This window comes from Nipponia nippon, unplaced genomic scaffold, assembly GCF_047370975.1.
Source record: "Nipponia nippon isolate SJK-2023a ecotype South Korea unplaced genomic scaffold, ASM4737097v1 scaffold_2, whole genome shotgun sequence".
Classification (NCBI taxonomy): Eukaryota; Metazoa; Chordata; class Aves; order Pelecaniformes; family Threskiornithidae; genus Nipponia; species Nipponia nippon.
Genome location: NW_028262336.1, coordinates 16,292,554 through 16,436,334, shown reverse-complemented (window position 1 = coordinate 16,436,334; position 143,781 = coordinate 16,292,554). Strand labels below are relative to the sequence as shown.

The 143,781-nt window shown below is 48.3% G+C and overlaps 2 protein-coding genes across 4 annotated transcripts; both read right to left on the bottom strand.

The window, feature by feature from the left end:
- Nucleotides 1–38,162: 38,162 nt before the first annotated feature.
- On the bottom strand, nt 38,163–61,614 carry CD101 (CD101 molecule). Of its 2 annotated transcripts, none has more exons than XM_087759050.1 (9): nt 61,446–61,614; nt 59,838–60,215; nt 58,512–58,928; nt 55,024–55,407; nt 53,858–54,241; nt 52,479–52,886; nt 47,090–47,497; nt 45,831–46,226; nt 38,163–43,143 (listed from the first exon to the last, which is right to left on the bottom strand). In XM_087759050.1, the coding sequence occupies exons 1-9, from the start codon at nt 61,495–61,497 to the stop codon at nt 42,947–42,949; spliced, it is 3,024 nt and encodes a 1,007-aa protein (XP_087615176.1). In that variant the 5' UTR covers nt 61,498–61,614; the 3' UTR covers nt 38,163–42,946. The 2 variants fall into 2 exon arrangements, with proteins under 2 accessions (XP_087615176.1, XP_087615177.1); XM_087759051.1 differs by having other exon boundaries at nt 52,479–52,883.
- Nucleotides 61,615–73,471: 11,857 nt separating this feature from the next.
- On the bottom strand, nt 73,472–142,835 carry PTGFRN (prostaglandin F2 receptor inhibitor). Of its 2 annotated transcripts, XM_087758934.1 has the most exons (9): nt 142,614–142,835; nt 113,915–114,280; nt 112,644–113,063; nt 108,841–109,224; nt 103,948–104,373; nt 96,588–97,007; nt 85,621–85,728; nt 78,358–78,663; nt 73,472–77,085 (listed from the first exon to the last, which is right to left on the bottom strand). In XM_087758934.1, exons 1-9 carry the CDS (start codon nt 142,666–142,668, stop codon nt 76,919–76,921), a joined length of 2,652 nt encoding a protein of 883 aa, XP_087615060.1. In that variant the 5' UTR covers nt 142,669–142,835; the 3' UTR covers nt 73,472–76,918. The 2 variants fall into 2 exon arrangements, with proteins under 2 accessions (XP_087615060.1, XP_087615061.1); XM_087758935.1 differs by lacking the exon at nt 142,614–142,835 and having other exon boundaries at nt 114,123–114,260.
- Between the last annotated feature and the right edge of the window lie 946 nt (nt 142,836–143,781).

Here is a 143,781-nt window from a genome sequence, read left to right as displayed (position 1 = left end):
TGGCGGGCCCATTCTCCATCTGCCCTCCCCGGCTTCCAAGTCTCTCCACAGGCTTCTAACTGTGCTGTTATACTCAGTCCTCCCATCCCGTCCGCCCACATTATTGCATCCTCTCCTTCTCATCCTCATCCTCCTCTATCCCACTTCTCCTTCCACTTCCCGCTCCTCATCCTCCTCTTCTGGGAGCTCCCTCGCACCCTGGCCCCTTTCCACCTGAGTACAAGTCTGCCAGGAGGGTGCCTTCTTCACAGAACAGCACAGTGGGGGGAAACGGAGGCTGGCGAAGGCTGGAGCCAGTGACATTAAAACAGAGAGGCTGAGGAAACCCTCTGTGCTTTCTCTTGTCAGGTTTACAGCACTTGAATCTCCCAGTTGAAATGGAGGCAGAACATAGCACCCAGCCCAGGACCAAGGAGGTGGATATCACCTTTTGGAGTTTCTCAGTCAGCCTGTTCCCCAAAGCCAGAGCTTCTTTCTTTGGGAGGAGAGATAAGTTCGCTAAAGTCAATGCTTTGAAGTGAGCCAAGCCAAAGCTGTTCACCAGAGACCTCCCCTTTCCCTCTTGAGAAGACCTGACTCCAAGGCCAACCACACATGCCCTCAGTGAGTCCCTCCTTTCTCTCCACCCACTCATTTCCCCCTCTCAGCTCCAGTGCCATTACTGAAAGCTGGATACCTTCTCCCTTCCTCACAAGGGCATGTCCCTGTGGTCCCCTTCCACATCTCAAGCGCCCTCAGGCTCAGCATGAACTCTTCTCCCTATTCCTCCTCCTCCAGTTGCCCTTCACTGACTATTTCCCATGTAGCACAACTACAAGTTAGAGGAGAAAAGCAAATGACTATCTGGGGAGGGTGGGAGGCAGGGGGTTACTGCAGGAGGAGGTGGAAGGACACAAGCCTACTTATCTCTGGGAGTCTTCTCCACCCTTGACAAAAAAATCAGGGATAATGGCTCACCCCAGTCCCCACAGAAAGTAGGGAGTTTGGATGCACCTCCCTCCCAAGGGTTAAGACGTAACACGTTTTCTTCCCCAGCTTCATCTACCTCGGTGGAAGGAACAAGGTCCTGAAATTCACCTTATGGGCTGAAAAACAAGCACGAGAAATTGCAGCCCAAAGGGTCAATTTTCCAGAAATATCTAAGTACCCAGGAAAAGGGGCTCAAAATGAAAGTGTCTCTCAAGCCATCTCTTTCCTTCACGACTGTGGTGTGATAATAAGGTGCTTTTTATGTAAGTGACCTATTTTCCAGGGAAGCCAGTTCTCCGAGCGGGGAATTGGAAAATGACTAGTGCAGCAGTTTCATACTTTAATATATTTTCGTTCTCCGCGAGCAACAAGCAGCTACTGTACCCAGAGGATGGAGGAACTGTCTGCTCTCATCAGGGATGCTCCCTGGTGCCCAGCCCAGACAGGAGGCGAGCCCACACCACGTGCTGTGCAAGCCCCTGCCAGGCAGAGCTTTCCCTTCGTACCTGCTGACAGAAAAGCCTTCCCTCCCTTCCCAGCCCATTCCGGCTATTTTTCTGTAAAAGCCACTAATGTGAGGCTGGAGGAGGAAACTGAGGAGCCAGAAAGTTGCACAGAGGGGGAATAGTGAGCTGGCTGTGGGCTTCGGGATGAGCTGGGAAGGAGGGGCCACGGCTGGTGGTGAGCCCTGGCTGCCCACCATCTGCGGAGCAACATGGCAGGGAGGGTGGCCAGGCATGCTGAATATAAAACAGGGGGGAAAAGGGGGGCTGTAAAGGGAAGGAGGTATGGACACCCCTGTAGGAGGCTGAGCACCGAAAAGACACTGCCCGCTGGGAGACAGATTGTGTGCTTCGAATTTCATATAAGCCCAGAGCACGGCTTTAGGGCATGAAATGGGTTGCTTTCCCAGCTCAAGGAGAGCAATTCCTCAGGAATCAAACCCAACTCGCTGCCTTCATCTCCCAGCAGTCGTGTGGCATGCGGGCCACTGAACACCAGAAATCAGCCCTCTCATAGCACAACCAGATGATGCTCACAAGGAAGATGAAGCCAAATTTCCTAGACATGAGGAGCCCTGTTAAGGCTTGGGTCCATCCCGTAGCTGCGGGGAAGAAGGGAAACATAAAGGGGGGGACTGGCACAAAGCCTCTGTGCCAAACACCTGCAGTTCCCTACCACAGTGATCCCAGCTGTGGCATGGCTACGACCACGTTCCCATGCTTCACCACACGGTGCCTCTGCCCCTGATGCTTTGACAAGCACAGTGGACCTCCTCCACTTATGAGGGGCCTTGTGCGAGGGAAGAGGTAGCGGTGGTCCCCCGGCATCACCCAGCACCCCAGCATCACTCCCTGCGGCTGTCAGAGAGGTGTGAAGCCCCCCCCCCCCCCGAGACAAAGCCTGACCTTCCTTTGCCAGCTGCTTTGTGCAACCCCTGCGGGTCTGCGCCCACTTCTAGCAGGTTGGCACAGGAGCAGCAGGAGACATGGCACTCTGCTCCTCCCCACCACATCAGCTAGGCAGGAAAGTGCAATTAGGTTTTGTCCAGCAGTGAAATAGTGCCAGCATTGTGATTCATTGTACCCCAAGGAGAAGGGGGAGAAGTACGTGTCTCTCTCCCAGAGGAGCTCCCTTCATATTCAGGCATGCAGCACTGCAGCAGTTACACCCCACTCACATGCTAAGGGTTCTCCCTTTGCTAAAAACTCACATTTTTAAAAATTAAAAGCCGTGATTCTGGCATGAGAGATGCATTCACCAGGGACAAGTTTCAGCTCACCAAGCTGCTGTGAATCGTAGACCCCTTTGCCCCAAGGCATCAAGAGAGATTAAAAACCATTAGTACACTAGAAAGACAACAGCGGTTTAATCAAAACATCTTGGGAGCAGCTTATGAATACTGTTAGCAGGCAATATTTTCTAGTGTATTTGTCTCTCATTAAGAAGAGCCTAACTTAAGCAGCTTCCTTTTGAGTTTTTGCTTTCTCAGACTTGAATTTGGCTTAATTGCTAGCGCACAGGCCTGGCTGGCCACTTGCCGCCTTCTGTTCCTCCTGTATCCATCACTGCAGTTCAGCATTCCTGATTTTCAGCCAGGATGCTGATTGTGGCCTCTTTTGTTTACTGGTTTCCTTCCCCTGGTATTTGCAATTCTAAATAAGTTGAATATTTATTACCAGCTCGTCATTTTATACCGAAGACTGAGCTCCCCGCAACACGCACACCCAGACAGGGTCCTTGGGGTGAGGGGTGCCTTCCTCTGCTCTGCTGTGGCCCCACAGGCAGTCCCCGGGAACCGCCAGGGCCAGAGGTGCTACCTCTGGATTCACAGAGAGGAAAAGGCATTTCTCAAAAAGAGATGGCCAAGACTGTGCTCACTGTGCGTGCCCTGGCAGGCTCTGCAGGGCTGGCCTCTTCCCACCTGGTCCTGGCCTGGAGAGAAAGACCCTACATTTCCAGTGCTAGGGTAAGGGCTGCCTTTGCTCGCTCGCCAAATGCTTGCTGCTGGCCTCTCCCCCTGGCTGAGCTGACACCAGCTGGTGACACCACACGCAGGCTGGGAAAAGCCATGCGGGGACTACCTGAGAAACAGGGGCAGGTAGGAAGAGCAAGGCTGATGTGATCAGGGACAGCTTCTCAGGGAAAGAAGGCTGGGAAATCCTAACCACTGGGCTGTTGCTTCCCTTGTCCGCTGCGCATGGCTGCAGAAAACAGCCCTGATGCTGTGCTGCGGCTTTCCAGTAGGGCCATGTAGGGAGGAAACTGGGTAGCCCAAAAGGAAGCTGCTGCAGAGCAGCATCCAGCAAGGTGGTACTCACTCGTGCATCGTGCACCAGCTGATGGGTACCTGATCTGTGCCCTTCTCCCTCTCCCCTTCCCCGTGTCTGACAACCACAGAGAGGTATCCTGTGGTACGACTAGCACAGAGCGTATCTGAAACCTGTGTTGTGGGAGGTTATCCTTACGGGGTGCAGGTGACCTTCCTCCAGTCCCTCTTGTGCCCATGAGAAAGTGCACAAGCTAAAACTTCAGAATGAAAATAATTTCTTTTTGTATAGTATTAACAGCTAAAGAAACCTCCCCTTCCCGAACAAAAAACAAACAAACAAACCAAACTTCCTCCTAACTCTCCAACAGAAAGAAAGCAACGTTTAGAGCAAAGATGCTGAAATGGAACAGCATGCCCCTCTGTCATCCTTTTTCTGACAAAATTGCCACGATTTTCACACCACTAGGCTAATATACACCATCTAGCATTTGTCCAATCTTTTTTTAAATAACCCAATCATGGACAAGCTTCCATCAGTTCCCCAAGATGCTGTTTTTCAGCCCTGATCTCACCACTAAGAAATTCTGTTCAACCTACATGTTGTTACGCTTTATTTCATTGCTCTAGTTAGTCCACCTGCCAGACGTCCAACACACCATCAGAGGGCTGCTCAGTTATAGCGCCTTGACATGCCACCGTGTGACTTCCATGAAATATAGGGCTGAAATTTAATCTACGTGCCTGTAGCCCAAAGCTATTAAGACCAGGTTGTAGATTTATAACAACACACTTTTTCTCCTTGTCACTGGCCCAAGGACTCAGCGCCTGCACCTGCACTGCCGTGACCCCTGGGACTCGGGCTGTTGCTTGCCCGTGCCGCCTGCCTGTTCACTCAGCTGGGACACGGGATGAGCGGCAAGGGTGGAGGAAGCCTGGTAGGTGACACCTATGCCCCGACAGGCCTGTCCCATCTCCCCACGCAGAGGTATCAGAGCAACATGACAGCCCAGGGTCCCTCACTGGCAGGCAGCGGGCACAAAGGAATTTGGGGTCAGGCTGCGCCAAATGGGGACAGCACAGGGGTCATGTCTTGGGTCACACCAGGACCAGGTCAGTCAATATATTCATGCTTTGGGTGGCTAACAGCATGAGGGGTTCACACTGACCTTCCTTCCCTGCTGAGAGACTCATCAAGCCGAACACTTATCTCTCCAGAGAGGTCCCAGCTGCATGTCTCCATCCTGTCTCCAACCTCCTTAACGTCATAAGGCCATGAGAGGCTTGAGAGTTGCTGCAACAGCCATGCACAGCGAGCTTCAGAGCACCCCAGCAAACGATGAACGTAGAGGGAAACCACTCCTCTGACTCTGCTCGTCAAAGAGGCTCTGGGTATTCAAGGCTCTCAGAAGATGAGCTGGGCAACCTGCTCCCATCGCCTGAGCCACAAATGCCGTTTTCCTGCACCCTCCAGCCTGGCATGCTATGCGAAAGGATGATCACTGTACAGAAAACCTGAGTTACCATATTCATCAAGTTATAACACACCTTCCGTCTCCTTCACTGGATCCCATTTTAGGAAGTCCTCGAAATCCCAATCAGGGTAAGTCCCTGGGTAACAGCAATGCTCCCGAGGCCTTTGTACTTTCAGCCAGCAGAAGAGGGGATAAACTTGTCTCTCAAGGAAGCTGCCTTTGTACCAGCTTACATTTTCCTCTCTCCTGAGGAACCATGCAAGGGGCAGGAATTCACTCATCCAGCACTCGATCATCTTGGGGCTGTGGGTCACAGCTTCTCCCTGTTCCCGCCCCCCCCCCCCCCCCCCAAGTTATTGTATAGTAGAAAAGACAGGGTGTTGCATGTGTCCAAAACACATTTATTAATGCCGATATGGAAGATCAGGACGCAGGAGTGGTGGACCCCAGATTATAGCATGGTATGCCTCAGCACTCACAAAACCCACTTGGGCTTGCTGAGTGGCTCATAGGGCACAGCATGCCATTGCCCTGCCTGTACATCCCAGGCCCACGGCGCAAGGTACCACTGGCTTTGCAGATGAGCCTAAACTGCTTGGAAACCTCTAGTGGCTTAAGAGGCCAGGATTAGCCGCCCCTGCCTCACAGCACAAGGCTTTTTGTCTGTAAGAATTAGGGGCAGCGTGGGGAATTTCCAAATACATGCAAGAGCCCAGCTCCTTGGAGGCACCATCTCATCTGCACGCTTGGCTGTGGCTCTGGCGCTGGTGGGGCAACTCCACCCTGCAGACCTCTGCTCCTAATGAGCAAAGCCTTCTGCACATTTCACAGATCCGCCACATATAAACAAGTAGGTCACTCCTGTAATCTCTTCAGCTGGGTATTAAAAAGCTTGTCCAAATTTAAGCTTGGGGTGTGTCAGCCTTATTACTCTCAAGGGCTTCTGTTGTGTCTGGCAGAGGCAACACCAAAGCTGCTGAAGTTAATAAGAGCGTTCCCAAAGGCTGATGAGTGCCCTGCATCACACTTTCCTTGACTCTCTGGCCAAAACGCACCTGCAACAGAGCCCAACTGCCCCAGTCCCAAACTGGGGACCAGGGAGCTGGGGACTGGACAAACAGGCTGCTTTTTTTCCAAGCACAGAGCACTCCGAGTCCACAACGAGGGACTCCCAGGCTGCTGCCAGGAAGACAGAGAATTTTCTGAAAGAAATACTGCCTGGCATTTAGCGGCAAAGACCCTGATTTTATCAGAGAATATAGATGTGTGTGAACACGCGGTGAGTGATGGCACGCAAGAGCAAGACAGCACTTTGTTAGCAGCCCAGCCTCTGGAAACCGGAGCCCATAAGAGAGCTGACTCCAACTCAATATTGCGCAGCAAATTGAGGGTGCTTGTTGCACACAATGCAATAATTGTATCTGGGTCTAAATGAACTCGGCAGTCACTCCAGGATATAGTCATTATTACAGTTAACGGGAAACTAACACCAGTTACTGCTCCAAAATGTACTCTTTCCTTGTCTCCTGATTGGATACCATCACTCTCTTGCTCCTAACAGTGATTGCTTTCCACAGCCTCCATCCATTTTCCCTGCAACAAATACAGCTGCCTGGGTTTTTGACTCCTTCCTCATTGCATTGATCTAGCTCACATTTCTCTCTCCCTCTGTCCCACAGGCACCCATAGCCTCCAAAATGTGATGCCCAGACCAAAAATCAAGGCAGTGAATTTTCACCGGGCAAACATACATCCAGATGCTGTCACTCAGACACACAGGGTACATCACACCACTGTGGGTATGTGCCACTGGTCAAAACCCTTTTACAAGCCAGTAAGGGCTTATATCCAAAGAACGAGCTCAGAACAGTTTTTCCAACATAAATTCCTTGCTCTGGCCTTTGAAATGATGCTGCCATAAGATTGCCTGTTGTGGTCTACTGACAGAGTCCAGAGATTTGCCTGCTCTACCATTCTCCCCCAGCATCTAGGTCAGTATTAATGCCACTCCTTACCAAAGAGGAGAGCAGAGCCCCAGAGCTCAGTGGCTTTCTGGGGGGATGCAGAATGAGCTGGTGTTGCAAACCCTGGCCCTTATTTTCCCCAAATGCAATGCCTCACTTGCTACTTTTGAACATTCACTTGCAACCACAGCATCTCTCGTAAGGAAAAGACAGTTAAAGATTTCAGAAATCAACACAAAATGCTGTCCCTGGACCCCACTCCTGCACTCTCCCCGCAAGGGTTGGAAAGCCAGCGGGGAGCAGGGAGGATAACCACCCTTCCTGCCCCTCCACCAGCAGCCTGCTCCACGCACGCATGCAGGGAGCACCCACATATGTTTGGGGCATACGGAGAAACAGAGCACGTGCTTCCCCACCGTTTCAGGCACAGGTAGGCAGGTGCCCAGGTGGGTCCTCTCATAGCCCGCATGGGTGGGATGTCGCAGCAGACCAGGCTGTGCAGCTATCTCAGCTGTGAAGCACCGATGAGCCCTTCACAAAAGCACCAACTCTTTCTCTGTGTCTACGGAGCAGAAATTACAGGCAAAACTAACAGCCACAGGCTCCGGAGCCGCCCCAGCACGGCAGCCCCTGTGCTCTCAGGGCCGCCCGGCTGGGGCTGCCCGTGGAGCACCGCAGGCCGGTCCCCAGCCAGCCTCGCCACTGACAGTGCCTCGACGCCCTCTCTTGGCAGCTGCATTTGCATGTCCACCGTTTCAGCTCCTCTGCCTTGTAGGAACCACCGGCTCTTACTCTAAGAGATGGGCAGGGATGCTTGCCTGCCGGGACCAGCAGCGAGGACCACAGAGAAGCACATAGCAAAGCAGCCAGCCGGAGGGTGAGAAGATGCGGGGGCCTTTTCTGACAGCCGATGGCTAAGTGCTAGTAACAAAGAGAAGAGGACACGGACCTGTGTTTTCCCCTGCTTTGCGTGTGGGACAGGACATTCACACTCGCACAGTGCTAGACACCCACCAGCACCAGGCAAAGGAGGTGTGCGGTGAGTGCTCGATAGACCCTCGCAGCTGGCTAGGGAGCCTCCGAGGGAAATGTCGAGAAAGGGGGAGGACTTTTGTTCATTCTGAAATCAGGGAGGGGTTTCATAAGCTGCTTCCCCTGTAAAGCAGAGCTAGAACACCATGGTACCAGTGGACCCTTATCTTGCTGGAATGGTCTGCACGCTACAACTAAAACCCCAGGCTGTCCAAGCAAAGCCCTGCTACCGCTCAGGCTGGTACGTGCTGGCCGCTGGATGAAGAGCTGCATGGCAGCTCGCTGGTGGCTGGGTTTCACCAGAGATTTCTCCTGGGCAGCTCTCTGCAGGAGCTGCCCCAGCCTTGCAAGGGATACGACAAATTAAAGTAGCTTGGGTCATTGGCTCCCTCTGTCTGCTGCTGAGACACCAGGTACACAACCCCATAGTGCCAGCCAACCGAGTTAATCAAACAACGCTTAGCAGACCAAATAATTTGCACCAGTGTGATTTGTCTGACTGCATGGGATAGATACGCCATCAGCCGATTTGCCCACGGAGGCAGAAAGGAGCCAGGCAGTGATGGCTGGAAAAGCCCAAGTGGAGAGTGAGGCTGAGAGAGAAAAAGGATAGAGAAAAGACTGCACGCTGGTAGATGAGGATTTTGGCAGTGGGGAAAGCAATCACTGTGTGTGCTACATGTACCTCATGGCATCATGGAAGGCTTAATTAATTAATAAGGGCCCTGGGAAGTTCAGGTGCTATGGGAGAGCAAGGCAATGGCACTGATCCTGTGACCACCACAACCTGCAAGGCAAGCTGCCCCAGGGGCAGGGGGAGAAAGAGATCCATCTTATTTAGATCAGAGCGATGCCAATGGGCTTGACTGATGCAGGAAGAGGAATTGCACCTCTATGTCAAGAATCTTCTTTATCTGACTGTTTTGGGTACAAATAAGAGTAGAGAGATCATTTTGACAGCGGCGATGGGATTGCTCAGAAAATAGACCTGTGAAAATTGATTTCTGAGCTCACTGTTAGGGGTAGGAAAAAAAGAATAATTTCAGGCTGTCCAGAAATGCAGATTTTCCAGTTTTCTTGCTGACACCTACCATGGAAAAAATAAACACCGTGGGTTGGCTAAATCCTTGCTTTTGACACAAAAATTCAGTGCCATTTACTTCATTTTCAGGGCTTGTGTTTTCCTTTATGCTTTTTTTAAAAAAATCATATTTCACAACAGAACATTATTTCAAAATGAAAAAGTGAAATGTTTTGTTTAGAAACTGTGGGAATAAAACATTTAGATTGAAAAAAAGCCACCCTCCATTATTTAAGCCCAAACTATTTGTTGAACTTGACATGCATTTGCAAATGGATTCAGTTGCCCTGAAAATTGAGGGTTTGTTTTTTTTTCCTTGCTGATAGCTGCTTCGGGGGGTGGAGGGAAAATAGCCTATTTCTGCCTTGGAGTTCATTTGTTCTTGAAGCTCTTTAACTCAGCTGGAGTCAGAAATGTTCATCTTCACTGTGGGAATGACCAGGCTGCAAAATCAGCCTGGAGGCGAGGGGTGACAAAGGTGCATCAGCCCGTGCAGCTCCTTGCAATACGCTCTGGCACAGGGAGGACCGCAGCCCCTGCTTCTGCTCCGGTACCCTGACACCTCTCCCAGGATATTAGAAGACTTAGGATTGCACATGGAGACGTGTCAGGGAAAGCCTCTGGGAGCCACAGCTCCCTGGAAATGCTGTTTTGCCACAAGGAATTTTGTTTCCAAACAATCTCTCGTGAGAGCTCCCCTTGGCACAGGGCCCCTGTACCACGCCATTGCGCTCGGCTGGGTGGCTTTCGTTAGGAGAAGCAGCAGCGAGGTGTGAAACCTGGCTGCAGGACACGGCAATGCAATCCTCCTGTCCTAATGCCCCTTCCTACTGGGAGGGCAGCATCTCTCTTTATGGAAGCGGTCTTCAGCACTCATCCAACATTTCTACTGTTTATCCTACTTTGCACTTCTAATTAAGCTCCTTATTAAAGCAATTAATTCTCCAAACACAAAACTGCAGTGAGTGAAAATTATTACCAACCAAAGGCTGTTTGGTGGAGTGTGGTAAATGAGTCGCAGAGCACTGTAGCTTAATCCTGGTCCCTGTGGGTAAGGACTGTTGCAAGAAAGCCTTCCCCTGCTGCTGGAGGGTTTTTTTTGCCCTTGTCCTCTGCTGAGCCCCAGCAAAGAGAAACACAGAGACCATCCTCCCTGGGAGTGGCACGACAGGAGCCCCCAAGCCTCATCCCTGACAACACAGCGTGGGCATCCTCTTATTTTGTGAAGTGCTGTGTACATTAGGGTTTAATAACAATCTCAGGACTCAGGGCTCCAAGGCCCGAGGGCTGCTCTTCTGCACTAGCATAAGAACCATGCAAAAATAAGACAGGAGGCCATTCCTCCCTCCAGAAGCCATCCCTTCCTCACCCCCGGCTGCCGGCTCTCCTAGACCTCACCCTGGCCATAGCAAGGAAGAATTAAAGCTTCTTCTTTTGCTATTTAGATGTGATTATCTTTTACAGCATAAGGAATCTTCTCCCTACAAATCTACCGTTCCCAAAGGCAGGCTGTGATAAGCCCTACCCTTAATTCTGGCCTCATCCAAAAGAAAAGAGGCAGGAAAGAAAGAGCAAGACCAGAAGGATGAGAAGTAGCTGGGGCTGACAAGCAACCCATCTAGCACAAGGAGGAAATTCCCCTGTACTGACTGCCCTGCTTAGAGCATCCCAGGATTTGCCTGAGCAGCAGGGCAGTGAGAAACATTTATCATGTGGTGAGTGACAAATGTAAGAAAACTCCTTTTCCCATCCTTACCCTGCTGATACCCGTTGTGTGATATTCAAAGAGTACCTGCTCTTTTTTTAGGCAGACACACTTTACCAGCTAAAGCCTTCTTTCTCTCCCTTGAGCATCTTCCCGCTCCAGACCTGCTGAAGCAGGCAAGGCACCTTTCCAGGCACCCACAGCAAGCGTTTGGCCACCTCAGTGCCTATCAACAAAACTGAGAGGATGAGCCCCAGCACCAGTGAGCCAAAAGCAGTGCCAGCACCCCTGCTGTCCTTTAACTTCATCCATCCCTTCCCCAAACCTTTCATTCTCTGGCTCTACCACAACGTAACCTCCAGTTGGCAAACATCCCGTTCCCACCACATGGTCCCTTTTCCCAGGGGGATGCTCCCCGCTGTGGTTTGGTGGACAAGGCAGTCCCTGAATTGGGAGCTGCCACAGGGCCAGTCTGTCACTAGTCCATGGCAAAATTGCCTATTCCTGCCTCCAGGTCTCCTTCCCAGCTCTACTTTCTCCAGCATCTGGACACAAACAACCTCTAAAGAGAGCTCACACAATATACCTTGTCACAGGCCACTTCTGCACCAGCTCCGGCATTGTCCTATGGAGAGGGCTAGATGCTGTGCGAGGTGACCAGCAGACAAGCCCTTGCACCAGCTCGGGGGATATTATTTTAATTGTCAGATGCACAGGGAGCCCTCCCAGACCACTGCAGGAGAGGCACACATTCTGCCAGGAGGGAACCACTGCTCTCTCTACACACAAGCACATTTTGCCCCCAATCAGGCTATAAGCCCACATACCCATTAGATCAATTAGGAGCAGCTGGGGAGGGAGAGGCCAGCGTTTTTGAAAAGAGGGCCTGGGGTACTGCCACACCCAGCACCCACAGGTGATGTGGGGATTCGTTTGCCCTACCTACCTACCTAACCTTGAGCCATCAGTATTTCACAGGAGCTGGGGTTTTGTCCCTCTCCTGCTCTTACCCCAGAGGCAAACACAAAGCGCTGCCCTTACCCCACATGACAGCGCTGCGCAGCACCACAGCACAGCCTGGCCATGCTGTCACCGTGTCACCAGGACATAGCAAAAGGGGACACATCTCCAGGGATTAACAGGCTCCCTGGCCAGCCAGGAGGAGGTACAGCCCCTAAACCCTGTGCAAAAAGCCCCAGAAAGACCCTGCCAGCAGGTGAAACTCTCCTCTGGATTTCTGCTGTCTGAACACTGTCATTCAGGGGGAAACCCGGCTGATACGTGGCTAGCACAGCACGGGGAGACAACAACGTGTGACAGGCTGTGCCACGTGCTCTCTGGAAATGGCCCTGCCTCTTGCCCTAGGCATAGAAACAACACATCTTTATCCATTTTTACGGCCATTTCTGGGTGCCAGCTGTGGAGCAGTGGTGCAAGGGGAAGGCTGCAGAGGAGCAGGCTGCAGCAGGGCCAAGCAGGTGTCCAACCCCTGGCATCCCTCACCAGGTGTTCATCTCACACATCAGCTGGAGGGTTGCGAGGGGGAGCTAAGCCATAGAGAGGCTGGTTGCTACTAATAGTGTTGCTGCTTTTCATTTGCATTTGAGAGGAAAAACCCTGCTTCTTCTAGTCACGTGCTTTGGGCTCCTCAGGCGAACATGAGATGGGCAGGTCTCCGTGGATCTGTAGAAGGGAAGCCTGTCAGGCAGCTGTGGCACAGCGACACGCTACCTAGAGCACAGTGAAGGGGAGGATTTGCGAGGCATTAAAAACCTGTGTTGAAACCTGGCCAGTCCGTGGCCAGTTGGATCAGCTTGTCACAAGCTGGTATTGTCCTCCAGCCACTGCAAGCAAAAGCAGGAGGAAGGCCAAGCCCTAGAGGCCTGGCAGCTCCCCGTGCCATGATGCTGAGGCCACACAAGCCAGCTCACGGGCAGAGTCGTTAGTTAAGTTTCCTACTGGCATCCCGTGCCACCGTGCGGGGTCCAACCGAGACCCCTGCCATGCACCACCTATGGCTCACAGATGCAGTCAGCTCTTTCTTGACTTGCAGGAGCCCCTTTCTCCCAGGAGAGGGGTGCGGGCATGCTTCACAGGGCCAGTGAAGAGGAGCACGGCCCCTGCCAGCGCTGTACGTGCAGGAAACGGGCTTTGCTCTCCTTCCGTCCCTGCAGACACCGCAGTCACTAAACCTGCAGACAGAATAGGACAAAACCTGCTTAAAATGCCCCCAAACCACACAGGCGTTCACTCCTGCCTCTTGGGTTCAACTGTAGCAGCTGCAGCTCCACCTTTCCTTACGTGGCTCTAGCCAAAGCCAAACCCCTTACACGTCCTCCAGACTTTTCCCTTGCACGGCACCAAGCAGAGGAACTTCTCAGAAATGCTTTGTGAGTGTTTAGTTCCCCCACCATTGACTCTGGCATGTTGGGGACCCCTTTTCCACCAAGGTTTGAGTGATCTCCCAGCAGCTTGCTTTCCCACACCAGGCAGAGCCAGAGCACGGCAGGAGGGGACCTGCCTCTCCTGGGTGCCCCAGAAGTTCTGGGTCCCACCTGCCCCTGGCTGCCAGGGGCTCTCTGCTGCCTGCAGGAGACCTCCTGTCTGTCTGGAAGGGGCAGAGCACCAAGTCCTCTGCGCCATCAGGGCAGGCACTTGGCACACACTGCATGCCTGAGTCCTTAAGCAGAAAGGTGGTGGCTCCCGACCTGGCATCAGTCCAGGGGCCTCTCCGATTTTGATGGAATTTGGGAGACTGCCCTGTTGGATGTATCAGTGCTGGGGAAGGTGGTGCCTTTGTTTCACTGCCAAACAGACAACCCCTTTCTAAGGCTGCCACCAGAGAGGCCGGTGCTGGGAAAAACCTCCTTCAGCCAAATAATCCCACTCATCTGTCTGTCAGGAGGAGAGCGAAAGCAGCAAAACACTTTGGGATGTCAGCCAGGCGCTGTCGTACAGCAAACAGCTGGCTGGCTCTCCCCCAGTGACAAAAACGCAGCAGCCTCGGCGCGAGGAGCAGAAGTATGCGGTGTAAGCCGAGCGCTGAGCACTGCTTGGTCCTTGGCGTTTGGGGGGGGGGGGGAGGACCATGCTCTTCCAGGTGCTGCTGCACCCCAGAGCGGGAGACGGATAGGAGCCATGCCATCCCCGAGAGCAGAGTCACATCAGCAGCAAGGCACCTCCATCCCCCCCTCCCTCCTCCCCTGCCATGGCACTGACAAGCCTTGCAGAGAGGCAGGCAGCCCTTGTGAGAATAGCCAGGAGAGATGTGGGCAGCGCTCCAGGGGGTCAAGCCATTTAATGAGAAAGTGAGTCGCTGAAACGAGCCTGGGCGTTAGCTCCTGTACAAAAGACCAGTCGAAATACTGGTGCAGCACCAGTGCTTCCTGCACCAATGTGTTCTGCAAGGCCGTGGGCCTCCAGTTGCACCTGCAGATGCTAAGAAGCAAGGAGGCAAAGGGCAAGCACCCATGGGGCAAGCAAGCCCTGGCAACTCACGGGATTATGTCGTCTAGGACATGCGGCTACATAGGGAATGGGGTGGAGGAAAGGCGGCCGACCAAACCAGCAGCCATCCTTTTGTCTTCCTTCAGGAGGGGATCTAGCCTCGCCCTGGGGAATAGGCAGGAGCAGACAAGAGCTCTTCATGTGACTCCAAAGTAAGCGCTTTACTATAACCTAGAAATCAAAGAATCACTATTTTGCGAGGCAAGACAATAGCAAGGCACTCATTTTTCATCAGCCTCTGATCTCCCATAGCTCTAATTGACCTCAGCAGAAAACACAGATGTGCTGCACTTCCAGGAAAAAGAAGAAATCATGCCTCGGTGTTATCTCGGATATTCCCAGGAGAGGTAATAGCCAGAGAAAGTTGGTTGTTCATGTCTATCCACAGGAGGTTTGTGTCCGCAAAGACATTTCAATTGGATTTCTGGCTGATACCAAATGCATCCTCTTTGATGTGCATTTTTGGGTCAATGCACACCAACGTCCTCCAGGTCCCCTTTTATCCTACACGAGCTGGAGAACCATTTCTGATGGGAGAACTCATTTAAAAATTACTCCAGAAAGCTGATCTCTGTCTGTACTCTATACCCCCTGGGAAAACAGGCCCCAGCAGACGTCCCAGAAGGTTTTCTGCTGCCCCGTGAGCCCAGCGCTGCAGCGGGACAGGAGCGGTGCCAATGAGCACTCGCTGCCTCTTGCACATCGGAGCTGCGCTGGGTCTTCACGGGCTCCCACTTGCACAGACGCTGTAGCAGTACCTCCTGGCTCTTACTTCTCACTCGGTATTTCTTTCCATTGCCTAGGACTCGTCTTCCCCGTTACAGGAGAGGTTTGCAAGCCTTTCAGCTTTCAGCAGTGACAGCTGAATATTGAGGCTGATTTTCTTTATATAGATGCTGTTTTTCTCTCCCTATTAGTGGTCTCTGGAAGCTCCCAGGCCAATTGTTTGAGAGCATATTTTATAGCTGCATGTGACAATAAGGAGAGAAAATATGCTAACGCACTCCCATCACAGGAGGAGAAACGCCAGGTCAGACTGTGGGAAAGGCAGCAGCCTCCCAGAGGCAGCAGCCCTGCAAGGAGAAGCAGCTCTGCACGGGTCACAGAGAGCAGGTCACCAGCCATGCCGGTGGCACGCCGGGCTAGGAAGGGGCCAGGCTTACCGAGCTCTTAAAGAGGAGCATGGCTTTCCCTCGTGCAAAGAGTGGGTTTGCTGTGGAACGAGGCAGTGGGGAGACACGGGGAACCACAGACCCTCCTGGTGAGCTTGCTTGGTCTCCATCCCTCCTCCCCCCAGCTGTAGGCACTGGAGTGAGGCACAACTGGTGACAGGACAGCGTGAACACCTCACGTTCACAGCTGGGGCTGGTACCTGACATCATTTCAGACTCAAAGGAGAAAAATGCTTATTCCCTGCACCTCAGAAAGGCAGCACTTAGGGTGGAGGTTAGCTGCTGGGGGAGGATGAAGTCAGAGGCAACAGGTTTCTGGACAGTTTTGGGGGTCAGATTACTGTTGGGAGAAGGAATATCGTAGGCTGAACTTTCCCCACACCTACCGGCTGTAGGTAGGTTCAGACAAGCCTGAACCTTCACACGCTACCCAAACAGATAACCCATGGGTTACACGCATGGAGGCACACCAACTTCTTCTCCAGTTTCAAGGAATTCAAAAGGCGAAATCGATTCTGGCTGTGTTAGGGAGTACCGAGAGGAGGATGTCATATTTTCAGTCACTGCTTACGTCTTGTTTACTGTTCCAGCACTGGGAAGCACACAGCCTCCTCACATCTTTTCTTCCCTCACATCTTCATTCATTAAGCAAGCTGTCGACAGAATCCTGTAAGCACAAAGCCCAGCCACAGCAGTGGGCTTGGGAGACTGCTTTATTTTTAGAAAGAAAAACCTCAAAACTCCATATTTCTCCGGAGAACTAACTCTAGAACCATTACTAGTAAAAGCTGCCTTGAAATCAAACTGTTTTTAATGATGGCGTTTAGCGGCAGTTTCAAGACTCCAATGCTCTTGCAATTTTGTCAGAAGAGGGGAATGCTTTTTGGGGAAGGCACCCAGGGCCAGTGAAGGACTGTGGCGTAGGCAACATAACTGGCCTTAGCTTGCCTGTCACCGCTCAGAGCAATCTCTGGTGCCTTTGCTCACAGGACCTGGCATTTCCCCTCTGGCTTTGCGTAATGCACCAAGATCTCAGATTCCTAAGTGGTTTGCAGTGCACCATCCTTTTTTCTCAGTAACTCTCTCATTATAGGCCAATTTCAACTTATAAATTCATTTATAAGCCAGTCCATTTGTGCAGACCGTCTTGCTGGAGGCAGACTTCTGCCTTTCTCCATCTTTCTCCCTCCTCCGCTGAAGCCCCTAATAAGGACAAGCGCATGTGAATCTGGGACATCTCTTGCCTATTGCTTGCGTGGGGCAGGGGCCGGCACCGGGCACAACTTCATCCAGGAGCTGTGGGCAAAATCAGAAGGGGGCTGCGTAGCTGCAGCAGGGAGCCACTCTTGCTGCCCAGCTATCTCAGGGTAAAGGCAATAGAATTGACAGTGGCTTCTGCAGACACAGCCATACCCAGACCCACACTGCCAGATCGCGCTGGCAGGGATGGGTTCCTCCTGCCTGCAAGCGGCGGGCAGGGGGCTGCTCCCAGGAGCCACCTGGCGAGGGGCCACAAAGCACACTTGCCCTGATGCTGCTCCTTCTCAGCCCTCTCCAAGGGAGCAATGCAAGCCCCAGCACACCCCAGCAGGGACTCGTCTGGAAGAGGAAGCGCTTGCCTCGGCGCACCTCCATCTATCCCAGGACTCCCCTCCCAGTGGCCGTGGGATGCTTTCCCATCGTTAGCACAGCCTCGGAGCAGCGAACCAGGTACCAGGGACAGGAGCGACCACTGCCTTCGGGCAAGGGGGGACAAGGGAAAGGGGAATACGAGGGAAACTCTGTAGCAAGAACGTTGACCTTGTCAGTCCCAAGAAAAGGCATGCACCCTTCTCCAAAGCAAAGGGGCTGCGTGTGGCCGGGCCCCCTGGCTAAACCAGGCTAACCAGTGATGAGTTCCCGAGCTGGAAGCTGGCCCTGGGTCTGTAAAGATGGGCCATCAGTCACCTGTGCCACCATGCTACCGAGATTACATTGGCTGTAAAGCAGTGAGCAGGAGGAGGAGGAGAAGGTGATCTCTGCCTCCCCGGGGCGGCAGGGAAGGCTGGCGTGGAGACAAGCCCCCGGGACCCACTGCTGCCTGGCTGTCCCCAGCCCGCAGACTGCAGTCCTGGGGCACAGCCACCTCCCCAAAACCCGCTTTATTTCCCGGGAAACCCCAGCAGATGGTGCCAGACTGTCAGAAACCCTCCGGGAGCCCGGCCCCGGCTCCAGCTCGGCTGCGGGCCCCGGGAGCTGCCGCCTGCCTCCTTGCTCCCGGCTGGCAGCGGGGCCAAGCGGGGGGCGAAGTTCTGGGAGGCCTTGCATTAACCCCTAGTAAAACCCCAGAGGCTATGAGAAGGTCAGCACCCACCCCTTTTAATTGAGCCAACGCTCCTTGGCGAGCGTCGCGTTGTTTACAACGTTATCAGTAAGGATCGGGGGAAGGCTAACAAGGCAGATACCCTGGTGGGAGTCTGTTACAGGCCACCCAACCAGGAGGAGGAAACAGACGAGGTATTCTACAAGCGGTTGGCTGAAGTCTCACAATCTCTAGCCCTTGTTCTCGTGGGAGACTTCACCTTACCAGATCTCTGCTGGAAATACAACGCAGCAGAGAGAAAGCAGTCTCGGAGGTGCCTGGAGTGTGTGGGAGATAACTGCCTGACGCAGCTGGTCAGCGAGCCGATCAGGGGAGGTGCCCGCTGGACCTGCTGTTTATGAACAGAGAGGACCTGGTGGGTGATGTGGTGGTCAGAGGCCGTCTTGGGCTCAGCGACCATGAAATGATAGAGTTTTCGATTCTTGGAGAAGTAAGGAGGGGGATCAGCAAAACCGCCACCCTGAACTTTAGAAGGGCAGACTTTGGATTGTTTAGGAGTCTGGTTAACAGAGTCCCTTGGGAGGCAGTCCTGAAGGGCAAAGGAGTCCAGGAAGGCTGGATGTTATTCAAGAAGGAAATCTCAAAGGCAGAGGAGCAGGCTGTCCCCATGTGCCGTAAGTCGAGCAGGTGGGGGAGAAGACCGGCCTGGCTGAACAGAGAGCTTTGGCTGGAACTCAGGAAAAAAAGGAGAGCCTACCGCCTTTGGAAGAAGGGGCAGGTGACTCAGGAGGAATACAAGGATGTTGTGAGCTTATGCAGGGGAAAGATTAGAAAGGCAAAGGCCCGGCTAGAACTTAAACTGGCCACCGCCGTTAAAGACAACAAAAAATGTTTTTACAAATATATCAGCGACAAAAGGATGGCCAGGGAGAATCTTCATCCTTTGTTGGATGCGGAGGGAAACATTTCCACGAAGGATGAGGAGAAGGCTGAGGTACTTAATGCCTTCTTTGCCTCAATCTTTAATAGTCAGACTGGTCATCCTCAGGGTTTTCAGGCCCCTGAGCTGGGAGATGGAGATAGGATGCAGAATGAAGCCCCAGTTGTCGAAGAGGTGGCAGTCACCAACCTGTTCACGAACTCAACCATGCTCAACCTGGATGCTCATGAGTCCATGGGGCCAGATGGGATCCACCCGAGGATACTGAGGGAGCTGGCAGAGGAGCTTGCCAAGCCACTCTCCATGATTTATCAGCAGTCCTGGTCAACCAGGGAGGTCCCAGATGACTGGAAGTTAGCAAATGTGACACCCCTCTACAAAAAGGGTCGGAAGGAGGATCCAAGGAACTACAGGCCTGTCAGCCTGACCTTGGTGCCGGGAAAGGTCATGGAACAGACCATCTTGAGTGCCATTACGCAGCACGTGCGGGACAATCGGGGGATCAGGCTCAGCCAGCATGGGTTTATGAAAGGGAGGTCCTGCTTCACTAACCTGATTTCCTTCTATGACAAGGTGACCTGCTTAGTGGATGAGGGGGAGGCTGTGGATGTTGTCTACTTGGACTTTAGTAAGGCCTTTGACACTGTCTCCCACAGCATTCTCCTGGAGAAGCTGGCTGCTCATGGCTTGGATAAGTGCACTCTGCGCCGGGTTAAAAACTGCCTGGACGGCCGAGCCCAGAGAGTGGTGGTGAATGGAGTCAAATCCAGTTGGTGTCCGGTCACGAGTGGTGTTCCCCAGGGCTCAGTGTTGGGGCCGGTCCTGTTCAATTGATGATCTGGATGAGGGGATTGAGTGTACCCTCAGTAAGTTTGCAGATGACACCAAGTTGGGTGGAAGTGTCGATCTGCTGGAGGATAGGAAGGCCCTACAGAGGGACCTGGACAGGCTGGATCGTTGGGCCAGGGCCAGCTGTATGAGATTCAACAAGGCTAAGTGCCAGGTCTTGCACTTGGGTCACAACAACCCCATACAACGCTACAGGCTGGGGGAGGAGTGGCTGGAGAGCTGCCTGGCGGAAAAGGACCTGGGGGTTTTGGTTGGCAGCCGGCTGAACATGAGCCAGCAGTGTGCTCAGGTGGCCAAGAAGGCCAATGGCATCCTGGCTTGTATCAGGAATAGTGTGGCCAGCAGGACCAGGGAGGTGATAGTGCCCCTGTACTCGGCACTGGTGAGGCTGCACCTCGAGTACTGTGTTCAGTTTTGGGCCCCTCACTACAAGAAGGACATGGAGGTGCTGGAGCGTGTCCAAAGAAGGGCAACGAAGTTGGCGAAGGGTCTAGAGAACAAGTCTTACGAGGAGCGGCTGAGGGAGCTACGGTTGTTTAGTCTGGAGAAGAGGAGGCTGAGGGGAGACCTTATTGCTCTCTACAACTACCTGAAAGGAGGTTGTAGAGAGGTGGGGGGTCGGTCTCCTCTCCCTAGTAACAAGCGATAAGACGTGAGGAAACGGCCTCAAGCTGTGCCAGGGTAAGTTTAGGTTGGATATTAGGAAAAACTTCTTCACCGAAAGGGCAGTCAGGCAGTGGAAGAGGCTGCCCAGGGAGGTGGTTGAGTCTCCATCCCTGGAGGTATTTAAAAGAAGGGTAGACGTGGTGCTTGAGGACATGGTTTAGTGGTGGACTTGGCAGTGCTAGGTTAACGGTTGGACTCGATAATCTTAAGGGTCTTTTCCAACCTTAACGATTCTATGATTCTATGATTATACTTTCCAGTGCGACGTTTGGTCCTCTGAGCGAGCAGAGCAATGGAGTTTCCCCCCCCCTCCCTTCTCTTGACTGCTCTGGGCAATTTATCTCGATCCTCAGTGTAAAATTTTCCTTTGCACCATTTCATCCTATTATTCCAGCATAAATCAGGATCATTTCCATGTCGAATGCCAGCAGAGGAGCACCAGAGCAGGGAGGGGAGTTTCAGTGCTGACAGCAGCTCGGCCAGTTCAGAGACTTTCCCCTGTGCTCAGGCATGGGGACAAGGGGCCCTCCCTGCTGACCCACCAAGCCAAAGGTTTTCAACTGCTTGTGGAGCCCAGAGTGCTTTCCAGGCTCTTGTGTCGGGAGGACTGCCAGCAGGCAGCAGACTCACGTATCTTAGACCCCAAAGAGCAGGACAGGCGTCCCCAGGGAGCTGCACAGCAAGGACTGAAAACTGCTGACCTACAAACAGCCACACGGGCTTTGGTGCTCCCAGCTGGTGGTGATGCAGTCACAGCTAAACAAAAGTCAGCTTTTAAATTACAGAGCAGAGAGCCCACCCGTTTCTCATCTACGCCCAACAGCTGGGATCACCCACATGTAATTTAAAACCGTGACACCACTGTTCCAGGCACGCCACTACGACCTGAGCCTGGGAGAGCTGAGCTAGCAGAGCCCCTCCGGAAAGCAGGGCTGGGACCAACAGCCCAGTGCCCCAGGACGGGACTTACTGCTTGAGCCTGAATGTAAGAGCTGTCTGGCAGAGAGCTGCCCGTTCAGCTTTGCTTTCCCCCAGCAAGCACCCTCACCTTCCCTCCAGTCCAGGTGCTCATACAGGGCACTGCGTCACCAAACCCTGCTCTCTAACCTGAGGGCTTTTCCCAAGCCTGTCAGCTGAACCAGGTGGCTTTGCATGCTGGAGACCTTTCCCAGTCTGACCTCCAAGCTGCTGCTGCTGCCTAGACAGCCAGGGAGCACACAGCCCCAGCCCTCCCATACACATACGAGCCATGCCCCTCTCTCCTCCCTATACACCCTGCCCAAGCAGCACCATCCCAATGTCCTCCTCCAGCAGGCAGCCCAGCTCTGTGTCCCCAGCCCCGCAGCCACATCCTCAGGATGTGGCCACCTTACCTCTCCCTTGCAACCTACAGGCACGAGCATGCATAACTCTTTCCTGCTTATTTGGGGATTGCAGTTGATTCAGCCTTGCTTTATAAACATCATGTCTGAAGCATCCTCTCTGCGCCGCTCCTTGCAGCCTGTGTGCGTGTGTGTGTTGTCAGTGCAATCGCTAGCCTGGCTGGCAGGGATCCGGCAGCAGGCAGGCAGTGCCACCCCAGCAGCGCTGCGAGGTGTTAGCAGCCACCCTGCAGCTGCCAGCCTCAAAAGCACCTGCAGATCAAGCCTCACTCCAGCCTCTGTTTATTTCCAGCCCAGTTTCAGCAGGGAAGAGGCCTAACAGAGCATTTTGCCCATCTCTGTGGGTGTGTACTCACTGCCTCTCTTCAAGTTGCAATGAAATTTGATTGAGAGGGTTGCAGTCTTGGCTATATTAAAGTCGTCTTGACTTATATCCTATATTTCCACAAATGTAGGTGAGCGGATAGAGGATTGAGACCCCGTCAGCATGCTGGCATTTGCTTGGCTGCTACCAGACAGTTATGGCTCTCCAGGGCATAGTTAGGTATGTCCTCCCCATGGGGGCATTTCTAATCACAGGCTTCAGCTTGTTTGGTTCTTGCTGGGTTGCTGCCACCAGTGGGGCCTGCAGTCACAAACCACGACCTCCGTATTGCAGCAAGAGAAGAAGAGACATCACCCAGCAGGACACGCTCCAGTCTAAACATCGCCACAGCGGAGAAATCAGGAGCAGAAAAAGAAAAAAAAAAATCGAGTACACCACTGTGATTTTGTGTAGTTGACCTCCTGATAATTCTCTCTGTCGGTATTACCTCTCAGCTTCCAAATCCTCAGTTTTACTCAGAAAGAGGGAGATTTCTTCCAAGACTTTAACTCTTGGGGTTAGATACCTAGGAAACATCTGTCCAGGACAGACCGATGGGCTGTCTAGCCCAGTCTCCTGCCATGGCCATGAGAGAGAGCGCACGGGGTGAGCACTCCCAGGGTCTGTCCCACCGTCCTCCAGCAGTACTTATCATCGCAGAGCCCAGGGTGTGAGAGGGCACTTCCCATCCCTTCAAGTACCCTGCTCCTGAGCCTGCTGTCCTCCGATGCCTCTCACCCTGCCCTGGGGCAGTGAGGGCCAGGCATCCAGGACCTGCTGCGTGAAGACGTGCTTCCTCTTGTAGCTTTTTTCAGAGGTGTAGGAGTTTCAGTGAGTGTCACACGGTGGCTGTGCTGCAGGGCTGGGTGAACAGCAAGTCTCTGTTCACTGCCTCTATGGTTTAGCAAACCTCGTTTGCATTCCCAACCAGCCTCCTCCTCTCCAAAAACTGAAGTCTCTTCACATCCCTCAGACATCAAAGGATGCAGTTAGGGCTATGGGAGCCTAACCTGCATCCCTGAAAGAGCCAATATAACCATACCTGCCTTGGTATTCAGGTAATTGCCCCAGGCTGAAGCCAAGGACATGTCCAGGGGGGCCAGTGAGACACATCTGGGGAGCTGTGGGGGGACTCAGCCTGAAGACCAGTGTATAAACTGGTGTAGATATGGCATGCACCCATCAGCTTTAACCAGGTGACAGCTATAAGCCTGGCCCATGAGTCTTTGACTGTGGGGACATGGAAGGTTTTAAAAGAAGTGAGAGAAAGCCATTCTGAAAACGGCTGCAAGACTGGAAGTGTCACATGAACAGCCTGTGCTGGTGCAGCGTGGTGTCAGTTGCTCGCAATTTGGGTAGAGGTTTCATATCACACCACAGGACTCTCATCGTGTGTAACCTGACATTTCTAGAGCAGGCAAAGATGGCAATGAACATCAGTGCATACATAACAAGTGCTGGAGATATTATCTGGATCTCCAGACGGGTTGCATGAGGCAGTCATGAGACTCCAAGCTGGCTAGACTTCTACAACAATGACAAGCAAGAAAAAAAAAAAAAAATTCAGCAGTTCATTGGCTTTTCCACATATCTCAGGCCTTTGAAGGGACAGAGATCACTTCACAATGATCCTTTCCTGGACGCTCTTCAAAAGTTTTTGTTCCTCTTTGATGAGTTCAGCCCCGCTGCAATGATGTCCTTCATAAGAAGGCCAACTCCATCACCAGCAAACCTCTCTTTCCAGGCTGATATTTAAACAAAGGTGTTTCAAGCATACACAGGGTGTAGAAGAGAGGGGGAAAGGAGAGGAGTTTATGCAGGGCTGATATGGGAGCTTTACCCTGGCAGTGAAATTAAATGTGCGTGACACAGCTGAAGGCAAACATGTGTTAACAGACAAACATCCCCAGGAACACAAAATGAGATGAAAAGGGAGCTAAAGAAAGCAAACACCAAGAAATTCACACTACTCAGAGAAATGGTGTTATCCTATTGCAACCGCACCACAGCTGCACATCTGTGGCCGTGCCGTGTGCTGCTGTGCACAGCCCTTCCTGGGACAGAGTTTACAGTGGGGGACAGCATGCTGTGGGGTGGGACAAGGGACAGGACATGGACCAAGCAGTACAGCTGTGTTAACTTCTTTCCAGGCAGCTGGGATGAGACATGAACACACAGCATGACTGTATCGGCCTCCTGGCCACGTGATGAACCCTGCCACCACCCACCCCAACCATCACATTTAGCCTTCAAGGCTAAAGCACCACGTGTCCAGGGGTAGGAAACCTCAGTGAGAGCTGCTGAGCAGCATAAGACATTGCTCGATAGGCCAGATAGGAGGGAGAGAAACAAAATGTGGTGGCAGCTGCCAACCAAATTATGGATGGGCCAGCAAGCCATCCAGTGGGTTTGCTGTGGTGGACTGCAAAAGGCCCTATGATAAATCCAGGATTCCTGACTTGAATTTTTGCTGTCTTCCTTGCCCTGGTCCTGACCACCTCTTTCTTTACTCCCCAGCCCGAGACACAGAGAGAAAGTGTCAGTAGGTTGCAGATAACACCACTGCATCAGTTTAGACTCAATGTATGTTTGAGGTACGGGTAGAAATTTTCCGTGTGATGGGAAAAGCAAGCTGAGGGAGCATCAGACTGACACCGCAAATGAACCCTGGAGTATCTATGTGTCTGTGCTGGGTCTCCTTGCCCCCAGCAGGGAAAGACCACCCAGCATTACCCCTAACATGAGATACCCTTGGAAAAGTCACAAGCTCTAGAGCCGTGCCTCCTCCCCTCGTGCTGCCATTCCCAGGGTGGTCTCACACTCGGGCACCTTGGCACCCTTGTTGGCTGCCCTCATGACATTTACCTCCTTCCCCTGTGAAAGTAAAAATACCAGATCCAAACACGGGCACTGGTGAGAACAGAACAACCTCCCCAAGGTGGGGAGCAAGGCTGGGAACTGGGTTCCCACTTTCCTGGTCCCTGGCCGCCCTGCCTGGATTCTCATGGCACTGTTACTCCACGGGGCAGCACGTCCCTTCCTCTTCCACCCCCCTGCCACATGAAGCAACTCTGGTTACTCCTCTGGCCAGCTCTGCTCCCCAACACGCACCAGCGAGCCATCGCAGTCCTTTCTGAAGGACAGGCAGCTCTCACAACAGTGAAAGGTTTTAAAAACACTTGCAACTATAACTCTGGCCAGGATGCTGCACATGAGAAAACTTAGGAAAAAAAACATCCTAGAGTCATGTCAAAACTGTATTTAAAAAGTCAAACTTCTGTAATGCATCAAGCTCTAAACTAGCTATCCCTTAGGGCTCCAGCTCAAGCATGTGAAATCCTCTCTCTGTCCTTGGAAGGGGAGCACCCCAGGGGAAAACAGATCAAGAAATCCTGAGAAGCACTGAGGAAGCCTCAGTGGGCTGCCAGCAGCAGGGACCCAGCTTCAAGGGCGCTAAACTTCACTGCCTGGGCTAAAACACCGCGTCTCTCAGCTTGGGGGCAGTGATCAAAACCAGCGATCTCCTCTGATGGCTAGCCGCTAGAGCTGAAGAGGGACACGTGTATGTATACACAAGCTGTCAGCATGCACCATGCTTGCAATGACCAACTACTGATAACCTGCTCAGGAGGAGCCCAGGCTGCTCTAAGGTTTTGGACAAAGGACACCACCAAGCTAATGAGCTGCTGAGCACCACAGCACTGTTTACCTAGCTACCAGCATCTTAAATAGACAGATTTTCAGTGTAGATGCACAGTATTTGCAATTCATAACCATAAAGACATGCACCCCTTCCATTGCAATAGCTTTAAATCCTGAAGCCAAGGCCATTTGCAAAGCAAAATGACCCGGGTACTTCTGCCTGCCTCCATGAACCACATGACTGGTGGCCAGCAGTATATCAGACGGGCAGAGGAGGGAAAGCTGTCATTACCTGGCATTCAAACAGCTCACGATTTAGCCTGCTCATGCTCGCCAGAATTTAGGCTGCCTCAAACAGTAAGACCACAACCTCAGCCAAAACTAAGGAACTTGAAGCAACTTGAAAAAACTCAGGAGTAGCAGAAAACCTGGTCCAGAGCAGAAACATTAAATACAGTTCACCTTGCCCACGTGCAGAATCAGCCGTAATCCAAGTGTCTCCGCTGAAGCCCAGGGGTCGCGATGAGCAACTCGTTCACTTGAAGATGCAATGCCAAGAGACACAACAACGCCACAGAGGAGGTGGTGGGAATCAGGTGGAAAAAACATTTTTCAGGGCCTTGACAGTGCCCCAGAGCACTCCCACTGCAAGAGGAATTTCTTTAAAAAGCACTCTCGCTGGGGATTTATGAGCGAACATGACTGTGTATTTTACAGTACATTCTTATGGCCTCATCGGTCAATAATCTGCATTTAACTCAGTCCCTTCAGAGTGTGATGGGCCATAACGCTTGTGGAACAGCTGCTACATGCTGAAATAATAATCAAGGAAGCAGAGAGCAGAGCTGATAATTGACTCTGCTAATGTGCAAGTCGGGACTTCGAGTTATTGATCAGATGTGCTTCGGTGGCTTATCAAGAGCCTGATCTTCCATGCCTGGAGGTTATTGACTCCGCTGTTACCAAGAAGGGGGTCCTCTCTTCTCCCTACATACTCCCTTTTTTGACCATCACCTATTCTGGATTTCTTTCAACATTTCCTTTGGGACTGGTCTAACACAGACCCCTGAAATTGCCTGGCAAAGCAGCTTTGTCCCTGCTGCCAGCCTGCTGGTGTCCTACACACCCAGATCTTCAGTATCAGGGACATAAACATGCAACGCTGAGGAGGCAATGACTTTCACCCCTTGGTACCTCTTCCTGGCACCATCCTTGACATAGGTACCCCTTCCCATCAACCTCTTTTCCTTCTACCCTCAAAGTGAATCCATCACTTACCCCATCAGGTCTTCCACCCACCTCTCCTCCTCCTTCTTGAGTAATCTAAGCTTCACTGCAGCTTTGGCACATTTATCTCTTTCCCCAGAGGTTACCGTGCCATGGCTGATCAAGGTGTTGCACTGGCACCTCATCTCCCACACCACCACTGACCACCCACTTGCCCACCTCCTAGCCAGTGTTGGAGCCTTAGCGATAAGACGCTTCCTACACTGTTAGCCAGATGTCTGCAGCCACGTCTTGAACGTGCCCTTCTAAAAAGCCTGGTGAAAAAGCTAAATAAATTATGTCAGACACTTCTTCTTTCTCAGCTAATTCACCGGTTTGTTCAAAGACTTGCAAGAGTTCAGGAAATGCGGTTTCCTTTTGCAGAATCTCTGCAGGTTGCACCTCCGAGCAGTCTTACCCATGTAAGCTTCACGGCCAATTCTCCTAATTTGCTAGGTACTGCATTCATTTGCATGCATGTCAAACAGGCCTGTAATTCTCCACATCATCCCAAGAGCCGTTAAAAATGTGAGTACAACAGTCTCCATCCTTATCAAATGCTGCTTTTTCTTCTGCTTTTTTTTTTTTGTGGCGTAGTTTTTTTCTTCAAGGGGAGAAGAAATATTTCTTTTCGAGATGCAGCCCTTTCATCCTCATGTTCCCAGAGACCTCTTGGCTGTACGCCATCATGACCTGGCAGCTTACTGATATTTATACAGTCTGGTTGTTCCAGCTCCTCCTCTCAGTCTCTGATGCTATCTCATGCTCTTTGTCCAGAAAAGAGCAAGGTCTGAGTAAGCACCTCTAGAGCCACCTTTGTAGTGGAAACTAATGTGAAGGAATTATTTAGCCCTTCAAGAACATCTTTAGTTTCCTTAATTACTCTCTTTTAAGTACAAGTGAGTCAAACGATCCTCAAATATTTAAGCAGACCTCCTGGTATGGGTTACTTGGGAAATCAGTGCTTTTACACCTCTAGGCTTCTGCCTGCTTAAATCCATTTTGATCTTCTAAGACTGGGAAAAATGCTGTCCAGTGAAGGGCATGAAGGGCTTAGTCTGGGTTGTCCAAAAACACTTATGAGATGCTCTAAGCAAGTACCTTTACAAGAGTCTTTAGCAATTCAGTGAAGGAAGGTAAAAGAAGAGTCAGTGACTGAAATTTAGAGCCAGACAAGCGCTATCAGGAAAAAAAGCCATGTGCTTTTGCTGGGAAGATAATTACCCACTGTAGTTCACTCCAAGGGGGGGGGGGGCTGGAGTCTCTCCATCTTATCATCTTCATCACAGCAACATCATTCAGACCTAACATAAGATACCTGGGTGAAAAACTCTGTCCTGACCGAGGTCAGCCAAAATGCTCTGGCGGCCTTCCCAACTCCAAGTCCCATGCATAGCCCCCCCAATGCACATCACTGCGCTCAGCCCCTGCTCCCTCCAAGACACCAGCCAGACTAGCCGCTGGGAGCAGCCATGCAATATGATTAATGGCTACACAGCACCTAACCGGGTCCTCTCACTCTCCTACATCACCCTGAAAGGAGCTGAAGAAGGGCAGGCAAGGCGTCCCGTGCCACCATCCCAGTGCAAGGAGTCCGCAGGGTCCCTCAGGGCTAGATGACGTGCAGGCAGGGCTAACAGAGAACCACAAGCTGCTGGCCCTCTGTAAAAGCTTTTAAGAGGTGACTAAGAGAGGCGCGACATGTGGCCTGCTGACAGGGTGGGAAGACAACCACAGTGCTGAGCTGTCAGTCAGGCGGCAGCTGCAAGTCACGCCACCAACGAGACTGAGCTGGTGGTGGTGGCAGCAGCCGGCGGCACCACATGGAAGTGGTTAGCTGCGCTTCGCCTCCCGGCACACACGACTACCAAGGCTGGCCTGCCCGGCGGTGGGGCAGCAAGCCCCCCGGCAGCGCCAGCCCCCGCTAGGGAGGTGGTCTGAGCAGCGCTGCCGATGCCCAGACACATCCATGGGTAAGAGGTCTCAGATGCTAGCTTGGGGAGCACAGGACCTCTGTCTGGCGGTGAAATGACCACATGTTTTGTGAACCGAGCTGCAGCGAGAGCTGGGGGCTGCCCTGCAGGAGAGAGTCTGTGTCTCGCAGCATGCCCCTCCTGACTTAGTGTCACCTTCGCCGAGCTCAAAGCTGAACAGATGCTCTTCCAGGCCCAGGCAGAGCCCCTTGCAAGGCCAGCAAAATACTTCTCTCTCTAGCTAATACTGATTTTCAGATATGAACTCCTTCAGCCCACAAAGATGTGGCAGGATCCTGCGGGAAATTATGTTGGTTTCGACCACCAAACCAAAAGCCCATGGTGATTTCTTCCAGATTTGCCATGGTTTGGTGATTCTCAACATTCTGAAGCAACAAATCATGGTTTTAGTTTGACTTTCTTGTAGATCACCCTGCAGCCTTCTTGTCCATCTCTTAAGCAGAAAGCCTACAAGGACCCTCGCTTACTTGGATCACTCCTTACTGCTCTGTGGGCCATGGCTCTGGGGCCAGTGTCACAGCTCTGCAAGCCAGCCTTCTTCAATTCCTCCTGAACATGAATCAAAAACAGAGACTTGTCCTAACCCAGAGTTGGATTTCAAAGGAAAAGATGGGATTCAACAGCCAATGGAGCTGATAACAGCTAATGGACTTCAGGTGGAAGTCTGGCACTCCTCCCTGCCCACCATCATACCTTTTTGTGGGGAGGATGGGACAGGTTGAACTTGCCAAAATCTAGCTGAAGAGTCCATAGGTTGCTTCCACCAGATGACAGATGTCCCATGGGCTCTGCTCCCCCTCTGTCTGCAGAAGAGAAGCATAGCTTCCCATCCAACTCCAACCTGACAGATGCTGTGGGACGCACCCATGTTTCCACAGCTCTGTATGTCCCTTCTCATTTTCCAGGCTGTCTTTGTGACTGGATTCGTCTACTGCCAGATGTTGCCCACCTTGCTGAGTCTGTAGGTCACGCAGCTGCAAGATTTTCACAGAGGTTCAAAGTTTTTACCAAGAGTAGCAAAAAGTTGACAAGATGCTTGCAGTTTTTCTGTGGCTGACAGAGTGCTGAGTTGCAGCAAGGGGAACAGGAAGGCTCTTGTTCAGCTGGCTCCCATGATGCCTGAAAAGCTAAGAAATAGCCAGGCAGGCAGGGGAGCTGAGTGGGTCAGCTGAGGGTCAGCTCTGCAACTCAGAGATGTGGAAGTTGGGGATTTTGAAAAGAAAAATGGCATTTTACAGAAAAAGACGTAAGCAGTTTCCACACAAGCATCAGGAAAATACTTTCCAAATGCCTGGGCCAGCTGGACAGAGCCTTGCCTGGAAGATGGGTATGCACAGAGCCTACGGTGGCGGGCAGCAAATCTGCAAGGCAGGAGCTGCAGCACGAGCACTGATGACCTCCCCCAGCCCCAGGCCTCAGCGCTTCCCACGAGAAAGGAGAAGCTGCTGCTCTTGCAGAGGTGTGGAGGCCACATGTCACGGCACCTTGAGGTTCCTATTGCATCAAAGACTTCCTGACTGACATTGCAATTACTTTGTCCACCCTCAGCATGCAAACAACCCCTGCCACCCATGCTTGGTGGCTGGCTTCCCTCTCCCCAGGGTGATGGCAAGGCACTGCAGCATGGCAGCCAGCCCAGTTGAATAGTACCCTCTGCAGAAACACAAACCCTGCATACAAACCATCCACCCTTTAGGGCTTTCCTGACTTTGGTTGGATGGAGGGACTCAAGGACCAGGGTGAGTCCTGGTGGACAAGATGAATGCAAGTCAGCAGTGCGCCACTGCAGCAACAAAGGCAAATCAGATCCTGGGCTGCATCCACAGGGACATTACTAGCAGAGACAGAGACATGATCATCCCACTCTACCCAGTGCTTTTCAGGTCACATCTAGTGTACTGTATCCAGTTCTGGTCCTCACAATTCAAAAAGGACATTGACAGACTGGAGAGGGTCCAAAGGAGGGCCACGAAGATGATCAAAGGGCCAGAGAACCTGCCCTATGAGGAAAGACTGAAGGAGTTAGGTCTTTTCTCCCTGAAGAGAAGAGTCAGTGGCGACCTCCTCACAGTTTTCCAGTACCTAAAGGGTGGCTACAAATTAGGCAGAGGCTCTGTCTTCACAAGGAGCCGCATGGAAAGGACAAGGGGCAACAGGTACAAGTTGCACCAGGAGAGATTTCATCTTGATATAAAAAATACATTTTTTACAGTGATAACAATTGATCACAGGCACAGCTTCCCCAGGGATGTGGTGGAGCCCCCATTGCTGGAGGTTTTCAAGATGCGACTGGACAGGGTGCCAGATAATCTTGTCTAGACTTCCTTTCCCACAAAAGGTTGGACCAGATGATCTTTCGAGGTCCCTTCCAACCTGGGCTCTTCTATGCTCCTGTGAGACTCGTCCTGTCTCCAGACCCCAGCCTCCCTCCAGGTCTGTGCACCTCCTGGACCCTGTGCAGCCCTGCTCCCAGGCAGTTCCCCTGCTACCCAGGGACATTGCCTCCAGCCATCTCTCCCAGGGTCCCCTCCCCTACCTCCTACGAGGGGGAACCATGACTGCCCCGTCCCCAGACAGCATGTGTCCTTGACAGGAGAAGCGTTGTCTCTGCTTGCAGACCCCTCTCTGCTTCTTTTCTTCTGCAGGAGGATTTGTTCCCTCGCTCATCCCCTCATCTCCTCCTGAAAAAGCAGAGAATAAAAAGGGAGACAAGCCTGCCACTTTGCTGCCCCTAGTCAGAAGGGTGCAGGGAGTGGGAAAGGCTGTATTTAAGAACCTACCTCAAGGATTTTGGATATCACACCCACATACCCATTCAGCCAGTAGATCCAGACTCCTCTGTGTCATTTATCCTAATCTGTCCCCTTGCGCTGCATAGCAATCACCCATCACCAGATCACACAAATCCTACACCCACAAGAGCACACAGATCACCAGTCACAACCCTGTCCCAAATAAATCACGGCTAATCTACCTGTTGTAGAGGAACAGGCAACAAATCTCCTGCTGACCAAATAGAGCCAGGGAAGTGCTTTAGAAAGAGTGCTGCAAAACACGGCCAACAAGGAAACATAGACTTCGGCTACAGGGCAGCTCCCATCATTGGGTGCTGGTAGTTACCCACAGGTTTCACCATATGTGTGTTTATGCATCTCTATTGCCCACCCTGCCCTGCCTGAATTCGGAAATAGCTCCCCTCCAGCTCAGCAAGGAACGTTTTTGCACTGGATTTTCTAACCTCCGTCCCATCAACAGGGACCAGATCTGGGGATGCTGTGCTGGATCCTTCATCTGGCTCCACAGCATCTGCAAATGAGGTGGAAACGTGTGATCCAAACCTGAGCCAACTGCCTCGAAGGTTCAGAATGAGGTTTTGGTCCTAATCCATTACTAAATGCTGGAAAGTTCAGAGTGCCTTACAAGCCTGCTAATGAAGCAAGTGCAAGAGGGAGAGAAGTAAGAATCCCATTTCTGTGCCAAAAAAAGTTAATTCAATTTTGTAGAGAAACCGCATAGTCAATACTGGGCATCCTGTGATCACTCGGTTCCAGTCTGCTCTTTTCCTTCCCTAACAGGATTTTCCCAGTACTACTTACCTCATCAGCCTTTCATTGCTACTAAGACAGGATTCCCAGACAATCTGTCCCACTGCCTCAAAACAACTTTCTGTCTATCACTAACAGTTCTGAAGCACCCATATGTCCTGCAGCCTCCACTGCTAACAACAGTCTTAATCTTCTTCCTTAACACCGGTTATCAAAGTAACACTCCGAGGCAGGAATAGATACTAAATATCAAATCATTAGGAGAAAACAGAACTGATTATGAAAAAAATAGCCAAGAGTAAGAGATCTCACACTGGATTAAAAATAGAGGTTGGTTCTTTTTTTTTTTAATTCATTCTCATGACTTCAATTTGGCATGCAAACAGCAAGCTTTGCAAGCTCAGAAGGGAAATGTGCCTGGCTCGGAGGCCGGCAGAAATGCCCTGCCTGGGGATGTACCCCCCCAGCTCACGCCTGCAGTGTGGAGGAAGGTGTGCCCAGCACCACGGCTTGTTTCGTGGGCCTGGGACACTCCGAGGGGAGATCTAGACAAGACCGGCTGGGGAGTGAGCAGGGTTACCTTCTGCACTGGGTGGTGGTTGCTCCTCGGTATGCCGGATCAGAGGCCCCGCTTCGACCAAAAAGGTGACAAAAGCTGCTCTTCCCATGCAAATCTGTTCTACATTTTGTATGCTGACATAGGGCATGGGCCTCCTCAGTGATTTGAAAGCATCCAAGGAGAAAGACTGTCCATCAGGCACCTGCAGCTCCCCTCATTGGTCTTTGCTGGAGGGATGTAATTTCCTTTGACAGCATCCTTTCCATAGACTTTGAAAAGCTTGGAGCTGAAAACCACCACCGAATGAGAGACATAACTGTTGCCATCACTAGCGTGCGCTTTTGATAGTAACAGCATGGCAGGCACCGACAAAACAAAAAATTTGTCCCAAAGCGGGGAGGAGGAGGGGAGGATGCCTGCAAAGCGAGTGTGGCTCTCAGCAAGCACTAAGAAACAATTGAATCTCCGGGAGATGAAGCATGTCTTCCATCTCCTTGTCAGAGAAAATTTTGAGAAAGAATAGTTTCCAGCTGTAAGGGAAAACCGAAGCGCAACAGTGCTAAGGGGCAGTTTCAGCTGCTGCTGCCCCTTTGCTAATGACCTGGGCTCCAGCACCAGCTTCACCCTGAGTGACCATCACCACCCCGCCGCACATCAGGGCCCAGTGCAGCCACAGCACTGGTGGCCTGGTGGGTGACAAGCAGGGGAGATTGTTCACAGGGACTCAACAGCAAGTCAACAGTTTCCATGTCGAACATTACATTAAGATGGATCATTTAAATGCCTTGAGAGTTTATTTTGGCTGGGACAGGCACAGAGGCTCAGGGGAGGGAACAAGAAAACTAGATACAATTTCCATGAGGATTATTTGTTCTTCAGCATCTGAAGAGAGTCCCAAAGCGCTATCATCAGTAGGTTCAAATTCATTACGTGAGGCTCTATAGTGCTGCTGGGAAATGCTTGGGGGGGTGGGGGTGGGGCGGCCTGCAAAGAGACACCTCCCCAAATAAAAAGTTGAAAACCAGTGTGAAATAAAGAGGGAATAAGAAGATGGAAAGTTTGTGTGAAGAAGAGCAGCTGCGGCTTGGCTACACAAAAGCTTCGTCTATTCCAAGTATAGCAAATGGGAATAAAACTCTGAGTCAGACCTTATTTGTCCTATTAATTTGACTGAGTATAAAGTCACAACAGAGGGAAAAAAAGATACACAAAACAGCCTTAAATAGCTTAAACTAAAACCAATCATTTACTAGCACACAGTCACAATAAAAGCAATTAGCATGCAAGATATTAAGAACCTATCCCGTCTTTAAAATGTCTATGGGCCATAAATAGAGGTGCACAAAAGATAGATTAGGAACAAATCTTAACCTCTTATGCCATCAATTCTCAAGTTAATTATCTGATAATCACTATGGCATTCATTTACAGAATAAATATCCCATGTAAATTTAAATCTGCATGTAAATAGAAAAAGAGTTAATTAACGAAACAATAAAGTACCCAGCAATGTAAACACTCTGCTGACTCCACTTCCCATTAGTGGGAAGAGTCTGCTGGAACTTTGTGCTGAACTCCCAGAGTGAACCACTGGGGTCTGTGCTTTTAGCAGCAAAAGCAACACGTGCTGTCATAAAAAATAAGCTGCAAGTTTGTCAGCGGTGAGGAAGCGCAAGAAAGCCCGGATCCCAATTCAACACAGCTTGTCCTTATTTCTACCTCCATCAAATAAAGCACATAAGCCTCCATGGAAATCACATGCTTGCAACCAGAGCTGAATAGGGATAAGCAAAGAACACGCTTAAATATTTTGCAGAATTAGATCCACAATCTTCATTTCGTACTGCAATAATTCATTTGCAGAAAAATCTGTTTCTATGGAAACTTATTTTGGGTCCAGCAGAGAGATTTTTTCCCTTTGATTCTCACTTTTGGAGTCAGTCTTTCCTCCTGTCTCCTTCTCTAGAGATGTTCTAAAAAAGCAGATTTCTGATTTCTTTGCCTGTTTCACAGCAAACTACTGTGTCTAAGTTCCCTCATTTGTCAAGCAGAGAACATTCTCAAATATGCTATTTGAGGGTGTGAAGTCCTTGAATGGGAGATGCTGTAGAAAAAGAAAGGATAAGCTAAAAACTTCACCTTGCCTAGTGGCCTACAGATTAACTCTACTGAAAGAGGATTCTCATGCTTGTGGAAGCATTTTGAGAAAAAAAAAAGCCCTGATAGGCAGTATAAAAGGAAGAGAAAATGTGAGGGGGTATGTGCCTTTTTTTGCATCTTATACAGCTATATGTACAGCTATGAAGTAAACATAGAATAAGAACATTAAAAAAGTCCAGATGGTCAGACTATCTACTTCCTCATCTTGTCTAAGCAATGGCCAAAAGCAGAAGACAAAAACAGAGCAATCATATGTGATACTTCCCCAAACCTCTACCAATCCACAGCTCAGGACTTACCGGGATGGCAGCTTCATGGTTAGCAACACTCAGTAGATTCCCTTCTTGTTCGTTTTCTCCTGGAAAACACAAAATTACAGCACAACATCCCATAACAAGGAGCTTTCCAACTTAACTTCATGTTGTGTGAAAACCCTGCTCCTTTTCATTGCTTTCCTTCTGAGGCTGCTGCTGGCTAGCTTCTGCAGCGTCCTGCTGCTCTCATGCAGGGAGAGGAGGAGAGACCAACGGCTGCCGATCCTTTCCTTGCCACTTGAGACCTCTCTCACAACCTGGGGTCATCTCCCCATCTGACTGCTAGTGAAGAATGTAATAAATATCCCTTTAGACGTTCATTCTTCAAAACAGGTCAGATCTTTGCATGTAACAGACTGAGGAAGATGCAGTTGTCCAGTGTGAGCTACCAGGCTCCCAGATCACAGCTTCTGGCTTGATGACCCCATTCCCAGGAGCCTCTGGGTCTGCCCCAGAATGGCCTCGTCGGTCGAGTCACAAGTTTTGTCTTGTTCAAGTCCAATTAAATGTCCAAGTGATAGCACAAAGTGAGCTACTGAGCCTCCCATACCTTTGCCTCACCTGGGGAACACACCAAATTGATGTTCACACTCCAAGACTAAAGAGCAGGATGACCTTGCATTGCCTGTACAGGATGCGTGCCTTAAAACATAAACCCTTACTAGCAGGACAGTATGTTCATAGCTTTCTCTCTAGGCAGCAAGGGGCTAGGGGCTTAGCCACAAGCATAGCTCCCCAGGGACGGAAAGCAGCGGACTTTGTGCCACACTGATGGTGGTGAGAGTTGCCCCACGACATCCCCATCCTTCCTCCCTGTCTCTTTAGACCTTCAGTAATTCCTCTCTGAATTGCCTGCCTCTCCTAACATTATCAGGCAGAAGCGTACGTCCCACTTCATTAAGCCTGTAAGCCACTGGCTGGATGATATCTGACTTGCATCCGTTTGCAATTTAAAACGGGCATTTGCTTCAGATCAAAGCGGCAGCAGCAGCAGGAACAGAAATTAGCATCTCATGGTCTCTCTCTCTCCGGTTTCATTGCCACAGTGTGTCTCCCTCATTACCAGGGAAATGAAACGTCTTTACAGTTCAGGCTGCCTCTGCCTTTTCATCCCGCGGCCACTGTGTGAGGCATTACTGCCACATTTAACAGCGATTGGTCATGGCCCTTCTCTTTCAGATGGGACAGTGGGCCTCTCCTCCCTATTAGCATCCCATGAGGGGGCTGCAAGGAGTCACAGCCCCTCGTCGTTTGCTATACTGCTCCCAGCATTCACCCATTCATTCCCTCATGCTTAAAATAATGATAAAACCAATATTTTCCCCCTCACCAGTGAATTTTCACATTTAGTCGACAGTCCCAGAAATAAGTGCTCCCCCCACCCCTACAAGGAGCAGGTACAGCACACACAAGGCCAGAGACCAGGTCACCCCCTGCTTCGCAGCCACCCCCACCGTGCTTTGCTTTCGCGATGGTCCCCAAGGAGGGGTCTGAGGACGGCACCCATCGTGAGGGCAGGCTCTGGCTCCCTCTCCCCTTGCTTTGCCCAGCAGCCCAGTCACAGGACCTGCTCCCGGTGCCTGCAGGGGGAATGAGCACAGTGTCAATTAAAAGACAAAATGCCCCCTGCTCAAATCATTCTTTTTAAAGCTGCTGATGGAGGCAAGTGGTTTGCAATGGCAGTAGTGAGCTTGCACCCACACATCCCTGGAGAGCTCACTGGCACTGGCTGTAAAGGCGAGCTCAGCTCCCTACCAGCGTCATTTATAAACATATAACTCTCCTTAGAAACATACAGGAAAAAAATTGTAATGAGTGAATGAAAGCAAGAAAGCCCAGATGAGCACATTCTCAAATTTTTTTGCCTGTGGTATTCTGTTTCCTGACCGGATTGCAGAAGCAAGTAGTGTCTGGGGTTTGCTTTCCTGTTTGCGTTTCTAAATAGGAGCTGCTAGGGAAACACGCTTATATTTGGCTTAAACCATGTCTATGAAAAGATTTTTTTTTTTTTTTAGTTGCCCAAGCAGGTAGGGGGCAATTAATCTTGTCAGTCCCACACCACTCTGGTGAGTGCAGTTGGCTGAAACGACGCTGAGCTGGTCCCTCCTGCTTGCTGCAGTAGCAAAGCAAGCCAGACACTGCATTACCTCTAGCACAACCTTCCCACCTCGAGCCCCATGGTTTATACTGCTTCTGCCTTGGAAAGCATCACTCTAGGGCAAACGCTGCCTTTTCCTGCCCTGTGCAATGGGACTGTAATCCCGTATTATCTGCTGGAAGAAAAGAGGGAGGAGGCGGAGGATTGGAGGAGAAGGACTGAAAACCCAGCAGTAGGCAGATACGATGGAGGAGTTTCTTAGTGGTTAATGAAGGTTTAGAGTCCTAGGAGAGGTTCTGCTTTGTCTGAGGTGCCAAAGGCCAAGGCCAAAGGACACACGAAACAAGCAGGGGCTGCAGGAACCAGCTGGAATGCAAAACGGCATCAAGCGAGACCAAAGCACATATCAAAACTGCATCTTTTATTTCCAGTTTTTAAATATTTTATCACAGGAATAAAACTGACTGTCAAATTTCAAAACCAACTCAGAGTTAACAGGAAGGAATGAAGAGATGCTGCTCGAGAGGGGACATCCCAGGAGAGCTCCAAGTCATTTGTCTGGAAGCATTTCTTGAAAGTTTGGCAACCTTCCTCAACAACCTTGCCCTGGCGGTACAGGACAGCACGACTGCTGTGCCCTCTGCTCCCAGGGAGCCGGGCAGGGCACGAAACCCTAAGCCATCGGCTGCCAGAGGATGCAAAGCATCTCCTTGCTTGCAAGCCACTTCCCACCACTCCTGCACAGCAACTTACTCATCACCCACCCTCCCTCCTCACAGGACAGAGGAGCCTTGCTGCAAAAGGTCCTCAGTGCACCCATCTTCAGGTGCGAGAGTCACTGGTGTGATCCTTTGTCCCACCGCATGTGGGGCAAGCCGCCCCAGCGGTCACTGAGCACCAGCCTTGTTCCTGCCCAAAGGCAGGTGCCATAAAAGCGTTCCAGGGGTTATATTCCCGCCTGTTCCACCCTCATGTCATCCACCTTCTGAACAGCGAGGGTCTGCCAAGCTGCAGGGTTGTGCTCGCTTGCCTGGGAGGCAGTGCTGCTCTCCCCTTGCCTTACAGTTTCCACACCTCCGTATAGAAACACAAGAGCACAACACAGCTCTTGTGTTTCTATAGCCCCGTGCAACTGCTTCCCAGAGGATTAATTCCTCTTGGACCCAGCTCTGCATTGCCCTGTAGCCCCTTCAAGCTGCTTTAAAGCCTATGAAAGGACCCTGGACCTTCCCAGAACATGCTGCCCTCACACAGGACATTCCCTGGGCAAGGGCGCATCAGGGGGACGGGGTGCAACAGGGGCACTCCTGTGCTGCAGGGTCCGCGCTGTTGCACTGTTTTCCCCCACAGGGCTATAACAGCTAAATATATATTTTATCAGCTGTTCTAATTTACATCAGAGGCTGGACTTGGAAAAAAGGTGGCGATGGGGGTAGGTGAAGGTGGCCAAGAGCCCCGGCAGCAAAATCAACACCATCCCCTGACCCACCATGCACACACATCTCTTTCTCTCTCATACATTTACCTCATCCGAGTGAAATGTTCTCTTTTAAAATAGGGCCGTTTTGGAGCTTTTGCTGTGATAAGTTACAACTCTTTCTAAGTTCACTCATGGAAAAAAATACATCTTAAAAAATATAGCCGAAAGGTTTGGCAGTGATCCAGCAAAGCCAGAATAAAAATAAAGAGGAAAAAACCCCGCCACTGCAAAAACACACATTTTTCTTGCAGATGCTTTCATCAAAGCCCTAGGCGCACTTTACAAACTTAAATTAAAACCTCTAAACCTGCATGAATAGAAAGCTGGTACTTACATAGGCCTTCAGTTAACGGAACAAAAAACAGAACAGAAGAAGAAAGTGCCCTGTTGATGGAGAAAGCTCTCTCTGCCCACCTTTTTCCCCCAGTCCACCAGACACAAAAATCTCGTGTTGCAGTAGAGTCTGCAGCTTTTTACGTAAAGATCAGATGGCAGCAAAGACACCTCCACAGACCTGCAATGGAGTGCCAATGTGGCCGAGCGAGGGGCCAGCGCGGGCTTGGGGGATGCACCAAACCCAGCCAGGTCACTCACAGGGCTCGCACAGCTTATGGAGACTGACCCACACGTGCAACCGCTGCAGCAGGGTAGGGGCTGTCCCACACCACCACCCCAGCACTCTGGTAATGAGTAGCAACCTAAATCAGTTAGATTTTGAGCAGAAGGCTTGTCTTGATGAGGTTCATCCTAAGACACGTAAAGAATGGGCTGTCAAGCTGTCTGTTAGTGGTTTGCTGCAGTAACACCTGAGGAGGTGTGAGACACCAAGTGACAAGAAAAGGTAAAATTATTTTTAACAAGAAAGGGAAACTGAACACTCGCATGTTCTTAACTGCAGTCTTCAGTGAAAAACAGGGACAAAGTACTTACAAGCACCTAGAAGAATGCAAGAAAAAAGAAAAGAAACTTTTTTTGGCTTGTTTTAAACAAGAACAGAGCACGTCAGACCTATCTAGTCTCCCCTGCAAGAAGGCTGAAAGCCTTGTGGGAAAGGGTAAGCAGTAGGCATCATGTATTCTTGACTTTACCAAGGCTTGTGAAGTATGCTCCCAAGGTACACTTATGGGCATGCTAAGGAAACAATCCAAACAAAAACACACAGGGACAGCATAAAATTGGTAGGTAAACTATGTGCACAGATTAATTGTTAATAGTTTATGGTCAAAAATGGTTCCTTCTTTCCTTTCCCACGTCCTAACACAGCTACATGTCCTTTCTGTATCCCCTAACCACAAGCTGGGCGCCAGGCAGCCAGCATACGGCTGGCTCAGAGCTGGCGGTCAGGAAACTCACACTGCAGCCTTCCCTCAGCGGCACAACTCGCCTGCCTCCTCGCCTTCATCCAGCTACCACTTTTCATGAAACTTAGAGGAGTTTAATGTCCTGGAAGCATCTGCTTCTCTGTCAAAACAAACTGAAACTGGTCCATGACTTAAAGCATTATTGAGACAGGACTAAGACAGACAGCAGGATCCTTCGCAAACTGGTGCAGAAAGCTGTTCAAGAGACCCATGCAAACGGTGCTTCAAATAGATAGGAAAAGTCAACAGCCTGAACACACAGTGGAGAAACAACTTGCTAGACAGCAAATCTGCAGGAGAGGAGCCTGCCGATTGCAAGCCAAGTGCAAACAGTGTCGTGCTGTCACATGTGCACAGAAAATCAAACATCCTACTGGGATGTGTAAATGGGATGTAACCCACAAGGCAGGGGGGAAACCTCTGCAGAGCGCCCCGCGTGCGGCTCTGAGCGCTCACGCCGTGGGAGAGACAGCTGGGGTCAGGGCAGCAAAGGGAAAAGCTGCATGAGGTCCAGAAAACATAACCTGCGGGGAAAGGCTGCACGAGCTGGAGCCAACCAGTACAGACAGAGGAGGTGGCTGAACAGGGAAACGGGAGCAGTAAGTCTTCAAACATGCAAAAAGTGCTTTTTCAAAGAGAAAGGGACTGAAGCAGCTCCCAGTTCCTTGGGATACAGGGCAGACAGCTTTTTCTAGCTGTAAGGAAAGTGAAGAACTCGAACAGATGATCTAGGGGGACTGTGGTGTCTCCAGCCCTCCCTCTGGTCAAAGGAAGAAGGTCCGTAAACATCTGCCATGATTTCCCTATGGCTGCTTTTATGCAAGCATAGTGCTTTGAGTGTTGCCCTGACACCTGACCTTACAACTCGCTGGGACCATGGCTCACTTTGCACAATTAGGGGTTGGGTACCTTTCCTCTAATGCATCAACCAGCCAGCCCTCAGGTAGCACAGCTCTTCAGCCTTGAAAAGGAGAGTCTGAGCTGGATCCCAGGACATACAGCAGCTGCCCCACAAGCATACACATGGCTTTGCCAGGAGGAACAGACCCCTGAGACAGTGTCTTACTGGCTTCTTGTGCCAAATTTCTGGGGCACAGCCTGCATATTACTCAGTGGCAGCTAGGAGGAGGACTCAGGTGGTTTTGCAGCTAGCATAAGGGGCACATGCTCAGGAAGGCCCCTCTCCAAGAGGGAAGGCACAGGGGTTCATTGTCCATCCAGCACGCAGGCCAGTAAGACCTCTTCTCTACCCAGGTAAGAGCCCTGGGGATTTACATATTCTCTCCATGCTGCCTTAAGGCACAGTTGGGAGCCTGCCAGGATGTCAAGGCAATGGGAGGCTTGGTACCAGCTCTGCAGCACCTCAGCTCAAGAAGTACCCCCAATTTACTACTACATCACACACATAACCCTTTACAGATATAGGCTGCTCCTGTGCTGTAAAAGCTGCAGGTGGCTGATCCTGCTTGCATCCCAATATATTGCAACGGTACAACCTGGAGGTGTCTGATGCGCAGCTTCCTGACTCACAGACAGCCCAGGCACACGGGGCTGGATGCTGTCTTCTCCTACAGCAGTCCCAGCAAAGGAAGAAATTGGAATGTCTTTGTACAGTCATCTCCAAGATGGCTTGGTGTCCCCTTCTTCCTTCTGGGGTCTAAGACTCCATGAGAGTCCCTTTTTCGGTCAGCAGGATTCCTTTTTTGTGGATGGTTGTGGTGCCCCTGCTATGGACTTTCTTCAGCCCCAGCCAGCCTTGCTCAGTCCTCATCTTCTTGTGACAGGTTTTGTGATGAAGACCCATTTTCCTTCTGGAGAAGATGCTCTTTGGGCACAGGTGCTCTCAGAACGAGGGGAGTGTCTGAGAGCTTCCCCAGCAAGGGATGGCCAAAGGCAAGTGCAATGCCTTCAATGGGACACCAACACTCCATTTCAGGCTCTGCCACTGGTTTTTAGCCTGCACACCCACATAGATTTTGTCAAGTCATCTAAAATAAGCAGCAATTTGATACTTTTTTGTCTCAGTGCAAAAAGAGCTGTTTTTTCCCTTATACCTGCAGGGGAATAACACCACTTCCATCCACATGGGGAGACACATACTGCAAGGACCTCAAATATACCACAATGAACAGAGTGTGAAATGGGTGGGCACCTAACCTAAGAGACAGGAACACCTGTTATGAAAACCCTGTTTGCTTAGTAATTCAAAACTGCTTCGTTCCATTGAAAGTAAACACGCAATTTCAAAGACTCATTGCAAGAGCTACTGCAAAACAAGAAAAAGCCCCTCTGCAAGTACTCAGTCCTCCTCAGCTGTCCAGCTCCGCTCCTTCAAGTTACAACTGCCAGCTAGATTTTCTTGACCTCTCCAGCCCCTTGCAGTTCCATCAGCTGGTCTCCTGTGACGTTGCCTTTTTTGCTTTTTCTGAATTTGAAGCACCAGCAGAAGCCAGCAAGGGCCAGGAGAAGGATCAGAACCAGCGGTAAGTAGAGGATGAAGTTCAGCAGTGGTGGCGATGAGCAGATCTTAGAAAAAGCAGTTGACTCTGGAGGGAAAAAGAAAGAAAAAAAAGTGAGTGAGGCCCCAATCTAGTTTGAGTTTCTGTCTCCTACTGTTTCTATAGGTTATCTTCTTATTTTTCCCCTCAGTCTTCAACACCTATCAATTTTTGAGAATTCATACTGGCTACCTGAGGAGAAGGGGGAGACAAACCAGGTAATTTGCCTCAATTTCTTGTTTTGGGAGGTCAGATAGGGCCCCGGCTCATTCAGCTGAAGCATCCCAACATAAACAGCACAGCTCTTCAGCTAAACCTTTCCAGGCTGGGCTCAGTAAGGAGAAGCCACGTACCCTTCACCGCCTGGGTCCCTGCCCGACACCCGTGACAGCAGGGTGAGGCAGAGGTCTGCCAGAGGCTGCACCAAAGAACAAGGAGGGACAAGAGAAAAGCAAAGGAAACCAGATCAAGGAGGTCCTGTCTCCCCCAGACACCTGCCCCTCCTTGCTTCTGCCTCTCTGCTATCCTATTTCAGCCACGCTGAGCTGCAGGCAGCTGTGAGCCTCATCCCCAGCAGCTCCTGCAGGCCAGCTCCCCGGTTGAGGTGGAGGCTGCCTGTACAGCTGGTGAACCCTCTGGGTACTGCGAAAGACTGGGCTTGGTCAGCCCCACGCTAGCTGAAAAGCTGTTTGCAGTCTCTCCATTTTTGTCCCAGGTTCCTTACAGCCACCAACTAATCCTGGCCATCAAAATCTCCTCACTTGGCACACAGTTTCAACACCACAGACCGACCTCAGATGCACCTGGCCTACCATGAAGGGGCATGCCAATTCCTTTGGGTCTGTTTTATCCCTCTCAAAGTGTTGTTCCTCAATTCTCCTCCTCACTCAACACATGCTTTACACTTGCTCTGCAGAACCATGCTGAGCATGCAGGTCTGCTGATTTGAAGCTGTCCATGGGATACCCACGCAGCCTGGTGGGCTATGTGTGACCCTAGGGATGAACCAGCCTGGGGGCTACTCCTGGCTGTGAAACTGGCTTTTATCTCTCTACCTCTGAAGCTCTGTGCCCCATCCATATAGACAGAAGCATCGTTTACTCTCCCGTAGGAAAACAGCACAAAGTCTCCACTACATGAATGCCTCCGCAGTAGTAGGGAGGTATCCTTAAGGGCAGCATCAGGTATTAGAGATGAAGTTACTCCTGGTTCCAGGTACACTTGCACGTGGCTGTGTCCTTACCCCTTGGAAAACTCTGAAACATTGAAATCTGTGAGCCAGAGGGGCGTTTTGAGATACCTGCATCACTGGAGAAACACACACAGAGACACACAGACACACACAGACACACACACAGACGCACGCACACACACAGACACACGCACACACACAGACACACGCACACACACAGACACACGCACACACACACAAAAGAGAAAGAAAAAACACCCAGCTAATCTCTTGGATTTTGTGAAAATCATGAAAACTACTTGGCCAAAACACTCATACAAAAATTGGAGGAGAATTTTTCAGCAGTTACTGAGCAATTTTAGCAATGGTTACTCCACCAGTACCAGGTAACAAGAGACAGAGGGGGCTGATGAAGGAGAAATCTGAGTGCTAGCCGTGATGGACAACAGCAGGAACATAACAGCAGGGGGATGAAGCCCTGTCAGTCCTTCCCTGTGCAATTAAATCCAGATTAGCTCTGCTGTAGGTGCAGAGCCATGTGAGTAGGCTCCGTGCCTGCCTGTGCCAGCAACAGGCACAAGGAAGGGCTCTGCACGGCCCCCCTGAGTTCTTCCATGTCGGTCAGCATTGGTAATTGCTGCAGAAGCTATAACCACATGTGAGCACCACCCAGGCTGGCTTCGAGCATGGCAACTCCAGGGCTGAGGGTATGAGAAGAACTGCAGGATCATCTCATCTGGGTGCAACATGGCTGATTTCACCATTCATATTTTTTCCTCCACATGGGTCATCCGAGCCTCCTATTTCCCCAAAGAGGCAACAAGACAGTACCTTTTTCCTGCCTGTTACCTCCCTAAAAATACTGTGTGTGCCTCACTAAAACCTTTGCTTATATTTATGTGAAGTTCTGTATGCAGAGTCCAGCTCCGTTTTTGCATCCGGCATGCACCCCAACTCAACCGAAGAGGACAGAAGCTGTTTTTAGAGACCTCACTGGAGATGGACTTGCCAGAAAAATCACACCAAGAATTTTTTCCCCCAGACAGTTAGTGTTCTGGCCCAAATGGCATGACTGAGAGCAGGGTTTTGTGCCCATGGTCCCGCAGAAAGCCCACGAGCCAGCAAAGCACTGCAGACACAAGTGCACTCAATGGTACCCTCTGGACCATGTGCCTCACGGTCAGAGCTCTTGATGTCTCATCTGACCACCACCTCCAATGTTTACAATGCCAAGCACCTCGGTTTCAGCCCTGGCAGATTGATGGGACTGGGAATGGGATCTCATTGCCTCCCCCTGCCAGGCCCATAGCACGTGTCCCTCAAAGGGCTCCCCTCCCTCCCCTGGCTCCCAACAAAACTCTGGCGATCTCCCCAGCACTGACCCCCGCTGCAATCCCTTAGCAAGTCCTCCCAGTCCTGCTGCATCCTTGCCATTGCATCCAGCATCACCAGAAGAGAGCTGCCATTATCCCCCCCATGCACCCCAGCACGGCTGAGGGGAGCCAGTGCGGGGTGAGCAGCCCCTCGCGCCCAGCAGCATTACCTGGCGGGATGGTGGTGAGCTGAATGTACTCCGAGCGTGCCAAGGCTTGCAGAGCCCAGTCCTTCCCCTCGCTCTGCTGCTGCCACTCCTGCACCTGGCAATGATAGACCCCAGCATCACTCTTCTTCACACTGTGCATCGTCAGGCTGAAGTCACCTGCGGTGGGGCGGCGGAGGTGCAGCCTCCCCGCCAGGCTCTCCTGGGGGTACTCGATGGCACCGTCGCAGTGGAGGGTGAGCAGGGAGCCGGTGTGGCCACTATCTTCCCCCCGAAACCAGGTGGCCGAGAGGCGGGCGGCAGGCGGGCGGGTGCCCCGCAGCAGGCAGTGCAGCGTCACCTCCTCACCCTCCCTCGCTGAGATGCTGCGGTTGGTTTTCTCCAGGTGCAGTTCGCGCTCTAGGGCAGAAGAGGCAAGCAGAAAGAGACGTTGCAGTGTTGTGCTGCCATAGAAATACTCTTGTCTGCGCCTGCAGGCTGATGGAAATCTTCCAGAGTGAACCATGGGGGATGGGGATGGCCTCTCGGAAGACCGTCTGGCAGGACACCCACAGGCCCCGTTGCTCCTGTGGCACATTCTCCCTGGGCTGTTCCCCGCCTCCCCATCATCTCTGCCCTTTGTTCACAACCCTCTGCTGTAATACTTCCCTCCCCCTTCGAATAAGTGATGAGGAATCCTTTGGACCAAAAGCTATTTAGGAAGCTGGAATTCTCTGATCCACTTTATTTAGGGTTGCAACCATAAGCCAGGTCATGTTGAGAGAGAGGGAAGAACTGAGCCAGGGAGACCCACCGTGCACCCCAGCAGCTCAGTGCCCAAGGTGGGAGCAGCTGAGCATTCAGCCTCGTTCTCTGTGGCTATGCGCAGCAGGGTAGGGAAAACTTTGTATCGTGCTTCAGGATGCTCAGGAATACCAGGAAAGGACTACTCTGTTCACAGCACTGTACAACCAACCAAGTGCACCATGCGTTGGAGTGAAAAGAAAATGCCACGATTCACTTTGTTATGAAGCATTAGACATCATCTGCCAGTGGCAAAAATACCAGCTTGGTTGGTTTGGGAGGATGTGATAAATCCTCCTAATTCCCTATTTCCCTTTGAGAGGCACTGACACCTCCTGCATCCCTAAGTCTCAGATCCAATGCCAGAGCCACTGGTTCTCCTAAGCCCTGCCAGTTTATGAAAGGCCTGGTGGGTGCCCCATCATAAATAGGTCCAACCTCCTCCAGCAGCATCTATGTGAGAGATAACCACCGCTCACCTGGGAGCTTGAACTCCAGCGTGGTCCTTCCCGATGCTCCCTCTCCGAGTTTGTGCCAGCCGTCCACCAGCCAGAGCCATTCCTCTACCACACAGTAGTACCTGCCCTGGTCCCTGGGGTTCGCAGAGAGTATCCGCAGCCAGAAGACGTCGCTGGACACCCTCTGGCTCAGGAACCGGGACTTTTGTGTAGGAGAGCTGAACTCAGCCCCGTATTCCAGAATGCTGCTGTAGTTAGCCCTTACGATTTTTAGGGGGGTTGCATCTGCCGGAGGAGGAGGTAGGAGGTACCAGGTAACAGTGAACTGAGAATTACTCTGGGCAAACATGATCCTGCACTCAATGGCTGTGTCAGCACCGCCGGCAATCTCCACAGAGCTCTCTTTTGTAGATACCTGAAGCTTGCTTTCTAAAATGGAGAAACAAAATAATCACACTAGCTGCATCTGCCAATACAGGGATGCTGGCAAGGAGAGGAATAAGGCTGGTTTGAGAGACCTGCCGAAAGAGGAGGGAGGAAGAGGGTGCTCAGAGGATGAAGACCCATTAGGGGATGCTGGAGCAGGAGCGCTAAGGGAGGTGGGGGAAGGAGGGAAAGAGCAAATACACACACCCTTATTTGAACCGTGGCGAGGAATCACTGGGTGCTACTGGGCAGAGGAGTAACAGAGGAGGCACCTCGGGACCACGGGGCAGGAATGGGGGGATGGAGGCAGCTGTGTGTGAGCTCAGCCGCAAAGCCTCTGTCTGAAGCAAAAATGTCTGTCTACCACTGCTCCTATTGGCAGGCTCACACGTAAGTGACAAAACCAGCCCACAGCTTTGGAGGCTGTGAACAAGCGTCTTTTATCTCAGAGAGACTACAGAGCCTGCGTGGGTTTTGCTAACAGTCGCCATCTCAGGTGTTTGCTGTGGTTATTAACCGGAAACCACATAACACGGCCCTGAACATCTGCTGTGATTATAGCCGGCAATTGTTCAATTTAGCGCTGAGCAGCTCAGGAGAGGAGAGCTCCGGTGCTGCCTGCAGCTCTGCCCCCCGGCAGGGTACACGGTCGCTCCCGGACGACGTGCCTGTGCTGCTCCTGGTTTGAGGCACCCCCCTCCCGCCGCACATCACTTGTTGCTGGCACCTTTCCTTCTCCTCCAGCAGCAGAAAGGCTGCAAACTGGTCTCTTCAAAGGGCCTCCGACTGCCTGCGTTTCCTCTCGGCCCACCCCTCCGCACTGAGACACCACCTCTGTCAGATGGGGCTAGCAGTCAGGTGAAGGAGTACGCACAGATATCTACCCATGGGTAGACAGAAATTACTCAGCACAAGACACCATCAGGGTTTTAAGGGACTGTAGGCAGAGTTTCCATTCACAGGATTTTCCTTGCATACGAGCTAAGCAGCAGGACGCCCTGTGCTGTGGAGGTTGGGGGCAACCGAGCTCCCTTAAGCTCAGCCCCTGGGTGCTGGTTTGGGGGCAGGCTGCAGAGGACATGCTGAGATGTCCCCGCGGAGCGTCTCAGCCCTGTGCCCTCAGCCGCAGGCTCAGAAGGGTGCTGTCCTCTGTGGCAGCTCCCCAAGGGATGCAATGGCAGCGGGTTAAGGGAGAAAGCCTGTGGACCAGGAGGGAGCTGCAGCTTCTCCTGCAGAGACTGATGGGGAAGAGGAACACCACAGGAGAAAGCCCACACATTTCCCCTTCCTTCAAGCATTTCTTCTCAAAACTCAAGCAATCCACTTCAGAGGCCATCACTGTCTCTCCTGAGGCCAGTAAATGCAAAATACCCCAACTGATGGCCCTTGACATCCCTGTGCATTGCCCCTGCCTCCATCTCGAATTTGCCAACAAAATCTCCCAGCTCACATCCACTTACGCTGCTTTTTCTGTTTGCACCCTATTGCATTTCCTCCTCTTCTCTCCACACTGCAAACAGACACATTTTCACCAAAAGGTAGACAGTTTCCTCCATACTAGGCCTTGCGTGTCCTTAAGTCCCAATAATCTGCTTACTGCCTCACCTCAGTGGTGAGGATTTCGGCAGTGACAGTCACCAGGAGGTGGCTGCTCCCAAGGGATCGACAAAGTGCTGTCCTGCATTTCCCAGTGCACATGCCCTGCTCTGAAGGAACAGGTAAGGGTAAGAACCAGAATAGATGGGAAGGCAATCACCCTAATTAGGAAGCGGTGCAAATTCACCAGATCCACACACGCAGAGACCAAGTAGACTTGGGCATACTTAGGAACCAGACGCAAGTTGATGTCTTCCAACTTCAGCAGTGACAAGTGCACCCAGCCCAGAGCCAGCTTTAAGGAAGCACAAATCTTCAGAGAGGGAGAGTCTCCCTCCTTGGAGGTATTCAAAAGCTGCTCCAGGGCAAATGGCTCTAGGATGCCCTGCTTGAGCAGGGGGTTGGACCAGATGACCTCCAGAGGTCCCTGCCAACCTCAGCCATCCTGTGTTTCTGTGGCAGGTGAACTGATCACACCAGATAAAATAAGACACTTGGTTCTTAACTTCAGCTGCTCAGTACAGCAGGAATATCATTCAGCCAGCCTGCTGAAGTCCAGGAGGGACCCAGAAGTGAACTATGCCAAAGGGAAAACTAAAAATGCTCCCAGGTATTTTAACTGGAGACTTTGGCCTCATTTCAAAGGCCACAGGAAAGGAGCAGGCAGGACCAGGGGAGGTGGTGGACATCAGGCTCAGTCTTTCCATGTCAGACACATGGATGTGCCCTCCCCAGCTCCAGCTGTCAGTGAGAGCATGCCAGAAGAGCAGCCCTGCCGCTCATCGCAAGCAGCTCTGCCACATCTCCCAGCAAAAAGGAGCTCCAGAAAAGTCAGCTGTGGGGCCATGCCGGACCAAAACGTGCGCCTCCCTCCAAGTGAGCTCCTCCTGGCAGCGCTGCTGCAGTCAGGGATGCGTGGGTAAAACCCAGGACCTTTCCCCAAACCCAGAGAGCCTGCCAGCACAGGAGACAGCAAACTGCCTGGGGGGGCCTCCGACTTGAGTATGGCCCGGCCTGACACCCCCTGGGGTGGAAAATACTCCAGAGAAGCAAAAGCTACTAGAGCTTAGAGAGGAGCCACAGGAACCGCTTGTGAGCACTTGATTTTGATGAGAAAAATTGCTGTTATGCTCTCGGAGAAGATCACCTCGAGAGGAAGCAGAACACTTACTGCAAAACCCCTTTCTTTCAACTCTAAATCTCCTCTCAGTTCTTTCGCTCCTGCTAAAGATCAATTACTGAAAAGGGCAGAGCAGCTGCCTGCCTTTTCCTTTGGCACAGAAAGACGTAGTGCTGTTTTCCCTTTCAATTTCAATTTAATTAACCAAGCCGAGCCTCTCACTGCCTGTGTTACTGTGAACCCTGCCTGCTGATGCCGCACTTTCTGCCCAGCCTGGGAGCAGCGGGACATGCAGAAGGGCACGGCTGCTGCAGCAACCCGTGCGGGCCGGCCAGCCAGAGGGGTGGCTGCTGCAAAGCCCCCCCGTGGCTCACTCCAGAGCCATGGGAAGCCACCGCGGGTGGCTGCACTGAGAGGCTGGTGGAAGCATCCCTGCTAGGGCTGGGCAGCAACTGCCTGCCCAGGGCACTAATTATGGGACCCCACCAAGGGTCAGATGCTGAACTACCTGAGAAGTCAGAGACAGAAAGGACCTGTCCTCCTTCCCCGCCTGTTATGACCTTTCACGGACGTCCCTCCTGTCTGAAGCTACCAGATCCACAGTGGCATTTAAACTCCTGAAGTGCCGACTGACACCGAGTGGTAAATAAAGTGCCGAAGCAAAAGTCAAGAACTGGAGTATCTCTGCAGGCTCCAACTATGAGATTTTATATGCGAACAAACAGGCTGGTGATTTTCATAATTTGCAGCTTCATTTTCTGCAGCTTCGCCTCATCCCATTGCTGCTAGACCCAGCTTCCTTCCCAGACTTATTCTCTACCTTCCCAAATATCCTTTGCTGGCTCATGCTGCCTTTCTCAGAGAGACAGTACTAGAGCCAGCAGCCACCTCCCACTGCGCATCACCCCCTCCCAGTTCCCACCAGCTTTACAACATCGCGGTATCCAGTAATGGCTGCAATACATTTGGAGCCAAATGTTTTAATATCTTGCTGCTCCGCTGCTACCGTCTCCTCTGCGTAGACGATCTACAGCTACACCGCTCATCTTAATGCCATTTACATGACTAATGTACGCTCACAGCCGCTGTCTGTTGTCACCCCTAGCCTCCCGTAGACCCCCCCACCCCGGGGCTGGCTGTAGCTCAGGTGTAACATGGAGCACCCCAGCACCCAGCTCCGCAGGGGCAAGGAAAGAGCAGCAGTGGAGCAGGAGGGAGAGCACCATGGAAACGAGCCCGAACAGGGAAGGGAATGTATCAGCTTACGCTACAGCAAACCCATCAGTTAAAAAACACAGAAAATGCATAATTTCAGTTGACTGGGTTATGATCCCAAAAATCCAAGGATAAGAGGAGGGAGCACTTAGTGCATGAAAAAAAGAGCAAGAACTCTCCTTTGCTGGAAGAACAGACACTAGAAAAAAACCCAAACGTATTCTCATGCCTGCCTCCACAGGCTCAGAGGTTTTGGCCGGGACAATCCCTTCAATTCCTCCAGCAGCCCCAGTCGTGAGCAGGGCAAGCTGACACTGTGCTGCTGCCGGGGGTGGTGGGGAGCAGGCCCACGGCGGGCCGGCCGGGGGGCTGCGGTGCATTTGCAACATCTCTCTTCCATAAGAGGATGAGGCTCCCTGCACGATGCTGGCAGGCGCAGCGGTGCCGCGGACCCTGCCTGCAGAGGTGGCCATAAAAGGGAACCCTGGGCAGGGCCCCCAGCCGTGCCAGGGAGGAGATACCTCTGCCCAGAGCTGCCAGCACCTTACGGCTCAGTGCTGGCTCCCAGCCTGGCAGAAAGCCCTGGCACTTTCTCAGCCCATCTTGAATACACCAAGGGAAGCTCAGGGGGACAGACATCTCCCAGCACCATCTTTGGTGGCCAGTCTCTCTCCACCGCCCTCCAGAAGCCCACGCCATGAGAGGCACCTCACACCCCAGCATTCAGCTGGGCTCCTTGGGGGGACTATTTCTTCCCAGAAACAAGGCTTAAAATCCTAGTGGTAAGGCTGATCCCTATATGCTTGTCATAATCTGCAAACAAATAGACATTGCCACTCCCCAACACTGAATTTGCCTCCAGGAGTGTTGTCAGGAGCTGTGGGTGCTGAAGAAGAAACACGACAGGCAGCACTGCCTTGTGTGGCCCCAGGAGGTGACCCAGCTGGGGACACCCCAGCCATCAGTGGTCCTGGTTGCTCCTGCCGTGTTTGATGGATTTAAAGTTACAGAAGGAGAGATCTCTGCTGAAGAAGCGCCCATGGCACTGCTTACCTGGCAGCACCACCTTTATCCCCACGGCATTGGACCTGGCGGTGGCTGCCGGCTGGCCCAGCGTCAGGGCGTTCCTCCTCCAGACCTCCACCTCACACTGGTACGTCCCCTCATTGGCAGCCACGGCACTGTGGATGCGCAGTCTGAAGGAGGTGGCAGCCTTTGTCAGCTGGGCTTTCCCCTGGAAGTGTTGCTGCGCTGCCCCCCAGGCCACGGTGCCGTTGGGAAGGACCCAGACCAGCTTGTGGTAGTGGCCCGTGGGTGGGCTGGGCTGGAAGAGCCACCCCACAGACACCGGCACCTCCTCGAAGGTGTAGCTGGCGCTCACTTGGCAGACGAGTTCAAAACTCTGCCCATATCTGACGGTGGCAATTCGGCTTCTCAGCGTGACATGCAGACCGAGACCTGCTTGGGAGGAGAGAGCCCTTGGTGCTGGGACAGAAATCCTGCCCCATGCCACCTCGCCACCAACCTTCCCACGCAGCACCGTCCCTGCTGCCCCAGCCACCACAGCTCCATGGCAGCCAGCAGTCCTGCTGCTCCTCTGACGGTGCCACTGCCCTCCGAGTTTCACCGTGCTCTTCCAGCCCCACGCAGTCCCTAGCCTCCCCTACCTCGCCCCCCGCTCTCCCACCCCCAGCCCTCCGGCAGCCCTGAGTGCCCTCTCTCTTCCAGACTCCCCAGTCTCACCCCGTGGCAGGGAGCCGGGGATCCTCTGCTGATGCTGCTGCCCTGTTTGCTGCTTCTTTCCACCCTCCACAAAAGCCTAAAAACTCCTGTGGCCCAACTGGTGCTCTCAGGCACCTGGCCCAGGAATAAGAAAAGAAAAACACCCTAAATCACAGCCAAAAGCTGCCTCTCCATAAAGGCACCCATTCCAGCAGTCAAAAGAAGAAATGGTGTGGGCATTGCATGCCAGGGAGGTTAGTGGCTCTGCGCTCAGACAGGAGGGCAGGAGAAGCAATCAGATGTCAGCACCAGGGGTGTGTCTTTGACAAAGGCCGCCGTACTACTCAGCAAGTGCCTTTGTTGAGCTTAATTACTGTAAGTAATTATGCTGCTAGAACAGATATTTTGTATTTCAAGTTAAAGAGACAGTCAGAAAGACCTGCTGAGTAAGCCGCTGCCTTTTAGGTCTCTGGACACTTTAGCTGTTGTGTCCACTTGTCTCTCCCAAAACATCTCACTTGAGCACCCTGCTAGAAATGGGGAAACTGAGGCACTCCAGGGCCAAGTGATCAGCCCCAGGTCACCCTGCAGCAGCAGCGGAGCTCAGGGCACAGCAGACCTCTGTCCTACCCACATGTCCACCTGCTCCTCCAGCCTTGCCTCCAGCATGTCCAGCTTGAAAGCCCAGAAATAGGGGTGGCCCAACTCACCCATGGAGCTGACTGTCACTGCTGTCTCCCCCTCCTCTGTCCAGCTCTGGCCTCGGGACCACTCAGTCGCTTCGCACCCGTACCGCCCGCCGTCACCCTCGTCCAACGTGTTGGGGATCACCAGGGTGAAAGCACCAGAGCCCACTTTCTCCAGCCGAAGGCTCCCCCGAGTCGCGCTGTCCTGGTAGGCGCTGCCCAGGCTCAGGGTGCCATCCCGCTCCATGGTGGCCACCGGCACCCGCGGACCCGGGTGCTGCGGTGGCAGGTGCCACCACTGCACGGACACAGGGCCGGTTGCTCCTTGCACCTCGCAAAGGAGGATCAAGGCATCTCCTGCCAGGACCTGTGGTGTGCTGGTGGACACAGACAGGCGCATGCGGCTCTCTGCAAAAAACAGTTACTGCATGGGAGGGGGTTGTGTTGTGCGCCTCAGAAAAAGCCAGAGATACTGTGGCATTAAATGGAGAGACTAGATAAATCTTGACATTGGAAAAAGAAAGGATTTTTCTGAAATTTTCAACCAGCCTTTTCTTATAACTTTGGAGAGGGCTTTGTGGGGTTGTATTTTTTTTTTTCCTTCTTTAATGCCTTTCCTGAGACATGGATACATAAAGAAATACTTAAGAAACAGAGTCCCAACAGGCAGCTCCTGCTATATCAGAATAGCCATCATCTAGCTGTAGAGCAAGGAAACCAAGAGTCTCTTACACGCCTTTCTTAGAGTGGTTTCTCACAAGTCATCCCTCCAAACCAGAGAGAGCACCCTGATGGAAATGGCAATGATCCCCCCATCCAGAAGTACCTGTTCTGCTGGGTCATCCTGTGATCCTCAGGAGTAGCAATAGGCATTGCTCACGATGTTCTGTACCAAGGACACAGGAGGACTCAACCTCCCCAGAACTCTACCTATTTGGCCCAAAACTTATTGCAAAGAGACTGAGCTAAAGGTTTACACTTTGCTGACAGCTGCTGCATCTGTCATGCAAATGTTTGCCAGAGCAAGTGCTTTTCCCATTATTATCTGCCAAAATCTATGGCACATTTGCGCTCTTACTGCAAACAGCAGGTCTGTTGCCCCTGCCAAGATGAGGCCAGACTTGAAGCATTCCCCAGTCAGGGATCACTGCAGGTTTTACCCAGAAGAGCAGCCATTAGGATTTACTAACCTATCGGCTTCACATTGACTTGGATGCCTGATGACATATTGGTTTGGATGCTGTGAACGTCTCCAGGAGTCTTCACCTCTGAAACAGAGCAGTGGTACGTACCGTTGTCCTTCAGCCCCACCTCGTAAATGATGAGGACATAAACCACGTTGCTTTGCTTGAAAGCTCGGAGCTGCCTCAGCTTGGCTCTCTCCTCATATTCATCCTCCCAAATCAATACTCCATGGGGGTCAAACCTGGCCACTTCCACACCGTTGAGGAGCCAAAGCACTTGGAAGTGCCTGCTGCTGCTCTTCTGGGCTCCCACCATGCAGTTTAGGTGCAAGGTATCCCCTTCAGAGAGGGAGGTTTCAGCAGCAGCAATGTCCACGGAGAGGTCTCTGCCTGTGGGCAATCAAAAGTAAAGAGGGTACTGGATGGCCCTGCCCACGCTTCCCTCCCACCTGGCAGCACTGACAGCTGTGCAGAGGGAAATGGGAGGGAATTCTTTATTGAAACATTTTGTTTCATTAGAAAAATGATCAGGATGGAAAACTCTGCCCATGGGGAGACGGTTGCCAGCTCCAGACACCAACCAGCAGTTGCAGGTGGAGGAAGCACCAGAGCCTTGAGCTGCTGAGCTCCCCGCTTTGGGGCAGCTAACCCCCCAGAGCAGAGCACCCATCGGGATGGCCTCGGGCCACAGCCACCCCCAGCTCCGCTCAGGCATCTGAACCGAGGGCTGCCCTAACCCAGCTGTTCTGCTTCATGTAACAAATATAACTTAAACCAGAAAGGGGCACAAAAAGGCTTTATCACTCAGTGGTGTGTTTAACTCTGCTGTCTGTGGTGGGAGGAGGTACATGGAGGGCTGGCATTCAAGTTGCTTGTCCGAATCTGATGCTGCTGGTCCTACATACTGCAGCCCTCACTGGCTGCTGCGGGATGTGGGCAAGAGAGGCTCTCAAAGTTGGGTTAGTTCCTACAGAAAGCAGAAATGTCAAGACTTGTCGCAGCATGGGGAGGTTGGAGGGAAGCAAGAAGAGCTGGAGGTCATCTCCTAGCCCCTGTCCTGCCCCCCCTACCAACCAGCAGCAGGTACCAAGCAAAGAGGGGGAGCACAAAGTCATCTTCTCCTTGGCAGACCCTCTTGAGCAGTCAGCTGCACCCGAGATACGGACCCTGTCTCTGGGTCCTGTGATACGACTCACCTTCCCCACAGGGCATTCAAAGCCTCTGCCACTAATGCCCCCTGGTTCCCAGCTTCAGCCCAGCTGGAGAGTGGCTGCAGGCAGAGATCCACGGGGTGCCCCAAAACCCTGCACCATGACCCCACACAGCGGTGGCACGACCGAAAACCAAGAGGCAGGACTGAGCCCCAACTCCCTGGGCAGGCAGCCTGGCTCATGCTGCTCCATCTCCTTGGGTCACTGTGGTGCCCCTCATGTCTAACAACAAGGGCAGGGCTACGTGCTGTAGTTTGAAGGTAAAACAGAGCAGCTCCCAGACTGCCACTGGAAGGGCTCAAATAATTTATTGAAAGCAGAGTACCCTGTGAATTTAAACAATGGTTCATAAACAGTTTGCGAACAGGAATCCCAGCCGCTGCAGATATGTTTGGCATTCCCAAATATTTGCTAGAAAGTTTATAGAAACCGCTGGAGCAGCTGGCCATGGTCAGAGTGGTTGCCGGCTCCCAGTGCAACAGGGTGCTCAGTCCCACAGCCCAGGCTCTCCCACGGGGCACTGGAGGGAGCTCCCAGCCCTGCAGATGTGATGGAGGGCTCGGACGCCTGCCACCGTTTCCCTCTGGCAATATCAGCGACTAATACAACCACCACGTTGTCCTCTTACCACCATTGCCTCCTTTCTGCCCTTAATGGCTACCATAGCGCAAATATTAAACTCTGACGAGGTTTCTCTATTTCTAAGCAATCGTGTGGCCCCAGTACCCGAAGCCACACACCACTAGTCATGATGAACCCTCTTAAACAAGCAGATGCAGGAAAGCACACCGACTGCCATTGCTCGCCAGGCAGCAGCAGACGTGGAAAGCCATTGCTGCAAACAGTGCGCAGTAAGGGGAACAAAGCTTTGCCAGTCAGCCAGGTTTCTGGAACTGGGCTCTGACAGTGGGAGCCTGCACCTCCCTCCCCCGGCCCGGTGCTTTGCTCCCCTGAGCTGCACACAGGGTGTTTGGTCCATACCCATCGGTTTCTTTGGTTTCCTGCTCTGACTCACCACCCTCCCACGAGACACCGGTTCCCCTCACTGCCCCGGCTCTGCAGCCTCCTCCATCCGCCCCGAGGCACGGGGACGTGGTACACCACCTCCCCAAGCATCTTTTCTGTGAGAGGCTTGCTCCCATTTTGTTACATACTACTGCCTACGCTAAAGGGCATCAACTACACACAGCCTTGCCTTGGCTCCATTGAGGTGAAACTTGCTGGTGGGACAGAGAGATTTTCCCTTCCTCTGGACACAGCTACCCACATGCAGCAGGGTGAGGGACCGCAGCCAGCAAAGAGCTTGCGGCAGGAGGGATGGCGGGCAGGGCACTCAGAGGGGTAGCAGCACAGCACTGTAATCATCCCAGGGCAGTGGGGAGAGAGGGATTTTCCTACCGGCCCTGAGCGAGGCAATTAAGAGCTTGGGGATATCAGGAGCCATGGGAAGCTGCGGGGCAGAGGGAACAGGAGGTGCCTGGCAGGGACAGAGTGGAGCCAGGGAGGATGGGCAGCACTGGCAAGGGGCTGGTTTTCATACTTTCCTATTTTAATCCATCTCCTATGCGGTAGCAGGTCTAAGTCTCCTCTTTCTAAATACCTAATACTACGTTTTCCTAGAGCATAAGCCAGGAGCTTAGTGCAGCCGCTTCAAAGCACAGTCTGACCCAGTCCCATTGCCATCATATATGAACTACTAGGAAGAGACACAGGGATGGTCTACTAAGCAGCAACGCCAGTTGCTCTGGAGGCCAGCAGACCTGTGACAGCACGGACAGACAAGCCACCTCCAGCAGACACCAGAGCCACGCAGCACACGCAGCGCACCCCCATGTCCCTCGGTGCCCACGGCCAGGGCGCTGCAACAGGCAGCTGACTGTTACGTACTTCAGTTTTTGAGGCTGTGAGACCCTCGAGGCAGTCTAACAACGTGGTTTTCCACACACAGGAGCTTAACGCTGCCAAGGAGCCAGGCTGCTGCGGGCACACACTGCTCTCTCTGCTAACACCTCACGTGGCCCTGTGAGGTTGCGTGATCACTGCCAGCATCGGAGACTCAGCTGCATGAGCCTCCAAAGCAAGAAGGACCAACAGCTCCCAAACCAGGGGCTGCCATGGCCCTGAGCCCAGTCCGTCCCCTTCGCGCCCGACGGAGGCAGCCAGACCCACCGGTGGGTCCCTGGGCTGCGGCGGAGGCAGGCAAAGGCCACTGAAGGCTGCTGTTATAGGGCCCTCGGTGTGCAAAGGAGTTGGAGCCAACCTGTGAGTTTGCAAGGGCCTTACCCTGGCTCATGACCATCAGCAATGTCCTCTCTGTTTGCTTGCGGGAGATGTCCTTCCACGTCTCATCGGGATCCTGAATCCACTCAGCTGCCTCACAGTACAGCTGCCCCTGGTCAGACAGCTCCACTCCCCCGATGGAGAGCTTGTATGTGGTGTTCCCAACCTTGTTCAGCCGCACGTCCCCTGCCAGAAACCTCTGCGTGTAAGAGGGCCCTGGCCTCAAGACAAAGTCCTTGGAGAGAGTGAGGACCTCCTCGGCATGGCTCTCTCCTGCTCCCTGAAGACGGTACCAGCCAACAGAGAGATGCGTGTGCTGGGCGGTGGACTTGGACACCTCGCAGGTGAGCTCCACCGTGTCCCCTTCGGCACGGGTGAGGACCTGGGGCGCCATGGAAGCCGAGAGGGTGTCTGCGATCACTGGGCATGGGGAAGAAACACAGAGAGCAGCTGGTCACGGGAAAAATCGTCTCTTGGCCTCAATGGGCAACCTGCTAGCCACTACGAAACCATGGCCAGGTCCTAAGGGATCTGACAGCGTAGGAGAAATATCTTTTGTAGCTGATTGACAAGGCTTCCATCAGCCTATGCCAAGGTGCAAAGTGGTTGAAACCTCAGCAGGGAAGAAAGCACAGCGAATCTCTCTGCAGTATCCTCTTCAGTCAAACTACAGGCAGTATTAGTTAGGCAACCCCAACGTCCAGCCCCTGTGCAGGCTGTTACAATACCAGGATAAAGGAGGAAACAGGGGTGAATACCAAGTGGAAGTACCATCCCACCACGTGGACTTGGTGGGCTCACAGTAGAGCCTTTCCCTTTGCCTCTCCACCCCGTTGCCTTCCCTCTCCCAGTGCTCTGCAGGAGCTGCTACCTCCCCCCGTCTGTGAGTATCCAGCTTGGGTCAAGTCCCACACCCTGACCTGAGAGGACACCAACAGCTAACACAGAGAGCCTGAAAACTCCTGACCTCCTAAGTGCTTAGCTGTGAAATGCTGTGGCTGCATCAGGACCTGAAGTTAAAGTTGGACCATTGGACAGCAGAGGCTTCCTCTCCCTTCCCTTGCCCTGGCTGGGAGACAACGGCCAGAGCAACCTGCAAAGGGACATCTGGGCTTCCCAACCTTGGCCAGCCAGGGGTAGGATAGCAATCCCACACTGGGGAGAGAAGGAAAATTTGTGCCCACCAGTCCCATTAATCACCCCTTTCCCCAGCTGCCCCTCTATCAGAGACCCAGAGACAAGCACTTCTCCCCAGTGTAAAGGTGGGGACAGCGGAAGCCTGCCTGCACCCCTGCCCAGCAGGGAGCAAGGCTCTCTTTCAGGACCCACCTAAGAGGTTAGTCTTGGCGCTGTAACTCCCAAAGTACCTCTCGTCGGTGCTGGGCGTGTGGCACTCATACTCCCCGGCATCCCGGTCCTGCAGGTCGGTGATGTGCAGCAGGACGGCGTCCCCCTGCACCCGCTCCACGTAGATCCCCCGGCTGTGCACGCGCTGGGCATAGACGGCATAGGGGAAGGAGGGGTCTATGGTGCTGACGATCTGCACCTCCCGGTCAGGGGCCAAGGGCAGGTAGATGGACCACTGGAAGTTCTGCTCCGCTGGGCCCTGGTAGCCGCTCACCTTGCACCACAGCGTGACGTGGGACCCCGTCACGCGGTAGAGGGGCCCCTTCTGAACAGTCACCTCCCGTTGGCCAGTGCTCAAACCTGCCGGCAAAGAGTCAGCACATGTGGTGTTTGCAGGGGTATATGCTACCTGAGGGCTGCACGCCCAAAACAGCAGTGGGTCTGGATGTGCACAGGACTGCAATGTAATACTGAAAAGAATTGCTGTGCAGTCTCATTCTTTGAAGCACAAAGTCCAAGGGACTTCACCCCCCTTGTAATCGTCCTGTAACAACAGACGTCCAAACTTTCTTGTTTCCTAGCACACTGGGGGTCACACGACAGAGACCAGAGCATCATGGCCAGAGGGCTGTCAAGCCTGTTCATGGTTGGAGAGCATCTCTCACAGCCAGCTATTCAGAGGGAGCGGCAACCAGGCTGAGATCACTGGAGGAAGTTTCTGGTGTGTTAAAATTAAGAGGACAAAGCACTCAAGGCCTGCACCAGCAGTGGGGGAAAGGGAGTGGGTGCCAGAACTGACCACTGCCAGAGATGGAGATGCAATGCAGAAGCCAAGGGACATGGGACAGCAGAGGGAACAGGCAGGCTGGGTGATGCAGAGGTGCTCCACGGACAGAAACCAGGGAGGGTGCAGGAGAGGGGGCCAGCAAGAGCTCCTCCAAAGGCAGGGGTCTCCAAGAGGCATCAAGGGCTCCCTCCATTTCTGCCTGCAGAGGGTTTGGGGGGGTGATGGCCACCTGCACACCCTCCCACAGAGCTCCCAGTGGTGACTCGCTCTGTCCTGGTGCCCAGCATGCATACCAAGCAATATGCCCACAGGACGCGGGCACTGCGTCAAAAACCAACCATGGAGACCAGGCCAGGGAAGAGAGCTGGTGGTGGCACAGCCTAAGAAACCCTCAGAAACCCCCTCCCAAGGGAAGGGGGGGTGAGGTAACCCCCTCTGCACCACCAGCAGCCACACAACAGGGGCATGCACATCCCGTCACCAAAACCCTGCCAGGGTCTGGGCTATCACTTTGGAGTGAAACCACACTGCCAAAAGGAGAACACGCTGCTGCGCCTCTTGCCACAGCCACTGAGCCAGAGCAGCGCTGGCTGCGGCAGGGCTGTCCTCGCTCCGCAGCCCCAGCAAGGTGCCCCACTGAGCCACCCACCTGCAAAGGGCCCATCCACCCACTTCAGGAAAGCAAACTGGCCAGAGAGACAGCCCACATCTCTGATCCATGCGGGTGCTGCTCCCAGCCCCAAGTGCTTTACTTCCCCCTCACCAGCCCCAGGAAAGCCCCCACCACCAGGCAGGGCACTCACCTGGGAGGAGGAGGAAGAGGAAGGCAGCCGCCAGGCACTGCGCCAGCCCCATGGGAAACAGCTCTGCTTGGGTCCTCTCCCAGAGGGGCAATGGAAGGCTCTCGTGGGCGATGGTGACAGCCACCCTGTTATTTTGAAAGCGGCTGGGAGGAAGCTGCCCAGCGGCGGTTTCCTCTGCTTAGAAATGGCGGGGAGAGGTTGGGGAGCGGGGTGCAACAGCAGAGTAACACGCCTCTGGGAGGTGACAGCCGGCACCCCGGCCCCACGCCGCCTGGGCAAGGGTGATGCCCAAGGCCCCTCCTGCTGCTGTGTGCGTGCCAGGTGCCCAACGCTACAGCTGTGGCTTTGCTGTCTGACAGCAGCTCACAGGCTAACCCTCTGCCTTGTGACTCCCGCTTTGTTGCATGGAGTAACTTGCTCCCTGCTGACAGAGGGGGCAAGGGGCTGGACCCCAGGGAGGGATGGAGGCAGATTTCTAGGGCTGAAGCTCCTCCCAGCTATTTATTTTCTGTAGCTGCAGACAGCAGTATGATGCCTCAGGTACAAGCTGGGTTGGCACAGTGCTTGCCGAGAACAGCTGACCAAGCTCTGCCTCGCGGTGCAGTGGGGCACCCCAAGTGGGGTGTCTCTCCCACAGTACCCCCACCAGCCCATCGGCTACAGGGGCAGGAGACCCTCCATCATAACAGTCAGCCCAGCCCAGGCAGTTTATTGGCTCTTGAAGGATCACCAACACAGCCAGAAATCAGCCGGGAACGCTCTGCTATAAGCGCATCCCATGGGCAGGCACCTGGATGCAGAGGATCCTGGACCAGCACTGCTTGCAGGGGTGGTGAGGCCACAGCGAGCTGCACTGGGAGGGCTGAGGCCAGGAGGCTGCTGGCCACAGCCCCAGAGGCAAGCACTGTGGCTGCATCTGCTGCTGCATGGCACCGTGCCGTTGGCACCGCGTGGCCGGGGGCATGCTGCTGCTCCCGCTGGCAGGTGCCAGGGACACGGTGGGAGGCTGACAGGGGCACATCCTGGGCAGGGGAAACCCAGCCTCTCGGGCGTGCCGCCACACACTTAAACCAGAGACACTCTCTGAAAGGATTTGTTTGGGTATTTTGCAGGGGGGGTTGTTTTGGGGTTCTTTTTGCAGAAGAGATGGCAGCACAAAGCATTTACCCCTGAGCCATGCTGCTCTCACCGTGCTGCCAGGGCATCGACTGAATGACTAAATTAGCTCAGGGATCCACAAGCAAAAACCAACCATAAAACAAGTCCTTTTGCTTGATCGCACGGGACTCCTAGAGGGAACGAGATTCATGTAATGAACCAAAACAAACACGAGGTCCCTCCTTTCCCCGTTTATTAAACTGATTCATATGACAGCCCGTGGGGCCAGGAAATGGAGGTAGAAACTCCTTGCTGCAAGGCTCACGCCTCCATTAGCCGGCTCCTCGTCAGCCTGCGCACGCAGCTCCCGTAGCACCACGCAGCTCTCCAGAAAGCCAAATCCAGGCCGGCGGGATGGGCTGTCGCAGCAGGCAGAGGGCTCCCTGCAGGATTCACCTGTGCCCTGCTACCCACGCTCATTGCAATGAAATGGAGCAAAGGAACAGCACCTTTTGGGGGAAGAGGGTGCAACGCAGGGCTGAAACCCATGCTCTGACTCCACAGAGGAGGTGAGCAGATACAGCAGGGGCTGGCAAGCGGTGGAGTGCCCCAGCACGCCTGTTGGTGAGGAGGAGCCATGGCAGTAGGACACGGCCAGGCATATAGACCTAACTGCGTGGTAGGCTTCCGTTCCCTGCTGCAGGATGAAACGCTCCCATCTTGGAGGCAAGGGATGAAGAGGTTTGCTTTCCAAGAGCAACCCACTACCAGCAGTGCCCCAGGGATGATCCTGCTGACAGTAAGCCAACCCACTTACCACTTTGGATGAGGGAAAAGCATTTCTGCTACAGCAACAGAGTAAATAGAAAGGAAACTTGGAGTTCCAACCTCAGTGAGCTTCCGAAAGTCAGTGTGCATATAAACACACACACGGGGACAGTTTAACTCCAAGCTTGCAACTCTAATGATGCATGAGTCGCTGTTTACATTTGGAATAGAGAAACCAGGGAGAATAGGATTGCCTGGCCCAGCCCTATCACCGGCAGTGATGCTCCTCTGTGGACAAAACCAACAGCTCCCTCTTCCTTGGACTGCACAGTCTAAAACTTATTCTCTTCCTCCCTGGGAAATCAGTGCAACCAGACATACAGCAGGGCTATTAACCACACAAGGCAGGCTAAAGGAAGAGGATCAGAGAACCCTTTACAAAGGCAGCGTTGTCATTAGAAACCACATCAGTGAAGCCAGATCCACGGGAAGAAAAGATCCCCTTGCCCTATTTTCCTGGGGAAGACACAGGACGGGAAGCAATGGGGAAATACACCTCTTGGATAGCACAGAGGGTCCCTGCCCGTACCCACAACAAGCAGAAGACTCGCCTCCTCCAAGCCAGGCAGTGCATGTGCCCGTGCACCTCGCCTGGTGAGCTGAAGCACTGCACCAGGGCCGTGGGGATTAAATGCTATTGACGCCCAGCCCTCAGCACAGCCTGGCCACCACCGGCACCTGGACAGCAGGGCCACCTCTCAGCCCACCCCAGCAGGGTACCACCATCTCCCACTTCAGATCACAAGACCAGAAGTCAGGTTGCTCACAGCACTGGCTTTGGCTTTCACGTAGGTGATGACCATCTTTAATTGCAATGCCTCCGTACCCATTCTCCCTCCTTCTGCCTCCCTGGATGCCTTTGCGGGCACGCTTTTTGGATGCTGCTCAGCCACTTTGGGCCAAAGCTTTCCAGAAAAACACCACAAAAAACACAGCATGGAAAGCATTACCAAACCCAGTGCAGCCAGGGTACAGTTACATTACCTAAAAGAGCACAGCAGCAATCTGCAACATCCATGGGGACTTTGAAACCTCACGGACAGATAACTACTGAGCGGACGCTCCCCCTGCGCACTGCAAGGAGCCTGGGGAGGGATGGGGGTAAAGCAGGATCCTCCCACAAGAAGGGGAGAAATGCTGTGGACCTTCATTGAGGATGAAGGAGGTGACCCCATGGTCAGTGTTGGTTTTCAGAGAGAACAGACTGCCGAGACCCGAAAGCAATTAGGGAAGCATAGGGGAGAGGCTGCCGCCCAGATCCCCTGCCTGGCTATATGGCCCCTGTGAGCCCCCTCAACCCATCCGGGTGCCCAGGGTTTGGCAGCAATGCTGCTGAGCAGCAGACGATGCCGGTCTCCTCTGCCCATAGCCGCCACTCTTTTTGCTGGCTTCCACCCACTGCAGCACAACCTACTCTGCCTCCTAAAAAGTAGCAACAGACCTCAACCTCCAAAGAAATTCAGACCTCAAACCACGTCTTCAGCAAATCCGGCTTTGCATAGTGGTTTTCAGCCACTGCTGAGGTTGCTTCCTCTAGGACTAAAAAACAAACCCAGCTCTTAAAAGGGAGGGTTCCCTCATGAGCTTTTGGCTTTGCTGTGCAACATCCCAGGTGAAAGCAAGCTGCTCTGGGAGGAGCATGAGCTCTGGGGCCTCTGCTCAGTCCCATGGCTCTGCCGTCTCCTCACCCCCATCCGAGCCAGCCCTCAGCAGTGACCTGCCCTCCGCATCTCTGCTCACACAGACGAGCACCCTGGGGCTCCCCAAGCACCGAGGCGCAGGTGGCGAGGGAGCTAGAGACTAATTTGAGGCAGCGAGGTCCGAGCAGCGGCTGCAGGGGACAAAGACAACAGAGCCCTCTCCTTGCACGGCCTTCCCTGGAGCACCATGGATGGGAGCCCTGCTCCCCAAAAGCTTTTTTGGAGGAAAGGCACAGGGTGCCTGCTTGGCTACAAACACCTCGGTGCCTTGCAAAGGGCAGCCGCAAAGAGCTCCCTGCATTTCAGGCTGCTCTTGCAATCAAACAGGGAGGGGTAATACAGCCCAGGAGTGCAGGCTACAGGGAAGCTCTCCAAAAATGTCTCCTCTGCCTTTGCTCCACAGATCTCAGGAGACATGTCCCCTACCCAGAAATGCCATTGCCACATCCTCACAGCGCCCAGGGAGGGGCAGGAGGAGAGGGAGGGAGGTTGCAGCCTCGAAAGCGAGGGACTGGCACTAGGCAGGGTGGGGGGACACAGGGAAGAGCACAGCATTAGCCAGGATAATCTGGCAGTCTTGGGGCATGCGCCAGAAGCCTACAGATAATCAGGGGAGCTGGCACAACAGACTTTGAAGTCTGCTGTCAGGTTTTCTCAGCCCAGCTCAGACATCAAAGGCAGCTGGTTACTCCCCCCAGTTATGGAGCGGGAGCCGGCTGGCTGCCTGGCTTCCCCAAGGCCGGCCAGCTCAGCCGCGATTCCCGGGGCACGCTCTCATGGGTAGAAACCTCCTGATGGAGTACAAACACCCAAATCCTCCAGCTCTTGCTGGAGAGCCAGGCTCACTTTGCTGGGAGCTCGCCTCAGAGCTGCGTGCGCTTTCACCTTGGGCTGTTGGAGCCGAATGAGATATCTGTGGATAAAGATCTCCCCACTGACGTGCTGTCAAACCAAACCACCCGCCAGCCCCAGGGAAACCAGACAGCCGTGAAAACAGGGGGAAGCCTAGCAAAGGTGAAGAAAATAGCGACCTTTTGTCATGGCGGTGGGAAGGACTGCTTTGGTTACTCAAATCCTGTGTGTCCTGGGCCCTCGTGGGACATGGCTCCAATGCACGGCAAGGACTGGGTCTTCATAAGCAAAACCCACAGCAGCACAGAAAGGCTGTTACAATTGTTTTGCACTGAAAAACACAGTATCATTGGTACAGGAACTGAAACAAATCATTAAAAAAAAAAAAGCAATTGAAATCTAAAAGCAGCGCAGGCTGGGAAGCAGAGAAATACCCATCCTGTGCAACTGCAGCTTTCTAGGACTACGGCTGCTTTCAGTAGCGAGCAGCCAGGGCTGGCCTAGAAGAAGAATGCCCACAGCTCTTTTTTGGTGAAATGGCGTTTGCTCTCATTTGCACCATCATTTCTACCGTAAAAAGGGAAACAAGAAAAAAACTGGCCAGGGCACTACAGAGGCACCAAAGTCCTTCAGGAAAGTGGGATGGGTTATTCCTGCTTCACTCCTACAGCAGCAGGCAAACACACTTGTTCTGAACCTGCTCTGCCAACGGGACGTAAGCAGAGCCTGAACCACATGCCTCATATATCTTATCCTAATAAAAAGTGCTCTTTAGCCCTCCCCATATTGTTTTGGGGGTTTTTTTGTTTGTTTGTTTGTTTTTAAATCTTCTACCCACACAAAAGGGCTGAAAAGCCTCACTCCTCTATAGCCATAGCTCCATCCGTCTTTGCAGTTTGGGCCAACAGTGCATTTCTGACATAAATCTCCTGGACGTCTCACCTTTGCTGCAGGCAGCAGAAAGCTCAGGAGCAAACTGTGCCACTGGGGACCAGGAGGGATGCTGCACCGAGGGAGCTAATTCATCTCCTCCCTGCCAGCTCCTTGCAGCACCCCAGGAACGAGCCAGCGCGTGCGGCACCTCGGCAAAGAGGCATTGCTCAGCAGCTGACCTTCCCTGCACCGCATCAGGTCATACTCCTCTGGCTGTGGGGCTTGACTCCGAGGCGGCGCAGCCTGCCCTCCGTAAATCCCGGCAATCCCCCGCCACAGCACACACGGGGTCCGATCACGTCACCGTGCAGTCTGCAAGCGCGGCCCCCCCTGCCCGGCTCGGCTCCTGCGCAGCACCAGGAGCTGCTACGCACCACCCATGGACCTCTCCACGCTCACATTCGAAGCGGCATCAGCATCTTTTAAGCAAGCAGCATCATGAGAGACCATTTGAAGCAGAGCAGCAGAGGGTTGTGCCTGGTCGTTTCGGTTCCTGACGGACACAGCGAGAGCAGAGGCCAGGGAAGAGAGGAGGGAGGTTGAGAGGGAAAGAGGGAGAGCAATGGCAGCAGGCTGTTGTTCAGTAGGAACTTCTGTGGGGGAATACAGAACAGTATTATGTGTTGGGAGAAAAGCTAGGTTTTAATATTAAGCTGCTTATTTAGGTCTCTAAGTTATGGAGAAGCTGCACTTCAAAACTAATTAGATTGACAGTGCTTGGATTCGATTACAGGATTTCCAGAAGCAAGAGGGTTTAAAAAAAAAAAATTAAATAGCTGCCCTGGAAATGTTAGCAAGGGAATTAAACAGCCATTGCTGCAGCCAATTGTTAAATACATCTAAGCTGGGAAAAATGACAACTCCAGCTGCCAAAACCCACTGCACCAGTGGCTGCAGTAGGGAGCTGCTCTCCTAACAGGCCTGAGTAGAAGATGCACAAAATATGTGTTTCCCAGTGCTAGAGGTAGGCAGAGGGTCTCCAAGGCCCTCCAGGAAGCACGTGCCTCCCTCTGATGGCAGCGTGTGAATCTGAAAGCACATGGATTTTTCCCTGCCCTGAATCAGCTGCAGTGAGCACAGCATCTGGGAGCCATAGGCAGGCAACTGCGGGGCTGGGGCTGACGAGGGAGAAGCTGTAGGTCCCACAGAGCGGCACAAGGGCTACACCGGGAAACCCTGCCACCTACGTAAACAGAAAGTCCCATCCTTAGCACCCAGGACAGTAAGGCTCTGTCGGCACAGGCAGAGCGTGGCCACCCTGGCAATAAGAAGAACATGGGAGTGACACACAGCTATGCTCCTGAAGTAATAAAGCAAGGTAGCAATGGCAGAACTATACTTACAGCTCACCTACCATCAAAGCCTTTGCTCATCTACCCAAAACAAGTCCCTCTTTCCCACTCCAAGATCATGGGAAAAGGAGCAGTTTCACAAGGTCCAATAGCAGAGCCAGAGAGGCCCTTTTTAAAATCGCAGAACTACCAACTTCAGTTCCTCTTGAAGTGCCTAAAGCACCCTTCATCTGCAAATATGAAGCTTCTCTCCAAGTAGACATGCACAGCTGTCCAATGAAATTCAACGTGGGGCCTGAGGGGTTGCCAGAGTGGGACCTTGACTCAAAATGTAGCATTAACATGCTGTTTAGTGGTCTGGATGTGTTTAGCTACCAGGCAGCTGTACCTGGCCATGCAGTAGGTGTTCCTATACACCACCTTTTCACCCTCCTCAGCATCGTTTGGGCAGAGCACTCTGTACACCACCACCCCATGTTGCCCTCATGGCCGCACAAGCATCCCAAGAGCAGATCAGCAGAACACGGTGTAAGCAATACTGATGCTGCTGTTGCTGGTATCCTCCCTTCGCACTAAAGGAGGATGCCTTGGCTATAGTTACAGAAAGGCTAAGTTATATTTACACTAAGCCAAACACATTTTCTTCAAACAAAAGGCAGGGGCTGCAGTGAACTCCAGGGAAAGCCTGTGGGGTGCACAGCTTTGATTAAACGGAGATGCCAGGAAGAGTTGCAAATGTACAAACTAGATCTCACTTCTTTGTGCTCGGCTTGTCAGTCTCAGTGTGAAAGTAACTCCTCCTTCAGTGTTGCCACTGAAGGGCTTGATAAAGGATGCACCCAGTAGCGCAACACAGAAACAGTTTCTTACTTTTGCCTGACACCTTCCACCTCAGAGAGCCTCCCTGAGACTTGGAGAACATCTTTCACCACTGAAACGTGGGTCTCAGTCAAGTTGGGAAGAGGTGACATTCACATGACAGGCTGCTGCCACCACTGACAGAAGGTAAGGGAGGGTTTAAACACAGCAATGCCATGCCCAAGGGTCCTGAGAGCCATCTTCTTAACATTGTATACAATCAGGTCAAGGAAGGGGAATGTAATGAATAGCAACTTACAAAAGACCTTTCTGGATGAATGCAGGGGACTGTGGGAGACAGAAAGCATGAGAGAAAGAAAAAGGTAATGGCAGCCGGCATGGACACCTCAGCATGCACCTGAAAGGCTACAGGAAAAGCCATCAGCTTCAAAAGGACCTTAACATCTTATTTCTAAAGAAAACGTATACTTCTGCCAGGCTGGGCCCTCAGAGCTCAGCTTCTGAAGGGGCTCTGCCCATCAGAGACGGACATTTCTGAGCTAGGGGAAGAGGCTTGTCAGCCGACAGTGCTGGGGTGAAGAGAATGGGCACTGACAGAAAACAGCTGGTAAGGTCTGTCCCTGTGGAAGAAGGCCAAACACCCAGTAGAAAGGCATATTATCCTTTTCATTGCTGTTAGACTCTTCTTATAGCAATGAATTTGCTCTAAATAAATACTTCAAGAAGCCTGGTCACTCACTAGTACAGCTACTAGAAGAGACAGCTTCAGAGGGACTGGACACTGTGGGTAACACACCAGGGACCTCAGCATGAGACTTGGTTGACTCCAGTAGTCACGTGGCAGGAAAGGTGCATGGCTGAAGACTAAGAGCCTGTGCAAGGATATAAACCACAACCAGAATGGATTGGATCCATCCTGATAACTGAAATCTAAGGACTATTCTTATGCAAAGGCAGAGATGTTATACAAGAAACAAAATCGAGATTAAAATTCATCTTAATGTTTTCACAAAAACATTAAGTTATGTGAGAATGGATGTTACAAAGATCTTGAGGACCCATCATCTGTCTCTTGGTTGAATAATGACTACAGCTATCTGCCACGGCTTCCTCCCTCCTTCCCCAGCCCATCACTAGAGGGAGCTGCCATTACCTCATTTCTCTCAGCCCCTACCTGCCTGGCCAATGCTTTTATACATTTATCTTGCCTAATTCTCATGTCTTAGGTGAGCTGCGCTTTCCTTTACAGCTAATGATGAGAAATGGGTACCTTCAGGTTCTCCTTATTCTAAAATGCATGTCCCAAGTAGGTCAGATAAACTGTATTCTTTAGGTATGTGTTTCTCAAGTCCAGGGTGGCTAGCCTGCGTGTTAAAGATGAATCCCATCAGAGTTACCTTGAGAAACGACTTTGCTTCATACTAGGTACAATGTTCAGCATAGCGGTCGTTTACCTGGAACTCATAGACACTGAGCAGCATTTGTGTTATGAAAGCAGGCCAAAACCATCATATTTAGAAAGAAAATCTGTCCCTTCTGCTTTGGCAAAGGGCATCTGAATGTCTCTTTGGAGTCATTTCCCCATCAGAGGTGCTTAGCTTGCGTATTGTCTGGAGTCTGCATGAGAAAAGAGACTAGAAAACATTTGTGTGCATGTGTGTGCAGTGCCAGCCTTGCAGATGATCATTATGAGTGGGCACTGGGCTGGAGTTCTGCAGCTTGAGCTCTCAACAGATGATTCAAGGATGCATCACAACAACATACCTCCGCTCTCCCTCAGGGAGATGAACGCAGAAGAGCATGGTCCTTTAGAGATGCAGAGCCAAACATTGGTCTAGATGCAAAGGCAAGAGACTCCTGAAGAAAAGAACGGGAAACGAAAGAGGGGAGGCAGAGGGAACAAAACATGGAGGAAATGAGCAAGCAAGGTTGGGGACAGAAAGAGGTTGTACCTGAACACCAAAGAGATGAGTACTACTGTACTTGCATTCAGAACCCGCGTTTGGCTGTAGCCATGTACAGCTTTCAATATCCAGGCAGATGCTAAGCAGCATGAATATTTTCCGTTTACCATAGCCCTAACATCCCAGCCACTGCACACCATGCCCAGGGCCTTTGTAGAGCTGAAGTCAGCACAGAGCAACAAGAGCCACAGAGGCAACACCAGTCCTGTCCTCTCAGACATCTCTGTGGGTTCTCAGATGCCCAGTAACTGGTATGTTCACATTGCTAGCTCTGCTGGAGCAGCTCTGGAAGCATCCTCCCTTCTGTCTAGCCGCACCCTTTAAGAAACTTTTGGGAACTTAGTATCTTTGAGACTTCTCGCCATCTGTTGAGTATGCCGAATCACTGGCAGGATCATACAAACAGGGAACCAGAGGGCATGATCCAGGTTAAGTTGCCAACAAGAACTACAACTTCACGTCCATCTATGTGAAGCTTCATTATTCACTTCTAAAGCCAGCAGAGGTGCACTCGGACTAAGTCTGTGATCTAGTCTAAGGCCCAGTACACGCTGGAGTTTATAAAATCCCACATGAACACAGTATGATATAATACTAACTAACTTGCTTTCACAAAGTCTGCTTTGTGAAGTCCTGCCTTTCTACCCCCTTGGCAGAGGTGGAAGCAGACATGCACTTACACTTCTGGTACTTTGTGGAATGCAACTTGGCTGCCAGGGAGAGGAGAACAGCTTGTCTCTGTGGCAGCTCTTCTGAGGGACCTGGAAATCCACAGAACCTGGCTTCCTCAATAACCCAGGCATTCCCCTGGAGCTCTCAGTACCAATCATCTGCTGGCTACAGCCTAATGCCGTTTTCCTCAGTAAAGGAAGGAGGTCTCTGGCAAAGGGCTGTCCGATAGAAGGCTACGTGCTGTATTTATCTCGCATAAGAATAAACAGCAGCTTTTTGTTCAGTTACCATGTTCCACAGCTTGGATCAGTTGCTAAAGGCTCCTTCTTGAAACACCATCTCTCCTGATACCAGCTGTGCAGACCTCAGCCCCCTGCAATCATAGAAATGTGGAAAGTCCCACTGAAAAGGCAAAAGCCATACATTTCCTTGAAAGATTTGCATGACCAGCTTCACCTTCACACAACAAAGAGGAAGCAGGTCTTCTCATACATCTACTCAACTCCAGTCAGCTTCAGCCCAGTGGAGGTTTTAGGACTGGCCTGGGTTCTACCGTGGAACAAGCACAGCCAAGCACATTGCTAGAGCCCGGTGCTAGAGAAGCAACTGAACACCCAGGCTCTGGCACAAAAGTGCTTTTCAGGCTGTCTCTATGACACTAGGCAGCTAGGTACCTCTGTAGGCAGGTAGCTGAGCTGAACCCATGACAGATACAAGGTAATGCTGGAGACTTGGTAACTCCCATCATTTACCGCAACACTCAGGCAGTTACTTGCAAGTATCCCCCTTCATCTCCAGATTTCAAGTTTTAGCTTTATTTTCTTTTTTTATAAAATCCTAGCATGCTTTCAATAACTGTATTAAGATCCAGGTCATCCCAGGGAGTGGGGGAGGCAAGAGGATTTCATAAAGCTAATCCAAATTTCCCAGTAAGCTGTAACCTGCACAGCTAGAGCCCAAGAGCTGCTGTCCCAAAAGCATGCTACTCATTATTTGTGGGCATGTATGTGTTAAACATCTGCAGCTGCCAAAGGCTCTGCTGAGGGATCGGAGACCATTTATGATATTTCTCTATCTCAGCTAACGGTCTCTGTCACCCCTTAAGAACTTCCAGCTTGGTGCCACCTTCCTGTAAGCACACTCTACAGAGGGTATCTTTCCAGCTGCACCACCATCATCTGGAAAGAAGCCAAAGGTACACACCTTGCTGTCAATTGGCCTGCACTGCAGCCACCTCAGACAGAGCATGCCCGTTTGAACACAAACTGACCTTGCCAAAGCCTGTCTTGGCCTCCTAAAACCACTTCTGCCTCAAGCAACTTCTTGTTGGAAAGCAACTCACTTCCTTGCTGTACTGTCATAGTGTCCTTACATGGTTGCTGGGGGGGGTGGGGGGGTGTGGAAATCCTAAATTCAGCCATTCACAAGATAAGCAGGAAGTTTACTTCCAACACCAGTGATTTTCCTCCTGGTACCTTGGAAATGAGAAGCCTCAGGAAGGGTTCACAGAAGACTCAACATCTAACGCCCAGGTTTTACAGCAGATATTGAACACACATTCCTAACTGTGAGTCCTGGCCCTCAGGTAATCAAAAGGAAACTCCCCCAACAAAAAGGTTGACTTACAGTGGGGTAGAAATAGGACAGACTCAGAACACAATTACATTCCCCAATTCATCACACAAATGTAGGCAAATATTGAAAACATACTGTAAAATAGGGCTCATGCTTATTTTACAGGGTAAGAGGTGTGGGAAACAGGACTGTAAGGCTTACATTTGATACCCTCAACAACAGTGTCTGCATACATGCAAGGTACAAGGAAAGAACTGCCCATAGCTCAAACATCCAGACCCACAGCACAGACATAATCAAAAAGGCTCGCTCTTTATTTTAAACATAAAAAGAAACATTTTACACAGCATTGTTAGAACTATTCAGTACCTGCATTCCAGAATTGTGCCAAACACTTTATTCTATAACTTTGAAATTAAAACAAAAGAAAGAAAATATCTTGCCCTTCTGCTATTTGATGTTCAAGCTTGTCCTGGATCAAAATTCCAAGTGCCTGGAGGAATTTACCAGCTTAACCAGGAGATGTGGCAATGCAAACAGAGGAAGATCAACGTGAGCCCTTAGGATACTTTGACAATACCACAGGTTGCAGCAGGGAGGACATGGATGCTTGCACTGCCTCTCAGGCAGCTTACTCTCCTGATACTCTGCAGGTTTAATGCACAACCAGATGCACACACACCTCCACTCACACAAACCCCGGTCACACAGGAAATAATAATAATAAAAAACATGAAAAGTGACCTAGATTTTTTTTTTCATTAAAGATTCCCACTCTGTTTTTAAAAAAGGGGATAATACAAAATTGGCACAAGTAGAGGGAAAGCTGGGGGTAAGTCTAGCCCCTCAGCTTCTAGCCTTCCAACTACAGCAAATACAGGGTAGAAGGGGATGCAGCATTGCCTTCCAAGGGGCTGGCAGCAGTATGAGCTAGCAGCAAACTTGCTTCGCTTGGAACGACAAAGATGGTTTGTTATGGGCCATGAAGGAAGGTCAGCATTAGCTAAAGACATTGGGACCTTTCACTAGAGCAGGGAGCTCTGACCAAAATAACCCTGAGTTTCTTCCAGCAGGGAGAAAGTGTGCTATGTTGTGTGCTTGGGAAGAGCTGGCGGTTCCCTGCTCGTTCATTCCCTAATTATTGCATTGGAGTCATGATCCTCTCTCCCTAAAACTTAACCAAGAGCACATAAACATGGAGTCAGTCTGCAAGGACAGAAAGTGACTGATGCCGTGCTTCGAACTTCACCACCGCTACCACCCCTCCCAAGACGCCCCAATGCCACAGGCCTTCTGTAAAGAAAGCGGATGTTAATGCAAGAAAGAAGCTGCTAGATCAGTGTGGGAAGGACAGCCAGCATCCCAAACATCAGAATGGTGTTTCATAACATCCATGGAAAAAGTAAGATTTCACTAAAGCAGATAGATAGGAGAGAAAGAAAAATTCTTGCTGTCAATGTAGTATCTGAGTGAATCCTTTCCTCAACTCCCTTCCTTTGGAAAGCATCGCTACAGATTTCTGGGCTTTCGCAGCAGAAGCTAGAAACTGCTTCTGCCCTGTTCCTCAGCAGAGGCAGCTGCGTCTGCCTGCAACATAGGCCTTTTCAGAGCTCTTCCAGAAAGGAAAACATCAGGCCAAAGTCTTCCAGAGGTTTATAGGTTTTGGGTGTCCCAGTTCTGGAATACTACATGAAATGTCTGAGAGAGGCAAATAACAAGTTGCAAGCCCCAACTCTGCAAATCAAGTCCATTCTGAAGATGTCTCACATTCAGCTTCCAAAAATCATTGGACATCTCTACGCATACATATGTATACATATGTGACTGCATGTATGTTCGCATGCAGGGAGCAGAATATCCTTGTAGAAAAAACCCTCATGTCAGCCTCAGAACAAAGGTCACAATGTAAGATGAGGAAAAAAAAACACACACAAAGAAAACTTACTGCAAAAAAAAAAACTGGTTTTGGAATAGCGACAGTGCTGAGTGCAAGGTTCCACAAACGCAAAATGAAGCCTTCATAGCACAGATACTGGACCTGCAGCTCCCCTGGAATGTGCAGTGGGATGAGCTATTACTAAAGCAGACCAAATACGTAACGAATGTCTAGGTTGGCAACAGCACACCACAGCCACTACCTTCCATAGATGCTCTCCTTTAGCATCTTTTCTTTAAATTAAAAAAAAAAAAAATCTGGAAAGGACTGAGCCCTGGCCTCACCTCTACATTTCTCACCCTTCTTGATGCAAGCCAAACCCTGGCTGTGACATCAGGTTGCGGTACAGTCCTACTTCCTTGTTTGTTTATACACAGTCTCTTTATTCTGACTTTTATTGCTTAAAACACCAGCTGTGCTGGGAAGACAGAACTGCCTGGAAAAGGAGCTGCTCCCACTCAGAGCCAGGTCAGTGTATGTGGAAGACCAAAGCAGGACTTCTATACTATAGCACCTAGGAATAGGTCTCAAACCCATGGGGAAAGCCTTGCTGCAGGCCCACGCACAAGAGCAGGATCATTAGAACCTGAAAGATGCTTGCTGCCCTCTTGGGCTTGGCTCCTACTCCTACCCTGAGCCGTACTTCAGCTACTGCAGATCTCAGACTCTGCTCACAGGTTCAAGGGTTACCACTGAGTGGCTGGCAGAAGCAGCATTGGAGTCTGGTCTGTGCATTTGGTAGTATATAGTTTACGAGTCTTCTCTAAACATGATCAGTTGGCCAACTGCAGACCAAGATTCATCTTTTTTTTTTTTTTTTTTTTCCTTCCCATAAGTCACACCATCATCAGTGGGGCAAGGTCTCCCACCTTTCTGCTGAGGCCAGCAGAAGGCTAGGCCTTATCTCTAGACACCACGTGCCCCCCTGCCACAAGCAGAACAGGGTCTCAGGCACAACGTGAGCAGCTGTAGTGGGGAGAAAAGGTGGAAGGGTGGGGGAGAGGGTGGCCATAAGCAGACATCCAACACATGTTTGTCTGAGGATTGACTCTTCAGGGTTGCCAAGTTAGCCCCTATTCACTACAGCTAAGAGCTTTGAGCGCTGAAAATAAAATTAAATTTAAAAAAGTTTTAAAAGTGTCTCAAAGACCTCCAGGCAAGTTATGTGTTGGGATTAACTGCAAACTGTTTGAAAGCCAGGGAAGAGAAGGCATGCTGACAACCATAAACCAATTCTTTGCTGGAACAGTCTCATGAGGCACCAGCAGAGCAACCTTCTCCAGCCTTCAATCCAATACAGAGAAGTCTGTGAGATACCAAGGTGGACAGAGAAAGGGAACAGGATGGTGTGATGGGGGTAGAGGGGAAAAGTAGATTGGTTAATACAATGAAAGTCTAACGCTTCTACCAGTCCCTTTCCCACCCATCGCCCTGCCCATCATGCTTTCATACAGGGACATCTTTTCAAAACCAAGAGGGGGAAAAACCCCCACCAAACAAAACAAAACAAAAAAACCTTAGTGAATTTTGTCACAGGGCCCTGCTGAAAGAAGGCTCAACAGTTTGCACATTAGAAGGACATGATCCCTATGCAGAAAGTGCTGTTGGAAAAGGAGAACTCTGAGACGCTAAATATGGCCTGAATGCTCTCAGGACATGACGTGTAACAAGGAGAAGCTTGAGGTCCAGGCTGAAATCAGAGAGGAAACGCACTGTCTTGTCTGGGCCTGTGAGCGAGTGTCTCAGCACAGTCCAAGAGCCCTGTGAGTCTCTCCTGAAATGCAAGTGTGTCTGGCTCCCACACTCAGTCCATCTCCATCGACATTAGCCGGCGACGCTCTCGTCTTGTTTCCTGCACTTCCTTCTTGCAGCACCAACGGGAGCTGCAGTAGCCAATAAGGCAGGATAAGAGTCCAATGACAGTGGCCAGACCAATGCCAATCAACAGGGGATACTTGAAAGCATTCAGAACTGAAAGAGGAAGGCAAAGTTGTTAGATATCACTGAGAAATTCAGAGATCCTCTTTATTTGTTCTTGCCTAAAAAAAGGAGAAAATCCCACATTATTCAGTCATGGGCAGATTAATTATTTCAGAAGGAAATTACACTAATTTTCCTTCTTGATTTCTGTCTTTTGAGGTTTGGAAAATTATTCTCTTACTGGACTCCCTTACCTCCTCACCCTAATTCTTCCTCCACTATTTCAAAGCCTCAGGGAGGCTGGAAGCACCAGCGGAACCTTGGAATGAGACAGCAAAGTAGAGCTCTTTTCCAAGAGGTATTCCATTACCTGTTCCTCCAAACAAAAGCCTTGCAAAGTTTCCCCATCAAAGGCAGACTGTGACTTCCCTCTTTGTAATATGTTTCCAAATGGCAAGGAGTGGAGTCCTTTACGCTTTGCTTGATTAGAACTACTTGTACAGTATATTCACTGCCCCTCGGCAACCCTGTCTAATCAACCTCCAAAAGTTGGAACCTAAACAAGAAATTTGATTTGTAGGCACCTACTGCTCAGTTGAAAGGCAGGGTCAAGAACTGTAAGGAGTTTGGAAAGTACAGTTAAAATAGTTATCTGCACAGTAGGGAGAACAAAAACTTCTGATTCCTTTCAAGTTCATGGAACTTCCCAATATGACCTTTCCTGGAAATATTGAGAAGAAACTAACTAGTTCAAAACCCCTCCTGCATTAAATTTTCCTCCTTAGCTACATCCTGAATGCAGCATCTAGCATGCAAATTGCTTCTCATGAAGTCTAGCAACACTTGCAACTCAGGTTGGAAAGCAGGCAAGGCATTAAATGCAGGGAGCAGCACGTCTTGTGGTTAGGAGGAGGAGGAAGGAGTCAGAGCTCTGACTTTCTTCCTAGCTTTGATATTAAACCACAACGTGGCTCTACTTTAGCATACCCCATCTGCAAACCAAGGCTTCCTCCTGCAGGCAGCAGAAGGGTTAACACTTCGAGAGAATACTATGCCTTGACTGAAAGATGCCCCAGCTATGCAAAACACAACCAAGAGGTGATCAGGAAAGAGAACATTCCAGTCTTATGAGTATGATCTCTTCAGGCCCACCTAGTCTACAGAATCTGGAATCAGAAGTTGCAAACAATAGAAAAGGATAACAAAATCTAATGAGATTATCACAGGCACCTTTAAAAATAGCTATGGGGAACACTTGTCACGAAGACATAACAAGGTGTTAAAAAAAAAAAGTATTGCATAACACATGTTGCAATTTCTTACCATCCATTTTCACAGATAAAAAGATGGGTTTGGCTTTGATGTCAAGTTCCCGCTGCCATACACCGGTGGCAGATCGCACCCATGGGGTCACTACGCAGTAGTGGTTCCCAAAGTCGTGGTCCTCACAGCCATGCACACGGAGCCGGAATTCCAGTGGGCTAATTCTCTCCAGGCTGAGATCACTGCTCCCATTTCTCCTGCTCTGCATGACAATCCCTCTCCGGTCCAGCGAGGCCAGCAAGACGGGCTCTCTGTCCAACGCAAAGGAGCGCACAGCAAACCAGGAGACATCAAAGGACATATCATCTGCATGCATGGACAAAGAAGAATTTGGACATGTTGGTGAGCTCCAAAGAGTATTCATAGTGCTGCTTCTCAACAGAAAGGTTAATCTGCAAGGAGCATAGCCAACACTGGTCTGACAGTGGAAGAAAAAAAGAGAAGAAAAAAAAAAAGGAAAAAAAAGAGTGCCCTGAACATGTCCTTTCTAGGAGGATTCAAGCAGTGAACTGCAATGAAATGCACTGGCATGAACAATGTAGCTACACAGAAAGGGTGACTTACTACAGGGACAGCAAAGAGAAGATTTCTTGCTTTCCTGCCTGCCATTCTAAAATTTATATTTCATCTCTGATCTAAGTTTTCACCAAGCAGGCCTAGTGTCATAGTAAGTTCTATAACTATGCTGAACATACATTGAAAAGGGAGTGGAAGTGCTAGGTATTTGCTAGCAGAAAGTGATTTGCAATCACTGTCTTCATGCAGGGCCTACGTAACCGCAGTCAGAAGGCTCTTTCCTGAAGACTCCTTCCTTACATTTCGTCTGCCTAAATGAATACAGAGATTCTACACAAAGCACAAAAAATCAACTACAAAAATACCAAGCATTCAGGAGCAAAGCCTGACCACAATACTTTTATACATTTTTTTCCAGAGTTGTGGGTTACTGTCACGCATCACCGGGCATCACGCCTTGTACAAGTTTTACCACCCAAGGAGATAGTCTATAAAAGGCATTTACAAAACCTTTAACATTTAACATAGCTGACAGGTAGTCAGAGTTCATCAACACATCTATCTCGTTCTATGTTCATGCAAGATCCTATTGATCCCATTAGCAGATCTCAGCCTTAACCCTATTAGGCTGATGTAGCTGAGTACCTACTTTAAAAATCACTGCTGTTCTTTGCTAATGTGAGCCCAGCAACGCTGCCAGAGTCTGAAACCTGGCATGACCTAGAGCATAGATAGGAAAGCCTGCTCACTTGTTTCATCAACAGGTCTTCCTTCCTGGCACATGAGCAAACCAACGGGCCCAAACGGGAAGCAGACGTTACTGTTCCTGTCCTGAGTTTTGCGTACTGGTAGAATATGGGCCCAGGGCTTAACCTTTCCACACCTAAGACAGTCCCAGTGATTCTGGTGATGCATCAAGCCTCCATTTGCTAATATTGAGATCTCTGAAAAATACAGTATTAACGACCTGAAATTTAAAACTGATCTTTCATCTAATTGAGTTTGCTCTTCTCTAAACTTCCACATTTGATCTCCAGGCTAATGGAAAAAATTAAAGCCCTAAACCTGCTGCTGTACTCAAATTCTGTGGAGATAAGTGAAGACAATTTTTAAGCCTCCATCAGGCAAGCTAACACTTCAGGAAGGAAGGGAACCTTAAAATAATATTTTAAAGTACAGTGAAGTAAAGGGACATTCTCAGCTCTGCTACTTGAAGTACAGCATCAGCTGGCCAGGTGGAACATTCCCTCTTACTGCAAACAAAAACCATCCACTGTTTGGGGTATAATTACCTCCCCTGTAAGATGCAGTAGTTTTACACACATCTTCAAAAACAACACGAAAAGATGAGAAAGGAGATGTTACTACCAGAGACGCCGGCTGATCAAACTGTTTTGAGATACCAGCCAATTTCCTGCCATGGCCAGCTGCTCCGGGTGACAGCACACAGAACCTCAAGAGAGCACCTTGCCTGTTTTGCAGCCCTGCAGCAGGAGTAGGTTTCCCAGTCCTACATGGGGGTCAGCGTAGGTCGTATGGACCAGCAGCCCTCACAACAATCACTTGCCTATCATACTACAAATACTATTAGTTACTTGGCATAGCACTCGGACCGCTTCCCTTGAAAGCAAAGTTAATAAAAATTACCATAAACACATGTTCGGTTAATGGGACCAAACTTTGACCTCTGCTTTGTGTACTCATCCAACTGTCTGTGGGAAACAGGGCCTCTACTGGAGAGAGCTCTGTTTCTATAAACTACTCTTCGTCTCTGCTGCCTGTTTATGCCAAATACGGTAACAGCACCAGTCCACAGGCAGTCACGTTGGGAACGACCAATTCCTTCCAAAGATCATCAAGACTGCCATTAGCTCTTGTGCTTCCAGGTACCGTAGGAACATATGGACATCTTCCAGGCTAAGTCCAACTATGCTGAACATACCATTGTACTTGCTAAGAAAGGTTTAAACAATAAATTTAGCTATTTAAAAAAAAAAAAATCTAGCCTTCAGATTCCCAGGCAACTGGCTACCTTTTGAGAATTCCTTCTTTTCAGTCTCAGTTAATTTGAGGTTCTCTTCCCTCCACATACAGAGATAAGTGCAGGCACTTGCTGTCGTTTTCAAATAGCTGAATCTATCTTCTGTAATCACAACATGGGACAACAGTATTATGCCAACATATTTTATTAGTCAGTATACACAGTGTGCAATTAGTGACTCACTACAGACAGTCAGAGGGAGGATTTGGCTCTGAGTGCTCTTTGTCACTATCCTCCTTGAAATAGCTTAATACAGCAAAGTCATCTGATTCATTTCTATATATCTCTGGCTTTCATGCAATAAAAACCACAGGAAAATTTAGTAAAACCAGGACATAAATCAGGTGCTCTCTGAAGATCAGTGATGAACATGCTTAGAAGTTCCCAAGTGCTAATAAATATGTAGTTTTACTGACATAAAACAGGTCACACACTAGCCTTCCCAAAAGCATCTGTACCATTCCACGTACACCTTGCATCAATGTTGACAAGTCACTCTCACAATTTTTGTCCCCAAACTACAAAAAACAAACCCAACCACAAGAACCACACTCACACTTAACACTACAAAGCTTTCTTCCACTGGTTCCTTCCATGCTCCACAATGCCCTAAGTAGTGTGGGACACCAGGACAAGGTGTCCCACATTAGAGGAAAGCATAACATCCCAGTGCCAAGCTCAGAAAGCCATCAAGGACCTCAGTGCCCCCAGGTCATATAACTCACAGCTGCTTTCATAAAGGAACACAAAGCACTGGGAGCTGGACGCTTCAGAGCTCTGTGAGCAGAGTAATAGTGGTGCTATGCTTCTTCCCCTCTTCAGTTAGTGAGGATCATCAACACATAAAGCACATCTTTATGCACATTTCAATTTGACACACAGGGCTAAGCTGTCTGGGTCTTAGCTGCTTCCCTGGCCAATCACTCCTCAAAACAGGGAATCCTATTTCTAGACCAGCTCTTAGGAACAATACACTTCCACTGCTTAGAATGGAGCGCTCTCAGCATCTTGTTACAGTGCTGAATCACAATTTTGAGACCCTTTTTGTTTACTACATTTAAATGAGGTTGAATAGGGCTTCCTAGAGAGCTGAGCAAACCACTTCAAGCTATACAAGAGGTAAACAAGCTGGTTTTGTTAAATTCTCCAGAGTGCCCACTGGGTCTGTCTGGAGCAGATAAAAAACCATCTCCTTTCAGGCACAGTAAGTAATACTTTTAAATCCCTAAGCACATAGCCCAAGAAGGGGTGATCTGGGAAGTCTAGAGAGATCGTTTGTGAAAATGTGTATTCAACAGAAGTATCAGAAGCAGCTTTTATATCTTCAGGGCACAGAAGAACTACTATTCTCCCCTGACACACACATACTCCCCTCATATCAATTCAAAACACCAACCACAGCTGCCAAGCCAAAGGAACACTTCTTCAGATGGAGCAGTTGCTGCCATGTACTGAGCGTAGTAATACACACTCCATTTCAGCAGGGTCTCAAAGAAGCAGAGGAAATTAAAGCACACAGCAGTCATGCCAAAACCTTTTCCACCCTTTTGAAAATTTCCCACAGGGTGGGTACACACAAACACACACACAAACACACACACAGACTATTATGAATTGCCTCTACCAGACAAGGGTCCAACCCATAAGTAACACTTCTAGAAACAAATGGATCAATCTAAATGTAACAAAGGGCACTGACAAAGATCATTGGTCATTTAACTTTTCCTCAGCTCCTTGGAAGTACTTTATTTTTCTGATTGTGCATGCAAAGAGGGAGAAGAGGTAGCACCTGACACCTCAACTTATTACATGAAGCATACATACTAATCCACATGCATGCTTGCAAAGTTGAGTGCCTATGCGTGCAAAAGCAGAGCTGGCTGGCATACCAAGTGTGTTCAAAGTGTTTTGGATGGGTATTGAACAGGACATCCTATGAAATTCCCTGATCCTTCTTTGCTCACAAGAGAGCCCAAAACACAGCCCTGCAGCTGGTCTGACACCAGAAGAGCAGATGGCCTTTGAAAGCCATCATGCCCCTCAGAAGAGAGTCAAATGCAATTGCTCTGCTCTCCTTCCTCATCACATTCCCAAATGGAAAGATCATGTCTGTACTGCTGTCATCTGTTTTATTCCAGGAGATGCTGGCAACTCTTGCTCTGTTTATCTGATTACCTGGTGTAGGCTTTCCCTAACAACGTGCCTCATTTCCCCATCAGTATGAGACAGCCCTGTTATTTTCGCAGTCTGTCTAATGTTTGGCACTCATTTAAAAAGCAAGTTCTCCCTTCCAGTTGTGAATTAAACTGTGATACTGACTCAGCATAGAGCCAGATCAGAGATGGGAAAATGGGGAATAAGGTTACTACTGAGGAACTACATCTGTTTATCATATGAGCCCTTAAGGCGCTTCTTCACCTACCCTGCTCTGTTATCCCACTGCTCTAGTCCCCTCCATCTCTCAAGGCCAAGAAGGCAGACTGACAAGGGAAGTCTGCGCACCCTACAGCTGTTGCATAGATTCCAGCTGTTCCCTGCAGCTCTTCTGCCGGTCTCTTCCAGAGGACCACCAAGGACTGGAGAGGGGCCAGCTTCTCAGGCCCATATGAAAGGCCCAGATGGGGTTTCTCCACACAGCATGGCTGGTTAGGCCCCAAATCCTGCTCATTCAGCAACTGGAGGCTCAGACCATGGACTGAAAGCTTCCCTCAAAACCTGCCACAATGCCACGCTTTACTCCATTCTAGGCCTATCTGTTGCCTGTGCCTCATCTGCCCTGTTACAGACTCAAAAAAAAAAAAACAACAACCAAAAAACGAAACTCAAAACAAACAAACACCCCACACAAAAATGCTAACCCAAAACAAACAAACAAAAAAAACCCCACAACAACACAGAGACAGAGATCTGCCATGTTCAAGATGACATTATCCAGCTACGGAACAGACTACAGTGCTGACATTTAAAACTCTGCACTGGCTGCTCATAACTGCTGGAAACAGCATCATTTCCAACTCCAGACATCATCTATCAATTCAACAGACATCCATAAACCCTTATGAAGTTGCCTATTTAAAACTTAATTGTGCTGATGAGCAGCTCCTTGAAGAGGGCACCTTTTTACTTCGATCCTTCTGATTATCCTTATCTTGTCAGTGCTTCTCCCAGTCTCAAGCTACCAAACACACAAAAAACCATCACGAACCCAACTGCAGCGGAGCACTGACAGGAGAGCCCCACTGTTACTAAGTGGCCTCTTTTCAAGTTTTAAGTGAGTCAGGGATGCTGAGGCCTCTTTCACAATGCAACCCCAAGCTTATTTTAGCTGTCGAACACCAGCAGAAGCAGCAGCTGCTCCCTGCCAGCAATTATGGCTTTGCAAAGGAAGCCAGCTGCTTTGGGGACTGCCTCACGACAATACCTGTAAGAGCCTGGGCACACCTCAACTGAGAAGAGGCTTCCCGCTGAGCAGAAATCACGTGACAGGCTGAGGTATACGTACAGGCATACGTCGCTGCTTACTGTGTCCAATATTCCAGGCTACGAATCTTTTGACAGAAATAAAGTTTACTCAGCTTTTCCTCCCTGCCAAGCATTTCAATAATACAATCTAAAGATTTCTATCATTTTTTCACAGGCAGCACACAACTCATCTAGCAAATCGCTTCCCCACTACACTCAGACTTAATGTAGAACAGACACCTTGGAATTTCAAAGTGATGGGCTTTTACTAAGCTTGGTACTTCATCTCATCAGCTACTACATTATAAGTAATATTTTCTGCACGGCACCTCTTTTGTAGTGCGTTATGGATAGGTTCCTAAGTTTCACATGAATCACGACACCTTTATATTTAGGTACATACATTTATATATATTTATATTTACATAAACATTTATAGATTTATTTAAAATACATTTTTATATTCATATAGATATAGAATGACTTTAAAAAAAACTAAACTCACTCCAGACTCAAATTTTAGGTAGAAGAACCAGAGTTATTCTCACAGCATTTTGATGAAAAGCAGCTCAGGCAATGCTTGGCAAACAGCTGGGTTTTGAGCAATTCTCTGAACTTTTCAGCTCCTCATAAAAAATTGCCTTTAAAGTGTCTGCTATCCTTTTCGCAGCAATTAGGTACTGTGTTTCTCTCTTCTTCTACACAAAAAATGAGGCTCACCTCTGAAGGCATCAGCAATAAACATTCATTTTTGGCATTTAGGCTGCAGTAGTCAATTATTGTGATTTTTAGATTTACATTAAGCCTTAAATTCACTCTGAAGCATGAAGCCGACTGGCCAGTTGACTAAGATTCATTTACAGATGACCATTTTCTCTTAACAGGTTTTGCCAATGGACCTCCTTTCCAATTAAAGGAAACGGGAACTGTTTTCATGGCCCATCTAGTGGTTGTAGGCTGAGATTGCCAGCAATGGGGTCAGTTGGTACAGACAGCACAGGGGGGTTTAGCAGTAAGAACACTTTTTTCCCCCTCCCCTCAGAATGTGAAACAAAAAAACCCTTGTTTTAAATTGGGCTGTGTAAAGCAAACATGCTCTCCTGTATTTATCTAGTTCTATAGGATTTTCAATGCTGGTTCTCAATTTTCCAGCCTCACCCAATGGACACAGGGGTTTAACTGCTGGTATTATTCTGCCTGGTGAAGGCAAATGAGTTACAAATAAAATAATTTTGCCATGATACCTGGCTCAAGTGCCATTCCTTCCATTGTGACGATACACAGCAAATCTGCCAGTTCACCCTGGTAAATCGTGGGGTTGTCAGAATGCACCGAGACATTAAACACAGGACCTAGAAAAGAATAACCACGATTATTCATGACAGGCTTTTCTTCAGTGTCCAAAACCTTTCTTCCATGTTCTTGAAGTATTCTTTGCTAGTTTGTGGAGACAGAGCTCTGAAGTAGGGATAAACAATCATGTAAGTTTTCACAAAATAGTAATCCATTTTTAGCCATTAATTCCTGCACTAAGACAAAGTACCCAAACTGCCAGACCTGTCACCCAACACAGAGGCCGCTGTCCAAGTCTGCCTTCTACCGTCCTGCACAAAAGGAGACGGTCTTCCACTGGTGACTCCTCTTAAGAGCATGAGTTCAGGTCTTCAGGCTAATCCAGCATGGATCTTTTTGGCTGAGGCTGTCAATAGGAATTCAAGTTAGAGCAAACCCATATTTAACAATACAGATGGTTCTGCTATGGAACTGAAACACAGACAGTACAAGAAGTGCATCTGATAACACTTTTCTGTGGGTTTTCCTTCAGGCTCTGCCACAGATAGCTTCTTCTGCAGAAGATGTCTCAAAGCCCAAGGGTACAGTAACTCCTTCAGTTACCACGTGGTGATGATACTGATGAAAACCATTAGGCTGTTATGAAATGCTCAGACACCGTGACAACATGCGGAGTTTGACTTCTGAGGTACATAAGTTAAAAAACAAAACTTCCCCAAATTTTGACAACTACCACCTCTCTGGTGCAAAATTAACAAAACCACAACTCTGATATGGCAACATTGCTAGTAGTCTCTATTTCACAGGAGAGAAACTGAAGAATGTGTCAAAATACCCTTAGTGATTTCTCTACTAAACAAGGCGAAGGAGATGAGTAGGAAGAAAGATAATGCTAATGGTGGCCTCCAGGATGGCTTTGGGGAAAGGGGCCAGGGAACCCAAGAAGGAACTTGGGACTCAGATTAAGAAATAACTCTTTTTACCCTCCCTGGACTCCATTAGCTGCTGTCATTACCTGGCTCAGCTACCTCTGGGACAACAACAACAAGCATAGAAAGGTGGTCTGGGAAGAAAGAAAAGCTGTTGGAAGATTTGCCCTCCTCCACTCTGACATGCTACTGTTTTAGTACAGGAACTGTAAATTTCAAATCCACTGAAGATCAGTGGCAAACAATGCTTTTGATGGAGAACATTTAGGGAAATCATCCAAGACATCCCTATTGTCCCTTGCCCTCCCAAAAGGTTTCTGTGGAAAGCTATGCTGATAACTCACCACACTGCACACGCTTATCACATCGCTTCCAAACTGACGTTCTGGAAAGAAACTTGGATGTGCCATGAAGCTAGAGCTGTTATTTTCGGTGAAACTATTCTAGACTACAAGGGCCTGGCTTGTTTTGGTCAGCAGAGATTATTACACAGCACACTAAGAAATTAATTCCAATTACAATGCAATAATTACTTCTGTGGCTTCCAAAATTCCCCCCACTATTTCCACATGGCACAATGTACTGCTCTGTGTAAACTTCTTACAGCCCTCTTCTCTGCCCCACAAGCAGTTGTACTTTGAACACAAGGGCAGTATGTTGACATATAATACCAGAGGTTTGTACCCATTTTGACTCTAGAATTCCTCTCTATTAAAAATTAAGATTGCAAGTTACCTCACCAAGCAAGGATAAAAGGGTGGTAGAGATGTGATACAAGTTACATGCGGACTACCAGCTGAGAATCCTACATGCTTACGCTAGAACATATTTAAGGAAATAAGAGACCCAGAATGCTTTGAAGTTCAGCTGTTCAGGTAGTGACTTCATGAGCAGGCTGCAGCCCTAACTTAAGCTCAGCACGATGGGATCCTTTTCTGGGGAAATGGAGAGAGACTAATCTGATTGCTTCCACAGCCTCTACCCAAACTCTTTCTATGTGAATTCGTTTCCTGACATTTACACACACACCCCCCCAAACATATTCTCCTTGCAGCCTATTTGATTATTCATCTTCAGATAAAACAAGACATCTTCCATCATCTTCTTTGGAGTTGTGCAGACAGAAGTGCAAGGTCCCAGGGGACTAAAGGCAGCACGGACCAGGGCACTCCAGCCAACTGTAACCGGGAAAGTTTCAAGCTGTGTGTGAACTGTCACAGCAACAGAAACAAAGAAACTATCAAAATCTGCCAGGAACATCCCTGCATTCCCAGCACATACCTTCTGCTGCACTGAACAAAGGCAAAACAGCACCATAATAATCCTGGTACTGTCTATAGCTCAGGGTCTATCCTAAGTCCCAGCAGCGAGTGAGGTGACATCATGCCAGAACATAGGACATGCTCTACTCCAGCAAACAGGCTCTGTCCTGGCTAGATGCTGGCAGGGATTGAGCAAGGGAGATGAACTGCATGATCCCAACTTTATCAGGCTAAGGATGGGCTGCCTTACCCCTGCCCTGGTAGGGTAAACAATACAGAGGGTACATATAGACAGGACTTTTCAGGCCTTATTTCTAGGTTGAAAGTCCAGGCATCTACTGCATTCAACAGACACTGGCTTCAAACCCTGGCATGCCAAGAAACCACTAATGCAGAGCAGAGTCTGAGCACTCCTGGCCACTGAATGTCGCGAGGGTAAAAGCTAAGCTTGTTTGGTCATTCAGCCAGGAAAGGCTATGTATCACGGTAATGCAGCACTCCCCGCATACTCTTCAGTTCTGGGTCACCAAGCGCATCTCTACCCTGCCTCCCACATGAAGAGTCAAAACTTCCTGGGCAGTAAGAAAGCTGCTAGGCAGCAGCTGCTCTCTCATTTCATGATCACACTTCCCCTTGGTAAGCCACAAACAGTTATTTCCCTTTGGTTATTTCCCTGCTAGGGTACATCTCCTGCAAATTACCATCTGTACCTCCAGGGAGAAATCAGTGTCCTGTGTTAGAAGAACTCGATTTCAACAGAGAGTAAAGAGACATGTCAGGGGTTGTGCTCTTCCCTCTCCAGCTGAAGAGGGAAAACAGTTATTTTTTATTTTTTTAATCCTAAGCAAGCTTCATTAAAGTGAAAGCTTCTTGGTTCAGCCTTAAGAACTGTGTGGTTGCAACTTCCTAGGAGAAGCATCTTTCTTCTTCAGAAGTATCTTAGGCCTTCTGCCCACATGCCCCATGCCCTGGGCCTCAGGCTGCCCTCAGGCATGAAAGGACAGAATAAAGCATCTTCATAGTCTTCATCCCCCAGCCCACTACAAAACCTGAAAAGGCAGGAGGCTGTTTTCAAGAGAGACCTGTTAGCCCTGAGCTGGACCACAAGGACCATTTAATGCCCTACCCTCCACCATAAGGTACGCTTGAGTCAGAGCTGTAGTCACTACACAGCCTGGGAAAGATCCACAGAAGCTGACTACACAGCTCTAATCCCTCATTAAAAGTCATCTGCATGCCACCCTTCTCTATAAAAGGTTTCTGGTCTTGTTTTTGTTCGGTTTTATTCTAAAAAAACCCAACTGACCAGTGCTTTTAACCTGATTATAACTTGTCTGATTTATGTCCCCAGCTTAAACAATTTACTCTGGCTTCAGCTGAACCTGTCTGGCAACAGGATGAGAGAAGCAGGAATGAGCTGCATGCCAATCTCAAACAGCAGCAGCAGAAAACTAGTGTTTGTTAGTGGGTTACAAGCAAAACTATTGCCTTATCTAACTGGACATCTGCTTTACTGCAGGCTCAAGAAAAGCACCCAGGCAAAAAACAGCACCAGAGCAAACACAGGATGCTTCCAGACACATTTTCAAGGCCCCCGAGGACCTCCCAAAAGGTCACAAATGCGCCACAAAAACCTTCTGCAAGGTGTGGATCCTGTCGGGTTGTGGTTTTTTTCCCCCATTACCATCACACAGCAGTATGAGGCCCTGGATCTAGACTCCACCACGCAGAGCTTGGCACATAAAACCCAAGTGCTTTTCTTAAGTTTTTACCCTCCAAGACAAACAAAAAAAAAAAACCCTCTCAACCCCAACCTTACAGATGCAGGCAACAGGCAACTCCCAGTAGACAGTGATGACACTGGCTACCAGGGTCTCAGCATCACCATGCTCAAGCACTTGCAGTGTCACAGGAATGGCTGGGGAGGTGACATGAACTCTCCTTCGATGAGATCTCAGTTCATGCTGCATTAACGCTGAGAAAAACAGAACTCTACAGATAACAGATGATGTGGCTTTGCTCACCTTGCCACCTGTACTTAACAGTTTGAAATACTGTTATTGGCACCTACTGGTCACTCAGGAGAATAAACAGACCAGAATTTAGTTTCAAATGCAGGGTTGACAGATCAAGCATGACCTGTAAAGCTCATCAAGAACAAAGCAAAGTTAACTGTAGGAAAGCTGCTCAGGAGTTTGAAAGCTGAGAAATAATTGGATTTTAATAACTTCAGGTTTGAAGATAAGTGTCATGCCCTCAGCTAATTTGGAAACTAAAGAGCACAGATTTACAAAACAAACCAGCATTCCCAATTCTAAGAGCTAAGCATCAACCCTCCGCTAAATTGCCATCTTCTGCTGAGACCTTTGATTTCAACTGAGCCAAAATCTCTGTTCCTCACTATAGTAAGGCCATATGTAAGCTTAGATACAACCTCTAAAACAAGTTTTCTTCTTTATTAAAGTAATAATTTTATATTAAAAAGCATCTGCAGTAAAGATAGGAATAAAGAGTTTCCAGTGCATTTCTTGACTTCTGAATGCTTGAAAAACACTATATAGTTTTAAACAGAAAGTGAAGAAACTGAGGTTAGAACCTGGTACAAATCTAGAAGTGCTTAAAGAGAAACCAGGTTCCAGGATCAGGACCTGTTTGGTCTAATTTCTTCTGAATGTCTCCTTTTATGGCAGATCTCATTGCTCAAACCATTGATTTCATGCAACCCAGGAAGGAAATTCAAGGATCCAAATCCTATAGTGATATAGTTTTCAGCTAAAAAGTGCATTGCAAATTCTTCCACCTATGTAAATGAAAGGAAAAAGTGTTTATAAGCTGCGCCAAATTTGGTTTATTGCTTTGTGCTCAACCAGATTTACACTGAACAGGCTGCAGGGTGGAAAGGAGGAGTTCAAGTTTATTGAGTTAATCTACTCAGCTTAAGCATTTACATATTGGAGAACAATTAAAAATCCTGAGCCCTATTTACCTGATGTCACCCCATCCTCCCTGCTTTCCTTCCCTGCTCAGCAATCCAAACACCTTCAATCTGCCAGAAAAAGGGGGAAAGGAAGGAGAATAACCAAAAGCCAGTTCACATCTAAATTTACAACAGAGAAGATCCTAATTACCTAGGTCCTAGGTGACATTTTGGCCTTTTCTGCATCATTTTAGCCAGTAGTTCTCTGCAAAAATAAGGTACAGTCTCTCCACAGACATTAGTTACCTTTATTTTCCAGACAAGTAAAGTAGAGCAGAGAAAGGTCAAGTAACCCGACTGACAACAGAGATCCAGAGCAGGCCGTTCCACCCAAGAAGCCTGTGCCCAGTCCGTTACCCAGCAGGGAGGCCACAATCACTGCATGCAGCTTGCCCATGTGCAATCAGCCAGCACCACCGACCACAATGGGGAAAAAACTGATGCAACCCACAAGTTCTCTGTCTTCCAAAATATTACTCATATCTGCCCTGGCACCAAATTGTTCACCCTTGAACCGAGAATCCCATGACTTGGTTTTCTCCAGATAATAAGCTCCTTCACCCACACTATTCCAGCCCCCTATCCTCTCCCTGCTTCTTCATGGAGCTGTTCGCTAACAAGTTTTACCCCAAGCCTCATAATAGCTGTTACGAGAAGAAGCCCGCAGTAGCTTAGTCTGTGGTTGCTACTTCCAGCTACAATTTAATGCACACAGGCACAAAGGCACACAATGACAAAGCATGTTCCTGCCCATTAACAGTGGCTGGAAAATACCAGCCTTTCTTGCCAAAGAGTTTCTGCTATATTGCTCTTCATTCATTTCCATGATTAAGGTTTCTTTCCTTTAAGAATCTTTCTATTCTCCTTTCTTGAAACTGAGTATCTCTCAGGGTCATTGCAGGGCATCATTTCATTTTAACTGCAAGTTCAACATCAATACTCAGCTCATATTTCAGCAGCTCTCAGTTTATCTCAGCTTCTTCCAAAGTGAATGATAATACATTGCTGTGCAATGAGCTCACATACAGATGTAATCCAGAGTTGAAGATTTCATTGAGATGCTTCCCTTAAAGTTCTCTTTTATTTTTGCCTCGCCAGAGCTTTCTGCCCTCTGCTGAATGGCAAAGGGGGAAGCCAGCTGAGAGCACAGCCAAGCTCTAAATGGTTCTCTCTCATAACATACTTCTCAATACAAGCCTAAAAGCTTCCTTCTCCCTGCTTTCCTCAAGGGAAAGGAAAATAAGCCACTTCTGTGGAAATCCCTGTGAGTGTATAGTGGGCAAAGATACTCTAAACACTAACCTGGGTTGCCGGGTTCAGGGTAAAAGGGGTAGAAAATTAAAGGACGAATGCCAAAGAAGACTTTATGATGCCAGGATAAACCAGGTAGATTTCACAGAGCCCAGATGCCTCAGCATTAAAAAAAAAAAAAAAAAAAAAAAAAGCAAAAGCTGTAGGCCAGCTGGAGCCATTTGAGCCAGATACCAGTACACAGACCTGCATCAGATAAGCACTCTGATCTCAAGCAAGTTCCCACCTATTTGACTCCCACCTTTGCTGGCCAGCTCAGCTAAGGCTGCGGGCAAAGGGGAGCGCAAAAACAAGACAGCCTCTCTCATCCGCTGCTCAGCCCTTGCAGCACAAAGGCATTGCCACTGGAGCAACACCTCCAGGTTACCAGAAGAGATTTTGGGTTTGGTGGGTAGGATCACAAGTCTTACAAGAAGCTGTCTTGATACACTGGCTTCAGAAGAACAGCAAGGAACAGAAGACAGGTGTGGTCCAGGCTAAAAGAAAGGCTATGTACACATACCTCATCCAACAGCTCAGGAGGAGACAGGATGCATTTGAGTTTCAGCAGAAATAATTCAATGAAATTAAGAGAAAATTTCAAGACAAGCACTGGCAGCTGCTCTTGTCCCTCACGTTGCTGGGCAACCTTTGAAAAAGAGATGGCAGAACTTCTGTTCTAGACTGGGAAAACCAAAAAGAAGCACTGGAGAATATTAAAGTCTTCATATGGGACAGCTTTCCCCTGCCACTCAAATAAGCTTAATTTGCTTACAAGTACTGGACATACAGCAGGCATACATTTTATGAAATTAGTCTAGTGATCCATGTTGTTCATAAGGCCAGACCAGAATATCTGCAAGATCCTCTCTGGTCTTAAAATATATCCAGCAGACAACAATCTGCCATTGACCGAATATTTGAAAACTAATGACCTGCTAGGCTCCTCCTGACCACCCCCACCCCCTGACTTCCAGTGTATATAATTCAGTGGGCAAAATCCACATTTCATTTTTTAGTTCAGGAAGTTTCAAACAAATGCCTTTACATTAACATTTCAGATCGCTAACCAAATGGAATAAATATGTCCCTCTGCAACAGCAAGTGGAGAAAGAAGAGAGGAGGTCTCTGCTTGCAGCCAGCAAGTTCTGCCTTGAATGGAAAGAATCTGAGCAAGACATTTTCCACAGATGTTCATGGAAAAACATTTCAGAGCACTGCCACATTTCAAGCCTATTGTGGCAGGAAACACTGAAGTTTCATGTGCGCAGTCCCCAGCTCATATATAAAAAGCTTACAGGCCTCCTGCCGTTCAGATAGATCACATTGCACAATGCGTACGCACGCTAAAAGCCCCTCCTTGAAACATCACTCAACTCAGTGAGATCTGCGAGGGAGTCAAACTGGAAGACAGGATTTCCAATCCCAGCAAGCCTCCCCTCACCCTATCAAAAAGGGATCAATAAAAACAACCAAGAAAGAAATTCCTCCTGTGACTAAAAGCTTCATGTAAAACCCTTTAAGGGCTTCCTTCTGCTGAAAATGCTGCTTTCGTATTGATCACCTCCCCACTTCATTCCTCACGGTGCAAGCTGAAAAATGCTGTCAAAGTCCAAGCCTTCAAAGTAGGGAGGAGACTGGAATACCTTCTTTTTCAAAGTTGTACTTCCTTATTATATCCCCCCCCGCCCCCCCCCGCAACAGTCACAGTTAAAATGCCTTTCTGTTACACTTAAGTCAGGAAAACTTAACAAGTCAATTGCACTGTTAAGGACAAACAACTCATAAGCTACTCATCACCCATTTAACTCAGGATTTAGCAGAGCGGTGCTCCCCAGCTTTTACAGTTACCTGGAGAGCTGCATGCCCCTCTGCTTTTTCTGTACCCTTTCCTGTTAGTATCTTCCCTCCAATTTTGGGGAGGCTCTCATTCTCCCTAGAAACCACTAGCTACCTCAGCAGTTCTGCCTTTCACCACTCCCATTAGAGAAAAATCAGGCACCAGCTTCTTTTTCTGAAGAACAAGTTTGACAGCTGCCTGTACCACAGGATGCAAGACAAGGGCGCGATATCTGAGCTATGCTTTTATAGCTGCTCCATAACTTTGCTGTTTACCTCTGGCTCCCTGACTCAGTCACAGTTTGCACCAAAGACAGCACACCTCAGCAAACAAAACCAAAGTAACACACCCACAAAACATCTTCTGTCTTGCATACCCGATTCCAAATAGTTTGCCAGATAATAATTCCACAGTTAGTCCATTCTAGCTGTGCTCATCACATGTCCTCATCATGCCCAGAGATGAATGTCCAGCAAGGATATCCGAGTGACAACTGAAGGACACAAAGTTCATCAACCAGTTCAAGAAAGGAAGGTATTTCAAGCTAGATTTTGCTACATGCCAAGATTATTCTGGGAAGTAGCTCTCCAGTGAATTGTGCCTGGGATCTCATTTCTCTCTCCATTCTTTTGTAAAGAATGAAAGGCTGACAGGGCTTCAGGACCATCCCTCCCCCTGCTCCAGCCTTGCTACTGGAATTCACACGTTCCCAGGGCAGTGCTACAGGCTGCCTCCCCTTCTTCGCTTTACGCACCAGAAATCCTATCTGGGTGAAGAGGCTGGGAGTAAAGAGTGACAGCAAAAAGAAGTCAAGACTGCAACATGCACGCTTTCCTCCCTTGCATAGCTTACAGGTTTCCCTCTGAACCATGGATATTAATAGCATGCTGCCAAGCTTTTTGGATGGGAGTTTTAAGTGACATAACGCAAACAATGTTGGGAGAGTCACCAACCACCACTTTTGCACAGGAAAGCCTCCACGCAAGAGCTTGGAGGGGAGGGGTTTGGGACAGATTTCATTCTTGCTGGTTTCTTGCATCACCCCTTTGCAAACGCTACTCTCCCACTGTGCCTGACCCAGATATCAAGAGTAATAAGGCTAAAACTGTAGCCCATTAAACCATCTTGAGAAGACAACAAATCTACAGCAATATTCAGCTGTGACAGTGCTGCTCTAAGAGGCATTTGGAACACAGGCAACTAAGATTATTTTCAAAACAGTAACTTACCATGAAACTAAAAAAAAAAAGCCAACCAGAAGTTACCTAGAACTGAGAGAAGCATTGAGCTGAGTCAACGTCCTCTCTCTGGCCAGCTTAGGTCAAGCTGAGTCTTCATTAGGGTTTGTATCAGGATGCTACATTTCAAAGCTTCTTACAAAGTGATGTCCTCATTGCAAGGCTGTCCCTCTACGCTCAGCCCTTCTCCTTTTCCCAGTGTGCCCAGTATAAGGAAGTTCAGTTTTTAGAAATCACCTCGTAGAGAACAATTACCTTAGTTATGGATGCAACCAGAAGTCAGGCTTCTCCTGCCTAGTCACAGACAGATCTTCTAAGAACCCTACAGCCCCAATATTTTAAGCAGAATAACTCACATGAAGAACATGGGATGTGAGGAAAGGTCTTGTTCCAAGCTGTGCTTGTGAACAGGAATGGGGGAATGCAGAAGGTTTGAGATAAAGCAGCTAACTAGAGAGCTCCAACATAGGATGCACCTTTGGGCTACACCAAGAGCTCTTCGAAACCGCTCAAGAAGTCACTAGCTGGGTTTATCAAATCATGATATGAGCCCCTCACTCATAAGTGCACCACCATTATAAAAACAGCTCTACAATACTTCCCACCCACGCAGTGTGATAGGAAATCAGTGTTAATGTGCACCTCTGATGAGCCAAACCAACTCTGTCCCTCTCTCCCTCCCCCCAACAACATACCAGGACAGGCACGCTTCTCTAGAAAAATCTCAACAGGCAGGCTACGTTACAGCTGAAGGTGAGGCTTTCAGCAAGGATGTGAGGAACGGGATGCACTTCTGATACTGAAATTCATCCCAATTTGTGGAGCTTTGTAGTCCAGCCACAAGGGGCCTCTAAGGTCTTCCAGAGGCAGGATACACTTCCTGAAATGGCTGAAATGTTACCATTACCTTGACCTGACTATTTTCTGCAATTACATCAACAGGAAGGTGTGCTCAGGCAATTTAATGCTATGCTAATTGAGTCTGTTTTGGAACAGAAATCTAGTTTATATTAATGTTCTTCCAGAGCAGCCGCTACGTAACAGCAATCTAGTGATAAAGCTGGCAAATGTGGCAGCAGTTACTCCATACTGAGAACCAGCTCTGAGCCTTCAGGACCATAAAAGCTACATTAGTAAAGAAAAACCCAGGTGTTATGATTACAGCCAATTCATTAAACATCTTTCTGTAAACAATCAATAGCACAAAGGACACAAGTACCACCAAAGGAGACAAGCAAAGCCCTCAGCCGTCATACCATTTGGAGACCCCTTCCATGTTCCAAAGAGTAGGTAAATTTCCCAGAGACAGGGAAACCACTGGGAGAGCAAAGAAAACTCTCCCTTTCTGGCTTAGACACACAGCTACCAGATTCTATACCAACCTGATGTCTGGAAGTCTATCTGGATAGGGTTGGATAAGCCATTCACTGCTTCACGCCACATGCCACCACCACCTGGAGACCAGGCAGTCACCACACAGCGATACAGCCCAGCATCAGAAATCTGGGTCTGATACATCCTGTAGCGAAACTCATTCTCCTGGACCTTCTCCAGAACCACACCGTCCACACGAGTCTGGTCCGTCCAGTCTTCCAGCCGCACTACTGAATCCTGGTTCAAGGAGATTATGCGAGTGGTTCCATTGGGATTTGACTGATCCGTCAGTGGCTTCTCAGCTGTAATGAGGACAGAATAGCGTGGCGTCTTGATGTTTTTCGAAGACACTTTGCATGTCATCTCAAAAGTGTGGCCTGCTACAAAGAATGGCTTCAATTTCACCGCCTCCACTGTAAGCGTGTAATCTGAAGAGGGAAGGAAATAAGCACCAAGAGAGGGGTTAATAAATAGCTGCAGATATTTCTGCAGCACCTTTTAATCTAGAAGATTACAAATAAGCAAAGTACTTTTTTTGGAGAGACAAATCCCAGCACATTTATTTAAACACATTTGGACATCCCAGAACGCTACTCAACACTGCACACACACCAGTACACAACAGTTTGGGTCAAGATGCAAGGGTTCAAACGAACACCAAATACTGAACAGATAATGCAATACACAGGTCACAGCACGACAGGACCTCCAGGACATTTTTTATTCAGGGGTAAAGATGCTAGTCAGACAAGACTCAGAGTCCCACTTTTACATTGGATCTGCAAGAGCACCCTCAGCGACAGAGTACAAGGACACTGCTGAAGTTCTCACGGCTAGTGACAAAAGCTGCCACTAGCTGAATCGGCAGCACTTCGCGTAGCTACTTTTATTTCCCTTGAAAATCCACCCTAACAGCAATCCAGACACATTCAGCAGAACTCCCAAGATCAGCTGAAATTGCATGACAACACAGTTGGTGGTAACAGGAGAACTCTCCATCCCCAGCACCCCCATACACACGCCTCTGTGTTGAAAGAGTTCAGTGTACCTCTGCCTCCACGCATGTTCTTTTCCCTTCCTTCTCACACATTTATCTGAGTACAAGCCTACCAGAAGCCTCGATGTTTCCCAACAGCCCATTTGGCATCAAGAATGCCAGCAACACTTACTGCTCCGTTTCCTTTCCATTCTTCAGCATTCTCCAAGTCTGCTGGCTCCTCAATCCCAAGAATCCCTTAATTACAGGGTTGGGGAAAATTATACATCTAGGAGCACAGCCCCAAGACACAAAAAAATACAAGCTCACAATAAGAAATTGAGAAAATGAGGAGTGACTAAAATCAGAACCAGATAAAAGGAAAGGGAGTTGCTAGTTTCCTGGCACTGCGATGAAGAGACATGCCCCACACTCAGGGTCTTCCTAAGGAAAGGGTGCTGGGGCAGAACACACAGCTTACAGCCTTACTTCCCAAAGCAGCAGTATTGCAAGCATTCAGCCAGTCCGACTTCCCGGACTAATTTTGCTGGAGCATATTCTCCCTTCCCCCCTTTATAAAAAAATGGGTATAGACACATTAAAAAAAAAAAACAAACCTACATAGATCACCTTTACACAAGGTGAAACTTCTCAGGAAAAAGGAAATAAGCAATGGTGAGATTGTTACACATTCCCCAAAACTGAACTAAATGCAGTAATATTTATGCCCTCGCCACAACAGCAACAAGATACTTGTCAAGATTACATTTTGCAGTGTTTTGCCTTCAAGCAGCAGTTTTCACAATGAGTAAACACAGCCCACAGGATGAGAAACCCGGTATGACAACTTTATATCAGTACTGTATAAAGCAGATCACAGTACAAAGCTATATAAAGAAACAGCAGGAGCAGGGAAGGCTGAGTTGCTTCCAGTAGTCTAGCTGAGCACAGAATTACTTGATACTCCACACCAAACCCCCACACACACTTCCACCCGCTAAGCAAGTGGGAATACAAGAGCTGCACATTTAGGCACTCAGGGTACAATGACAGAGAGTCATTCTCTGCTCCCGTGTGTGAGAACTCATCATGCATCTGATTCTAGACTTCAAATCCATTTTTTCCTCATTCTGTGTCCATGAGATTCTGATATCACCCTCTTCATAAGGTTGCAGAGTTTAGGAGCCCAGCACAGACCAGCTTGCCACATACTGTAGGAATCTAGTAGACAATTATATTTTTGCCCCAAAAGCAGAAGCACAAACAGCTAGCCGTACTTTGCTGCCACATTTTGCTGCTTTCTAGGCCTTGTGAGGAGGCTCTGGGCAAAAATCCCTCCCGATACAAACGTTCTTTGTGCTCTTGATCTTTATGTCAGAGGGCTGAGTCCTAGACACCAAAAAAGAAATCTTGCATTTGGTCTCTCGTACAAGTACTTAAGACAAATACCTTCACCTGATCAGAGCAGTACAGATGTAGCTGAGAAGAGACAACTCTCCCCACTATCTGGCCTCCCAATGCCTTACTTCAACTATTCCCTGAGCCACAGGTCAGGCAGCAGTACCCAGGGGAGTGTCTTGTCCCCAGGAAGGACAGAACAAACTTTGTTCCTAAACATCCTTTCTTGACTCTCCATTTGAGGGCAACAGAAAATGAGGCTTTTACCAATTATTTTTGCTAAAGAAAAGGAGAAAGGAGTGGTGGTAGCACAGGACAGCAGCAGAAGTGCCATCTGTAGAGTTTGTGGCAGGGAACATCTGAGGCCCAGAGATGCAGCTGGAGAACAGTAGTAGAATTCAAAAAGGTTAGAAGTTTGGATGCTTAACAGAGAACAGAGAGATATATTCTTACGAAAGTCCTTTCAAAGGATTTTTCTACCTTTTAAAAACCCCAAATTCCTTAGGTTGGATGAATACAGAAGGATGAGGCACCTCCTCTTATGTGAGACCATAAGAAATGCAGACCAAAATAGAGAAGGGGCCACAAAAACCAGCACATACAGGTGCTGAATGTTTCTTATTGCAAGAAAGTCAAAAACGATCAAAGGAACATTTCTGAATCTGCAATAATATTAGAGACCCACATACGTAGGAAAGTAAAACAAAACAAAAAAAGCCCTATATCCTATGAACTAGAAGAGGCTGGATCACCATTCTTAACAGTACGGTTCTGTGCCAAAATTGTTCTCCTTCAGTAGCAGCGACAAAACGTAATTAGCACTCCATCACCCCCACCTAGAAAAGCATGTAGTTGTCTCTGCGTGTAAGAGTGCACATTATGGGAAAGAGGAGAAACCACTTCGGTTAGAAATAACAGCAATCTGCAAGAAAAAGTTAAGTGGGAAAGGAAAGTTTCTTCATGTTAACAGAAACTACTCATCAGATCTTATAGCATAAGATGGGCCAGAGATGTCAAAGAACATTTTCTTCCAAGAACAGCATCCTAAGATCTCATTTCTAGTCTTCCAAGAATTGACAAGGAGTAGTGTCTTGACCGCTACCCCGCATGCTTGCCCCTCCACACACACACTTGCAATCCCATGCAGAGTCCCACCTCCTTCTTGTAAAGCTCCATGAATGAAAAGCACAATAAAACACTCCCTGGTCAGTCATGTACAGGAGGCTGCAATCAGCAGAGTTTACATTGGAAAGTGGTAGGGGAAGAGATCCTAAGTAAACCATACCCGAAGCTTATAACCAGTTTGGGCGCTACTCCAAGACAGAGGGCTAGCAGTAGAAGAAATCCTAGCCAAATGATTCAGATAAAATTTGAGTAAACTGTACTTTGGAACCTGGCAGCACATGCCTCTGCCTTCCATCACTGGCCACGCCAAGTGGTTAAGCCACGCTATAATTCTCTTTCTCTCTACCACAAAGTGCACGCTCAGATTCAAGAGTACTTCCTGGGTAGTGACCAAAAAGAGTTTTCACCTAATCTAAGCCAGTCAAATTGCTAGAGAAGCCTAACAGCTACAAGGGCAAGGAGACTTTAGGAAACAGCAGACACCTTCCCTGCACTCCGCTGACTCTGGTCAGAAAAGCAGCCCAGCTAACAGTAACCTCAGAGCCTAACGTCTCATCCGCAGCCCCGAGTAATGCCATCTCAATATTCATAAAAGCTTCTTCATCCCCCGAGTGCACTAGCTAGATTGCAAGTACAGGGAATGCAACAGACATTAAGGTAATGACAGCTTTGCCTTCGGAGGAGGAGGAGATTGTACAACACCCTCAGGTACAATTGTAGCCCTGGCAGCTCTGACACAAAGAGCTCTGAAAATACAGCAGGCACACTAAGGCCTGCACCACAGCCGGATACCTGTATATACAATGCAACGGCTCTCCCCACTGCTGCGCACACACAACTAGACCACCCCCACCCGCCCGCTCCCCTGCCAAGCAAAGAGCATGAACACTTCACCCTCAAGCGGCCACGGGCATGAGGAGCCCGGCCACCCCTGGCTGGGATGCATACACCTAACTGAATGCACTTTCTTGTTCCTACACCCAAACTGGCACGTACACCTGGCAGCTTGGTGCCATGGGTATGGGAATTTCTTTGCGCAAGAGGAACTGCATGTCTGTACTATGCAGTGTCTATTATACACCATCAACGGTAAAGACAAGTGGGTGGCAGAAATATTACCTGTTCTGTATTCACAGGACTTTCTGAAAGATTAAGATGCCCTTGCTCCCAATTAAATGTGATGAGAGGGCCTGGGCAAGCATTTAGTAACATTATGTTAAATACAATTATTTTGTAAATTAAAGACAGAAGTATTAACAAATCCCCAAATAATAGTTCCTTTGGGATTTGGAATTTCAGTTAAAAGATAACATTCTCTTTTGCAAAGAATTCCATATGGATCCAAAGTTGACAACATTGGTTTAGGAAACAAGCACCAATTCTGCATTCCACTGCAAACAGCAGCTGTGTTTTAAATATAGGCAGTACTCACACTCAAATAAATAAATAAAATTATCTTTTAAAGTATCAAACTTTTTTCTGGGTTGAAAATTATCTACAGAGCCAGTCAAAAAAGGTTCCCTTCCGTTACCCCTTTTTACTGATTGGAATTTGTACTCTAAATAAGCAAAAAACAACAATACAATTGATGCTTTTCATTTTTGAGGTGAGATGAAGATGCTTTCTTTGCCACCTTGGTGGGGGAGAGGGTAGAAGAAAGAGGGGAAGAAATAAATCAGGCAGACTGTGTCGAAAACAACCGTGATCTATGATAGCGATTGGCTGCATTCTCAAAGCTGAGTAAGCAGAAAGACGTGAGCATTATTGGTCCCAACAGAACAAAATAGAAAAAGAAGATAAAAAACTTCAAGTTCAAATGGGCAAACATACAACTTGTTATACAACACACACAAAAAGAACTTTGACATCTTCACATGGTGTTTACATTTCTAGCAAAGGCTTCCTTATCCTGAACATCTCTCTATGCTGACTGACCCGCAGACGCAACACAAAACCATTTCTCCTTTCTCAAGAACTCGGAACAACCTTTTCCAAAGCGGGATTTCTCCGAAGTCCTCCCCCGCGAGCACCACTCTAAAGTTAACACAGACGATGCAAGTAATGAAGTAGTCATAAGAAAAGCCTCTATGTAGGCACAGGCTATCCAAGGAAGAGGCAAATTTCTCTTCTCTCCTTAGGTGAACACGTGGGAGCCTGGCTGCTCGCTTTTATAAGCACTGGGAGCAGTTAGGGACTCAAATCACCAGAGATACTTGTCAAAACAACAGTCAGAGAGCAGAAGCAGCAGCAGATTAACTCCTTCATGGCTGCTGGGTACAGCACTGGGCTCACACAAATAGATACGGCAGGGGACAGGGCAGGCAGAGAAAGGCATCTGGGGCTAGACTGCTGAAATAGCGCCGGGGGGGCTGCGTGAGGGTGGAAGGGAAGAAGCGGAAATCAAACCTCTGTATTGCCTTCCCCTCCTTATGTACATATAACATGCTTTTTCAGGAGGAGAAGGTGTTTGTAGGAGAGCTCACTTTCACATCATAAATCCCCCAACTCCAAGTTTTGCCAACAAAATGTACTTTTCAGCATGGGGACTATAACATTTACATTTGTGTTGCAAAATTAGCAGAGTTTTTGGAATAAAACCAGAAACAAGGGAATGTTCACACCTGTCAGTTTGTTTTCCCTCAGAAATGTCAACACAGGCTGAGACTTTTCAACTCCAGCTGGTGTCTCTAGCTGCTCCGAAGGCGGTGATCCATTACGCGTGCATGCACATACACACACGCCGTGTTGTGGCATAACAGCTGAACTAATTGCGACCAGCATTCGGCATTAATGAGAGATCGCATTCCTGCTGGAGAAGCCACCTTCAGTGAAAAAAGTGACCTTTTCATCGACCATGCTTGGTCTGGGGATGAAGGGACTACTGAGCAAACAGCCCACCATTTCACTCTCCACTGAAGCAGAATCACAGCAGAAGCTCTCCAATTCGCCGTTCAGAGATTATCCCTAAACAACTTTAAACTGATTTCAAACTACTTGCCTCTGAAATATAGTTCTGTCTTTGGCTGCCTGAGATAGACTCTTAAGCAAATCTATCAGGATAAATGCAGCTTAGCTAAGCACAGTTTTTTGCCAAAGACGTTACATCCTGGGTTATCCTATTCCTTCTGTCCCTATCCAACAGACCCTCTTGCATGACCTCACACCTAAGCCAAAACAGTATCACTCCACAGGACATCCAAGATACATACATCCATTTTAAGCCAGTGTTAAGTGATTCAGGTAACTCTATTTAGTTTTTAAGAAATGCTCCCAGAGTCAGTTTAAATACTGACCAGAGCTAGTTCACTCCTTCCTAAAAAAGGCCCAGATCCAAGCAAATGACAGAATGACTTTACTCTGCCACCCACTTATTTTTTGATACTCTGGTACTACTATGCCCATGAACTTCCTCAGAAGTGTCTTCTAAGCATGGGCTTGTAGAAGAGAGAAAAAAAACCTCTCAAACTGGCAGACAGAGAAGACAGTGCACTGTGACCTTAAGACAAGCAAAATGCATTCTTGAGAGACCGAAATACTCTGAGTCATGAAAGGGAGCAATTACCCCAGCATCACTGCTGGATGCCACCCCTGCCACAATGACAGCTGGGCTCCTGGAAGTCTCAGCACAGTTTGATTGACATACCTCTGCTTTGCACTTCTACTGCAAACTGCTGCATAAAACTGGTGAGTGCTGTTAAGTAGTTACTTCCCTCCACAAATAAGAGGCCTTTACTAGTGTTTTTTTCCTTTTCATAACACAGAACCCCATTTCCAAAGCCCATTAGCAGGCCTTCTGGTTGACCAGCCTACACAAGAGGAAACTATCTCAGCTATCCAGGTCTTTAAGCAAATAGGTGCAAGGTTCCTACCTTGTGTAGCCCAGAAAATGCTGACAGATGCAGAAGTCACATCTTTGCGCTTTACCCAGCTGTTGTTGCGGTGCCTACTCCATGCAGAGATGACACAGAAATAATCACCTCTGTCACTTTCTGAAGTCCACTGGATTCGTAAACTGAAGGTGTCAACAGCCTTTTTAGAGAAGATTATTTCCCCGTTCTGAGTCCGCTCTCTGCTCCTGTCCCCAAGCAGCAGAGTCCAGTCTGCATCCATCGTGGCCAGGAGTTCCTCTGTCACCACATCGTCACTCCGCAGGTGCTGCCTGTAGTACCAGGAAACTGTGAAGCGGATGTTTGCTTTGGTGTCCTGTGCATTTGTGATCCTGCAGTTGAGCTCTGTGGGGTCATCTGAAAACTTGGGTGTTTTAGAGGCATTCAGAAACACCTCATAGTCTGGCTCTGCAGGAAAGGAAACCCAGAAGGAAGAGGTTAGAAGCTATAAGCAGAAGGGAGAAAGTGCCAGAGCTTATTAAGAGATACTGCTTACTTCTAACATCCAGTCTGTGAAAGCACCTGAGCTGGAAGCCAAGTGCCAGAATATGCATTTTTCTTACAAGACCTGGGGACTGGTGTTGTGGTTTAACCCCAGCCCAGCCGAAACCAGGACAACTGGGAACTTGAACTCCAGCTCTCAGACTCGTACCAGTCTGACACAAGTACCCCTAGGCCTGCATTTCCAAACAAGACCTTTCGTTTCCTATGTCTAGTCAGACCATTTCAGAAAAATCAGGACTAAGATCTTGAGCAAAATCATTCCCTTCTTTAGGCCTGGCCCCAAGAACCCACCATGTGGGTTCAGTTTCAGCCCAGCTGGTCACCTTTTGCACCTGTTCCAATGCCTGGGGCAGCCTGCAGCAACAGGAGACTCTAGCTTTGGACTGACCAAAGACATCCCATTTCCCCAATTTCTCTCCAGGGTAAGAGGCCATTTCCCATCCTGAAATGTCATCTTTTCCACAGTTAACTAGACCAACATGTCTTTACAATATTGTTTAAGAATGGTAGAAAACAAGCCAAAACCCAAACACCTCACCCAGCCACCACAACCAAGGGGCATGGGTACCACCACCGGCACTGGCCACAGGCAGCACCAACAGTGGCGCACAGTAAATTTCAGCGGGCAGCATAATAAATACTAAGTAGGTTAAGAGTCAAAGAGTCGGAGATGCGTAGATCAGAAGAGCTTCACAGTCTGAATAGAGAAGGACGTGCTGTACAGCTACGAGGCTGGAATACCTCAAGCTTGAAAAGGAGTGCCTGAAATTCATGGGTTAAGAATGGGGCTGTTGTATTTAAATCTGAAATAGCCGGCTGTCCAAAGCCTAAAAGCGATAAAGCAGCCACATGACTATTTTCTCTCAGACTATAGAGATAGTAAAGGAAAAAGATTACAGTGAGAACCTCACACTACAAAGGAAATACATATTTATTTACTAGTGTTAGAATTTTTTTCTGTCTTGCTGTCTACTATAATTCAGAAAAAAGACTAGCTTTCCAACTGTTCGGCCAATACTCATCACATGGCTTTTACATCGTAAGTGTATTCAGCACTCTATATTTATTTCTTGCTTTATGTTTTATTTGGCATTTTGCCCTCCTAGAAACAATTAACCAAAGCTATAATTGGGACAGAGAAGGCAATCCAAGGCTAAACTTAGGCTTAGCTCACCAATGAGCCAAGATAATAAAGCATCTTAATCGAACTGCTGCGCAAACTGCGGGCGCACGTGCACTTTTGAACTTCAGATGCAAAGGATAAAAACAATTGTATCAAGCAAGCTGGCTGCTATGTCAGCTTGCAGAAAAGATCTCTCACCATTAAGTGTTTTGCATGCAGTGTCCTTGCATCTAGCAAGAACAAGGGCATTAATACACACCAGACCCTAGAGTACCTAGTGATACTGATGGTGAGTTTCTGCAGTGTTAGGTAACACACAAGCATAAAAGTACTGTTTACATAAATCTGTAGTACCTACTACCAGTGAATGTAAGTGCAGATTTCTGAGCATTTTCTGTATAATAAGGCAAAATAAAAACAAAATGCACAGAATTGCTCTGCTGCTACCAAGGCATAGATTATCAATGGGGGCCAAACCCCACTTTTGGTGTAAGTCCCCATAGATCCTACAGCTAAAGTACTCTTCCCGCCTCACTCACAAAAGACTAGTCTTCCCCAGGGCCTCATGATATATTGCTCACACTCTGCAATTTTCTTATCATTCCCCCTCGCCTCCGCTTCCTCCCCCAAAAAAGAAGGCATTCAAGACCAATTAATATTTTCACAGCAACAAAGGCTATGAAAGCAGAAACTCTGCTCTAGACAGGAACACAAGAAGAAAAAAGCTGCCAGAAACTCGAGTTCTTAGAAAATCACTTCAGGTTTGTTTTATTTGTGGGCAGGGGAAGGACCGCTAAGAAGAGAGTTTTGGCTTTGACAGCACCACTCCAGATAGGCGCTTCACCCTGACAGACACTCAAACAGAGGATTTCGAAAGAATAAAAGGCTGGCTGGATAAACCTCATTCCTCCACTCTGTCAGCTGTCAAAGAACAGCCTCACTGACAGTTCAATGACTTAATACTCCAGCAGCTCTTAACTTCCATTAAGGAGGAGGAGGAGTTGCTGAATTCTGGATGCAGTTGAAAACCTTGAATACTGAAAATTTATTCTACTTTCCCTTGCCCTAGCAACCAAGCATCTGCTGAAGAGCAGATTTTATTTTCTCCTGTTCCCAAATAATGCCAAATTGGAATGGAGAGAGTAAGGAATAGTCCCACAGGTATGGGCACTACGAGAGAGTACATGAGCACACAGTGTACCTGTGCACACATGAACGTATGTGCATGCATGCACACGCACACGAGCAGGGGAAGGAGGGGACACTCACAAGTTGAATGTGCAATCTGAATGGCTGAATGAGGACAGGGAATGAAGACATTCATCGCTTGCGTGCTTCTAGCACACATTACAAGTAAACTTGGAAACGGCCATGGCTCAACTGCTCTGTACAATGCTAAAATGCAAAGTTTAAAGTCATTGTCGCTGGGATTTAACCTTGTGACACAGCTATTTATTTCTGAAAACCAGGCTTCAGAGCAGGCTCTCTATATGCTGGCTTCATTCAGTACTTTTGTGTTGGAGGAGCTCTGCCTTTGTAACTGGACAGTACCACCAGTTTCTGATGACAAGAGGCTCTGAATGGGTACATTGAGAGGGTTTAGGCCCAGATACTTGCATCCAGTCAAAGCTGGGAACAAACACCAGGTACTACAGCTCTGCCAGTTCTCCCCCAGCTCACATCTAGGTTCATTCATGCTTCCAACACAACCAATACTCTGAATTTTAGCAGGTGCAGATACCTTACCTACAACATCCTGCAACACCATCCTGAGTTTCATTGCTTCTAAATTGAAGCTATTCTCTCCCCAAGATTAAACTAGGAGACAGGATGGGTAGGCTGATGTATCTAGACCTATCCCTAAAACGACAGGCTTTTTAGAAGTTTTGCTGGAGTTTCATTTTTAGTATTTCTCCAAAGTAACTTTACTTCTAAGGATATTTGCATATAGAGAGAACTCCAAAGCTTAAGAGTTCATCTGGGATAATGCAAAGCAAAGCTTTACGATCTGCAGCATGCATATGAGACAGTGGATCTCAAACAGATTTGTCTTGGGAAATGGGTGTAGGGAAAGGTATTGTCAGCCTGCTCTTGTAGGCCAGGTAGATCAGATAACCCTGTTGAATCTCCTACCTACAGCTTCTGTTCCTCATTCAGTCAACAAGTCTTAAATGAACAACTGTTAAACACAGATGACTCTAACCAGCCCCTTTCAAAAAAACTGTGGACATTGACGGTATTAGAGCTGCAAGAAGAGAAAACCACCAAGAACAACTGGGAGATAAAAGAAGGGGAGAATAAAGAGATCATCAAGTTTCTGTTTAAGTAGATTTTTTTCCCCCACTGGTGAATTAAAAGAACTTGCTGGAGAAATGCTGAAGTAACATATGGAGGCCATAACTTCAAGTGCACAAATAATCCTTTGCTTGTCCAACAGGCTAAAAATCCACTCATCTCTAGGACTGAATGATGAAAATTGCACCACAGTTAGTGGGATGTTAAATAGTGCAGGAAAATCTGTTTTAGTGGCCACTATGCTAATCAACACTGCTAGCATTAAGTTAGCCACAAGCCAGGTCTCTCTCACTCAATCACACTACTCAACAGCTATGTGACATGGTCTCATAAAAAGGACTCGTGTGTTGAGGGAGGAGAATAAAGCAGTATAAACCCTGTTTCATTATAAATCCATCAGTAGGATGTGGTGTCTCTCTAGTGATTACAACAACAAAACAAAAACCCAACAACTTTGAAAGCTATTAGAGTTCATTATGAAGTTACCATTATAAATAATTTTTATGCTATATGACTCAAAAATCAGGGGAAGCATCTGACATCACTGTGTTCAGAGCTCAGAAAGAATGCCTGTTGCTGGATCAGAGCCCTGCTAATGGTACGAGGGAGGTGAAAGGGGACAACATGACAACAGGGGCAGCTTCAGCCCCTGGAAAACAAGGCAGGCTTTTAAGCTCTATTTCCCAATTGCAGACTGTTCAATGACACCAGGAAGTGGAGTGCGTGGGTGGGACATGCAGTAAGGGCTCCTAAAACCCTATAATGTACAAACCCCAAACCCCATAGGGCAGATTGGTATTTTTATATGCGAGAGAGACCCTACATATAGATGACAGATGGAAACGAGAGAGAAACTTGTGCAGAAGAGATTCTGCAAGGTCCTCTCCCTTTTCTGATGGGACCAAGGAATGAGTGGCACATTACCCGTGTAGTCTCAAAGCAGAATCACTCACCTAATGCTGTCACCACCACACTGACTGGTGCAGATGTCCTCTCCACCACCTTATGCCAGCTCCCGTTATGCAGTGGTACCCAGACAGCTGCTTGGCAGAAATAGTAGCCAGAATCTTCCACATCCACATCACGCACCAACAGGCGATAGGAGTTCCTATCTACATGGCTCAGGCTGATGAGAGTTGAATCACTGACAACAGAATCATGGTCCATGCTCAGCAAAACCTGAGCATCTGACAAGGTATCATCAGGTGATGCAGAAAAATACCACATCACCTCTGCTTGGAAAATACCGCTCCGGTCTGTTGTGATGTTGCATGTAAGATCCAGGGAGTCTCTTTCGGTCACAGACACATTGCTTGTTGAGATGACCACATCTAGAGCTTAGAAATGAAGAAACAAAAATTCAAACAAAAAAAATTAATATATTTTTTGAAGAGTCCACTGTAAGTTATCCAGGACTTCACATTCTATTACAGAAGCTTCTGAAGTAGCTCAGTAGCCCTACCTTCAAATACCTGTTGCATATTGAGCTGCATGATCTATGACAAGGGAAGTACACATTATCAGTCAAGCAAGAGAGGCATGATGAGGCCAGGGGGAGGAAGGGAGGGAAAACAGGGTTTTTATAACTCAACAGCAACTGGTCCATGAAGGCTTTGTCCCAATCACAGACTGCACGTCACCTTCACACAGCAGGAAAATGTATACAGGATTTTCCAGTCTCACAGGACGGTCAAGGTGTTTTGGGACTATCTCTCAGAAGAGAAAGTGTCCACTGAAATCACTAGGAAGTACATTAGAACTCAACTTGGTTTCTGCTGAAACAGAGCTCCTCTAACAGAACAGGTTTAGATGAGAAGCAGCTACGGCCACATGTTGGAGTCCTGACTGACCTCAGGTGTGTTGCAGAAACATGAAATGGAAGCAAACAGAACGCAGCAATAACTCCTTATACTGCTGACTCCTCCACTTACTGCTCTGACCAACACACACTGGGGACTTTAAAGCAATGCCAATAGCCACTTAAAACACATTTAACAAACTCCTCCACTGGCCAGTGAACTTTTTTAATATACATAACACAAATGGTCACAGCCAGCATTCAAACGGGACCTTCTGCATTCTGTAGGTTACCAGGCTGGCCACAGCTTTGTTAAAAGAAAGCCACGGGATGAAGTGTCAAGACCAGGAGTAGAAAAGCTGGCCTTAGTTACTGGTGAGAGGTGAACCAGGGGTGCTGCGTGTGTTGTTTGTAAACCTCACTGCAAATCATTCACCAAGTTACCTGGCTACCAGGTCTTCACTTGCTCATTCCCTCATTCTACATTGCCTAAAGATTAGATTTGGATCTCAGCGCAGCACCATTCCCATAGTGTGTAAGGCAGCTGCTCTTAAATGTCTCAGCTGAGGCCAGTAGACAGGGCTGCTACAGCAGCGGCTCTTCTCAGCAGATCTACGACCAAGACCACAAGCAAGAATACAGATTCCTGCCTTAAACAGGCAGCTATGTCTCTGGTGCAGATTCGTGACTTCTATGTAAAATCACGTTCTACTACATAATAGGTACCCATCTGTAAAAGCTTTCTAGGATTATCATCAGGAATGAGAGACAACATATGAAAGCCAGAGACAAACTGAGCAGCCACAACTATTGCCGATAAAACCAAGCAATACTCATCTTGCCACTCACCACTTGATAGCACAGAGCAGCCAAGCTGAACAGAGGGTAGCAAGCCCCACCCAAGCAGTAAAGCAAAGTCCACTGTCTGATGAGTATCTCATTGGGACATCCCTCGCTGTCTTATCATGGGATTGGAATCAGTAGGAAAGCCTAGTTAATTTAACAGACTAACACCAGAATACCAAATAAAACTCATCTGCAAAGTTAAGAGCAACGTTTCTGCAAGGAACGCTTCTGTCTTCATGAAATAGTGACGGGAATTCAGAATCTGGCAGTATATGCATACAGAGGGACTCTAAGAGTTTACCCATATGTATATTCTCAATGCTCCTTTTTTGGTTACAGACATGTCTGAAGGCCTCACAGTGTTATATACCCGTTGTGCAAGGAGCTATTAAAAAAAGACATACGAGAACAAAGTCAGGCCCAAAGATGTAATGATTTTAGGAGATAAAAGTAAATGGGCAAGTAGATAGAAGAGCAACAACAGGAAAAAAACCACCACAGTTATACAAGTAACCTATGTGTGACCTTTTTCATTAGATATGATAATTGATCTTTTGTTTTGGTGGGGTTTTTTGTTTTGTTTTAGTTTTGTTTCTACAAATTCAACCCCACAGTTTACAGCAGGTGAGAATCGGGGAAGTACAACAACCAAGCATACAATTTACAACTCAAGTTCATTTTAGCATGAAAGTGCAGAGGTTTCGGGTGTCAGCACAAGATGCTCTTCAAGCCCTACTACAGGGTGTGTGGGTAAAAATTTCCATAACATTTTGCTGGAGAATAACCTATCCCATTTAGCATAACTTTAAAAAAAAAAAAAGCTTTCATGCCTCTGACAAAGTGCCAGTGCTGCCAGTGACTGAGCTACAAACAAACAAAAAACCCCCAAACCACATTAAAAAACTGTACACCTACTGGTCTTGGCCATCCTCACCCTGTTTTTAGCCACTGATTAAACCCCACTTAAACCAAACTCTCCAAAAGTGTGACAAAATAGAGAATTACAGCTCTTAATTAAGCAAGCCCTGCCTCAGCAGAGAGCACCTGCAAGCTTTACTGTGTTAACAGACACCCTGAAAAACAGGAGGCAGATTGATCCTGTCAAATTTCACAGGCTAAGTACCACCAGGACACTAAAACTACATCCAAATGAGCTAGCCAAAAAACTCAGCAGTTCTGGCTTCTTCCTATAGTGATTAAAGGATTATAAAAATGAAAAGATACCCTTACTGTCTGAATAATTCTAAAGTATCGTCATAATCTCACATTTCTGAGGGACCATCATCGCCTGTTTTTCTACCTACTGAGTGACAAGATGCGTCACCCCCTGCTTTCCTTCCTCCAACTAGCAGTGGTAATGCTAATGCAATTAAGTGCTTAGTGCACCTACTCCTGAAATCTACATGGGCAGGGATATCTGGATATCCTCAGCACAGCACTGTATGTATTTTTGTCTCCTTAGTCAAGCATGTAATGGTATGTTTAACAGAACCATTACTGTCCTAGACCCCTGCCAACACGGTGGAGCAATCAGACCAGTGATCCAGTGTCAGTGATAAAAATCACTGGATAATTTGTCCTGTTAAATCATCACTGCCTTCCTCCTTTCTCTTGATCTTTCTATGCTATTTTAATAAACAACATACAGAAAAGCTTCATATCTGTCACTGAAACACATGCAACTTTCACAGGGGAAGTGCAGCTGTTTAGTGCTATGGGACAACCCTATGTTAGTACCAGAGCAGAGGGAAGGTTTGGGGAGCTCAGGGGTTAAATACAATGTTTATTTAAAAAATATAAAAACCAGAACCAATCTGAAGTGAACTAAGGACGAGATAAAAATCTAGGTCTGGCATCTAAGAGGTTCCAGTCAATCTTTCCATGCCATCATCCCCCTTCTCCCCAAAATAAAAGCTAGAAAAATTATGCCAAGCATTTTCTATTGACTCAGATGTAAACAGGCAAGCTATCCAAACAGCACTCTAGGTTCTCCTGGAACGTATCCTCATTTAGTTCAGCTTACCCAATTTCTGCTCTCAAAGCACCACAGTCTGTAGCTACAGCAGTGCTACGGATTATGAGCTGTGACCCCAGCCCATCAGTAACACTCACCAGTCCGTTGGATCGCCACACTTGCTATCTCCACACTCTTCTCTTGAATCTTCTGCCATGAGCTATCTGCCCCTCTCACCCACTCGCTCACAAGACACCGGTAGGCACCCCCATCCACCGACGAGGCCTGGGATACAGATAACCAATACGTGTCGTTCGCTCCTGTGTCCAAACGGATATCTCCATTGCGGTAGCGCTCTTCATAGCCAGAACCCGGCTGGAATTTGCCCTCATGAGTCAAAGATAGGATGTCCCGCCAAGTCAATCCACTTTTGATCTGCCAAGTCACATGCAGGTGAGTGTGCTCCGGTGAGGTGGTAATTGCTGAACAACGCAACTTGAAGGAGTCACCCTCAGACAGCCTGAGAGACATTGAGGAACGTGCTTTTGAACCACTCACTGATAAGCCATCGGAAATCACTATTAAAAAAAAAAAAAAGACCAAAAGAAACAAGCATCATAAAATGGAAGCAAGAAGAGAACACCCACACTGACCTGTTCAGATATGAGGCAGTACAACTACCACAGAGCAACACCTGGCCAATCATTCCTTCTTCCACACGTAAATACATTCCAGGAACAAGGAAATTCAGCTGAAAATCCATTAAAGGAAGTGCTCCACTTAAACAAGCCAAGACAAGCATTCAAATTCATTTATCCTTCCCCTGGCTTTAGTTTCTCATCCAAACATCATCATTCTGACTATTCCCATCCAGAACCATCTTGATTTTCATGGGAGTAAAAGATAAGACACTTAAAAAATAGTCTCCCAAGTTATTACTGAAGAACCCTAAATGAGAGAGTAAAGTTAGGGCATGACTGCAGTATCAACATGCTCAAGGAAAAAAGGAAGATTACCTCCTTCATATAGAAAGATCCCTAAATGACACTATAAAAGAGAGAAGACAGGCTGTGTTTTTTATCTGAAGTTAGCCTCTCTACCCAGAGGCTTAGGGACATTAAATATTTGCACACATCTTCACAAAACCCACTGCTTAGTTTTCCCATTTTTATTTACATATTTACTAGACAGAAAAAAGGAAAGTGGTGTTTATAGTAAACAGCCTCTCTTTGCTTCTTTAACTCACTTGCCTTTGCTATCATACTTCCCAATTTTTTATTTTGACCTTAGGAGAATTAAACAGGAACAGGGAGAAGAAATGAAAAAAAATCACAATGCTCATAAGCAACAAAAATTCAACATTCTTAAGGGTACATCTATAATCAATATCAAAAACAAACTTAGAGCACACCTCACTCTTCAGAAATACCTTTCACTTGGACCTCTGCATCATAATTTCCCTGAACGGTGGCATCAGTGCTGGGTGTGGAGCATTTGTATCTCCCTTGGTCAGTTGGCTGGATGTTTCTAATCACAAGTTCCACAGCATCGTTGCTGCTCCGTCTCAGTTTGATATCCCCGTGGCCCACGCGTTTTTGGTACTCCTCAGAGGTGAAGGTAGAATCCCAGGTACTCACTATCCGCATGAAGTCGGTCTCCCGGGAGAACTCCCAGTCAAAGTTCTGTTCACTGGGTCCATCATAGTCACTAACATTGCAAGGGATCACCACCTCCGTGCCCACGACTCGAATAAGAGGACCTTTGGGCACCCTCACAACACGCCCTCTGCAGAAAGCTAGGCAGGAGAATAGAGAGAGAGAGAACACACAGTTAACAAAGGAATTACCAGGATAGATTTTGACAAAAAAAAAAAAAAAATTACATAGAATTAAGGTTGGGCCCCCCACTCTGCAGAAAGACAGAGCTCTTAAGAACAGTATTTGCCATTAACATTTAATCTCACTGGAGCAGGAGCCCCTAAACACACCATTTTTAGCGTGGACAATCTTTGTTTCATTGTTTATTTAGCAACATGTTAGGTAATGAAATACTGAGGGGAGAGAGAATTGTAAGGAGGGGGAAGGGGAAAAAAAAAAAAAAGAGAAAGAGAGAACTACCCATTGATCCAACAGGTAGCAGTTTCTCTATTACAAGCCAAGTGCTATGTTAGACACTTAAACAACATTAACAAGTGGGTTTTGTTACTACAGTGAGGGCATAATGTAATCAGGTATTTTTATAAGTCTTCTGTTGACATCAGTAGAGTGCTCAAAGTAGGAAACTCACTCTCCCCTAGCTTGAGGGCCATAAAGATGGTAAGTTGACTTTCTCCAAAAATGAACATAGTCACTTCTGCCCTGAAGGGTCATGGCTTCTCCAACACAGGTGAGCTGCCTTGCCTTCCTAATTGATTTAAAAGGAAGAACTGATTTCAACAGACACAGTTTGCTTAACAGATTCCTGCAACCACACCTGTTTCTAGCACACATTTTCTCTTTGGTGGAAGTCCCAGAACATGAGAGCATGAGCAGAGCAGGCTCCCTCCAGAGCAGAGGAACACACAGCATTCAGACTGTGTTTTCTGGGACTGTCTCGCTAGAACAACAACAGTTCTCTGCAGAAGGCTGGCAAAGCAGTATGTTATGCTCCAGGCAAAAGTGTGAACCACTTAAACTAGCCAGAGAACCTGGCAAAGACACAGCAGAAGACTTTTCTGGTTGATTTGGCTCTGCAGCCCAAAGAATAACCCCAGCAGCTGCACATGGATTTTGGCAGGTTCTTGCTTCCCAAAAGAGCAAACTGCTTTGATTCAGAGTTCCAATCGGAGAAATCTTTTCAGAAAGAGAGGGGTACTACCTAAACTCAAGTCTTTAAACATGAACAGCCTACTGCATCGCACCAGCTCCATAACCACAGCAAAATATTTTAGCAGCCAGGTAGAACAGGAGAAGCCAGAACACTGAAGGACAGATCTTGCTAAAACCAAGTAGATGGCCATAGCAACATCGAAAGCAGTTGGACCAAAAGGTTCATCTGAGATACCGCAGAGGCAAAGCCAAATTTAAACAAACAACCTCCCAACACACAAAGTCCAGCAACCCACAACTGCTCTAATTCACGAGCTACATTGGGAAAGCCACCAGCTAGTGACATGAACACCAATATACTTGCTGAGCCTTCCCCTCCTATCACTCTGTATGCCTTCTTGCTGTAGATTAAGACCCCATTCACTGGCTCAGAACCACCATGCCAACAGGTATCTGGCAAAGAAGTTAGTCTCGTGGAGAGAAACCACCCACTGGGGAGCCTGTTATAAAGTGCAGCTTGTCCCCTCCAGAGCAGCGTGGAGAGGGATGTGTTAAAGAATCAAGATTTCTGTGGGCATTTAAAAACTACACAAGCAGCTGTATACACTGAGCATAACTACAAGAGAAAAAGCGTATTTTTATCCCCAGTTACAGCTCAGCAAACAGTTGAGCCAAGGACTGACACTGTCTCTACCTCCCCGGCTCGTAACTCCCAGCATGCTCTTTGCTTTGCAGGCTGCTCACATGTACAGGCTCAGTCATAACAGTCCAATTTCCTCATTGCCATGACCTTCTGTATTCAACATTGGTACTTCATTAAACTTATTTGTAATGCAGACTGGGGTTAATCTCTTACCCTTTATATCCCTCCCAGAAGATGGTTATTATGTACCCAATCAAGTGGCTGACTAGTCCTAATAAGGAAGCTGGACTTCTCTGTACCATTCACATGTGAATTGAAGAGAAAAACCTCCACTGCCAACGTATTGTTCCACAACCAGATGTCTTTAAGGACATCTCTCTAAACACAAGCACCATATACTAAAATCGTTGATACAGACAAATAACCAACAAAAAATAAAGCAAGCTGCAGGGCTCCAATGTATTTCCTCACTAGGTCTTAAGTTGCAGTCCCATTCAATCCTTCAACTTATCCTCTTGCAGCAAGCAGTAACAGCAGCAGGCAAGCTGTAAAGCACTGCCTGACAGCCAAGCCAGCCTCCAGCTGACCACTGTGAGAAGTCAGACCAGGATCCTGACTGAGGGCACTCCTCAAATGCTGACGTCTTTCTAGAAAATACTCTCCTGTGACACTAAAACAAGCAGACAACAGTGTTCCGTGTGTGTCTTCAGCTGTAGGCCCACATACCGTGCACTGCACTAATCCAATCTAGAGGTGACAAAGGCATGATTAATGTGGCAAGGGCTGCAAATTTGCGTTTGAGATTAGCTCTGACAGCTCAGTTTCTCTTCTTCCAAGGTCATTAAAGACCCTTTGACACTAAATGAAGGTGGGGGTGATTAGCACCTTCCTAAGAGAAGGGAGGCCAAAGGGAAAGATAGGGGCACAGGGACTCCTCAGCTGATCTGTTCGGAGTCTGTACTCTATTGCTGTAAAGCAATGACTATCCCTCTCTTCACAGCACAGTCCCACAAGCAATTCCGGTTTAACACAAAGTTGGAAGGAGGGCAGTGGAACAGGCTGCAGGAGAGAAGAGGGACAGCCTGTAACAGCTATAATTTACTTTACAAACAATAATATTTGTTACTGCTAAGATAAATTAGGATTCTCGTAAGGCAGAAGCACACAGAGACAGCATCACAAGATAAGAGAAAGAGAACTTCCTGCAGAGCATCTGCTGTGCCCTGCCCATGGGTAAGGGGGAGCGTGCAGAGGGCAGACCCTCCAAGGGTGAGCTGCCTTTCTACATGACCCAGGAGGCTCAGTATGTACCAAGCTGTGAGTTCAGGGTTCTGCTTTTTGTCCTGCAGCAGTCAACAGCAAGAGTATCCCTAGCTACTAAACAAGGTGTTATGTTCTTGGCTGTGCATTAGAAATTAACATTTCATGCAGCTGTAGCAGAAGGCACAGAGCTACAGACACTGATCTTGGCAAGAGGTGCGCTCTATTTTACTTTGGCAAATAAATGAGGAACTTTTACAAATTATTTTATTCTTGCAGTGCCCTGTGTTACTCGCATAAACCCCCTCCATCTTCCCAGAGCAATCAAAGTTCAGCTTTCATGATACGAGAGCTTCAAACTCTGTAAATTTTTTTGAAACATTTATTTACGAAGACACCTAATATATTTCACTGTTAATATAAGGTGACATGTTCTTATTGAATTCACTTGAATCCCATTTAACTGTAGAAACAGATGGAGGAGGACAGAACAGTGTATACACTGGTGACAGTAAACAACAGAACTTTGACAATTCAGTATTTTTCAGTATCACTGAGACAAAGATGTGTCTTTAGTAGGAACTCAGTAACTGGCTCTGTATCATAAACTGCAATCAAACACCTTTTGGACATCAAACCTACCTGAGCACAAGACTAATTGCCTAAGTACAGAACTTAATTTTTACAGAGTTACCAGACCACCAGATGAAATTGCAAGGAACTATTTTCCAAAACAAAAGGTAACGGAGCCCCTGTAAGGAGGCCAGCACACAAACACAAGGGATGGGACTTGTTCCTTGGGGTCATTAGAGAGGTGACAGCACTACCAGGCAACACTGCTGCTTTTGCAGGGCTGGGCCAGAAACACCCAAAAAGTAGGGCAACCACAGAGCCTTCATGGCTGTTTGTCAAGCACTTGATTAGAGGATTCTCCCAAAGGAACACATGAAATACTCCACCAGGAACATGGGCAAAGTGTGGCTCAAGGTAGAATAATAAACTGGGGCCTGCCATATTAATAATACAGAGGCAAGATAGCCCAAGATACAGCCTAGGCAGTTTTGAGCTAGTGTTTGTTCCCTAGCAATGGTCCATGAAGTACTTAAATTAACTTGTCCCATCACCTCGATACACCATCTCATTGCTGTCATTAAATGAGATCCTTTCAAAGAGTAGAACAAGGAAAGCAGATGACTGAATAGATAGGTTGTGAAGTCAATCCAAGTACATTAAATAGCAACCTGTCATTTTTAGGATAACCAAGAAAACAAATCAGCAAAACTGTGCAGCATCTACAGAACAGGTGATCTGTGTCAACTCTCAACAAGCTACACAGCTTCTCAAGGAAAGGGCTGGGGAGAATTTCCTCTTGCATTAGGGACACTGCTATAGATGAGGGAAGTCTTCTAGGAGCTTCATCTTCACACGGGTTTTGCATCTACATATCATTTATGCAAGAGCAAGATGAGAAGTAATCTGTGGAGTTGCCCACAAGGCTGAGAAGGTATTGTCATTGCAAAGAACACACTTCTGCTTCAGCACTTTCTTACACAAGGTGCTTCCTCCAGCCTGCGCCAGACAGCTCTATTTAATAAGAAAACATGTTCTCTTAGCAGCCCAGAGGAGGAGGTTGACTCTTTACCTCCGCCAGCCAAAGGAAAATGCAATGTCACATGCAGTAGGAAGCCAATTAAAGCCAAAAAAGTAAGAGCTGAAGAATGAGTAAATTGGCTCAGACTAAACACTCGAACCTCTGCATCAGAAAGACTGAGAACACAGAGTCCAGCTCCTCAACCAAGGCAGTCATGGGAGACACAGCGACAACTTTGCTGATGCCTTTCATCTCAAAAGATATTTCCGAACAAAAATTGTTTCATTTGCCAACTGAACATTACCATGTCTGGGAAGGAAATACAGCAGCCCTTTCAAATTCACAACAGTTTACGACAGGAAAAAAATACTGTAGCCAACTTTGCAAATGGTGGTAACATTTTTCCCTCCCTGAACTCCTCCATTTATTTTCAATCTAGGCATCACTTTGCTGCAGCACTGTGTAAACGAGGGGGTTGAGAAGGGACAACCCTTCTTGTGCCACACTGGAAAATAAGCAGTGGATTCCCCGCCATTAAAGCAAAATGCCGAATCTCCCGCTTCTGTACTGCACTTCTTAACTACAGTGTTTGTGACGCATGAAGCTGTTTTACAAAATGGAGGGGAAAAAAAAAAATTATTTTTGTATCTTTTTTTGTCCCACCAAAGAGACCTGTCTACACAAGTCCTCTTCCTCCATTTCGAAAGAGAACTGATCAGGCTCCCGCTGGGAGGCCTTCAGCGACTTTCCCTAGTGAGCAGGCAGGTGAAGGGACAGACCGCATGCCACACGTTCACAGGCTCTTCTCTGGGGATGGAGAACCAAAGCATATCAGCATGGGAGATTATAATCCTTATCTCCAATCTTCCCCTTCTCCCCTTGCCTCTCCTCCCAGCTCCAGTTATCATCAGGCAGCTACACATCAAGAATGTCATCTGCTACTATCTAGGAGAGAAAGAACAAGTTACAACAAACATGCCTACAATGTTTGAAAACCTTTCAATACTGTTAACGCTTTTTTTTTTTTAAATATATAACATGATTTTCCTAGAAGTGGCACATTTACACAAACAGCATGTTGCTTTGGGATTCCCCTCCCCCTTTTTAAATGCAATCAATTAAATTTTCTATCCTACACTGTATATGTACGAGAGGAAAAGTCAGAGAGATTAAGCAGAATAAAAGGAATTTCTTGAAGTACCAGAAATGCAGCTAATTATTGAAATTTCTTTACTGGTCTCAAAAGGAAAAGAAAAAAAAAAATCTAAATATGTGAGATCTCTTACCATTCCTGCTTAACACACGACAACATCATACTCTTCTTTCCAGTGCAGACAAACACACAGTAGGGGTTGGGATCTGTGCTAAATAAAGTGGTAGGCTCTTGCTACTCTTCCCAAATTACAAAATTTAGATCGCCCTAATCAGCAGAAGCAACTCACACCTTACAACCAGTCAGCCTGCACAGGGAAGGGAAAAAAGGGTTCCTTTTAAAAGAGACCAAATTTGATTCCTTATGTCAAAGCTGTAATCACCACAGCAGCCTGGAATCACCTGAAGTGCACAGGGCTCCCTCCACACCTTGCAAGCCAACAGTACTGTTACACCTCCCCGACTGCAATACTCCCTACCTAAAAAAAGACTGATAGATTTTTATGGCTTGAAAGATCTGCAGCATATCATCTGAAGCTATCAGAGAAGAGGGAATGAAAGAGTCGATGAGAGAGACATTTACATTGTTCTTTCCCAGGCGGCTAGGATTCTTTTTTTAGATAACGTAGAGCTCTTATCAAAAGGAATTAGCCTGGGTGTAATTGCTTAAAACCCATTATCTCTATCAGGATGAAGAAACGCATACTGCATCTTAAGTGAAGCCTCAGAAATGCTATCAAACTGCAAGGCTGCTGGATTGCTCTAATCTCCATGCCATCCGAGATATCTCAGAAAAGCCATATCTCCAGCACTGGGTGAAAAAGCAAGTACCTTCCCAATTGGACTCCATCTATACCATGTGGATTAAGATTCACATGAAACAATTAAAACAACATATTTTGCAGCACAGTAATGACCTGCTGTGTTCCCCATTCACCTCCCTCACCCACCACCCCCAAGAAAAAGGATTTCAAATGCACCTAAGCAAATCACAAGGCTTTCACTAGGACACAGTTCTTGGTTATCACAGAACCACAGAATGGTTTGGGTTTGAGGGGACCTTTAAAGATCATCTAGTTCCAACCCCCTGCCCTGGGCAGGGTCATCTTCCACTAGATCAGGTTGCTCAGAGCTCCAGCCAATCTGACCCTGAACACTTTCAATGATGGGGCATCCACAACTTATCTGAGCAACCTGTTCCAGTGTCCCACCACCCTCATCGTAAAGAGTTTCTTCCTTTTGTCCAATCTAAACCTACCTTCTTTCAGTTTAAAACCATTGCCCCTTGTCCTGTCACTACAGGCCTTGGTAAACAGTCTCTCTGTCTTTCTTATAACTCTCCCCCACCCCTAAGTATTAAAAGGACACAATATGGTGTCCCTGGAGCCTTCTCTTCTCCAGGCTGAACAACCCCAACTGCCTCAGCCTTTCTCCATAGGAGAGGTTTTCCAGCCCGCCTCTGGACCCACTCCAACAGGTCCAGGTCTTTCTTGTGCTGTGGGCTCCAGACTCCACAAGCCTGTCAGGGTTCCTCTGGATGGCATCCCTTCCCTCTAGCGAATCAACTGCACCACTCAGCTTGGTGTTGCCCACAAACTTGCTATGGGTACACTCAGTCCCACTATTTATGTCATTAATGAAGATATTGAACAGTACCAGTCTTAATACAGACCCTTGAGGGACATCACTTTTACTCATCTCCATTTGGACACTGAGCCATTGACTGCAACTCTTTAGATGCAGCCATCCAACCAATTCTTTATCCATCAAACAGCCCATCCATCAAGCCCATACCTCTCCAGTTTAGTGGCAAGGATGTTGTGTGGGACTGTGTCAAAGGCCTTACAGAAATCAAGGTAGATGATATCAATTGCTCTTTCCTTATCCACCAATGCAGTCACTCCATCATAGAAGGCCACCAGATTAGTCAAGCAGTTAAGTTATGCTATGGTGCATCTTTCCGTTTCCAGGAGTCCCTCTGTGTAGCTGTTAGATGTTTGCTGCCTTATATGACTAGTTACCTAAGCTCTATCTGTCATCAATGGAGAGAAGCTCTCTGAAAAACTTCTCTCCCACTGCTGTTTATAGTTAGAGCCTAGGGAGACAACCTCCTGAGCTCAGCAGAAAAACTAAATAGATTTCCCATGCTTCTCCCCAGCCCTTTTAAAAAAATTTCACAAACAAAAAAAAACACAAACCAAAACCACCACTCTTACTCTAAAAACACAAAACACACCAGCACAATGGGCCAGATGACCATCCTGATCTGTTCTGCCCAACACAAGTGTCTGGATGATGTTACTTTGGATAAATACATACTAATTGGCAAGTTCAGATCTGGAAACATCAGTCAAAGACCTTGTTATCTAAAAAGACAGGGACAGTAAGAGAACAATACTTAACCATATAAAATACACTATATCACTGCAGATAGTCAGCAGATCATCTGATCACTGCCCAAAAAGATCTATTTTGGAAAAACTTCACTGAACTGTCTCACAAGAAGGAAAGCCTCCTTCCTCTGCTAAGGCAACTGCAACAGGCAGAATTGCCTCTCTTGCTGTCTCTTGGGCTACCAGGAATAAAGCACTGTTCACCTGTTCAGTTCCACCCCTTTGAAGACCAACTGACTGGCATCTCTTTCACCCAAGCACACAACCCATTTCAATTTTCTGCCAAAATGAGCCACGAAAATTTCCCACAAGTGCTTCTGTGGATTATTCCTGCTACAATACAAGAAGAGACCAGTAAACTACAGCGGAAGCCTGTAAGGCAGAAATCAGGTTGCATATGCAGTACTAATTAGAGTTTAAAACACTACCACCGGCTGCTGACAGCACAGATCCCACTGTGCACCACTGCTTCCCAGTCATGGGGAGAGGTGTGCTACTGGAAGGTAGAACAAGGCATAGGGCAGGTAGAGGAGAAAGGAGAAGCCATATAAACCTTTCCCAGCTGTGCAAAGCAGAAGGCTAGTTTGTCAAACAGAGCGGCCCTTGGCAGGCAGAGAACTGTAGCACCACTGGTCCAAACAGAACAAACGTCTAGCAGACTGAGATAATACTAAATATCGTGTTTTAGATTGCTCTGGATGTCAAACAGCTCCATCACATATGATCTCTATTTCCTTTCCCTACCACTGACTAACAGTTAAAGATAAAAGGCTGATTCTAAAGAACTACTTTTGATAAGTCTCCAAAATGCAGCTGGGAGCAAAAGGGGAAGAAGAAGAAAAAAAAAAATTAAATGCAAGAGTCAACATGCTGCTTCTTCCTGGGTCTCACCTGAAGTACCTGTCTCTGCTAACAACCTTCATTTACTTTCCTCCAAATAGTCTCACAGAGCTCCATTTTTACCCTACTCAGCCAGAGCAGCCCATTTAGGTTACCTGGTGACATCTGACCCAAAAAGTCCAGGGGCTCTGGAAGTGGTATTTAGACTGCCACACAAGACAGGTGATTTTCTGTTGTTCTCAGAAGCAATTTGTGTTGCCAGGAGAGGTTCAATATGTTACATTCTAAGGAAAACAGTTGACAAAGCAGTAAAGCCCACAACTGAAAGCTGAAAAGCTAGCACAGCTGGAAGCAGGGCTGCAAATATTTGCAGGAATGCTGTATCTAAAGTATCTTCACATTTTCTTTAGTGAGGAGGAAGGACACAGGTTAAAAACTGCAATACTAATTCCAACTCAAGAGGAGTGCATACATTTACCAATATTTAAAAGAACTCCTCAAACTGGAATTATCAGTGCTGTTCCACAACATCATTAGCTTGTACTTATCTGTTATCTTAAATCTTTCCCAACGCACTTGGAACTGAGCAGAGCAGTCCAAATCCATTCGCTCTATACTGCAGTTTCCTCTGGGCAGAGCCCAACCATTTTCTTTGCTCTGTGTGGAATGCAGCACACTACTAGGATTAAACTGAACTTTCTTTAGATTTAACTGGAGAAAACAATCAGACTAGAATAGACCATTTCTAAATCTGCATCTACATTAACTAAAATCATACACTGAGTGTGAAAATCCAAGCCAAGACAAAAATTCCAAATCCCAGACAAGATCTTGTTAAACTACAAAAGCTAATACATTTTTCAACCAGCATTATTTTAAACAGGACATAGGACCTAGCAGAGGTGAGAAAGCTGGAAAGCTAGGAAAAAGTATTTTAGTCAAAAGACTTTTAAAAATGCACATATAGCAATATCCATGTGTTTCACAAACCTATAATTTCAGAAATCATACATTTAAAAAAGGAAATCCTGGAACGCTCCCTCCTCCCCTCTCCCAAAAATAATTTCCATTATCATCATCATCCCCTTTTCCTCCCAGAGCCCAAGGTATTGATTTTTATTGGTGTGAAGTAATAATTTGTTTTCCAAGTTATCTTTAATGTTAGGTAATATAAAAAAAAACACTCAAAATGCTTTGAAATATAAAAGAAGTGCTAAATCCAATATAGTGTCTTTTACTTTTCATTGACAATTATACTACCAACAAAAAGCAAAACAAAAAACCCCACACCAACAGCTGTTTGGGGGCTTTTTGCTTGCAGTTGGTTTTTTGGGTAGTTGTTTTGCTTTGGGTTTTGGTGGGTTTTTTTGGTTGGGGTTTTTTTTTGGTGTTTGGGTTTGCAGGGGATTTGGGGTTTTGTTGTTGTTGTTGTTTTTTGGGGTGGTTTTTTTTTTACCTGCTTAAATTTGGTGGCACTCATTCACCACAATTTAACTCAACACCCCATCCAAACCAGACAAAGTCCTGTCTAAAGCCAAAGTTAACTCTAAAGGGGATTGGAAGATGAGATTTAAAAAGCCACATGCTTTCATAAGCCAGATATTATTAATCTGAACCTCTACTTACCCAAAAATTGTTTTTGGGGATCATTTCAAGTCTCAGTACACAGAGACTAGTTTCCCAGCAAGCATTCTACTGGATGGGCGAGGGCATCACGTAGGCTTCAGCAAAACCAGCAACAGAGCAAAGCCCAATTACAGAAGTCAGCAGCCACAACGCCGAACAACCCAACGCACATGTTAGGCTCGCAGACTTTCTGGCTGGGATCCTGAAGGGGAGTTTCATTCTGTTTGCATCTGCTGTTGTGAGAGATTATGGAAGGAGGCGGCTGGGCAGCAAGGCTGCTGGAACTGCTGACAAGGCAGCATATGGCACTGGCCCACCTTGGCTCCATGCTTGACAATTGATTTGCAGCCATAGGAGCCAGTGGAGGGATGGATCTCAGTGTTTATAGAGTAATCCTTTTCGTCTGTAATTTAATTATCTAACGGTCCCATCTTCACCATAAATAATCTCCAAGCAAGCGGCCACATTAAAAATGCCAACAACCAATGCACACAGAATGGGTGTTATGGCATGGGAATGAGTGCCTGTGCCTTGTCAGCACATGCAGCTAAGTGCAGTAGCACAACTATTGCCAGCTCTTTTGCTGCAGAAGATGTACTTGGACAGATTAACCGACTAAACCAAACTCATGCAAAAGAACAGGAGCAATTAGGAACAGGAGTCCCCTGAGGACTTCATTTGGGCACCTACACCACCACCATATCCATACTACTGTCTGCAACCTGGAAAACCAGAGACCAATGTTTTCCAACCCTTCTCTCAAAGCCTATAGATCCAATTAGCACTCGAAAGCCAATTTCAGGTCATGCAGAGCAATACTGTTTAGTATGCTAATCTCCACAGAGCCTGCATGTTAGGAGCACAGATATTTTTCTCCTAGACAAAAAGGAATTGTACGCATGCGTGCACACACAGAGTATGATTTAAGAGACATCAGGGCTCTTTCTCCTTTAATACAAGATTTACATAACTAATTCTGTAATTGAGAACAGGACTGCAAGGTATTTACAGTACTTGTTGCTGCTGAGCTTTTATTATTTGCTATGGCACTGATGATGAGAAACTCTTGCCCCAGAAAAGGCAGCTAGCCTGGTCTCTGGCATAAAAAAAGCAGACATGTGAAATTACCCCTGTTTCAAGAAGGAACATTTTTCATTACAGTATTGTTACCCTCTTGCAAAGGAGAGGGTCAGAAGTTTGGAGGGAGCAAGAGGAGGAAAGAGGTCCAGGTAAGAAAAAGATGAGAGGCCAGGGACATAAAACAACATCTAGAAGGCACACAGGGATTCCGGTCAAGGCCTTTAAGAGGGTCTGAGTAACCCCCACATAGACCGTTAAATAAAATTACCCCCAGATGGGTCTGCAAAACAGCTGGCTTTAAAAACAGGCATGCCACAGCACTCTTCCTTATTTGAAAGAGACAAATACCAACACAGATAGTTCTGGAAACACAGGAAAAAGCTTCACAAACAACATTCAAATCAATCTGGTTGGTTGCATTAAGACTCCTGAAAATTTAGAATAAAGTATTAGATCAGTAGATGGAACTCAAGACAGCCTGCTTATTTACTTCACTAATATTTAAAAAGCAAAAAAGCTTATCCCCCATCACACAGAAATTTAAGACTAGCACAACTTTCTACTTTAGCATCTGGCACAGTCCAAAAGGAGCAAAAGCTGTAGAGGGCAGTGGATGCTGAGGCACCAGGAATCACACTACGCATGTTTGGGGGTTTGCATTGGACCAGGTTCGGTGCCATAAGCCAAAGACCCGAGGGCACCTGAAGCACAGCAGATAACGCTCCTAGAGTGACACTTCTGGTTCAGTTACATCCAAAGGAATCCTAATTGCACATTCGTATTGCTTCCCAGTAAATAGCAATGTGCAGAAAGTGGGACAGTGAGGAGATTCACCTCAGAAATCCAATCCTCACCTCAACTAAAATGGTAATGAAGATGCAGCCTGCGTGCTCCTAAAGGATACTTAAAGGGCTGTTCACATTTAACTTGAACTTCAGTGTGGAAATGGGAACTCTTCCCTAAATCACAAGTGTGAGCTAAGCCATGAACAAATGTATGGCTAGGATATGAAATCTACTCACACTTTGCAGTGTTACTTACCCCTGCTCAACAACTTTAACAGCCAAAATCTAAACACCCCCTCCCCCTCCAAAAAAAAACCAAAACCATGCAAGAGTCAAAAATTCTCTGGCACTCACTGCCTCCGAGAACTTGAAGGCAAATTAGCTGTGTAATTAGCTGTCCATGCCCCTGAATTCTACCTCTAGAAAGCTGTTCTCACACATGAAAGGAAATGGTATTGTATGCGGCTGCTGTTTAATTTACCAGAAGATTAATTGTACTGGACAAAAAGAGGAGACTTTCTGGAATAGGTGGGCATGTTTGTGCATGTGGGCAACACGCGAGAGATTCAGAAACCAGGAGAGCGCTGAACTACCTCATGCAAGACACGCACCTGGTACAACTCCACTTCCAATTACCCCAGTCCTGCAGAGAAGCAAACCCCTTTGTACTTGCACCTTCTAGAGCAAGCAGGAAAAAAGAAACACTCCACTCTTGTGACCAAAGTTAGCTGGTTCAAGAAATGAGGAGGTCCAATTTTTAAAAAAACCCCGAGCATTAACCTTCTGAGGAACCAAGTCTCTTTGTAAAGCTTCAGGCTCACAGCCTCAAGCCTGCCATCGCCTCTGAAAACCTTGCCCTGTATTCAATGCAGGTATTTTGTTATCTCCAGTAGCGAAATAGCACAGTTCATGAATTCAGTACCTGGCTGAAGAAGTCCAGCAGTCTTCGCGTATTCCCCATCACAAACTGAAAGTCTTTTCTCCCTTTAGATTATATGCCAGCAAGTTTTCACTGTTACCCATTTTGATTAACTCGCAGCATTTGCAGTAGTATCTACTTGTACCTCTACAACCAATACTGAATAACCTCCCTGGTATACACAGTAACACATAGCAGTACAGAATGTCACACACATTTAAAGCTTTGGGGAGAATTTTATGCCATTAGACATTTGAGAAAACCCATGTGTAGCCGTGTATTAAAAGACTGCATCACAATATATTACTGCTTGGAGTCTTAGTAAAGTTTGGTATTCAGCCATTAGCTACTAATTTTCAGATAAGCATGCCTGAATACACATCTTAAAAAGTTTCCTATTATTCCCACTTTTAAGTATCTCCCAAGTATTTACTTTGCTCCTGTCATTGGCATGCTGTGTATAGAAAAGTCAACACCACAGGTGATAAAAGAGAAAGGGAAAGTTAACACACAGTCAGAGATCAGCTAATATACAGCATCACCCAGAACATTTCAGAAAACAAAACTTCAGAGGTAGCCAAATGCAACACCCATGAGCCAGCACACCCTTGGAGGAAATATCCAAGGTTAAACATGAGGATACCACCTCTAACTTTGGAAGCCTCCAAGCTACAGATGACCATGAGACAATACACTAGGATAGCAACAGGGTGTGCTCACTCTTCCTAGGCATCCGCTCTTGGGCACTGTCAGAGGCAAGACACGAGGCTGAATGGATCTTTGGTGTCAGCCTTCCCCCTCTTACTACAGCTTTAGGAACTTGAGAGCTTGGAGGAAGCACCCTTTTACTACTGCTGCTCCTCAGTGGCACCCAGGCTGTGCCCAGCAGTGAGAAGAGAGACAAAAAAAAGCAATGAAAGAACACAGAATTTTCAAGTAACTCAAAAATCAGAAGAGAAGGAATCCTTTTGAGCATGAAACAAGAGAGAAGGGTGTATAGAGAACCAACATGACATTAAAATAGCAGGAGGAGGAGAATACAGTTTTTGAAAGACGCCCAGAGGGAAAATGCTTAATTGTTTCTTTTCTGCTCCAGTCTCCTTGCAGAGCTGTTCTAGGTTACACTATTTAATAAGACAACCTACATACAAAATAAGCAGCTGTTAATATTTGGGTGAAACTTGGATATCCTGAAATTATTCAGTAACTAACACTTATAATCAGCTTACATTGAAATAGACAGCAGACTGCATTCACCCTAGGCATCCTCACATTTGCTATGTTGGGAAGAAAAGTTATGTCTCATAGTACATTGTTCAACAGAACAAAAGACTCTACAGCCAAACGTCATCCCAAGAGAGAGCATGCCAGCCATTTTCTGGATCCTGAACTGGTACACATATGTAGCATAAGAACTAAAGACAACATTGCAAGTTCCAAATACCCACTGCAAAAGCAATAGTGCACTGCAGACTAAGTCTCAGAAGTCTCTACCAGCTGCTGTATTAACGCAAAGGAACAATTTTAACAACAACTGAAAAGCAACGATGTCTGGTGCAAACACAGCAGCTAACAACATACAATATAGAGCAGCATGAGAACAGAAGTGGGAAGTACACCACCAATTTAGAAAGTAAAGGGTGTTAAAATTCAGCAAACAGCCCTCAGGTAACAAAGGGGATGTAGGCAATGCACAGGGAGAGCTAATATTCCCCAGAGTTACTTCTGATTAGGCCCAGAAAGCCAGAGCATAAAACACTGCTGTCCAATGTGCAGAGCAAGCCCTGATCCCTTTGTCAGAACATATCCTGGAAGCCATGCCAACTCAAAGAGACCTCTTCACCCAGCCTTAGCACCCGAGACAATACGAACCGACATATCCTTCAGAATGCAAACACAAAACACAGACCCATACGTAAGAAAACAGAAAGAAAACAGAAATGTGAAATACATTTGTACCACAACAACCTGTACCCAAGAGGTGTTCATTTGGCACTTAGGCCTTGAACTCAAACTGCAGAAAACTAAACTGAAGGCCTGATCTCACAAACAATAACAAAAAAAAGGATAAGCAAGAAAGGCACTGAATGCTGTGCAGTATCAGGAAATTCCCCTTGCTCTCCTGCTTCATGATAACATCTGAAAAGATAGCACTGCTTGAAAAAGTCAGTGTAATACCTAAGCCCCACTGGGCAAAAGAAAAGGAGTTATGCCTTCATTAATATTCCAAAAGAGACACAGTATACATGTAGTCAGACTTCTCAATGGATGGTTTAAAAATAAAGGATCCTCCTCCCAGCTCTGCATCTAGCCATGTCCAACGTCAGCAATCCACAACAATTTAAGAACCATAAAGACTGACAAGCCCTTCATACAAAAAATACAACAAAACTATTTATTTCTCGTAACTTCTTCATTGTTTGTAAATTCATACTTTAAAGCTTCAAACTACTATTTATACTCCCTGCTCACTTTTTATTTTACTACATCACAAAATCAACTGGGTTTAGCTCTCTTGTTGGTATGGCAGTCATAAATCATGTTAACAGCATGATTCTATAACAAAGTTTGTTTATTATTAGAGAGAAATCAGTATGTTACTTTCTTGTAACAGTAATAAAAGTACCTTGAAGGCACTCCTGCTGCTAGTGAAGACCTAAACAGAAGGCGGCACATACAGCATTTACAGACCTCTAGTTAACAATACAGCTTTCCTCTCACCTCACCCTCTGCCTCCCCACTTAATTTTTCAGAAATAAGAACAGGTTTTGAGAGATCAATGATCTGAAGAGCATTTCTCAGGAGTTTAAACCAGTTAAAAATCCACAACATCAAATTAAGACATTTCAAAGAATTCAAGAAGAGGAGCACCCGCCCTAATGCAAAGCAAGAGCAGCCTACAAATGCCTCCACTCTTTGTAGTTTTATGACCTAAGCCTACCAAGAGTCAAAATGCACGGTACAAAGCAACTAGATCAAGTTTTGCCTTTCCCCAGACAAAACACAGATTATTTCAAGATCTTTGTCCCTTTCACAAGGACTAAATAAGCCTTGGACAAGGGACTGCTAGGAAGTCTCTTAAAGTACAGAAGTCCAGTCTGTCCCTAGATTGAAAAGAAGCAATCTTTGCCTTTATCGCAAAAGGAGATCTTCTTTGCCAAAGAGAACTGGTGTTTTTAAAAAAACAAAAACAAAACAAAACCCAAAACCAAACAAACAAAAAACACCAACAGCAGTTTAACACTTGAGTAATTATCTTCCCTGGGCAGTTTTGTTTAAGGTATTTGTATTTTTGCCTGCCCCGTTCAGTGTCCTTCTTCTGAGACAGATGCAGTGAGGACCCTCTGTAAAGTTTCACGTGCACAGTTATACCTTTGCTATCATCCTGCATCGAGCTCAAACTCAGCTCAATCCTACGGCCTCTCACAGTTCTGCCCTACCAGAAGCATACACTCCAGCGCTTCTACCCATAGTGACTTTCCTGCAGAACAAAACACCCAAGATGACCTAACAAAATCCTTGCTGTCATCCATACTTCTGATGCTGCAGAGAAGACTGTTTAGGTACAAGTAGATTCAAATGGAGGAAAAAAGGCAGGCAAAAGATGACTTCATGCACAGAAACAGATGTTCTGAAAGAAGGCAAGACAGAGATTCCACTCTCCTAAAAACGCCAACAATATATACCACCAGATAAGCAGAATTCTGTCTAAATGAGTGCTATTCAAGTTTCCCAGCAGGTATTCACTGCCCTTTATCTATTTCGATACAAAGCACGCATGCCATCTTTTTCAAGGAAAAGGAGAACCACCTCAGTACAGGCAGGCAGCCTCAGGCTCCTGCGGCAGAGGCTACTGAAGCAGAGCCACAGATTGCGCAAGCTCCCACCAACCGTCCAAGCTATGCTCAGCGTATGAGCCTGCCATCTCCAAAGAACGCCACAGCAGAACAAGAACACAGGTAGCCATACTTGCTCCATTTTGCACATCTTTAGAGAGCGTCCAAGCCCAGCATCACTTACCCATACACACTACTGCCTCTGAGGAAGTACTAGAGATCTATTTTAAACAGGGTAAACGTAACACTCAGGAGCAAGTTTTATATCAAATTACAAGAGAGCGGGTACATGCAATTGCCTGTGAGGAATTCAGGGGTCTTGCTAAACAGACAGGAACAATCATCAGGATATTTCCTGTCATAATCTGGTGGCACACATCCAGGACTACACAGAGCTCTTAAAGGTAGGGCATTAATTACCACAAGTTAAAAATCTCCTTGTATAGAAAGCAATTGTCAATTCATGAGCCGTTCAAATTTATAATGTGTGTTAAAACAACAGTTGATGGGGAGGTAGAGGGAAGTGGTGATGTTAAATAGTACTGAGAAGCATTCAAATAACTTTGAAGGCCAAAGTTCTTCACTTAGCCCCACAAACAAAACAGTCAAGAACAGTGCACACAGTCCCTTAACAGCCTCCATGTGCATGTGTCAGCCACAGCCGACACGCATCTGGCTGTTTTGTATCAGAAACTGGGTGCTGAGCTCACTCAGCCTTGTTCAGGGAGCGACTTTGTTTACTAGAACGCCACCCAGTACCTGCTGCTATTTCGCTCAAGCCAGCAGACATATGTTCACTCAACTGAAGCAAAATCAGTAATTCATTCTACACAGGCCCAGCAAAAAGTAGACACAAAGCTGGAATCATAACCACACACTCAAAAGCAGAAAGCTCTAGCTTCACGTTACCGAACTCCCTGAGACTAGCTGTCCTCCACCACCAATTCACAACACGGGCCCTTATATCAAGCATCTTTGTCCCCCAACAATGAGCACAAGGCTTCAAGCCCAAAACTGTCCATCACATTAACCCTGTCAACATGAGAGTCTGACACTGAAGCAAGGCGGCAAGGGGAAAGAATACCTGACCTACAATCAGTCTTCTCAACAGGCCTTCAATACATTTAATGCACACAGGTCCTAAGGAAAGGGTCCTAAGGAGGTCCAGCATGTGTCATTGCTAGATCTTCTATGAGTCCATGGCCCCCTCTTCTCACACCGAGGTACCCCAGGCACTGTTTTTTTTTTCTACCACCCCTCCTGTGCACCCAAGGTCAAAAAAGACCTTGCGCCACCAGGCCAAGATGAAAAAATTATCAGCATGAAGGAAGTGCTCTTCATCACCGTGCCATTCACAGAATCTGCAGCTTGGGCCCTTGCCTCCTCCCTGCCAAAACCTCCAAACATCTTCCCATCCCCATGCACAGCCTGCTCTTCTTCAAGGCTCACCCTGTAGCTCAGTGACTGATCACCTCCCGAGCAAGCAGCTTCTCCAAACACATGTTTCAGCCCAAGTGGCAGCCACAGAATGTCTCATGTTAGCAGCCTCCTCTGAGGTGGAAACCTTAGTTGCAGGGCCTTAATTCCAAGAAATGTCTGTATACTTATGACAGTCACTTGACCAAAGTCCCACTTTGGACTTCAAGCAAGATCCTACAGCAACAAGGCAACCCTGACACTGGAGGATTACTGCTGACCCCAGACTGTCACTCATGTGAGAACAGTATTCACTCTGGACTTTGGCCAAACCCACATATGCAAAGCGAGTTCTCACCCCAATGCACCAATACCAGAAGCGTGACAAAAGCAGAAAATACAGAAGAAAGAGAAGCCAGCAAGTTACCTTCATGGAACATGCATATGCGATCAAAGTACTGTAAGGGGACTAGCTTCTTATTCTGCGTAGGAATTGTTAAAGCAAGGAAAGGACCCACCTTACAAGTCTGGGTACAGAAGTGTCCGGTGCATCTGCCCTGCATCCTTCTGCAGGTTACTAGCCTTTGCCCAGATGCACAAAGAGGTAAGTGTCTCTCTACAGCCTCGGACAAGGATAAAAATCTCTCTATATACATAGAGACCAAAAGCTGACTGCTCACACCAAGAGGAGAGTCAGTGAGAAATACTTTAAATCACCTTTAACAGCTCTTTTCTAAGTAGCTTTGGCCTATCTCTGTTGATCCTTGTAGGTTTATGAGGCAAAGTCTGGAACAGGCACACACCCTGCGCCCTCTGGTCATAAGCAGGAACAAGGGTACCATCTGAAGTCTCATTTGTTCTCCGACTATTTTGGAAGGACATCCCCACCCAGTAACTCTATTCACAGTACTGCAGCCTCCCCCTCACCCCTCCCTTTCAGACTCAAAAGGCAGACACCAGCATCAATTCAGATGCCACAGCATAGCCTGCAGCCACATGCATCACACTTCAGTCCTTGTTTTAAACTCTGCAGGAGACTACAATTAGATATTCCATTTACCTGCCAGTGGCGAGCAGAAAACTTTGCCTAGAAAACCAGGGTATTTCAAGATTCGCTTGCAGAGCTTTGAGAAACTTGAGGGTTTTACCAGGGCTGTTTTTTCACGATAACTGCCCCAACACCACCATCTCATGCAGACACACCTTTAACTCATCCTTCCATTTTAAACAAGCTATTCCCCTACTTCCCTTTCTGTCTGGGAAGTGTGTCCTGTTCCAGCACTCTCTCCTCACCTTCCTTCCCCCACCTCTAATTTCTAGCAACAGCCACACTTCTGTGCCCATTGACTCCTGGCTATATATGCTATTTTCTCAATCTTTTTTTTTTAAAAAAAAATAAATAAACAAACCCACAAACCTAGGGATGGCAGCAGCTTTGCAACAATTGACAGGTGCCTATCAATACAGTTGCCAGCAACCAGGGCTTAGTCAATAGCTTTAGTGTCCATTCAACCCTGCTTTGTGACAGACATGAAAGACCCAGCCTTACCTCGTTACCTCCCACCTCCAGACAACCACAGTGATTTTTGTCTCTAATAAGCTGTCATGCTCTTTATTTTCGCACTGATGAAGCCTGCTCCAAGCACTTAAGCTCTCTAAGCCAAGAGGTACAGCATGTCCTGCCTAGAACCAAACCCTGAGATCAAAGGGAAACAAGGTTGATGTAATAGACTTATTACTCCACATTAATTAAAATCTCCATATGAACTGAATATGAACAAGCACACTCTACATACAACATAAAGACTCTTTACATAGATATAAATTCCATCCACTGACACCACCTCCCAATACACCGCATGTCACTAGGCTTCTAAGGAACATAATGCTTCTTTTGGGAGATGGTGAGGTTGTAACATCTGGGTAAATATTACGGGTGGTGCTCTGAAAGCACAAAATAGTTTGTGGCAATGGCAAAAGAAGATGCATCACCTCTCCCACCCACCCTCTAGCACTCGGAAGAGGATTAGAGCACAGACGGAAAGACTAACTCCTTGCTGCTTATTCTAACAATTTCCATCAACAAATAATTGCCTATTTTCACCTCAGTATTACTTGCTGTATTCAAGCACAAAAGAATACACGTACTGATTAGACACACGTTCCTGGAAAAAAGGGTATTGAAACTTAAATGATTATTCACAAATTATGTGAATTCTGTACTTTTCTCAAAATTGTTATGTTTGGTACCCTGAAAATTTAGGAAGCATCCCCTATTGGTTCAGCATCTGTTTTGTATTTAGAAGCTATTCTTTGCAAACGCAGGGGTCACGCTGCTTTTAGAGCGGCTCCTGCCAATTCTCTTTTGCAGGGCAGATTTAACAGCAAATTCCACTGCCACAGGATTCACTGTGTAATAATGAAGGGTAGTGTGTCAATAGATGAAACTGAACACATCAATAAGAAACTGGCAGAGGTCCCCGTGGATGCCTCTCTTGCAAAAATCATTTTAATGCGCGTAGGAGAACAATGCTGTTACAGCCTGCTCAAAGATTCCCCACAGCCACATTGCATCAAAGACCAGCTGAAACACGACGCTAAATCTCTGCAGTTGGAGCTAACAATGGAACATGCACGGAAACAAAGTCCTTCACATTGGCAATTATTCTTTTTAAGACTGGCAAACCTAAGCAGAGCTAGCTTTTGTCAGAACTGGACTCTTGCTAACCAACACGACCCCCAGTAATGGTTCCACCAAACTCTTTAATGGCTACTGATACAGCAAGAAGAGAGTGACTTGAAAAGCATGAAAGCATGCAAACTGCAGTCACGAAGCAAGCACTAAGCGGCATAGCTAAACCACATCTTTAAGAAAGTCAGCAGAAAGGCAAGTCCAGACTAATCAAGCCTGTTAAACAGAAAGAGTGGCATAAGTTCTTTACTTTTTTTTTTTTTTTGAGAGCAACTATAGCAGCAGGAGTTGTTTTACAGCCAGCATGAAGTAAAGGACAATGGGGGACACCTGGGAAAAAGCCTGAGAGAAGAACCGAGACTAGAGAACAAAAGTTAAAAACCATACATAAAATTTATATTGATTTATTTTTTTTCAAAAGCCACATATAAGAAAGATGATATATATGCTTTGTGTGCTACAAGCAGCAGACTCTCAGAGCAGATATGATCAGTGATCCACACAGACCAGCACATTGCTCCAGCATTTGGCAGAAGGGAGAGAGAGAAAAAAGAAAAAAAAAAAAAAAAAACACATTTACAGAAGTCTGAAACTGGAATAAAAGGGAGGCTTCCACTTCTCCGCCCCAATTCCAGCTCTAATCCCTTGACACCTTAAGAGCAATGACAGAGTGCTTTCTCTAGGGACCTGAGACTAATTCCCTACCAAGCATTTATAAACTGATGCTTTTCCAAGTCTTATAATGTGGCCAAATTTGGACATTTTTCATAAGAACAGCAAAAGCCACGTTCTTGATGCAAACTTAACTCTCTGGCCAAATTTCCAGGTCTTGCTCTAAAGCGTGGAGGTGCTAGAACTTCTCAGCTTAGCAGCTGAGATTATTATTTGTTCAAGAGTGAGGAGGGAAAATTGGTCAGAACATGGGAGAATTAAAAAGAAAAAAAAAAGCTACTTCCCCCTGCTCCCTCCCTTAGTTTAACAGTTGTAAATACTGGAGCTTTTTTTTTTTTTTGGGGGGGGGGGGTGTATGTATTTCCTAGGGAAAAAAGTCAACCTGTGGTAGACACCCACCCCAGAAAATTTCAGCATGAATGCCTGAAGTCTTGCAGAATAATAAACAATTTAAGAGATGGCCCTCATAACAAAAAGTGTCAAGCAAATATACGACAAGCATTGCTGGCAGCCCTGCCTATGTGACAGCTTGTCTGGGAGCTCCAGTCTTTAATTAGTTCTCATTCCTGAAGTTCACAAGTCAATTAATTCCAAAAACCATCCTCAGATTCTTTTTTAAAGGAAATCCTGTCCAGGACTCGGTGTCTTACTCACATACCTATTCTTCCCATAGCTCAGCTAACAGTTCAGATCCTTTAGAGCATCCATGCAAATTCCATCTGGCCATAGAGATTATGACTAGTCAAATACTTCAGCTTGCTTCAGCAATTCTTCATATTTCTGCAGCAGTATTTTGCCATCGCTGCATACAAAAGATATTGTTCTCCTTGCTGCTTCTTCAGACCCTGTCACCTAAGACTCTCCCTGCAACTTGCCTCATCTAGTGTAATGAAAAGGAGCACGACTGCAACACTCCACCACAAGTTTCAAGCAGTCCCCATGGCAATTACATCGACTCAAACCTACCAGCATTACCGTGCTGCTTTAGAACTTTTCAAGACTCAACAAAGGCATTTAGCAACACTGGTTCTACCTTCTATCTAGCTCACTTTAAACTTAGTCAGAATGCCATAGTTAAAGTTGATAATTACTTCCACTGGAAACCCAGCTTTGAAACCTCTTCCGACTCCAAAGAAAAAAAAGAGATGATCCTTTTTTCTGTCTCAGACTTCAGTTAGAAGAAATCAGTTATGCTTTACAATTATGAAATCTTACATGTAAATGAAAAAGCCAGTTTTTGATATCAAACTCAAAAAAACAAGAAACTTTTTTAAGTTCCATAACTTCTGTCTTGCTTCTTATCTTATTTTAGATATGCTGATGAGCTGGAAAGACATTATTCAAGGCTTTTGGCATCTGAGCAGCTATTTTTCTGATCATCCTATCCCAAAAGCAGTTTGGTCCGAAACTGATTTTATACCTTTGCCCCTTGCAAAACCTAATGCATAAGGTGTATTAAAAATTTATCTCATTATTTTTAAAGCCCTTCTCAGCAGCTATTCAAGCCTTGGAAGAAAGCTACAATTTGAGGTTTTCTAAATAATTAACTGACAAAAAACTGGACAACTGGAGAACTTAGTATCTCACTGATACAAGCTCATTCCTTCTTTAGGCCAGGAGATACTAACAACCCAGACAAAACCTGCTTATGTTACAGTCTCTCCCTGCCTTGTTCGATCCAGTTTTGGGGTACGTTGTTCAGGTTAGGAACTAGGGTCATGCAGGAAACTGCTTATTATTCTTGGACAGAAATCAAAACATTGGTATCCCTAGACAATTTCGCCTTACAGGTCTCCAGAAAAACAAGACTTTTATCACTTACTACTGCAGATCTTCTAACAAAGCAGGACATCTAGCAGGGGCCTGGGAAGTAACTGCAACATCTCCAATAAAAGTCAAAAGCAAAGTATTAAAAAGATATTTTTCTTTGCATTATGATATAGATTCTTATGTTATACTCCACCTAATATATTTCTTTCAAAACTACTAGACCTTGATAGACAATGACATAAGCCCTACTTTGACCCAGCTCGTGTTAGTAATGTTTTCCTCAAGTTCTTTCCAACTTAACTTTGAAGTGATTGATCTCCATACATAATCAGAAAGAATTCACATTTTCAGATAACATGTCCATTTCCCTTCTAAAACACAGAACTCCACACAAAAAAATATATCAGTGAAAGGCATCTAAAAAACAGACAATTGAAATGTTCACTTTCTAAAAATATCTTACTGAGATATGTAACCATTTCCCTACTAAAAAAATATACAGGTCTGTTTTGCAGGTAAGTGTTTGACAAGGATTATGGAGACTAGGGAAAAAAAAAGGCAACAATAAAAAACATGCACACAAAACCAAATCAACCCATAAATGTATTAGATGTGAAAGCTGAAATCTCAAATGTCCCTGATTGTTTGTTTATACAGCTAGACGGCTAGATATATATTATTTCTTAAGTACATTCCCCTCTAATCAAGCGTGTGGCTGCATTTTTAAATGACCCCTACTGCTTACTTCAAATCTTGTTCAGGCAGGTTTATACCTCAGTTCAGGGATTAGAGCCAAATACAGCAGAGGCTACCTAAAGAGAGCAAGCTGTTGCTATGTTTAAATGTAGCAATCGAGAAACCTGGAGAACAAGGTCGAAGAATTTCAGAAAAAGCTAACCAGACTCCCTAAAAAGGAGCCCTGGACAGGAACATGCAAAGATGCAAGAGAGCCAGAAAAGGTGACTAAGCTATCATTTGCCAACCCAAAAGAACACAGGATGTAAAGGAAAAAACACTCGCTACACTGCTCGCCCTTTGATTCCCACATCTTCCCACAGCCTACACGCTAAAATACATCAGCATGGCAAAACCACATGGAAAGCGGTTCGTCCTCAGCAACACCGCCTGCCCTTCAGTGCCTCACCAGCCCAGTTCCAACCCTCGCTACGTGCTTCTACTGCCTTAGCAGTCTGCAGCTGCTAGGACCAGGAGAGGCTTGTTGGTGTTTCCCCTTTGGGAGCCTTTTTAACCACCTCTAAAGCTGTAACAGAGGTAGGCAGGCCTAGCTGTCAGCTCCTTCTCTGAGTACCAGCGAGGATCTGAGCCTGCCTTCTTCCACCAGCAGGTAGGCAAAGGCCACCAGCACCAGCCCTGAGATCACTGGTAGGCGAGCAGGCACCAGCAAGGGAGCAGGAAGCAGATTCCACTCTAACACACCTTGAGCGCTCGGTGGGCAATCATCCTGACATCGTCCCCCTGCCCTAAACCTTGAGGCTCTCCCATTTTCCAATGCTTTCACTTCAGCTGCAAATGCAGGGAAAGATTAAAGCATGCTTTTCCTTGAAGTTCATGATCACAGTAACTTGTACTAATTACCAAAAGCTTTCTGTTGCAGAGCTTGAATTAAACTTTGATTCAAATAACTAATTGTTGTAGCTTCTGAGGAAAAGGAAAAAAAAAATAAAGAATTTCAGATACGAGTTGTAGGAAACAACTCTATTCATGTATACACAAGGCTCCTGGGGATCTGGCATGCTGGAACTGACTTCATCATAGCAGACAGCAAGTGTCACACAGGTCTAAATGGTAGTAAGAAAAAGGCCATCTCTGGGAACCCCATCATCAATGGTTTTCTCCCAGGATCTACTGAGTGCCTGCCCTCCTCAAGCCCCATAGCACTTAAACAAAACCAGCTTTTTTCAGATACCCCGAAATTCTTACCTTGAATTCCAAATAAGAACGGGGGGGGGGGGGGGGGGGGGGGGAATGCAGAAGCTGCAAGGCTTACTGTTTACTTTACAATCTGAGCCCTAGTAACCACCAGATACCTGTTTTGGTTTTTTGGATGTCTTGTCCTAGGAGGGATGTTTTGGTTTCCAGAGCATTTCACAGGTTGATTAGGCAGATTGACTGCAGAACAAAATCACACATAAAACAGGCAATGGCAGTGCAAAACGCCCTCATACTCCCTCTCTTCTCAGGATCCAGCCACACCAGAGGAGGGAAGAAAAGAGAGAGGCTAGATCAAGCCTCAATCTCAGGATCCACAATCTCCGTACCAAACGGATTATAACTGTACTGGATCCAGCAGAAAGGATAAGAAAACATTCTTATTTGTCACAGCCAAATACTTCAGCCATTTGCATCCTTTTGCTGGGTTATTTTGTAAAGATCTCAACAAAACAATCAAGTCTAACTACAAGCAAGGGATGAACTCTTCTATGCTTCAACTCCTTCCCTCCACCTCCCTCATACAAGAATTCCTCAACACTTGCAGCACATTAGTTAACAAAAAGCCCCAACCTGTCTCTCTATTAAAGAGCTGATAGAAAACACATGTTCACAAAAGCATACCTTTCCCATCCAGAGTGAGAGGAACACCACCTTCCCAACCTCTTAACATTTGGAATATCTCATAGAAGCTACCAAGTAACAGTATCAGAAGATAGCCACACCGCAACACACCCCACAAGTAAGACTGAAGAGTTCCATTTTTTTTTCCTGCACACAAAAGCACTTTCAATTTTAACAGCACCATTCAATTAAAAAAAAAAAAAAATCCCCAAAAGGCAACTCAGAACATCCAAACAAACCATATCATGAACAGCGGCCAGATATCTGCGCATGGACATTTCAAGTTCTCCTAATTGTTTCGTCTGGAATTAAGAAGGAAACAACTTTCCTGCTGCATGTCATCCTTAATGGTTTTTACTTTTTGCTGCATGACCTTGAGTATCTGAGAGTCCTGATTTTTCCGCTTGTCCTACTAAACCATTCTTTTGAAAAATTTTATTCCCTTTCTGTTTCTAAACAAGAACACTAAAAGTGTTCTATCCAGTTCTTCTCTGTTTCTCCAGCTGGCAGAGTGCCTATGTTGTAAAGATAAACAAGATGACTAACCTCAGCTGCAAGTAAGAGAAAGCACAGTGGACACCTTTGTGTGGTACGATCTTGACTTGTAGATAGACACCCCTCTGCCCCGATTGCCTTACTGCCTGCAAGCAGGCTCAGGAAAGAGACTGGGACTAGCCCAGGTTTAGGAAGCTGACTTTTCAACTGCAACTGTCTGCTCTGCAGACCTGGCTATGAAAGATTCAACGGCCAAACCATGAGGAAAGTGCTCTGGCAGACTTTAAAAAAAAGAATTAGTCATAGCAATGTCAAAAGTACAAGCACAGACTAAGTCAGCAAATAGAGTTTTGTTTAAAGAAGAGCATTGTGGCACAGGGCACTGTGTAGTTACTCACTCCTTCCACCCCAAATCTGGAAAAGGCTCCCACTTACTACCTGCAATTAGTCAAGTGTTCTGAATCAAGAACTGCGTGTAGTGATTTGTGGGGCATGCTCACTCACCAGTGCCTAAAGTACTTCTGACTGCACAGAGCTGACACAGAACTGCTTAAATACTACGTCTAACTATCTTACCCGAACAATCTTCTTGTTCTCCAGTTAAACTCACTGCTACTTCAGTAGCATTGTTGCTAACAGCGTTACAAGTCCGATGTTGAAGAAAAAAAAAAAAAAAAAGGGGCAAAAAACCCAAACCCACCACTCACCCTTTTGCGTAGTTCTTGCTACAGTCTTTATTTCTGCACGCTGGCGCTGACACCGGCAAGGAACCACGCCACATGTTAAGCCAACGCCAGCCACACAATTATGTGAACACGGCCTAAAGCATCACCTACACCATTATTCGCGCTCTCTTCGCAGGAGAACTTCACGGCAGAGGCAGCAAAGCCCGAGAGCCAGGAGGGGAGGGCGCCGAAGTGCCGCCCCCCCCCCCCCGCCACCTGTGTGCCCGCGGAACCCGGGCTCCTGCTGCCGGCGTGCCGGGAGCGGGGCCCCTCCCGTGGCCTCCCCCGCGGAACGGGCAGAGGGATCGCCCCGCTCTGCCGGGTCGTGTGAGAGCACACGGCCACGGCCCATCGCCGGGTCGTGTGAGAGCAACTACGGCTACGCCGCCGCCGGACCCCGGCCGCCCGCGGAGACCCCTCGCAGCGGGGAACCGCGCCGAGCAGCACCCCCGCGCCCCACCTCCGTTCTGAGGAGGCCCCTGAAAGTTTCGGGGAGGTGGCCGGCAGCAACCCGCGCCCCGGCCCTTGGAGGGAGCGGCGGGGGCCGGGGCGGCTGCGGAGCCGTTAGGGCTGCGTCGGCCGTTAACGCCCGCGGGCGGGCCGGGAGCGGGTGAAGGCGGCGACGGCCCAGCCAGCCGGAGGACGGCGCAGCCCGGCCCCCCGCCGCCCCTCGGAGGGCAGCGGCCCGGCTGGGCTCCGCCGCGCCTCAGGCGGGCACGGCAGGGCAGGCGGTTCCTCCCCGCCGAGGGGCCCGGCCCTTCCTCGCTACCTGCGGGCGAGGTGGCCGAGCCCGGCCCGGCCCCTCCCGGCCGCCCTCCCCCCTGCCCCCGGTCGCGCACTCCCCGGGCTCACCGAGCAGCAGCAGGAGGAGAGGCAGGCAGGACGCCCTCTCCCCGCGGTGCCCCATGCCGGCAGGGCTGCGCGGCTGCCTCTCCCTACGCGCGGGGGGATCGCCGGCGCACACGCTCGCCTCGCCCGGGGACCGGCGGCAGCGCGCTCCTCGGCCGGCCGCTCAGCCTCCCGCCGCCCTGCGAGCGCACGGAGCCGCCCGCCCGCCCCGACCGGCCGCGCCGCGCGGCGCAGCCAACCACAGAGACAAACTTTCCCCAGCGCCCGCCCCCGCGCGCCCCCGCCCGCAGGTAGCGGAGGCGGTGCGGGGGTCCGGCCCCCACCCCTTAAAGGGGAGGAGGAGAGCGGCCCCCGCCGCCCGCCCGCCCGCTGCCAGCCGGGGGGAGCCCTCGCCGAGCGGGGCGGCGGGGAGGGCGGTGCTGCCCCCCGGCCTCTCGGGGCCGCCCTTACACGTGGCCGGGGAAAGCCCCGGTGCCCGGGCGGGCGGGGTCCTGCGGGTGCGCGGGGCCGCCATGGCGCAGCTGCTGCCCCGGCTGCGGGGCCCCGCCGCTGTGGTGCGGGCTGTGCCCGCGTCCGCTGCCCTCGCCCCGGCGGGTACCCCCGGCGTGGCGGTGGGGTGAGGGCCCCTCCCCTCACGGGCACACGCCCCCAGCGCGGGGTCCCCCGCACAGAGCCACCCCGTGGGCTGGGGCCGCCGCTCCCACCCCTGTCCCCACACGCAACCCCCAGCCGCGGGTGCCCGCTGGCCCACGCAGGGAGGCTCCCTCACACCTGGTCACGCAGCCCTGACCGCAGGGTCCGCTCGTGTCCCCGTCCATGCACGCGCCGTCTCAAAAAACGCTACCGGGTGGGCCCACTCGTGTCCCTTGCCCCTGCAGCAGCATGCATGGCAGCAGCGGGCCTGCCTGCGCTCCTGCCTGCTGCCCCGCGCCGTCCCGCTGGCCTCGGGGCCTGCGTCAGCACGGGCAGAGCCCGGCCGGGGCAGCGTCGCCGCCCGCTCTGCCCCAGGCGGCACGTGGACAGGGCCGCTCCTTGCCACCGGTGCCCGGCGGCCACCCCACGACCAGCCCTGCCCTGTCTTGGGACTCGGTTTCTTTTCCCTTGCCTGCGCTCCCGCTTAATTCAATAAGGGGCTGCTGCCGCACGGCACTCGTGCCACCGCTCGCCGCCT

Excerpts from the sequence above, each read along its gene's own strand:
- PTGFRN (XM_087758934.1), bottom strand. The coding sequence starts at position 142,668 with ATGGGGCACCGCGGGGAGAGGGCGTCCTGCCTGCCTCTCCTCCTGCTG. Across the intron at positions 113,064-113,914 it reads TGCAGAGGTCCAAGTGAAAG|TGATTTCCGATGGCTTATCA; the intron begins GTATTTCTGAAG and ends TTTTTTTAATAG. Across the intron at positions 104,374-108,840 it reads TGTGGTGGTGACAGCATTAG|AGCCAGACTATGAGGTGTTT; the intron begins GTGAGTGATTCT and ends CCTTTCCTGCAG.
- CD101 (XM_087759050.1), bottom strand. The coding sequence starts at position 61,497 with ATGGGGCTGGCGCAGTGCCTGGCGGCTGCCTTCCTCTTCCTCCTCCTC. Across the intron at positions 60,216-61,445 it reads CCTCTTCCTCCTCCTCCCAG|GTTTGAGCACTGGCCAACGG; the intron begins GTGAGTGCCCTG and ends CTTTGCCGGCAG. Across the intron at positions 52,887-53,857 it reads AGTGACAGTCAGCTCCATGG|CAGGTCTCGGTCTGCATGTC; the intron begins GTGAGTTGGGCC and ends TCTCCTCCCAAG.